Raw genomic sequence first — 142824 nt, 5'->3', positions numbered from 1 at the left:
CATGCATCCTCCGAATTCCCGTGAAAGAAGGCTGCATTTGAAGTGTCCTACTCTCTTTTCTGAAACGAGACAGCCTCGACGACGTATCCGGCCGACAAATGCGATCTCCGGAGGATGCATCCTTCCAAACGAGAGATAGCCACTGTGGAACCAATGAGAATATTGTGTATAGCGTCATCTAGTGCTCTGTGCATGCATCAAGCACTATGAATAATGATGTTCGATTCTGACTTTTTTTTTGTCAAATCTGATTCCTGACTCTAGATGTAAGAGTTGATGGAATCGACTCCTGCACTACATTTATTTTTAGTAAGGACAGGGTCGAGATTCAAGACCATCGCCAACGGTGGCCATTAGGGGACAGTGCTTTCCAAAGTGACACAAGGTGGCCCTAAAAAATTGCTTATCAGATATGAGGGGGAAATTAATTGAACGATAAAAATCCCCAGGAGTTTTAACTCGTATTAGTTTGTTTATTCCAATTATTTAATAATGCTGCTCTGTAATAATTCAGCATTTTTGTATGTAACTGCTTGTCTAGGATCACTTTCTCTATTAATGAGGTAGGAAAAGCTGACTCTAAATCTTCACTTGCGGCCAACTGAAACCACATCGCTTGTTGTGTATCTGCCGAGAAAATGTCATCTTATATATATATATTAGGGCTGTCAATCGTTTAATATTTTTAATCAAATTAATTACATGGTGTCCCGATTAATTAATCGCGATTAAACGCATATACAAATATTTGCTGAGAAAGCCCCTCATATAACAATAATTCAATATATAATGATGAAACAATTATACATATTTATCATTAAAACATTTATATATATAAAATAACAAAATATTCAGAAAATTAAAATGCATTACATTCTTGTGGCAGAAGAGTTAATAATTGATAAGACGATACAAAAAGCAGCTTTAGAATACAATGTATTGTTTATTACCATATTATTGATCATAACTCAATCATTGGCATACAGTTCACAGCAATCCATTTCACAAGTGAATTTGTCAATCAGTTGGAGATTTATTATGAGGGCTTGTTTACACCTGCATCAGACATTTTTTTATTCTTTAGAAACAAGCCAGGGGTATACATAGACCACAATACTACAGATATATTTTACAATAATGCCAAGACATTATATTCATTACATAGTGCAACTGGCTTTACAAAAAAAGTGCAAATAGGGGCTTTATAGACAAATTTACACTTATGTATAAAAAAACTTGGCAAGCAAAATAAACAGATTAATCAGAAAATATTAACTTAAGTTATCAAAACTGTGAAAATCAAGTAAAACGTCTTAATCAAACAAAGAAAAACTAGTTAAAATAGAGGTACGTTCAAACAAAAAAATTTTCTCCAAAATACTACAGCGTGGACACATTCCCAAAAAAGGTGAGGGGCAGATTCATCTACAGCATTACAGAAGGAGCAAAGTGGCTCTATTTCAGGGAGCATGTTTCTTAAATAAAGATTGACTGGGTAAAAACGGTGTAAAGGACACCTCCTTAACCTTGTTGGTAATTAAATATTTGTGAGGTATATATATATATATATATATATATATATATATATATACATACATATATATATATACACACACACACACACACACACACACACACGTTTAACACATTTTAAATAAAAGTGAAATCGAGTAAAACATATATATTAAATTATGGTATAGCATTAAATATGCTTGAATCAGTTCATCCCTAATTACACAACAACCATTATAATCAACTCAAGCTTACCTACATGAGATGACTCTAGAAAAAAAAAAGCAAATTCACACGATATATCCCTTGAACATGTGAAGCATTGCCTACTGAATTTTATTCCAACTCACTAAACTCTTCAAGTTGATGCTGATATTGTTGGCAAGACATGACAGGTACAAGTGTAATTTCACTGAATTCAGTGCTTTACATTTACATTTACATTTATGCATTTGGCAGACGCTTTTATCCAAAGCAACTTACAGAGCCCTTATTACAGGGACAATCCCCCTGGAGCAACCTGGAGTTAAGTGCCTTGCTCAAGGTTTGGCCTATATATTTTTCAATCACTATTTTTCGAATCACTTCAGTAGACATTGATTAAACCACTTGAGTCTTTTGGATTACCTCTATGCTGCCTTTATGTATTTTTTGGATCTTGAAAGTTTGGTCCCCATTCACTTGTGTCAAATCTCCATTAAAATATCTTTGAATGTGTTCCGCAGAGGAAAGAAAGTCATATGAGTTTGAGATGAGATAAGGGTGAGTACTTTAAATTAAGAGAAAATATGGGTTAACTATTCCTTTAAAACTGCCCTCCTGTTACATTTAAAATTTGTTCTTAAATCTGTAAGGAATACTTTTTTGTAGAAAGTATATTGGCTGTAAAAATAGACCCACTCCCAAGGCCTTCACAAAAGCACTATTAAATTCTGTGTGTAGTCTTATGCTGCATTTAAAGCAAGATTTAAGGTTTCATTGGGACAATGAAGTTCTTGTGTGCAAAGTCTTCTCAGGACATGCAAAACAGGTGTCAAGGAATCGGTACCATCAGTTGCATGGGCTGCTTTGAAAAGGGCAGGCAGGTAAAATAAAAGTCAGCATAACAGAATGAGTTCATTTTTCAGACCACAAACATTTCCAGATACATTTTGTTTCTATTTCCATTTTTTTTCTTCATAAAGGGATAGACATTCAGTCATCATTTACTCACCCTCATGTTGACCGAAATCCATTTGACTTTTTCTCTTCTGTGAAACAGAAAAGGAGATGTTACGCAGAAAGACTCACCGTTCACTTTCATTGAATGGAAAAAAGATGCAATGAAAGTTAATGGTGAATGAGACTAAAATACTGCCTTCTCATTATGTGTTCAGTGGAGAAAAGAAAATCATAAGGGTTTAGAACAACACGATGGAGTGTATATGATTAAATGAGAAATGCTTTTCACTGGATGAACTATTTTATACATTTGTTGTATGTGTAAAATTATAATTATGCAAACAACTTGTGCATTCAATAGAGAAATGTAGATTTATTGTAGATTTAAATCTTCTAATTGATCTACAGTTGCACAACAGTAATGATTCAACATTAGTAAGTCACAATGTAGAATATGGAGCTCTGTGCACTGGCAAAGCATCTTAGACTCTCCTCTCTAAACAGAGTGCATGCTGGGACACAGAGATAGCATTGTCACCCCGACAACAGGTTACTGCCTTAATTTCCACAAGTCTGTGTGGATTGCTAATGAGATCCCCGAGGTCTGATATGTGAGGGGAGAGAATGGAGGTGCACAGGGATCAGCTGGCTGTCAGGGAGGTCTCCAGAGAAGTACAAACCTGAGAGAAGCATAAAAAAAGAACCAAGTTTTTCCACTAAACAAACTGTGCACAAGGGGAAATTACATAAATCCATATGAGACTGATCTAAACTGACATGGCTGGATTGAGGATTCTATGAAGAATAAGCTAAAAAAAAGTGTATGTGAAGAGAGAGTGAGAGAGAAAGAGAGAGAGAGAAAGAGAGAGATGGTAGATGGAGGAGGCAGGGGTATGGACAATGACCTGAGGGATTACTGGCCCAAGGGAATGAGTTGCCAGGATTCTCTAGCACACAAACACTCTGTTGTGCTTCATGTAGTTGCATCACTGTCTCCTCGTAGACAAGAATATTGAAAAGGGATAATGATCAACACATTTTTATCATGTCTGTTTTTTTTCCCTTCAAAATAGGGCCCAGGCCCAATATGATCTGTACATCCCTTCTTCTGCTGCATCTATATATTTGTGTGGTGTATGATAGGGGTTGTGACAGAATAGGCCTTTATTGTTTAGTTTTCCAACAAATCAAGTCTCTGAATTATTTTTTTTATATTATCCAGATAAGTCATGGCAAATCATATCTGAAAACTTGGTATATAAACAGCTTAAATGGACAGTTCACCCAAAAATGTAATCATTTACTCACCCCCATGCCATCCCAGATGTGTATGACTTTCTTTCTTCTGCTGAACACAAACAAAGATTTTTAGAAAAATATCTCAGCTCTGTAGGTTCTTACAATGCACAAAAGCAAATAAAAGTTATCCACAAGACTCCAGTGGTAAATCCTATATGTTTAGAAGTGATATGATAGGTGTGGGTGAGAAACATCAATATTTAAGTCCTTTTTTAATTGCATTGGATCTATAGAGCTGAAATATTCTTCTAAAACCTTTTGTTTGTGCTCAACAGAAGAAAGTCATACAATCTGGGATGGCATGATGGTGAGTAAATTATGAGATAATTGGGGGAGGGGACTTTCCGCTTATGTAGATTGCAATGTGTAATCATGTACTGTAAACACTGTAAATTATAGTGCACAGTTTAAGAAGAGACAACAACTTCATCCATCATGACCTTCTAAAAGGTATAACCTACAAGGTTAGCAACTAGCAACACAATGCATAAAGTGGCGGTCACATTGACATGCTATGGGCGGCACAATGGCAAGCAGACCAGGTGACGTTTTATTGAATGGATGTCGAGGAGGAGATGCTTTGTTGTAAAAGTGTAGAAGATCTCTAATAACATCTCCCCCTTTGGAGGGCAAATCTTGAGACAAATGTGTCTCCTCTAGATAGCGCGTGGCGGCCCAGGCAGCCGAATCCGTTATTCATCTCCATTCAAAACCCTGCAGGATTTGTTTTTGTCTTATTGAAGCCATTTCTACACTAAATCATATCATCATATAAATATGTTATTTACTATGATTGCTACCTGTCATATAAATGTAAACCCGTCCCAGCAATCTATACAAATTTGTATTAAAATGCTTTATCCAGTAATCACAAACGACTGTTGATCATGACCAGCGCTGAAAAAACTTAACAGGTAGCATGTGATATAACCGTCCGGTTCAGCAGCTGTCTAGACAATAATTTACACCTGAATATTGATACTGATAAACTTTGATAGCTATTCAATTGAAAATACCCGGTGAAGAGTTCATATGGGATAATTATTAATTTGTTTAATTGTACATGACCAAATAGAGACAACATCCGGGCTACAAGCCCCGCCCACTATGAGATGCCCGTTTCAGTCTAGCATTACCCGCGATTATTCGATTCTATTATCTCATACTCCCCGGTGAGCACATCATCCACGCAGGGCATCAGGCTGTGAATGAGAACTTGAGACAAGCAGTTGCCTAATTTACCTTCATCTTGTCATTTAGTTACGGTTTCGCTGTGGTAAGACATTGCGTTAAGATCATTTTTCGTTTTGTGACCTATTTTGTAGCTAGTGTTTTGTGTGTGTGTGTGTGTGTGTGTTTGTGTGATATATATATATATATATATATATATATATCGTACTATGCCTAATGTCTACATTTTGTAAAGTTAATTTGTTTCGAGCATGAGTCAAATGAAGGAACGTGTGATAATGAATCGTGCTTGCATCAGGTCTACTCTCGTCATGCATTCATACACGCTGAAATTATATTAAATATTTGTAGAACAAACTACACGAGAAAGCCGTATGTCTGATTCCTGGAAGAAATGCCATAGGAAATGACCGAGCGTTAGACTTGACTATAAACATTGACGGTTGCATAAGTAATATTGTTGATTATCTTGTCTTTTTATGTCAAAAACCTTCAGACCAAATCGAGTTCAGTAAGATTTTATTCTCTGTTGATAGCATAATGACCAGAGAATGAAAGCTGCTAATCCAATTAGACCCAAGCTGTTTATGCAACAAAGTGGAAGATTATTTAAAACACATTGTGCATGTGTAAAAGCTTCTGTTGATATATTTGGTTGAAAGAAATGTGGATTTTTTGTTTTGTCATGATGTGGATTTACGAATGCAGATGTTCAATTTAATATAAGTTCATAGTAATCAGCCATCATCCAGATACCTAAGGTCAGAGGATTTGACAAAGCCGATGATAGTGAATGCCAACCCGCTCAATGTTTGCCTGTAGTATTACTGTTACACAAGTGGTGACGAGTTCTTTTTCAGGTTTCCTTAAAATCACCCTTTATATATAGGGACTGATTTCAGCAGAATCCTAAAAAAATGTAGGCCTAAATTATAAGACTGTACAAAAGATTAAGATACTTTCTTTCAAATTTAGAAACATGTCTATCCTGAAGATACATGCCCGTGAGATCTTTGATTCAAGGGGCAACCCCACTGTTGAGGTGGACCTCTACACAGAGAAAGGTGATTTTTTTCCCCTTGACTTATCTTCAGTGGGAACACGAAATGATTGATTACTCATAAATGAAAATGGTTTAGCGTGCTTGCATTTCAAGCAAAATTAAAACTCATCTAGTTTCTAATGTGTAATTTTAATTCTGGGCATATCCATTCACCTCTTCATCTTCTGATTTAATAACAGGCCTGTTTCGAGCTGCTGTCCCTAGTGGAGCATCTACTGGAATATATGAGGCTTTGGAGCTAAGAGACAATGATAAGTCACGTTACCTGGGCAAAGGTGAAACACTTTACTTTTAGTCGTATTTCATCTGGTCTGACAGGATTGACTGGTACAGGGTTAATTGTTTTGGTAAAAAATAGACTGTGGTCGGACTGTGCTACATTTTATTAAAGGTATAGTCCACCCAAAAATGAGAATTCTCTCATTATTTACTCACCCTCACACCATCCTAGATGTGTATGACTTTCTTTCTTCTACTAAACGCAAACAAGAAATTTTAGAAGAATTATATACATTACAATTATTCATTTATCCAAAGCGACTTAGAAAAGAGGAAAATGTAAGCGAATCATCTTAAGGAGACAGTGGTATGAAAAGTGTAATCCGTAAGATTCCAGTGGATAAATCCATATCTTCAGAAGCTAGCAGATAGGTGTGGGTGAGAAACAGATAAATATTTAAGTCCTTTTTTAACATCAGTCTTCACTTTCACATTCTTTTGTTTTTGACCATTCACATTCTTCGTGCATATCGCCACCTACTGGTGAGGGAGGAGAATTTATAGTAAAAAAAGATCAAGGGTTGTTCACCCAAAAATGTAAATTCTTTAATCATTTACTCACCCACATGCCATCCCAGATGTGTAATATTTTTAGAAGAATATCGCAGCTTTGTAGGTTCATACAATGCAAGTTAATGTTGATTAGGCCTTTTGAAGCTCCAAAAAGAAGTCAGCATAAACACAATCTATCAGACTCTAGTTGTTTAATCAATGTATTCTGAAGCGATCAAGTTGTTTTTGAGTGAAAATAGACTAAAAATAAAACTCATTTTTCACTGTATATCTTGACTACAGTCTCCTTTGCGATCATTATTTCAAGCTCTGTGGGGAATTGTCCCTTCAAATATTGATATGTTTCTCACCAACACCTATCATATTGCTGCCTTAATATGCTTTTTGGAGCTTAGAAATCTTGGTCACCTTTCACTTGCATGTTAAAAAATGAATTTGTTTTCAGCAGCAGAAATTAAGTCATACACATCTGGGATAGCATGAGGGTGAGTAAATGATGAGAGAATTAAAATTTTTGGGTGAATCATACCTTTAATTTGCAGATTAATGGACCGTTTCTCTTCTCACCTCTATCTTTCTCTATTAGATTGTAAAAGATGACTTATTAAATATACTGGTTAAATACTGGGTTCCGCCTTGTGTTAACAGGTGAAAAAGATGCATTGCTCTGACAGATGCATTGAATTGTTTTTTTTTTATTTGGATTTTCATGACATGCTCAAGCCAGTGCTTAGTTCTGTGAACAAATAGTTAAAATTAAGAAATGCTTTTTGAGCATGCTATTCACAACAATTCATATAATGCAAATAATGTAATCTTTGGTGTGGTATGGCAATATTTTTTAATGCACAGTGTTTGCATGGTAAGTCTTTTTATTATCCGAATGTTTCTGACTAATGTTTTAAATTCTGACAAATATTGATCAATAGCTTTGTGGTTCAGCTTAACCAGGATGGAAAATGTAGAGATGTGCACGCCTCTGATTGCAGCACCATTCAATCCCAAAGTGACACCACAGTTTTGTTTGAAGAGAAATAACAGTTATGTGGTGTTTTCTCTTGTGTTGTTCAAATCTGTCTTTATGTGTTATCAAGGTGTGTCAAAGGCAGTTGAGCATGTGAACCAAACTATTGCACCTGCACTGATCAGCCAGGTGAGAGTATTTTAAAACTACAGTAAACAAATGGAAGAATTGGAGTATGTAAGTTTGGAAGGTGATCTTTCCCTTTCTTTTGCTTTGCCATATAGGGAATTCCTGTAGTTGAGCAAGAGAAGATTGACCAGTTCATGCTGGAATTGGATGGAACTGACAACAAGTGTAATTCATAATATTTGCATGTTTACACTTTTGACAATAGGAAAGGGCTTGGTCTTATCATTTGAATGGTTTTCTCTATACGGTTGATCTCCGTTCTTCAATTCTCCATTCAAAGTTTTTTACACTCCTGAAATCAGTTTATTTTCTCAGTTAAGCTACATTTGATTAAGATGTATGTAATAATGTGCGCAAGCTGTAAAACCTGATTTTAGGATCTCAGTGTATGTGCCACTGCTAACATTAGTAGTGCATCTAGAATTAGTCAATAAAGGCTTTTGTTTGTTTTATTCATTAGCTAAATTTGGTGCCAATGCCATCCTGGGTGTATCCCTGGCTGTGTGCAAGGCAGGAGCTGCAGAGAAAGGTGTTCCTTTGTATCGTCACATTGCTGACCTTGCTGGAAACCCAGAGGTCATCCTTCCTGTACCAGTGAGTAACAGAGCACTCCTGTATTTAGAAATGTACAAAAAGAAAAAGTGTGACAAAGGTCAGGCACTTACTTTGTCATTCAGTTTTTCCCATAGGATTTTGTGAGACTGTAGTGGGTGGACCTCGGACCCTCTAGGGTGTTCCTGGGACATGCTCCCCCGTAAGAAAATAGTTTACATTTTAAAGTTAAATGCATCTATCTGGTGCACTTTGAGAGCAAAATTAAGATGCTAGATCTATGAAGAACTTGTGCTTTTGTAAACAATTTTGTGCTATAGTAATAATTTAATCATAAACACTCGTTGTATAGGTATGAATGGTGATGACACGTTAAAAAAAAGTCTAACAAAGCATAAACAAGAGTTTAACGCATTTCACAAATGGTCAAAACACAAAACTAGTGTAATTAATGGGAAACACTGGTCATTTTATTGTGTGTTTTAAATTTTATTTGGTATTTAATTTGACTAGCTTTATCGTCATGAAAAATGTAATATGTCTTCAAAGTGACACTCTTTGCTCTTTCGCCATTTATTTATTACCAATAAACATGTTGTGCACACACATTATTGGACAAAATATTGTTAAATTACCAATTTTCTTTTTTTCTTTAAAGGCCTTTAATGTGATCAATGGTGGCTCACATGCAGGCAATAAGTTGGCCATGCAAGAATTTATGATCCTACCTGTTGGGGCCAATAGTTTTAAGGAGGCCATGCGCATTGGTGCAGAGGTGTACCACAATCTGAAGAATGTTATTAAGGAAAAGTATGGCAAGGATGCTACCAATGTCGGGGATGAGGGAGGATTTGCACCCAACATCTTGGAGAATAAAGAAGGTATTAAACATCTGAAACCTATTGGTTGAGACTTAAACTGAGATAACTTAAAATCAACTACTATTTATTTTTATTTTTTTCATGTATGTTTATGACAAAAGCCCTAGAGCTGCTTAAGAGTGCTATCTGTAAAGCTGGTTACACAGATGAGATTGTGATTGGCATGGATGTGGCCGCGTCTGAGTTCTACCGTGATGGAAAGTATGACTTGGACTTCAAGTCTCCTGATGACCCCAATCGGTATATCAGCCCTGATGAACTTGCTGACCTCTACAAGAGTTTTGTTCAAGACTACCCAGGTATCCATATGTTAGTTGCTCTCTTCATTAAATATGTCACTGATTTTTTTTCTTTCTGATATTATAATAACATGCTGTGAGCTCAAATGTTTGAGTATTTTATGAACATGCGCCCCTTTTTTTTTTTTTTTGGTCCTCTGACACTACTTCAGTGGTGTCTATCGAGGACCCCTTTGATCAGGATGACTGGGAGGCCTGGACCAATTTCACCAACAGCACAGACATCCAGGTGGTGGGAGATGATCTCACAGTCACCAACCCTAAACGTATTGCTAATGCAGTGGAGAACAAGGCTTGCAACTGCTTGTTGCTCAAAGTCAACCAGATTGGTAGTGTTACAGAATCTCTGCAGGCGTGAGTTCAAAATCCTGTTCACACATTTAGATATTTACTGAGCCAAGGGTGCATAATAAGTTCAAGGTAGTCCAAATAAACTAAAGATAAATATATATAGGGAACGCTCTTAAGTAGTTTTAACTGTCAACTATTTATTGCATGCCATCCCATAGATGTAAGTTGGCACAATCCAGTGGCTGGGGTGTGATGGTGAGTCATCGCTCAGGGGAAACAGAAGACACGTTCATTGCTGACCTGGTTGTGGGACTTTGCACTGGACAGGTACAATGCTGCAATCTTCATTAAGATTTTTCATAAATGTATTTAGTTTATATTAAGGTTGTTCACTCTAGATGAATGTTATCTACTCATGTTAAATATTTTGACTTTTACTTACCTGTTCTTATTCAGATTAAAACAGGAGCACCATGCCGCTCTGAGCGCTTAGCCAAATACAACCAGATCCTCAGGTATGTTTCTATGAGAATTCACATATTTTGACCAGATATAAATAAGCATATTGTATCTTCATTCTTCTGCACACCTCTTTATAAACATGTATTAAAAAAATCTGAATTGTTAATGGCTTGCTTTCTCGATGCACAGAATTGAAGAGGAACTGGGGGATAAAGCTCGCTTTGCTGGGAAGAACTTCAGAAATCCACTGAAGTGAAATTACAATATACGTACAGTCCTATACACCGTTAGAACCAAATCACTTAACCGCCTAAGTACAGTAACTATACTTGTATTTCAGTTCAAGATGTGGCAATGGCACAAAGCAGTATGTGACAAAAGATACATTTTAAGTCAATGTCAGAAACGATGAAGAACAAGTTTACAGAAACAAAAATTACTGTATAATCTTATTTATACAAATATTTATTTGGAACATTGTTACATGTACTTATCTATTAAAAAAAAATCTTTACCATGACAAGTGAGTAGCATTATTATTCAAATCATCTCTTGTTTGACCGTTTCAGGGATTCAGGTAAATACCCCACATATCTTGTGGTCAAATGTCTAAAATATGTCAAAATTTGAAATAAGCATTCATTTTGTTTTGCTTTCATCAAGAAGCACTTAGGTGGAAATTTCCATCTCTCATAGTGAATAAAACCTGATGAACTGTTTTATTAGGGGCCAAGCACAGAAGGTGCATAGGCACCCATTGTACCCATTCCATTCTTATTGCTTTTAATTCTTCCTCTGGCTGGCAGTCCCACAAACCGTTTGGAGGACAGTTATGAAATTTGGCACAGTGATAAGGGTGGGTATGACTAGCCCACACACAAAATTTGGGGTCTTTAGGACAAATTCTATAGCACCAGCACCAGTTAAAAATTCACTTTTTGTTTGTGCATAACTTTTGACCCATTTGGTCTTGAAACAAAATTCTATTTGCTTTTGGTTACTCTCATGGATTATGGTGTAAATCGTGTGGATTCCTAAGGCCATGAGGATTTTAACGTTGCTTTTATGATATCGGCTGAATCAGATTTGGCATCATGTCCTGAGGGTACCTAAGCAGTTTGGGGATAACACCACATAGTGGTCAAGATGCTTAGTCAATTTAAGCATTTAAATTGAGAGACATTTGAACATTTAAAAGAAAAAAGGAAAAAAAAGTGCTTTTGAAGGAATGTGCTCTTTTAATTTAAGTTTTAGTTGCAGTTTGCATTCCAGGGCACTAATCTTCCCTATCTCCTGCTTACCTTAAAAAAGTTGGGCCAAAGAAATCAGTTGAAACATCCTTCAGCCATGCCAACTGAGCGGCATAGTGTGTAAATCAATGGCCCTCTACACCAAGGGATCTTTATTATTGGGTGATGTCAGCTAAAGTGGCAACTTTATGGTAAATCATCTAGAAAAGCATTAATGTCAATGCAGATTTTCCAGACTGCTCTTTGTTATTTCATTTAGGTCTCTTATATAATTTTATGTTGGCAACAAGTAACAAAAAGCAACTTTCTAAACCCAAGAGCTGTTTAAATGACAAATGCCCCCCTCTTTGTTATCATGGCTGTGTTCAGGAAAAATGTTCCAGTGAATCAGAAAGTGGAAGACATAGATGGAGTCTGGATAACTTTTATGTTGCCATTGTGGTTTTTGGAGCTTCAGAGTTTTGGTCACCATTCAATCACATTGTATGGACCTACAGAGCTGAAATATGCTTATAAAAATATTTTTGTTCTGCAGAAGAAATCATACACATCTAGGATGGCATTGGGTAAATGATGAGGGATCCTTTTAAAGGTGCAGTTTGCATGCCAGGGGCACCAATTTTAAGTTTTTTTTCCCCCATCCAGCCTCTTAAATGATTTGCCCTTCCTCACAAATAGCACCACCATCAGCAATTTTTTTTTTTTTTACAATATAGCTCGAGGTCATGGCATAATGTTCTGAAATGCTTAAATAGTGCTTGACCTCTTAATTGCTGCTTTCAGCTATATTTACTCTATTACCTTAGAATTGTATTATTAATTATATCAATCAGAATCAACTGTTCTCCTGGGGAGGCTGTAGAGAGACATGTAGACGTTCAAGCAGACAAGGCTGCGTTTAAAACGTCTAGCCTAATTCCACTGAGCCGAAATAAATCCACCGTGTCAACATCAGTGCAGTCCCATTAAATCTACACGCGCTATATTTACATACCTCTACCCACTTCGGGGATCATTTTTTATTATTCACTCTTGTGTGGTGTCTACTATCAATTATGCAAATGTATGCCGTTAAGACTGGGATAGTTCGATTTATGAGGCTGTCCAATCTTGTGTGTGAACACTGATACGGGAGGATGGCCAAAGACATTTCCCTGAGGCTGATCTCCATAGGCAGCGTACACGGAGATGATCCCATTAGCGCTGGCTGCATCGGCACATGCTCAGTTATGCTTGTTGAAGCGGATCTCAGTAGGCTGCGCGTGAACACTGAGGTCATCGCCTGCACTAAGGAAAAAATACTCAACGCAGCCTCCATTTTGGGTAGTATGAAATAGACGAAAGCGTAGTTTTGAGCCGCCGCAGCAAACAAACTCTAAACACTAGTGAAACGGTCTCTCCCATGGACGACTTGTTCAGTCCGCGAAGGTTTGTTGTTTCTTTCTGTTATGGATCACTCGATTTGCGCGCGCCAGCGTTTTGCAGACACCATGGATACTTTTGCATTCTAGTACAAACAGATGATTTTGAACTTGACAGCTCGTCTCGCTCGGCCACACACACGCAAAGGCCAGCTAGGAGCCTGACGAGATAAAATGGGGGCAGATGTGTAGATACTATTGTTGACTGTTATGTTGTGCATGTTGAATGCGGTGATGTACTAAAAAAAATGTTTTGTTCGTCTGTTATGTAAATATTTGTTAAGGGAATTCGTTTTCTGTTTTAGCGTAATATATTCTTTTGCGAAAAATGGCAAGACAACCAACGGAATTTGTGCATATCGAGACAGTAAGTTCGTTATCCTGGTTTTGATTTGCACTGTAATTGATTCTGTACACAGCAAAGAAATGATTTATGTGTATATACATAAACTGGAAGAGCAAGCCTCCGTTTATATAACCTCTGGAGGGAATGGAGCAGTCGGACGTTGATTGGCTTGTTCCGCTATGTGGGCGGGATTTGGATCGATCATCGCGTCTGCTGATAGGCAAATCACCTTTGATGATGAACACTGAAAGGAGGCGATTTAAATGGGTGGAAAACAGTGACATGAAACTGTTCGGATGACAGGGCGTGAAGTTTTCAAACTAAGTATGTTTCTATTAAAACATTGTGTATGTGTACAAGAGGGTGTATTTTCTAAATGCCCCTTTTTTCAGCCTTGGAATTTTAAACTTTGCATTTACATAGTAAGGATGTTTATAATTAATACATTATATTTTTGTCTTCAGGCAGCTGAACAGCACACAAGGAGAGATTCGGGTAGGACCAAGTCACCAGGTGAGTCTCCAAAAAGTCAGTGTGTGCAGATATATAGCATGCATTTTACTAATAAATGTCCTAAAAGTCAACTGACCTTTGCTGTTATATAATTATCATGCTGAAATGTGTGCAGGCGAAGCTACCTGAATTACTACCCCCAACTGCCCTGGTAACTGACTCACAGATCACAGATAATGAGGAGCTGGTGTGGGCGCCTGGGGTCAATGACTGTGACCTTCTCATGTACTTGCGGGCTGCCAGGTATTGGCTGTAGGGCTGGATATCAGTTCATATTCATGTATTAAATTTATTTTCATAATCACTTCAGGTTATGTCTAAAAAGGGAAATGTTTGATGAAACATAAACTTGTTTACGTATTTGCTGAATAACAGGAGCATGGCAGCTTTTGCAGGGATGTGTGATGGAGGTTCAACAGAGGATGGTTGCCTTGCAGCTTCACGGGATGATACCACTTTGAATGCTTTAAATACGGTCAGTGAATGTGGCTATTAGTGTTGTGAGATTCTAACCAATCTGTCAACTCATTAAATTGGTTATGACACAACTTTTTTAATTACAAATTTTCCTTGAGGTTCACTTCTAATATTAGTAAAGATTTTGCACAAAAAAAAAAAAAGTCCTATATTTGTAAAACATGGTAACAGAAACACTTTGTCTGTTTCTTCTTTAAGACTTGTCAGTAAATGCCCACTGTTATGATTGGCTCTCTGCTCTTGACTGACCTGAGCTGCCTTTCCCAAAAGCATCGTAAATCTAAGTAGATTGTAGAAACCATTGGCACCAAATGGTGCCAATGGTCTTTACGATCAACTAAAGCTTGCAATGGTTTTGGGAAATGCAGCCCTGCCCTCTACTTGCCATCTCACTGCTTACTGCTACTGGGTGCGCTAAGGAAGTGATAAAGTAAAGTAGGAATTTATATTTTGTTGTGGAGGCAGTCAGATGCAAATGTCTACCACAGTGTGGAGGGAGTAGAGAACAAGTTGTTTTAGCTGCTTTGTTTCAACAACAAATCTTTTTGCAGTGAAGATGAAGTTTTGAGTTCTGAAACTTGCAGTAAGTTTTTATAGTGCAATGACCTCTTATGTCAAAATATCAAGGAAAAAGTAATCCATGTCATGAACCCTTTAATGAATTCAGTTGATTTGAGCTGATGAATATAAGCAAGATATCATTGTAGTATTTTCCAACTTTTAAGATTTTTTTTTAAAGTTTTTAATTTATGACCTTCAAACATTTTAATTTTATTGATTACAGTGTCAAAAGTTTTGTTTCATATAAACTTGTTGCTGTATAAATACAATATTTTACATGAATTTTTTTTATATACCATGTAATTTTACTTTCTGTAAACAGCTTCATGAAAGTCAGTATGATGCAGCGAAAGCCCTGCAGTGTCTGGTGAAGAAACCAGTTCCAAAACTCATCGAGAAATGCTGGTCAGAAGATGAAGTGGTGAGTCTTTGTTTTGTTTGTTGTTTTTTGGATGGCCATAAGGAAATTGTGCTTTTCTTATTGTGAATGACATTTCTTGCTTGTGATAATTTTTGCAGCTGTGTGGAAAACACTTAGTAGGTTAAAGGGATAGTTCATGCAAAAATGAACATTTTCTCATCAGTTAGTCACCCTCATGCCATCCCAGATGTATATGAATTCTGTCTTCTGCTGAACGTAAACAAAGATTTTTAGAAGAACGTCTCAGCTCTGTAGGTCCTTACAATGCAAGTGAATGGTGACCAGAACTTTGAAGCACTAGAAATCACCTAAAGGCTACATAAAAGTAAATCAATAAGACTCCAGTGGTTTAATCCATGTCTTCAGAAGTGACATGATGGGTGTGGTTGAGAAACAGATCAATATTTAAGTCTTTTTTACTTTTATGTGGACGTCATGTAATTTTTGGCCTTTTTAAGTAATGGTCACCATTCACCTACAGAGCTGAGATATTTTTCTATAAATCATTTGTTCTGCAGAAGAAAGTCGTATACATCTGGTATGGAAGGAGGGTGAGTAAATGATGAGATCATTAAAATTTTTGAGTGAACCATCTCTTTAACGTAGATCACACACATCTAAGACATTTCTAAAAGTTTCAGGTTAAGCACAACATAATGTGAGTGCATATTTAATGTTAAAAATACTAATTCTGTTCATTTACAGAAACGGTTTATCAAAGGCCTCAGACAGTATGGCAAAAACTTCTTTAAGATCCACAAGGAGCTTCTACCTAGTAAGAAGACGGTAAGGACACCTGACATTTAGAATCAAATGATAAGTGTGTGTTTGTTTCTGTCAAATTTAAGTCTTTGTTTTTCATAATGCATTTGTGTTCTCAGGGTGAGCTGATCACATTCTACTATTACTGGAAGAAAACTCCTGAGGCTGTGGGTTCACGACCTCATCGCCAGCAGCGAAGGCAGCCGGTGTCCCGCAAAGTCAAAACTCACAACACAACCGCTGCGGTCAATGCAGCATCACGTACTTCCTCAGGTAAGTCCAGCGCATTGCAACAAATGTCTGGTAATTAATTCCAGCCTGTTTTCCCAAGCATGATATTAAATGTAATACAATTAGTAACAGTATAATAAAAGAAGTACTTCCTATTAGGGCTGGTATAGAAAACTACCTCACGATGTGATTTCAATGCACTGAATCTTGACTGTGTGTCTCATGATGCATCACAATTTAACAAATGCGGCAAACATTACTTGACCTTATTAATGATGTTAAATTGACTGTATTCCTTTCATGTCTATCTGTAGTGGAGCTGAGTTCAGCCAGTGAAGATGATCTGGACAGTGAAGATAGTGAGCTGGGAGGCAAAGGTCAAGCCTGCAGTCACTGTCTAACCACTAGTAAGTTCACTTCAACCTTCATCAGTGGTGAATATTAGGCTGTGTATACTCTGTGTGTGGTTCCATTCATGTTGTAGTTCATAGACAATATGCATGTGTGTAATAATTACACTATTCTATACAGGAAGGGGCTTTATTAGGCATGAACTGAAAACTCTGTGAAAGTCATTGTAAATTACCTGAATAAAAAAAATCAACAATCACAAATTTTTTTTGTTATTAGAAGTTTTCACACAAATGTTTTTCTTAGACTCCAAGGACTGGTATCATGGAGGGCGAGACAATGTCTTGCTATGCTCTAGTTGCCATTCTCACTTCAATAAGCACAGACGTCTGCCGCCTGTTCCCAAACCAGCTGATCCGCCCTACCTCTTCAAACCTGTCAAAGATGAGGAAGAGGGGCTTGGAGTCAGACATGGGATGAAGACCCGTCGAAGCCTTGTGCCGCCACATGTAGGTCTTTCTTCTGTATAATTGGTTCTGCTCAGGGCTCTGTGTGAAGGGTACTAGCTAATAGAGCTGTTCAGTCATGACATCAATTTGTAGGCCAACCCTGGAGGATAATTTGCCATGGGTTCCCACAGGAATTTCTAATAGGTTTTTAGAATGGCAATATTTGATTTATGAGGGAAATAAGATCTGTGGTTAACATTACTTGAAGAGACTCACGTTTTGTTCTACAATATAAATTACACACAGTCATACCTCAAAAATGAATTTTGAAATCGTGGTGTGCTTTAAAAACTAAAGTTACTACATAAGGACTACCATGGTTGTCCCATTAATTACACATTATTAGTTAAGCACCTATGTGAGTTCATGTGCTTATTAAATTGAATGTTAATTCATCATACAACCTTTGTACAGACCATATTTAACCATATAAATTGTAAACCACTATTTTGAAAACCAATTAGAATATAATTGGGTTATGTCTGGCTCAAATATTCACTTTTTCCCCTGGTTTTAGGAATAAAAGAACAGCACTAATTTAGGTGCCTTTAGATTGGGTCTGCTACCACTCTGCAGTCTTTTTATATATATATATATATATATATATATATATATATATATAAAAAAGACTTTGTTTGGTCTTCTGTTTCTCCATGTAGATGTCATCTCTTCGAAGTGGGCGCAACAGGCCAACAGGAAGCCCGGACACGGGCATATCTCCCACCCCGGAAGATGTGCGATCTAATGGACAGTCCCCCAGAGCCAGTTCTAGTGCTATGGCAACCAGGGCTTCCAGCTCTGATAACAAGAACGGAGTGGCTGGGAAGACCAACAAGGTACTGATAAAAAGGGACCTACTTAGTTCAGAGTTTGTAAAAAGTGCCCATACTTTTGTAGTGCACCGCTGTAATCCTTTTTTACATTTGCAATTTAAAATTTCTTCAAAAGCTTCAGAAGATGAAAGTCGAGGTGTCTGTAGTAAAGGTTGTGAAGAGACAGAGAGAGGCTGCTGCCCCAGATGCCGATGAGCCAGAAAGAAAAAACATTAAGCAAACCAAGAATCAGGTAAGGGGATCTTACTTTACAGAACTGCTTTTCAGTTTTATCTAACTAGTGGTGCTTGCTAAGCCAACACATCTCCACAACTGTAGGACTCTTTGACTAAAAACCAATGTGCCATATTTCGATCAATACACTACTGCTAATGTCAATGTTATCTTTTATAACAAATTTTCCCTCTCAAACCCAGGAGGGTCCCGACTCCCCATCAGAAGGTGAGGGTGAAGGTGAGAGCTCAGATAGCCGCAGTGCCAATGATGACGGCAGCAGTGACTCTAAAGACATCGATCAGGACAACCGCAGCTCTTCCCCAAGCCTGGCCAGTCCCCTGCAGGCCAACGAGAGTGATTCAGACTCTCCAGCACTGCCCCCTATATCTGGTCCAGCCCCCCAAACCCAGCCCCAGCAGTCTATTTCTACCCCAACAACAGATGCCCCCATTCAAACACCACCACCTCAGCCCTCTGTGCCTGCATCCTTATCTGCACCTTCTCCTGGAGCTTCTACCACGCCCTCAAAGGCAGCATCTTCTGTGGATCTTTCTCAGGAAGTTCCATCTCTAAGCACTATCAGAAGTGGTCCCAGAGGCCCTGAAGCTCCCTCCTCTTATTCAAGTTCTTCGACTTGGCATGTTCAGGGTCCAGGTCAGGGGCAGTTTTTCCCTGCGCCATCTCATCATCAGCACCATCCAGGCCAAATGCAGAATCCTTCAACTGGGGCTAGTCAGCCACCATGCTTTGCTTCCAGGCCACCACATATTAAAAGAGAGAATCCACTCCCTCCTGTTCCCCCTACAGCAGCATCCCAAATCAAACCACCTCCAACCACACCAATTCCATCTTCTCACATGCAGCCACCTCACCTTCCTGCTCCACCACCCCATTTTCTCCAGATCCACCCCAATCTGCCTCCACCTCCTGCTCTGAAACCTCTCACCTCTTTGCCCTCACAACATTTGCCTTGCTCCCAGCCTCCTCCACTGCACATGATTCCACAAAACCACTCCTCTCAGCCAACCCCTCGGACTCAGCCTCAGAGCCAGCAGGTTAAAGGTCATCCAAATGGTGCCCCTCCTGCTGCAGCTAGTTCTCACCCACCTCTACCCCAAAATCGGCCTGCCCCCGAGTCCACTGCTCCATTCTCTCTTTACTCCTCTCCAGTTCCTGTCCCTACTCATCAGCCCTCCATGTCCTCCTTAGCAAGCGCTCCTGTTGGACAGGCTCAAATCAAAGAAGAGCCAATTGATGAAGAGGAGGAGTGTGAAAGCCCGCCACCTCCTCGCAGATGTCCCTCTCCAGAATCAACAGTCGTTGACATACCCAGCCATGCAAGCCAGTCAGCAAGGTATTTGAGAATGGAGATCACGTTTTTCAAAAAACATTTCAGATATCTACAAGTATAGTAGCATCTACATTTATGGGTAGTTGAACATGTCCATGGACTTTTTGTCTTTAATCAACAAAGATTTTAGGTTAAAAGGTTTATGATTGTAAAAGAGAAAATGTATAACTGGTCAGCATTTCTTTAAAAAAAAATGTTTTTAACAATTTTTAATCACAATGTCCTGCAGTGTGACGAATTAATTTTTAAAAGTAACATGTAGTCTGTCAGTTAATATGAGGCCATAGAAACTGTATGCATAATACTCGTAAAATAGCAAAATGCTGTTAAAAAGGTTTTGGATTAGAAAAACCTTTAACTCTTTCCCCGCCAGCGTTTTTAAAAAAAAGTTGCCAGCCACCGCCAGGGTTTTTGACGATTTTCGCTAAACTTTAATGGCCCGCAGAATATTTTCTTCCATGAATATATGAAGATGCTATATAACAAAATAAAGATCTGGGCCTTTGCTTTTAGGCAAAAAAAACGATTTTATTTTATCTTCATTTGTTCTTTTTTTATTGCGACTTGAACAGAGGTAGGTTTTGTCAAAAAACAACATTTCAGACAAAAAGCTGAGAAAAAGGCATGTTTATGTCTGATATTTTGAGCTTCTCATACTCCACTTCTTCATGTTTGAGACGATCGCAGTCTGTTTCTTTGATCAAAGAGTTGCGTACTCTTTCAAAACATGCGCAGGGGTATTCCTTACCGTATAACACCTAAAACACGGAAACCCGGAAAATTCCGTGTTTGGCGGGGAAGCGTTTTTTCATAAAACACGGAAAATTCTGTGTTTGGCGGGGAAAGGGTTAACAGATAATTTAGCTCACAGTGGTTATTGTTTTTCACTTACAGATTCATTAAACGCCTCAACCGAGGCTACAACTCCTGCTCTCGCACAGATCTATGCTTCACTCCTTTGGCCTCCTCGAAACTGGCCAAAAAACGAGAGGAAACTGCCGAAAGATCCAGGAGAGAGGCAGAACTGAGCGCTCGACAGGGACGGGAAAGAAAAAGAGAGTGTGAAAGGGAGAGAGAAAGGGAACGAGAGAGGGAGAGGGACTCTGATAAAAATTCAGTAAGTATACATAGGTTACTTTGAATTATACATACTGTATTTCACCTGTATTTCAAGTCAAAAGAAAAAAATAAGAAATTATAATTTGCTTCGAGTTCTCAGTTCTGCAATGCAAAAATATTGTATTGCAGTAATGTGGTTTTATATATACAGTACTGTGCAAAAGTCTTGGGCACATACAATGTTTCACAAAAACATTTGTCTTAAGATGGTTATTTAGTGCGTCAATAGCAAACAGCTTTAGTGCGTCAATAGCAAATATGAATTTAGACTCCCAAACATTCCATTTGCAAATAAAAATAATCAGAAGAACAAATAAAAATAATAGAGGAACAGGGAGCCCTGCAACAGATGCCAAAGCCCCCACTGAACAACGAGTCAGTCTGTGATTACATGAGACAAGAGACAGATGCAATTGAGACAGTGTAAAGAGATGGAAGAACTGTGGTGAGTTCTCTAAGAAGCTTGGAACATCCTATCTGCCAACAACCAAGACGTTTCCAGGTATACATAGAATTGGTACTGTTTTGAAGGCAAAGGTGGTCAAAACAAATATTGATTTAGCTTTTTTGTTTACTGGACTTTGTATGATGTTAATTGATAAATGAAAACTATTTATGGCATTATTTTGAAGACATCCTCACTATGCAAAATTTGTTCCACACATGCCTAAAACTTTTGCACAGGTGTGTGTGTGTGTGTGTGTGTGTGTGTGTGTGTGTGTGTATAACACACAAACTCATCATCCTTGGTGACTTCATTGCAAGAGTTGGCACTGACTGCAAAACCTTGGAAGGAATCATCAGACAACACTGGGTTGGCACATGCAACAGCAATGGTCTTCTCCTGCGCGGAGCACGGACTTCTGATCACCAACACAACCTTTTGCCTCCCAGCTCTCAACAGGACATTGTGGATGCACCCTCGCTGGCATCTCATTGGCATCTCATTGACTATGTCATCTTCAGGAAGAAGGACAGGCAGGATATATGGTGACAAAGTCTTTGTGCCGCGCCAAATGTTGGACAGATCACATCCTCATTGACCCAAAGATTAATATCCGAATCCAACTCAAGCGTCACCCACAGAAAACAATTGAATATCAGCAAACTAAAGATCGCTACCATTAGCAAGTCCTTGGCTAACACTCTGGGAGAGCGCCTGAAAACCACCTCCCTGGACAGTGACGATGTGGAGGCTAGTTGGGCAGCCCTACGTGATGTTGTCTACAGTACGGTTACAGAGATCCTGAGGCACTACACCAGATGCAACAAGGTCTGGTTTGATGAAAACTGCACCGAGATCAAACAGCTGCTGGAGGAAAAACATCATGTCTACAGAGCCTCATTGATCTCATTGACTCAACGTTCACCTCCAAGAAGGATGCCTTGAGCAACACATGAAGATCAGTCCAGAAGATGCTACGACAGATGTAGGGCTGTGTGCAAAGGCAGATGAGATTCAAGGATACGCACATGAAGAACATCTTTGCCTGACTGAAAGAGGTCTATGGACCCACCTCCTTGGGATCATCCCCTCTCTTCAGTTTAGATGGAACAACTCTGATCAATGAGGAGGAGAAAATACTGGAGAGATGGGTAGAACATTTTAACAGCATTCTAAATCATCCATCAGCAATCAACATTGAGGCAATAGGTCGGCTGCTGCAGGTACCAGTCAACACAGCCCTTAATGACCCTCCTACCTTTTGAAGAATTGCAAAGGGTGAACCATCTTCTGTCCAGTGGCAAAGCACCTGGTTTGTACACCATTCCAGCTGAGGTCTACAAGGAAAGTGGCACTGACCTGACTTAGAAACTTAATCGGCTCTTCTAGGTCATGTGGCAGCAAATGAAGATCCCCCAGGATTTAAAGGACCCTTCCATCATCCACCTGTACTAGCACAAAGGCAACCAAAATGTCTGTGATGACTATCAGGGCATCTCCCTACTATCCAATGCAGGCAAGATCCTCGTGAGACTGCTTCTCAACCGCCTAGCAAAACACTTGGACCAAGGACTGCTCACAGAGAGTCAGTGCGGATTCTGCAAAGAGCGAGGTACTATTGATATGGTGTTTGCTGCCAGACAGCTGCAGGGAAAATCCCAAGGACAGAACACCGACCTGTTCCCATCTATGTGGACCTAACCAAGGCCTTTAAACCGTCAGTAGAGATGGCCTTTGGAAGATCATGGTGTGAAAATTCCACAATGGTGTGCAAGCCTGAGTTCAGGACAATAGTGAGACTTCTGAGCCATTCCCTGGCACAAACGGCATCAAGCATGGATGTGTCCTTGCACTGGCACTTTTTAGCCTCCTGTTTTCCGCCATGCTGACTGATGCCTTCAGGGATGGTGACATAGGAATCTGCTTCAAGTACCGCACAGACAGGAAAGTATTCAACTTAAGGAGGCTGCAAGCAAAAACCAAGAATATGACAGACATCATCAGAGACTTCTTCTTTGCCCTCAACGCTGACTCCGAAGCTGACATTCAACATAGCATTAGACAAATTCACTGAAGCCTGCACTAACTTCGGTCTTACCATCAATACAACAAAGACAGAAGTTATGCACCAGCCAGACCCTGGAAAGCAGTACGTGGAACCCAGCATCGCCAAAAAGCTCAACCACTTCCTCAGCATCTGCCTTAGAAGACTCTGACATCAGGTGGCAAAGCAAGATCCCTGACACAGTTATTCTTGCACCTGCAGGCCTGCTTAGCATTCACATCATCTTGATGCAGACACAGTTGATGGGCAGGCCATGTCATTCGCATGCCAGACCTCAGGAAGCCAAAGCATGTCTTCTGACCATTCTGTGTTGACCTCTCTTATCAACAAGGCATTTCCGTCTGCAGAACTGCTGCTCACTTAATGTTTTTTTGTTTTTGGCACCATTCTGTGTAAATTCTAAAGACTGTTGTGTGTGAAAATCCCAGGAGATCAGCAGTTACAGAAATACTCAAACCAGCCTGTCTGGCACCAACAATAATCCAGATGGGCTAGTTTGAGTATTTCTGTAACTGCTGATATCCTGGGATTTTCACGCACAACTGTCTCAAGAACTTACTTTGAATGGTGCCAAAAATAAAAAGATCCAGTGTGCAGCAGTTCTGCAGACAGAAATAAATTTTGGTGAGAAAGGTCAACAGAATGGTCAGACTGGTTCGAATTGACAAAGTCTATATAACTCAGATTATCGCTCTGTACAATTGTGGTGAGAGAAAAACAGCATATCAGAATGCTATTCTGAGATGCGAGTTGGCGTTGTTTTGGTGGCACAAGGTGGACCTACACAATATCAGGCAGGTGATTTTAATGTTGTGGCTGATCAGTGTGTGTGTGTGTGTGTGTGTGTGTGTGTGTGTGTGTGTGTGAGAGATTGTTGAAGCACCTTTGGCAGCAATTACAGCCTCATGTCTTTTTGTGTATGATGCTACAAGCTTGGCACACTTATTTTTGGGCAGTTCCTCCCCATTCTTCTTTGCAGGACCTCTCAATCAGGTTGTATGGGGAGCATCCATTTTCAGATCTCTCCTGAGATGTTCAATCGGGTTCAAGTCTGGGCTCTGGCTGGGCCACTCAAGGACATTCACAGAGTTGTCCCGTAGCCACTCCTTTGTTATCTTGGCTGTGTGCTTGGGGTCGTTGTCCTGTTGGAAGATGGACCTTCACCCCAGTCTGAGGTCCAGAGTGCTCTAGAGCCGGTTTTCATCAAGGATGTCTCTGTACATTGCTGCATTCATCTTTCCCTAGATCCTGACTAGTCTCCCAGTTCCTGACGCTGAAAAACATCCCCACAGCATGATGCTGCCACCAACATGCTTCACTGTAGGGTTGGTATTGGCCAGGTGATGAGCGGTGCCTGGTTTCCTCCAGACATGACTCTTTCAGGCCAAAGAGTTCAATATTTGTGTCCTCAGACCAGAGAATTTTGTTTCTCATGTCCTTCAGGTGCCTTTTGGCAAACTCCAGGTGGGCTGTCATGTGCCTTTTACTGAGGAGTGTCTTCCGTCTGGCCACTGTACCATACAGGCCTGATTGGTGGAGTGCTGCAGAGATGGTTGTTGTTCTGGAAGGTTCTCCTCTCTCCACAGAGAAACGCTGGAGCTCTGTCAGAGTGACCATCGAGTTCTTGGTCACCTCCCTGACTAAGGCCCTTCTCCCCGATCACTCAGTTTGGCCGAGCGGCCAGCTCTAGGAAGAGTCCTGGTGGTTCCAAACTTCCATTTACAGATGATGGAGGCCATGTGCTAATTGGGACCTTCAGTGCTGCAGAAATGTTTCTGTACCCTTCCCCAGATCTGTGCCTCGATACAATCCTGTCTCGGAGGTCTACAGACAATTCCTTGGACTTCATGCCTTGGTTTGTGCTCTGACATGCACTGTTAACTGTGGGACCTTATATAGATTGGTGTGTGTGTGCCTTTCCAAATCATGTTCAATCAACTGAATTTACCACAGGTGGACTCCAATCAAGTTGTAGAAACATCTCAAGGATGATCCGTGGAAAGAGGATGCACCTGAGCTCAATTTTGAGTGTCATGGCAAAGGCTGTGAATACTTACGTACATGTGATTTAAAAAAAAAAAAAAAAAAATGTTTTAATAAATTTGCAAAGATTTCAAACAAACTTCTTTCACATTGTTGTTATGGGGGTATTAGAATTTTGAGGAAAATAATGAATTTATTCCATTTTGGAATAAGGCTGTAACATAACAAAATGTGGAAAAAGTGAAGCGCTGTGAATACTTTCCAGAAGCTGTGTGTGTGTGTGTGTGTGTGTGTGTGTGTGTGTGTGTGTGTACACACACACACACATTTGAAGTCAGGAGTTTACATATACCTTAGCCAAATATGTTTAAACTCAGTTTTTCACAATTCCTGTAATGTAATCATTCTATGTCTTGGTCAGTTAGGATCACTACTTTATTCTAAGAGTGTGAAATGTCAGAATAATAGTAGAAAGAATTATTTATTTCAGCTTTTATTTCTTTCATCACATTCCCAGTGAGTTGGAAGTTTACATACACTTTGTTAGTATTTGGTAGCATTGCCTTTATTAAGGGGCCTTCCACAAGCTTCTCACAATAAATTGCTGACATTTTGGCCCATTCTTCCAGACAGAACTGGTGTAACTGTGTCAGGTAGGCCACCTTGCTTGCACGCACTTTTTCATTTCTGCTTTTCTATCAGATTGAGGTCAGGGCTTTGTTATGGCCACTCCAATACCTTGACTTTGTTGTCCTTAAGCCATTTTGCTGCCATTTTGCCACCATTTTGGAGGTATGCTTAGGGTCATTGTCCATTTGGAAGACCCATTTGTGACCGAGCTTTAACTTCCTGGCTGATGTCTGGAGATGTTGCTTCAATATATCCACATAATTTTCCTTCCTCATGATGCCATCTATTTTGTGAAGTGCACAAGTACCTCCTACAGCAAAGCACCCCTACAGCATGATGCTGCCACCCCCATGCTTCACGGTTGGGATGTTGTTCTTCGGCTTGCAACCCTCACCCTTTTTCCTCCAAACATAATGATGGTCATTATGTTCAAACAGTTACATTTTGTTTCATTAGACCAGAGGACATTTCTCTAAAAGATCTGTCTTTTATGTGTGTCTTTAATGTGCACTTGCAAACTGTTGTCTGACTTTTTTATGGTGGTTTTAGAGCAGTGGCTTCTTCCTTGCTGAGCAGCCTTTCAGGTTATGTCGATATAGGACACGTTTTTCTGTGGATATAGATACTTGTCTACCTGTTTCCTCCATCTTCACAAGGTCCATTGTGGTGTTCTGGGATTGATCTGCACTTTTTGCACCAAACTACAGACATCTCTAGGAAACAGAATGTGTCTCCTTCCTGAGTGGTATGATGGCTGCATGGTCCCATAGTGTTTATACTTGTGTACTATTGTTTGTACAGATAAACGTGGTACCTTCAGGCATTTGGAAATTGCTCCCAAGGATTAACTAGACTTGTAGAGATCCACAATTCTTTTCTGAGGTCTTTGCTGATTTCTTTTTATTTTCCCATGTTGTCAAGCAAAGTGGCACTGAGTTTGAAGGTAGGCCTTAAAATGCATCAACAGGTACACCTCCAATTCAGTGCACCACCTATCAGAAGCTAATTGGCAAATTGTCAAAAGGCTTGACGTCATTGTCTGGAATTTTCCAAGCTGCTTACAGGCACAGTTAACTTACTGTATGTAAACTTCTGACCTACTAGAATTGTGATATAGAAGTTAAACAATCTGTCTGTAAAAATGACTTGTCATGCACAAGGTAGATGTCCTAAACAACTTGACAAAACTATAGTTTGCTTTTATAAAATCTGTGGGGTGGTTACAAAATGTGTATTAATGACTTCAACCTTAAGTGTATGTAAAAAGTGTTTATTGTACACCTTTAATAAATGTAAAATAATTGTATTAATTTAATTACTAACTGTCTTACATTAATCAGAATCATTACAAAATCCAGAAAACATGCGGATACATTACCATAATAAGACTATAGGGTGGAAATGTATTTAACTGTTCATGTTTATTTGACTACACCGTTTCGAAGTTATTTTCTCCTGTTTGATAACAACAGAATTGTGTAGTTAGCCTGTTCCAAACCTTTAAAATCTTTATAATTTACTAATTGTTTAAATTTAGCATTTTGATATCTTTTGAAGAAAAAACAACACTTAAAAAAGATTGTAATAAACAACTTTCATTGTTGTCATTTCTTTATTCACAGCATGCTTCAAGCTTATCCCACGATGGTCGCATGAGCAATCACCTGCTTGCTGCCCATGTGCAACCATCATTTGAAGCCCCTCCCCCCACAACCATGGCCGCTGTTCCACCATATCTTGGACCTGACACCCCAGCCCTCCGTACACTCAGCGAGTATGCCCGCCCCCATGTCATGTCACCCTCCAATCGCAACCATCCTTTCTTCATGCCTCTTGGGCCAGGTGAGCACCTGCTAGCCTATCACATGCCGGGTCTCTATGCAGCAGACCCTGCCCTCCGGGAGCGAGAGCTTCGTGATTTGAGAGAGAGAGAGATCCGAGAAAGAATGAAGCCCGGATTTGAGGTCAAGCCACCAGAGCTGGAGAACCCTCTCCATACATCAGCTAATCCTATGGAGCATTTTGCCCGCCACGGTGCACTGCCTTTGCCTCATGTGGCTGGGCCACACCCCTTCGCCCAGTTCCACCCAGCTATGGAGCGCAATGTGGCAGCACCTCCCCGGCCGGAGATAACCTATGCTGAGCGACTGACGGCTGAGCGACTCCATGCTGAAAGAATGGCATCTGTTGCCACCGGTGACCCTGTTGCACGTCTACAGATGCTCAATGTTACACCACACCACCACCAGCACTCACACATACACTCCCACCTTCATCTGCACCAACAGGATCCACTCAACCAAGGTGAGAACTCTGAATATTCTTTAGAGATAGGTGACTACAATTATCACTTGCCTTTTTAAAATATTACAAGTATGTTGTTTGGCTGTGTTGGGCTGGTCGGTATATTCAAACAAACTGAGAAATGTTTTGTAGTGAAATCAACCTATAAATGGCTTGCTAATAGTTTACTATTAAGCTGGGATATGCGAAAGAATTTTAAAACGCATCACCTTTATTGAAAGTAAAGAGATTCTCTATTCTCTAAAATCTTTATTTTTCAGGCTCAGGGCCTCATCCTCTGGACCAACTGGCTGCTGGCCCCCCTCTGGCTCGATTCCCTTACTCTCCTGGTGCCATTCCTAACCCCCTACTGAGTGAGTTACCCCATGAGCACGATATGCTTCGCCACCCTCTGTTTGGTGAGTCACCAAATAGACTCCGCAGTTTCACACTCTGTTCTAAAAGAGAACTAGAGCTAATCCTAAATTACCTTTTAACATTTCTAACTTGAATAGCTGATGATGATAACTTATAATCAGTCTACAAATGTAAAGTTAACAGGTTTGGTGTATTGTTATATTATTGGATTACAGCACGCAAGCGTTGCAATACGACAAAGCTAGCACTCCCATTAATAACAATAAAGCTGTCTTAAGCTAAAGCATAGTGATTTTATGTGTGTAGACAATTCCATTGATTTTTGTGGTAGTATTCTAGTTTTGTCATAACGCATGGCTTGCTTGTTATGAAGACACAGTGTATCAGTTTCTAATGACTTTATTTAGGTAGTCATTAACAAATATTATGCAATGCTTAACAGAAGAGTTGTTCATGTAGGACATTTCATAACATTTGTAACTATTTCATTTACATGAACTAATTACTTGTTAAGCATTTAATAAGGGGATGGGATTGTGGACTCTGAATTGACTGAAATGTTGTGACGACACGATGCATGTTTGACTGTTTTTGTTTATTAAAAACATTGAACATTACTGTCATATGGCAGGAAGTAGTTATCAGGTATTTGAGGGAATAGTTACTAAAGTGAGGTGTTTTTGTCTTTTGTTCACAGGGGTACCCTTCGCCAGGGACTTACCAGGACCTCTAGCTCCCATGTCAGCTGCACATCAGTTACAGGCGATGCAGGCGCAGTCAGCAGAGCTGCAGAGGCTTGCACTGGAACAGCAGTGGCTACATGGACATGCACACTTGCATAGTGCTCCTCTTCCAAGCCAAGAAGACTACTACAGGTAAACCAAAGGGGCCTAAGTGCATGTGTAAATAAGTTATTTCTTTGTCGTGGAAAACATGTATAATATTAAAGTTAAACATAAAAGGCGTTCGCAACCCTTTTCACTTCTGTGATGTGACATATTGTGAGAAGAAAGGGGCTTGTTTTTATTCATTAGGAATTGATTGGATTGTGAAAAGGGTTTTCTATATGACAGGTGGTTGGAGGGGAAGGGTTGAAAAATAAGGGGGCTTGGTGAAATCATTCATAAGGGAATTAATTTCAAAGGCAGAGCAAGTTATTAAATTTTGATGAATGATTACAAAGACAAAAAATGATTTCCTTTTAGAATTACATGCACTGATTAATTGTTTACAATAAGAACAAGTTTGTGTATTAAAGTAAATTGGTCGATTGTATTTCCATGTTGATGTTAAGACTCTGCTTTAAATTAAGTCTGTGGAGCATATAAATATGTAAAATAGTTTTTCAGCTAAATTTATTGTTTCAGGCAGTTTATAAATGATTTTAACAACATTCTAGTGTATAAATTACTCCTTGTCGACTCTTTTGATCAAATGGAAATCAGACGTATAGTGTATTGTGTTTATAGTGCACAGTAAAATTTTGCATTGGCTTTTTTTGACCTGCTTGCTTTGATACTCCGGGCTTTACCTAGATGTTGTTCTGTTGTCTCTTCAACAGTCGTCTGAAGAAAGAGGGAGACAAGCAGTCCTGAAATGAATGACACCTACACTGTGGACTACAGAGTAAATTCTGTTTTCAAGTTTTCTGCACTTATTGACTCCTTTGTGCTATGTGAAATAACTAGTCTTTTCAAGCACATTGAATTTGCTTTCCTTGCATGAACACTACTTCGAAATGGTTTTTGTCAGAAAGGAAAATCCCATGTAATGTTGTTACTGCGCAAAAAGCACAGTACTGTAGATTTTTAGTATTTGATAAGTACTGTCCAACATCCAGAGTTTATCACAATTTAGTTTCAAAGTTTATTGACATATTCGTTCAAAGATTGTAAATATTATATGTTTAAAATAATATATTAGCTGTTAACATTAAAAGTTGATATGATAGATTTGGATACAAAAACTTCAAATGACCTGTGTGCAAAAATGCATGCTTTACATACCCAAACAGCCTCTTTTCATCTATACCTCAGAGCACTTATCAATATATAACAGCTGTAAACTCCACCTTATCACCTACCTAATAGTGTTGATCTTTTTCTCTACAACACCTGTAGACTTATAAGGGTATTGTTTATAAAATACCTAATGGCATATATATTGATATCCTCACTTTCATCTAAATTTGAAATGTTAACTCCCCTACAAGCATGTGCACGTGGTAGCCAATTTAACAACCTGGCTACTGTATATGTAAGTGGTGACAAGGTAACATTTTCATAATCAGGCTGGTTAGGAAAGAGCACAGCATAACCACAGTAAACTGAAATTAACTTAAACAAAACACAGAGCAATTTTGTGACAGTTTAATGATTTACAAGTGGTATTTTTGGGCACTACTCCTAATTGTTAAAATATCAATATTAAACATGAAATGTTGTGCCATTGTTTTGTTTAAGGGACGTGAGTGTTCAACAGTTTTTCTGGGACTGAATATGTTAAACTTTGATGGTTACTTTTTTCAAAACTGCCAAAATGTCATTATTGCTTCAAATAAACACTAAACATTTATACTTGCATTTTATGAGCTATATGGATATTTTAATGGGAAAAGTATTCTCATTTTTAATATCCATGTTTATGTGTATACATGTCTTTATATGCATAGTGTTGTTTTGTTGCAAGTAGGTGAGATTTTTCAGAACTAAATCGTCATTTTGATAGATTATTATTATAAATAGCTTGCACCATAATTATTTTTCATACACCTCAGTACATTAATGAACTCGTCATACCAACAGCAGCAGTCATTAACTGTGAGATCATTTCATTTTCTGGCTGTTTCATAAATACTTGCTCTTATTACACTGATGTTTGTCTCTCCTTTACAACTTGTGTGTAATAGAAATCATTTACAATTCAGCAGTCATACTTATGTCACTTTCTGATACCTCCTTCACTTCCAAGTATATTTTATGTGCAAACTATATTCTTTATGAAATGTGCTAAAATCTGTTCCTTCTCTGAACTTTTTTTTAAGCTTTGGTAGCGAGATGTTTTTGCATTTAATTAGTATATCCAGAGTGATTTTCATTGAAAAGCTTATTTTATATGTACACCAAAAATGTATTTCTATGTGAATTACATAAATATGTATAGCGATGGACGATGGAACGTCCGATGGAACGTAGCGATGGAAATATTGCGATGGACTGGCGACCTGTCCAGGGTGTCCCCCGCCTTTCGCCCAATGTTAGCTGGGATAGGCTCCAGCTCCCCGCGACCCTGTACACAGGATAAGCGGTTGACGATGGATGGATGGATGGATGGATGTATAGCACAGCTTTGGTCCTAAAAAAAAAAACAATAAGCATAACCTACCAGTTGTCTTTTCTGGTCCATATCAACCTAATATCTAAAGCAATATATGTCTTCTAACTGAACAACATTTGTATGGGGAAAAATAGTATTGTTACATTCTATGCTTTTCTTTAACAAAATTGTCCTTTTGATAAGTTATTTATTGATTGAACACCTATTTTGTAACATGAATATGTTAAACTTGAAAATATTAGACTGTTTGGAAATATGAAGTACGACCTAATGTGTATTTACTAAAGAGTGGTGTGAATTTGTGCAAAATGTATCCTTTCCTGTACACTGGCCCATTTGTGAGAAATCCTCCGAAATAATACAAGATTTTTATGGTTCATCCTCAGTTACTCCTTTTATGTATCGCCGCAAGTACTGGGTAGCTGATATTGTGTTCACATTTGCCAGAAGAGCTGAGAATTAATAGAGGGAAAAAGGATGTTAATTCTGTGTGCTCATATTATCTGAATAAATTGTCTAATTTAATATGCAGAAGACTGATCATTGTGTCTCATTAGAGAAATCTAAAATTTTCAGGTTGGTCTTACCTGCTTTCCACATGTATGTAGATTGTGGGTTGGTTGACTTTAGTACCCATGTTGCAATAGCAATGCAAACAAGGCACATGGCTGCTTGCTTTAAGGAAAAAAAGAAGTGATGTCTGTCTGCAAGAAAATAATTCAGTGTTAATTTTGAAATGTTCAGTCTTATCCATTTCCTCAATTTTTTTTACCGCTGACAAGGGAAAAAGGGTGCACGTCACTAAGAAAGTTTCAGGTAATATTTCACCCGCAAAATAAAATCTATACTGCACTGCAAAAGTCTGAGGCAATTTAGATGTTTCATGAAAAACATTTGATGGGGTTTTTATACCTTCTGCTTTAGTTTGTCAATTGGAAATATCAGATTTTCAAATTTCTTTGGAAAATATAATAGAATTGAAGTAGAACAAGGCATTTGTAATGTAATTATTGTATTTTTATTTCTGCATTACAGTAGGTTTCTGTCATTAACTCCTGAAAATAATGTCATAATGGAAAAACATCTTCAACAGATTCCAACTAATTCGGTGTTCTATTAAGTATTTAGACCAAAAAGTAGTGTAATGCATTACATTTTAAATTCTTGGAATCAGATTAAAGTTACTGACATTCAATTAGGTTAATTACTTACAAGTGCATTTCCAGGGTTGTTTATATTTCTAAAATAACAATAATTCCCAGCTTGATCGGTCTGGTCCAAGGACTGATTACCGACTGGGCTGCTTGGGGGTGACTGCCTGGGGGTGCCCTGGGCTTTAAAACTGTAGGTTTTGGGCATGAACGATGAACCCCCCAACTATTGGGTGGAGGGGGGGCCCTTGGAAATAATTGGCCCCCAGGGCCTCTGCAAGTCATAATCTGTCCTTGGTCTGGTCATCCACATGTGTGAAATAGTCAGAATCTGCACCGTCATCTACCATGCCACTATCTTCTATACTCTCTCATCTTTATAATCCACAGTTTCCACAAGGCTGCATTCCTCTGAGATTATGCTTTCTCTCAATCGAGATCTGTTATTTGCTATTCTAAGATGCAAAATGTTATTTAATGTAATTTTTCTGTTGCTAGAGCCTTTACACTGTTACTGGAGGATTCAAGACATTGTATCTTTTGGGGAGTTGAGGATTCTTTCCATTATCTAAAGACTGTCCAAAAAGTTCTTGCTTTTTATTTCTTTCTTCTTCCATATCTGAAGGAGCAGTGGAAGTGGAGGCACCCAGAATAAATCTGTGACTTCACTCCCCTGCTTCTTTATTAAATTTGCTTAAATTATTAATTGTAGGTTGACATTCACAGATGAAAGCTGTGCGTTTATGATTCCAATTTTGTGGCAAAGGGCCATCGCCATTCTAAAATATTGATAGTGGTATCGTTTTAGGAGTTAAAAGTGAAGGGGAATTGATAGAGTCAGGATTACTTTTGCTTCTGGAATTTCTGTTTTGCTTTCCATTTTTAATGTATAGCATAGCTAATATTTTCCCCTTCATTCTTAGATGATCCATCAGGTGAATCAAATTTTACATCTTGATTATGAAGATTGTCTTGAATATTGGGAAAGGGAGAGGAAGAGGAAGAATTTTCTTTAGACGCACATTTGGGAGGTTGTTCAAATTCATCTCTCAATTATTTTGTTGTCTGCCTCTGTATTGTTATTTAAGGAAGCATGCTTCTTTGTTATAACACCTTTATGCTCACTTACATTTTTAGAAGGTTTTTTTCTTCTTTTTTTTTTTTTTTGCCTAGATGTGCTGGCCTTCTCTCTGGTGACCTGGGCTGTCATTCACAGTAAAAACCAACGCTCCTTCTCTTTGTTTGGCATTGGTAAACTGTCGGTCACTTCAGTTTCATCCATTGCAGCCTGGCTCACATGCATTTTACTAACAAATCAAATCTATATAATTTAGAATTATCAATGACTTTGGAATACTTACTGAAGGTTGAGAGTAAATATGGGGCGCATAATCACTTTTGCAAGTCACAAAGGTTTTATAAGTAAAAAAAACTAAACATAGAAACCACACAGAAACACCTTAGCAACTGACCAGAACACATTAGCAACACTCTTGAAACCATCCACAACATCTTTGTATATATTGAGAAAGCTGCTAGGCCAACTATTACATCATGATGGCGAGTTTTGCACACATAATCAAGCATGACACATTTTCTTCAGAAAATTTACAAATCTAGTTTGTTATTTAATGGTTGAATGAAACTCAAGTGAAATGGCAATATCTTAGCAACAATACAATTTTGAGTCAAAAGATCAGTTTGTACAAATGTGTGTTCTCTCTATCAAGGCTTTGTAGACTTACTGAGAACTTTATTAAGAACACCTGAACACCTACTTATTCATGTGATTTTCTAATCAGCCAACCTTTGGTAGCAGTGCAATGCATACAATCATGCAAATACAGGTCAGGAGCTTCAGTTGATGTTCACATCAACCATCAGAATGGGGAAAAAATGTGATATCAGTGAATGTGATTTCGACCGTGGCATGATTGTTGTTGCCAGATGGGCTGGTTTGAGTATTTCTGTAACTGCTAGTCTTCTGAGATTTTCATGCACAACAGCCTCTAGAGTTTACTCAGAATGGTGCCAAAAACAAAAAACATCCAGTGAGCGGCAGTTCTGTGGATGGAAATACCTTGTTGATGAGAGAGGTCAACGGAAAATGGCCAGATGGGTTTGTGCTGACTGAAGGACTACAGTAACACAGATAACCACTTCGTCTAATTGTAGTGAACAGAATAGCATCTCAGAATGCACAACATGTCAAACATTAAGGCTGATGGGTTACAACAGCAAAAGACCACGTCAGGCACTTTATTAGGACCGTAGTGTTCCTAATAAAGGTCTCTGTGAATGTATGTTGGGGTCAATAGCTTTTTTTTTTTTTTTTGCCTAGGTTTGTGGTTAAGAAATTAACTTTCAAAAATAAGCCAACCCTGAGAAATATTCACTGGAGTAAAAATTCTCTGTCTACTGTTTAAAAAATACTAAAAACAAGATCTCTGTAGATATTTGCAACAACCAAACAAAAAGATAACCATCCTTCTGTCTCTTAAGTAATGCAAATAAAAACTCATACAACAATACTCTGTTATCTACTTATAACTTTGAAAGCACCCAAACTGTCTCCAATACCCCTTTGGGAATCATCTTATAAACCGAGTCCAGAGCAGACTCTACCCAGAGTACATACTTTGTTTCACAACAACTCTCTAGAGAGTGATCTGTGGATTAAAACATGTCAGTTAGTAGCAACAGTCAGACCCACAAAAGTCCCACAAAGCATACCAGCTGACCTTGAGTGTTGCTTTGCCTTTTGCAAATATTTAGCATGGTCCTTCTTTTCATGACTTTGTTTTTTCACTTAAGGCCTAGAATTAAGATTATGATTTACAACCATTAATAAGAAATACATTTATCGTATCTAGCTTGTGGGATGTACAAACATTCCAGGAGCTGCATTAACTGCACTAAGCTATGCTCTCTTTTGTTATTTTTTCCATTCATTACACTTTAAAGGAAGGCACTGTAACATCATTTTCAGGGAACATCATGCCAACAAGGAATCTTTACGATGTTGATTTCAATGTCCTTGTTGATTTGAGGTTTTAAATATGGGTTTGTATAAAAGGATGTTTGAGGTGTATATATATATTTAGATATAGATATAGAATCCTTTTAATACATAGTACAAAGTCGGAGTTTTTATTACTCTTTTAGTGTATGTAGTGAGGAATAATTGTATGATGCCAGTACAGTGCCAGTGAATGTTCAAATACAGGAAATACCATATCTGTGAGTTTTTCTTCACAATCCTAAAAGCCCATTTGTGCTAGATGGTATGCAACATGTTAGACCGGGCCACAAATTTAGATCAAGAGTACATGCTTAAAATATTGTCTTATTTGACCTATGTCTAGTGTAGATGTTTAACAGTTCAATTGTCCACAGAAGAGACTCTGGCATTTAGGCCAATTAGTTTAATTAGGCATGCATTTTCATGGTGTGCTGTTTTCTGTCACAGTTGTATTTTGTCCATTTCAGACCATTAGTAGTTAAACTCTTGTGTATAAGGTATTTTTTTTTCCTTTTTGCTCATGTTTAAGGATGTTTTGGTACTGCTTCACAAATCCACACACCATAGTTGAATAGAAAATATCTCCTATACAAAAAACAAAAACCCTGAAAACTTTTCACAAAGTTATAGCTCTGCAGACTATTTATAGTCGAAACTCCTTAGTGTTGATCCAGACTGGTATTGCACACCTTACAAAATCCCATTGCCCCATATCCAGGTCTGTTATAAAAAGAGCTATGTGTTGTGTGTACTGCGTGTGTACTGGCATTCTCAGAAGAGCATTCTGATTCACATTTATAAATAGTTTCTTTAGGGATATGATATGAATCTGTCACTGATCAGCTATTATTTGACACCAATCAATAAAGAGTGTGCTTGGGTGAAGGGGCTTGGCTTTTTCTAGCTTTAAGAAAGAAACACTGAACATAAGTCTCTAGGATCAATCTTCACTTATCTACAGTAATAAAAGTCTGACACAGTGGCAGGGAAGTGTGTCATAAAGTATTACTGTAAACGTAATAGAACAATCTATAAAAAAAACATTACAAATAAAAGCAAAAACAGACAACAAGGACCATTGGCAAAGAATCTTTGTTCATTTAGTTGTGAAAATTTTTATAACAAATAGATAAGATACACAATATAAACAAGATAAATTGCATCAGTTAGATACAAATAAATCTATTTCATGTTACAAAATATATGAAAAATTCTTGATAAAACCAAAATTAAAAAAATGCCATTTGATAATGTAAAAGCTTAAATACAATAAGTGCTTAATACAATCAAAATATACAACAATAATTTAGCAAATAAGAGAGCATAGAAACATTAAAAGAAATGGTATGCTTTTTGTATTTTACAGAATGTGCAAATAACTATTAAGGAGTTTTAGTCTAGACAATCTCTAAGTAGGAAGTTGAATTAATATTGTAAATGTATAGTCAATTATTAAAACTGTTTAACCTTAGTGTTAGTTTGGTTAATCGGTTTTAAACACAGAAATACATTTGAAATATATACAGTGTAATATGGGAAGTATGATACATCAATGAAATGGCAAACAAACAGTTTTTCCTTTAACTTAGGTGAAGTTAGAAATTTAAGGTCAGAGTAAACACTGGCTCTGTGGTGCTTTCAAACCATTGCTCTGTTTATTTGACCATCTTGATGAGCCCGGCCTGGCAACATGGACTCAACCAATGAGTGAGTTTGGGGTGGGACTGTCTCTTTGTCCGACCAATGACAGACGTGGGTGGGGCTGTAGCAAATTATTCTGGGCCCCCTGACTGTATATTGCTCTGGGCCCTTTTCCTATTAAAAAATACAGTTTAGAATTTGTTGTGGGGCCCTTCTGGACCTGCGGGCCCCTAGAATCATTTCCACCTTTCGCCCCACTAGCTACAGCCCTGGACGAGTGGGAGTGTTGAGAAACCCTAAACCATTCCCTGCTTTTCAAAAGGGATAAATAAGCATCCTAAGGGCATTTTGGAGGGAGAACAATCATGATAGCCATGCTGTAAGATCGTTTCAACTGAATTTCCATTAAAAATGACTTGAAATGTGAATTTCGAATAACGTTATGCTTTTCTGTCCTCCAAAGATTTCAAAGTGGATGGTAAAGTCTTTCAAAGGAATGGGGCATAGGGATGATCACTTCTAAATAGAACGCACCCTTCACTTTTGCAATTACACTAGGTGCTACTAGTTGTGCTAAACAAAACCTCAGCTTTAACTTAAAGGGTTTTAACTGACATATCAAGCTGTAAATGTTGTGGGCATGTTATTGAATCTAGTACCTTCTTTTTACAACTGTCCAACAAAGTATTTTGCCTAGGCTAAAAACTGATTGCTATTCACAATTTGTGATATTCAAACTGTATCTAAGTTTGCATAAAAGATAAAACCTTCTTTATTTCACAACCGTCCTGCGTGAACGTGCATGAACATGCCTTATTAACCCATCATAGGTCTGGAAGGTCTAATAATCTGTGATGAGTTCCTGAAACATACTGTCAGGGAGCCATTGTCGAAGAAGCACTGGAGAGGCCATATTATCACGATGAACAGCACGAAAAGTATGACAGTGAAAACCACTAGCCTCTTCCAGTTACCATGCAATCCCAAGAATCGCAGCATCCTGCTCCCACAACCCTCTCTTCTCTCCTCTCTTCTCTCGTTCTCCTCTGGTTTATTCCCACCGATGTCAATACAGATACAGTTAGGTATCATTGGATTCGAGTAGCACAGCCTCTTTCCATCTAGGAAAACTTTCTCGACATGTTGCTGGTCACTTGGGAGTTGACCCAAAACCTCTTGGCTTGTGACCAGATCTGGAGGACCATGTGTAGGCACAGACGTTGGCTGGCGACAAAGGGGGCAGGTGATCTGGGTGCCCGCCTGTTCTGGTGAAATAGCCACAAAACGTGCCAGACATTCCAGACAGAAGGTATGGGTACAGTCAAGAAGCTTTGGTGTCTTAAAGGTGTTGTCGTATGCACTAAAGCAGATTGAACATTCCGGACCAGCATCCCAAACACTGTCCATCTCGTGTTTGTGCTTTATTTTTCCGGAAAGTGTTACTGTTGACACTTGTGGTTCCTGCATCCTACTGTGTTCTCAGCAGAAAACCTGAAATGCATAATTTAACCCTCAGTTATTTAATGGCACAACCCAAGCTTAAAGAATACAAGATCAACTACTTAAGTAATGAGGCTTCCCACTACAATTTTTATTGCAAGCAATCCAATATTTCTTTAGTATTACATGCTCTCAAAATCTCATGGTTTGAGTCATGAAACTAAACCCATGAAATAAATTTTCAGCCATGCATTGCTTGTCATTACATTCATCACCAGAGCACACTGCTTTTACTTGGAGTTATTAATAATCATTTATTCCAAATAGATAATCTGCTGAGGAAAAGTTTGGAATTAGATCACTTCTTAGATGATTTAACACAAAAGTGTTAATTGCTGATGCATGTTAACACAGTTAACTATTATTCAGAAGGGGAAAAAAACTTTTTATATACAATTATTAATGTATTTGTATAATTCCATATGGTTAAATGAAAAGATCACAGTATCTAACATATCAAATACAAGAGTATTAATTTTGTTGTTTTGGGCGATGGGTTACTGTGTACATCCATTCACCTAATGTTCACCTAAAAGAAGTTGCAGAGCAATATTACCTCAGAAGTGGAAGAGAATATCTTTCTTCTTATAAAACTTGTTGATGCTTTGAGATCTTCTTGTAGCTAGATCCAAATCTGGCTGAACACAAAGTTTTCCAAGCAAGTACGTCACTGCCGTAGACCTGTCTCAGTCTTCCAGTAAAATCCAACTGGCCTCACCTGCTCTTCAAAACTTAAATATAAACGTATAGTATGAGCTCTGACTCAAGTCAGTTAAACTATAAATCATTACCTTGTTCTTAGCATCTCCTTTTATAATCCTGAACACCCCACCCCCTTGCACATGCACAAACTGACACTTACAAGTGCAATTTATGGATCAGCAGGTAGGACAAATTAAGGGAAGTAGGAAGATGTTTACTGATAGGGTAAGGTTACAATGCGCAGTCATTGTAGACATTTGGTATCGTAAGAATGACGAAGCATTGTAAGTTACTAAGGTTTGCCAGGACTTGTAACAGATCTGTAAAGATAAACTTAGTTTAATTTGAATTATTACAATTCTAAATGTGTGCCACTGAATTTGGATTGACAAACTTTTGGTAGATTATGTTAGATTATTACTGCATATTATTTACCACTTACTAAACTTTTTTTTTAATATCATTTTCAAAATGAATTTTGTTCACAAAATACAACATTGTTTACAACATTTACAAGTTTAAGGTCATCATTCTTCCAATTCCTCAGAAACAACACGTTATTTTGATGTTGTCACTCATAAGACACCACATGTGTATAATAAAAACATACTAATTAAGGAAATGGTCATAAATTCAAAACATTTTCAAATTCACAATGTAATAATGATTGTTGTATTACTGTTCTCCCCCCTCTCTTGGAGATAAGCAGCCAGGTATGATAAAATAACACTTGGGATATTTGGACTTTCACATGTACAATGCTGTTGATGTGTCATCACAATTCTCACAGAAGGTGTGTTTAATTACCTGTTGTTTTAAAGTGCTTTTTGCAGTGTAGTGTGAAAACTAGGGCCGATAGCATGGCTTCCCTTGGGCTGAATGCTTCAAATAGCTCCTTGAAAATTTGTATATTTGCAATTGTATCAAATATCGAGAATGCAATATTTGCAATAAACAGCCCATAATGGATTGAGCTAATTGAACAGCCATGTTTTTGTGGTACTTTATTTTGGTCCAGTATTCTGTCTTATGAGGAAGTGGTTATATTTTGAGACGTACAGTAAATGGGATCAAAGTCCCCCAATTTATTTACTAAAGGCAGACGATTGTCACTGGGTTGTGGTTTCCTGATCACAATAGTTGTAAAGTTTGATCATGTGGAATTGCTTTTTGTGCAATTTGAATAACAATTCTTCAGAATACAACAATGGTAGTTAACAACCACACCCAACCTTGTCAACACTTTGATGACCAAAACCGGTTACCACCTGTATTGTTCATTTCTCACTCTTTGAATCACTTGATTCAAATGTCCATGCTATATACATGAGAGGCCTTTGTTTTTTGTGATATGATGCAATATGATGCTAGACCCATTAAAAATAATAAATAAATGAAAATGAATTGTGTCTTGTGAATCAAAATGTCTTTTATTTCTGTAAACAGTGACATCATCATCAAAAATGATTCCATATGGGTGATCAATACTCACTCTCAAAGGATTTCAACATACAAAAAAGGTCCAGCATCCAATATGTAAACATAATTACGATTGGCACAGGAAATAAGTTACATTTATGTGGTTATATTCTGAAATCAGTACCATTGCTGTATTCCCACACACAAACCACCTAATTTACCTTTACCTTAAATAAACAAACATTCCTTGCTTTTCGCTTAAACCAGCATATTGAAGATTTTTAGTTCTACAAAATAAAACGTGTTCTAATACCCCTTAGTAAAATAAAGTAGATTTTTTTTTTCAAATGACAATACTTCAATTAAACAGAAAAATACAAGGAATAGATATGAGAAACTAAAATCATGAATATACAATCTTATGGGATAATATGAAATTACAAATGCCACTATTTACAAATATCCACAAAAACAAAAGAAAAATCCAGCCATTTCATAGAAATACTAGTGAATCATTCTCTTTATGATACTTCAACGATATCAAACATTTTAATAATAATAATAATAATAATAATTAAAAAAAGATACATTTAGATGTCAAGAAAGTTTTTTTACTTCTTCAAAATATTACATTCTAGTTTAGCAACCAGGTCTTCATCAATTAGCACATTCGGTTAATGGAATTTTGTCTTGTTTTGGATCCTATGTTCAGAATTCACAAGATTCAAAAGTACAATATCACATAAAAATACTTATAATAGACATAAACATTATAAAATCCATTGAGAAAACAAGTTCCTCAATTGAAATTTAGATTTACACAAAATAAATACTCTAGTAGTGCAACACCTGGTTGAGACATGAGAGGAAAAATATATTAATATAAATAAATAAATGGCTTTTTATAAGCATGTGAAAAGAATATAATAATTTTTTTAAAAAGACATCGGTTTCTTTTTTAGAAAACAGTGCTGGCAGACAGACCTTACCATGTTTTGATAAGGGGCTCCTTTATAACTGGCCCTTTGAGGCTGGTCAGACATTGTATACCTTTGTTACTGCACCAGCTGCCACAGTAGCACTTTTGGACGCTGATGTTGATAAAGGCCTCTCCCTCTTGACATATCTTGGTTTACGAACTGCAAACAATGAACAAAATTATTAAGAACAAACAATGGCTAGCTTTAAATGCACTTTCAAACTCTCAAAATATTCGGCCACCTGAAAAGACATTTAAGTGGTATTATTCATCATATTAATTAATCAGAGCACAGTGCTTTTACTAGGAGTTAATAATAATCAGATATTCCCAACAGATGATCAGTCAATTAAAATATATTGTGCAGTTGGAAATAGAATGCACCGCATTTGACTATGATCTTAATAAAAATGTTCCACAAAACTTCAGATAATAATAACAGATTAAGAACTAAGGGAGTTTCACTTGCTTGCTGGAAACTGTGAGTCACTATACTTTGTGATGCTAATCTTTATTGTGAAAAGCACTGTGCCAATATTTGAGCATTTGAGATTACCTATAGTAGTAGTTGTAATTCCTCATACCTGAAGATATGGCTTCAGGAATCATGAGAGCCTTAGAAGAGAAATATTGCCACATTAGTATTTTTGGTATCCATTGATTACATAATATTTTAAAGCTATGCTGCAATTATTTATATAACATCCTGAGAACATTTATTGATTATAGAGATTTTACCATCTCACTTGGCTGAAATATAAAAGCTGACAAATATTTTTTTTTATTAAAATATAAAACACAATTGGGTAAAGAAGCTTTCAGTAACAAAACTGTACCTGAAATAATTATATTAAAACTTACTGGAAAAAAGCAAACAGGAAACTTTAATAGGTGCATTTATGAAGCATATCACAGCTGTACATTTTTACCCTTGTTGCGCCTGTAGAATAAACCAGGGAGGCGGTTGAAATGCCATTTCACCCTATGGAAGTGAGTTTCATTATAGATATGTCTTCTCTCACTCTTTCTGGTACATTTCAGTTAAATTACACATCATTGTTAACTTACCAATTGATGTGATTGCAGGTACTGGAGTGTGACTGGTCCTAGCTAGACGGTGAGTAGAAAATAATAAATTAAACAATGAAAAGCAAAGTCTAAAAAAAAAGTTTTCCTAGATTATAGCTTAATACATTTAATGAAGGATGATCAAAGAGGAACAGGGGAATACAAAAAATTTAAAAGCACGATGCAAGTTCACATGGTTCATTTATTAATTTTTCAAACAATCTTACTATACGTTAATGTCTATGGTTCAACACTTACTGTTGTTAAGTGTTGAATTCCCCTGCTCTGGTCAGTCACAGGACACACAAAAATTAGTACTGTTCTCATGATGAGTCCCTGGTGATGGATTCAGAATTACAAAATATTTAATGCACAAAGCATTTTGTTTCTCTATATATTACACCTGAATGTTACAGCTTCACACCAAATAAGCATAGAAAATGGACAATCAGTTTACTCATGTTGTATATTAAAAACACAAAACGTTAATTATTCAACTTATTCAATTATGTTTTGAAGGTGCTGTATTTACCTTAATTCACAGGTTTTTCTGTTAGATGAGAAACTTACCAGTATCACAGAGTGTGATGTTTGCACAGGTTTCACTCATTCTCTTTATTCTTTCACAACAGTCATTAGAGTTTTCTAGCAGAGCCTGAAACACATACAAATCCAAAATACATGGTCTTAATAAAATTCAACCAAACAAGTCGTTTTGTTAAGACTCAGACCGGAAGAGAAAATAAATACCTTGGTTTCTGGCATTTCTAACACAAAAAGAGCAGCACGGATGATGTAGTAGGCTCCACTCATGATGAGAGAACTCCTGTGGGTTGGATTAAGGCAATATGGATCTGAAACCCATTGTGTTTACGTTCTAAAATGCCACGTTCTAAGCAATGTTCGGTTTACTATAACGTTTCACTTAAAAAGAAAGCCTCTTTCCCTGTCTGGACTAGGGATTCAAATGCATTATGGTGGGTAGGTAGGTGGGTGGGTGTGTGTGTTAGTAAATATGAAGAATGACATTTAACCACCATGTACAGTGGCATTTGGCAAATAAGTTAACCCACCGAACAGGTTCTTTACAAGTAGCCTATATTCAATGGCAACCTGAGCAGCTGGCTAATTAGTATGCAGTCTATGCATACTATTATTAGACACGTTATAAACAAGGGGAGCTGTCCCTTTTTTTGTTTAGCGACAATATAATTCTGATATGATATAATATATAGATAATATATAGCCTACGCGAACTTACCAGTGAGAAGTTAATGTGTCAGAAATCGGTTGACAACAGTTTACTTCCTGATTAACAAACGTTCATTGCCAAAATGCAGGTCTTTGAGTTGACTGTTATAGCATGGCAATGAGTACAATATCTTTGCCATTACTAGAAGTTTGTGTTGTCAAATTCATACTGTCATACGAGTACAATTTAGTTACAAAAATATACATATATGAAACACACCAGAACGTAGGCTACTTTGTTTCGTTGCCAGCCAATGTAAGATTACATTTTTACTTTATCAGACAGTTTTCTGTTCAAATACATATTTTTTTATATACATTAAATACTGTATGTGAGATGTTGAAGAGATGAGTCACAATATGAGAAACGACTCGGTTACTAACGTAACCTCGGTTCCCTGAGAGGAGGGAGCGAGTATTGCGTAAGTAGCTTACGCTATGGGAAAACCCCGTTTCTCGAGAACTATTGAAGTCTTTATGTAAAACGCACAGTGTTGCCAACTATTTTCAATGGAAAGTAGCTAAATGTCGCCAGATGACGTCATACGTCATTAGCATATTAATGACGTCATCGCGTCGTATTTGCATTCTGCCTAATTTGTCGGTACTGTAGCCTACTTCAGTTTATAATAACGGTTATCTCCCCTAAACCGTGCTCATACTGTTTTTATATAAGTATATAGCCGAAAAACGGTCAAATTAAATGTTTTGAATTAAAACAAAAGAGAAGGCAGCTGATATGTGATCACTGATTGGTTCCTGCTAACACAGCGTGCACATGCGCAGCTCATTCATGTCTATGTCCGCTGGCGTGCAGTCAACGGAATGTGTTGCTCCTCTCAGCCGCTCACTGAACAGAGCAGACGCAGTGGGGAAGTAAGACCGCACGCTTGCAGTACTGGCGAAATTTGGAATTTGGAAAGTTGCTAAGGTTTGTCCAAAAAGTCGCTAGATTTGTCGCTAGTCGCTTTTTTTAAAAAATGTCGCTAAAGGGGTCTGAAAAGTCGCAAAAAATAGCGACAAAGTCGCTAAGTTGGCAACAATGAAAATGCATTGCAGCTGCACAGCATACAGCAATGAGCGAGGCAGCTCGGTCATTGGCTGTGCTGCGGCAACTTGCTCGAACCAATGACGGGGCGACTCTGAACGCGCGACTAATGGGCGCGCGCTTCGCGCTCGCGCGCTCAGAGCCCGCCAAGATGGGCGTGGCTAGGGCTATATATTAGGCGCCCCGTCATGAGAGTTCTTTAGGTTCAATCGACTGAAGCGAACTGACCAAGCACAAGCACGGCAGCTTACGCAATACTCGTTCCCTCCTCTCAGGGAACCGAGGTTACGTTAGTAACCGAGTTGTTCCCTCTCGAGAGGTCTCTCCTATTGCATAAGTAGCTTACGCTATGGGAACACCATGCAAAACACCGTGCGTGCTGACTTCACTCTATAAAGCCAGAGGCGGATGCCTGAGCCTTAAAGCAAAGTGATTTTCCAACAAGCCGGCCAACGGCGAGCTATATAATGGGAAAATACAGAGCGCCTTTGCCCCAAGGGGGTCCATGGTGGGGCGCTCATTGTAAAAACACAAGCACATAACTTATGTACTGATTTTTCTATGTTTGATATGCATAAAAAATCCTCTATGTCAGTCAGAGACGGACCTATAAGGGAGGAGATAATGCTCAGCATATACATACTCCAGTCCATTCTACAGTCAGGCTGATAGAATGTTGGAATGCAATGAGGGGACCTGTAGGTTATAAAACCTGATAAATGTCGAAGGCGAGGCCCAGCCTGCCGCCGCACAAATATCTTCAATGGGTATCCCACTCGACCACGCCCACGAGGAGGCCATGCTCCTCCTAGAGTGAGCTCTGATGCCTAAGGGGCATTGAAGGCCCTTGGCTTCATAAGCCAGCGCTATAGCATCCACTATCCAGCGCGATATTCTTTGCTTTGAAACTGCGAGACCTTTAGTGCGGCCGCCAAAGCATACGAATAATTGTTCCATCTGTCTGAACAGGGCAGAACGTTCCAAATATACTCTGAGCGCCCTGACCGGGCAGAGTAAATTAGCGTAGCTTTCGTCCGCTGGGGACGATAGCGCTGCCAGAGATATCACCTGTACTCTGAAGGGTGTGGAGAGCACTTTAGGAATATACCCGTGCTTTGGCCTAAGGACAACTCTGCAGTCGTTAGGTCCAAATTCCAGGCAAGCAGCTTGATGACAGCGCTGCAGGTCGCCCACTCTCTTGATTGAGGCGAGCGCCAGCAAGAGCGCAGTTTTGAGCGAGAGCTGTTTAAGGTGCACGGTTCGGAGATGTTCGAACGGGCACTCTTGAGTGCGCCCAGGACCGTGGCCAGGTCCCAGATTGGCACCGAGGGGGGCGAGGGGTTCATCCTCCTAGCCTCTTAGGAAACGAATGATTAGGTAGTTTTTCCCTAATGAACGCCCTTTATCAGGATTGTGTGACGCCGCTATGGCAGCCACATAGACTTTGAGCGTGGAGGGTGTGCGGCCCGCCTCCAGCAGCTCTTGCAAAAAGGCGAGTACACTTGGTATCTCGCATGATTTGGGGTTCAAGCTCTTGGTATCACACCAGTCACTGAACACTTTCCACTTTTGGGCATATAAGCTGCTCGAGAGGGCGCCAGGCCTCGTGATGGTTCTCAAAACTCCACTGGGGAGGTTCTCGGAACCCGCTGAGGGGCCATGCATGGAGGGCCCACTGATCGGGCGGGATGAAGAATCATCCCGCTGGCCTGCCTGAGGAGGTCTAGCCTCAGCGGAATCGGCCATGGGGCAGATTGCATCATCTGCATCAGTTCTGGAAACCACGTCTGGTTTTTCCAGAGAGGGGCTACCAGGAGCACTGCACATTTCACTTCCCTGATCCGACTGATGACCTGAGGTAGCATCGCGATCGGGGGAAAAGCATACAAGGGGCGGCTCGGCCAGACTTGGGCGAGCGCGTCCGTGCTCTTTGAGAAGAAAATGGGGCAGTGCGCATTTTCCCTGGAGGCGAAGAGGTCGACCTCCACTTTGCCAAAGGTTTGCCATAACCACTGAACCATCAGGGGGTGGAGAGAACATTCTCCTGGGAGAACCTTGTCTCTGGACAGCATGTCCGCTCCCTGGTTCAGGACGCCTGGCACATGCCCTACTCTCAGCGAGCGCAAGTGGTGCTGTGACCATGAGATGAGCTCCCTGGCCATAGAGTGCAGGGAGCTCGACCTGAGTCCACCCTGGCGATTTATATACGATACTACCGTCATGTTGTCCGTTCAGACCAGGTACGGAAGCAGGGCTCTGAGAGCCAAGGCGACCGCTTTCATTTCCAGACAGTTTACAGGTGAAACTCGAAAAATTAGAATATCGTGCAAAAGTTCATTAATTTCAGTAATTCAACTTAAAAGGTGAAACTAATACATTATATAGACTCATTACAAGCAAAGTAAGATATTTCAAGCCTTTATTTGATATAATTTTGATGATTATGGCTTACAGCTTATGAAAACCCCAAATTCAGAATCTCAGAAAATTAGAATATTACATGAAATCAATAAAAAAAAAGGATTTTAAATACAGAAATGTCGGCCCTCTGAAAAGTATAATCATGCATATGTACTCAGTACTTGGTTTGGGCCCCTTTTGCATTAATTACTGCCTCAATGCGGCGTGGCATGGATGCTATCAGCCTGTGGCACTGCTGAGGTGTTATGGAGGACCAAGATGCTTCAATAGCGGCCTTTAGCTCTTCTGCATTGTTTGGTCTCATGTCTCTCATCTTTCTTCTTGGCAATGTCCCATAGATTCTCTATGGGGTTCAGGTCAGGCGAGTTTGCTGGCCAATCAAGCACAGTAATACCATGGTCATTGAACCAGGTTTTGGTACTTTTGGCAGTGTGGGCAGGTGCCAAGTCCTGCTGGAAAATGAAGTCAGCATCTCCATAAAGCTTGTCTGCTGAAGGAAGCATGAAGTGCTCTAAAATGTCCCGGTAGACGGCTGCGTTGACTCTGGACTTAATAAAGCACAGTGGACCAACACCAGCCGATGACATGGCTCCCCAAACCAACACAGACTGTGGAAACTTCACACTGGACTTCAAGCATCTTGGATTGTGTGCCTCTCCATTCTTCCTCCAGACTCTGGGACCTTGGTTTCCAAATGAGATGCAAAATTTGCTCTCATCAGAAAAGAGGACTTTGGACCACTGAGCAACAGACCAGTTCTTCTTTTCTTTAGCCCAGGTAAGACATTTGACATTTGAAGCCCATGTCCAGGACCCGTCTGTGTGTGGTGGCTCTTGATGCAGTAACTCCAGCCTCAGTCCACTCCTTGTGAAGCTCCCCCACACATTTGAATGGCCTTTTCCTGACAATCCTCTCCAGGCTACGGTCATCCCTGCTGCTTGTGCACCTTTTTCTTCCACACTTTTCCCTTCCACTTAACTTTCTATTAATGTGCTTTGATACAGCACTTTGAGAACATCCAACTTCTTTTGCAATTACCTTTTGAGGCTTTCCCTCCTTGTGGAGGGTGTCAATGATGGTTTTCTGCACAACTGTCAGGTCAGCAGTCTTCCCCATGATTGTGAATTCAACTGAACCAGACTGAGAGACCATTTAAAGGCTCAGGAACCCTTTGCAGGTGTTTAGCTGATTAGAGTGTGACACTTTGAGCCTACAATACTGAACCTTTTCACAATATTCTAATTTTCTGAGATTCTGAATTTGGGGTTTTCATAAGCTGTAAGCCATAATCATCAAAATTATATCAAATAAAGGCTTGAAATATCTTACTTTGCTTGTAATGAATCTATATAATATATTAGTTTCACCTTTTAAGTTGAATTACTGAAATTAATGAACTTTTGCACAATATTCTAATTTTTCGAGTTTCACCTGTATATGTAGGCGCTTTTCCGGGTTTGACCAAAAGCCGGAGACAGGCCTGCCCTCGTAAAGGGCCCCCCATCCTATTTTGGAGGCATCTGTTGTGATCATTTTTCTCCGTGTGTTCACGCCCAGACTCACGCCGGTTCGATACCAGTCGACGGCTTTCCAGGGCGTCAGGGCTTTTATACAGCCGTGATTTGCTCTGATTAAAAAGTGGCCCGAGCGCCACGCGTGAGTGGGGACACGGCTCTTGAGCCAGCGTTGGCCTAAAGTGTGCCAAGAAAACATCCCCCACACCATTACACCACCACCACCAGCCTGCACAGTGGTAACAAGGCATGATGGATCCATGTTCTCATTCTGTTTACGCCAAATTCTGACTCTACCATCTGAATGTCTCAACAGAAATTGAGACTCATCAGACCAGGCAACATTTTTCCAGTCTTCAACTGTCCAATTTTGGTGAGCTCTTGCAAATTGTAGCCTCTTTTTCCTATTTGTAGTGGAGAGGAGTGGTACCCGGTGTGGTCTTCTGCTGTTGTAGCCCATCCGCCTCAAGGTTGTGCGTGTTGTGGCTTCACAAATGCTTTGCTGCATATCTCGGTTGTAACGAGTGGTTATTTCAGGCAAAGTTGCTCTTCTATCAGCTTGAATCAGTCGGCCCATTCTCCTCTGACCTCTAGCATCAACAAGGCATTTTCGCCCACAGGACTGCCACATACTGGATGTTTTTCCCTTTTCACACCATTCTTTGTAAACCCTAGAAATGGTTGTGTGTGAAAATCCCAGTAACTGAGCAGATTGTGAAATACTCAGACCGGCCCGTCTGGCACCAACAACCATGCCAAGCTCAAAATTGCTTAAATCACCTTTCTTTCCCATTCTGACATTCAGTTTGGAGTTCAGGAGATTGTCTTGACCAGGACCACACCCCAAAATGCATTGAAGCAACTGCCATGTGATTGGTTGATTAGATAATTGCATTAATGAAAAATTGAACAGGTGTTCCTAATAATCCTTTAGGTGAGTGTATATATCGTTTCTCATTTAACACCACGACAACTGAACTCTTTTCGTGTTTATTGAACACTTCAAAAATATAGGGCTACTGTTATGGCCGTAACCCACGCCTTTACACTCAATATCACAGTCGTCTAGCACTTGTCTCACGCTGCCCCCAGAGGAGTCATGACAAAAAGAAGAAACTCCCTTCCTCCCACATAACACCAACCCCTCCCATAATGAGGTATAAACACAACATTATTAATAACTAACGTAACACTGAACATTGTGAACCTAGTAATGTAACTGTAACAACATTACACTACCCCCCCCTTCAAAAAGAAAGACCCACGTCTCTGAGGGGCAAATAAAGTGTTTCAGGTATGCCGGTTGTCGCCTCTGCCTCTTTGGCCTTGCAGGGCTACCACGGCCCTGAAAGTCAGAGTTTTAATGGAAGTGAAAACCTGGGGCCAGGGGCGGGGTATGGGTCAGGCCATGTGAGGTGGCTGCATGTGGAATGTTTTTTTTGGAAAGGACATTTTGGGCCACTGAAATCTCTGATGTGGATAGGGGGTCACTTCCTATATTGTTCTGTATGTCACAGGGTTTGGACAGTTTTTTTTGGAAAAGAGGGGGTGGAGTTACCTCTGTACGGGGCTAGTCTGTCTCTATGTAGGTCTACCTTTTTCCCTTTAGTCGGCATTTGTACCCTGTATACCACCTCTCCTATTCTTTCCAGAACCAGACATGGGTCCACCCAATGACAGTCTAGCTTAGGGCAACATCCTTTTTTCCTTCTTGGGCTGTATACCCAAACTGACTCGCCAACATGGAAGTGTCTTCCTCTACTTTTGACATCATAGTTCCTCTTTTGCCTCATGCCGGCCTTTCCCAGTTGATCCCTAGCAAAAGTATGAGCTGTTTCCATTCGATCTTGCAGCTTTTTTGCATACTCTGGTCCAGCAGGCACAGTTGGTGTGTCAGAGGGTTTCCCAAACGACATTTCAGGAGGTGTCCGAAGCTCACGTCCCAGCATAAGCAAAGCAGGAGTGCACAATGTGGAGTCCTGTACCGCCGACCTATAAGACATGAGGATAAAAGGAAGGTGAGTGTCCCAGTCTCTTTGGTGATCAGCTGTAAGGATGGCTAGCTGTTGGGCCAATGTCCTGTTAAATCTTTCAACTAGCCCGTCACTTTGAGGATGTAATGGAGGTGTGCGTGTTTTTTGCATGTCAAGCCGTTCACACAGGGCATTAAACAATCTTGATTCAAAATTCCTTCCTTGGTCACTGTGAATGGTCTCTGCAGTACCGAACCTGCTAAACATCTCCTCTATTAATGCATCTGCCACAGTCTCTGCCTGCTGATCTGCAGCATGGTCTGTTCTTATTGTGAACGTTGCCCCACATAGGTAGTATTTAATGTGTCTCACGGCCATGACCACGGCAAGGAGCTCCCGTCTAGTGACACAGTTGCTAGCATCCGTGTCTAGGACAAAAGGCAGAGCAGTGTTAGGGGGAACAAGGACAGGGCTCTCCATCAATGCCCGTTTGAGTGTGTTACTGCTTCCTGGCAGTCTTCAGACCAATCGAAGTTACAGTCTTTATGTAGGAGGCAGAAGAGTGGCGCTCCTACGCAAGAGAACCCCTTCACAAATTTCCTATAATAGGAGGCTAGCCCCAGAAAACTTTTCAGTTGCCTCTGATCAGTGGGTGTCGGCCAGTCTCTGATGGCACAAATCTTCTCCTCCAAAGTGCCAATGCCTTCACTCCCTAATTTGTGGCCCAGAAATTCCACCTCACGTCTCATAAAGTGGCATTTATCAGGGTGCAACTTCAGGCCGGCTGTCGCCACCCTCTCCAGTACTCGCCGCAGGGCTTCGAGGGCTGCCTCGAACGAACCACCATGGATCAAAAGGTCGTCTAAGTACACAAGGCACTCCTGACGGGGAACTCCACTCAATACCTTATCCATGAGCCTCTCAAATGTTGCGGGGGCATTGCAAAGGCCAAAAGGGAGAACTTTAAACTGCCAGAGACCCTAATTTGTGCAGAATTTTGCAGCAGACTCTGCTAACAGTGGCACTTGCCAATAGCCACTTCAAAGGTCAAGGGTGGAAAACCAGGATGAGCTGGCCACTAAGTCGAGCGACTTATCTATTCTAGGTAAGGGATATGAGTCTTTTTTTGTTACTTTATTTAGCGGCCTGTAATCTATATAGAACCGCCATCTGGAACTTTTCTTCCGGGGAACCATGACAACTGCCGAGGCCCAAGGGCTTTCAGATGGCTCAACTATACCTGCCTTCAACATTAACTCTAGCTCTTTGTCTGCTGCCTCTTGTCGTGTAAGGGGAAGATGCCGTGGTCGTACTCTTATGGGTTGGGCATCTCCGGTATCAATAACATGCTCCACAAGATGTGTGAGGCCTACTTCATCATCATTAAGAGCAAAAATGTCTTTGAAATCTGACATAACCTGCCATAAGTCATCCTGCTGCTGTTGGTTCAGCCCATCACTGTTTTTGGTCCAGATGTCTCTTACTGCCGAAACCCGCTCCAAATTCTGCTCACTGAGATGTATGGGTCTTTGGGCTGAGCCAACCTGGGGTAGCACGTGTTTTGTATCTTAATAGCAATTTGGGTTGAGCTGCTGATGGAGGGTTGTTGGATGGGTCATGATGTGCAGCGGAAGACTATGGTCTGAGGACATGATTTGAGGTCTCCATAGCATACACAGATATGGGCGAGGGACCCGGGCATGGGGAGGGTGGGGTCATTTGCACAGAGCGTCCATCAGGAAGAGCAAGTAAGTCTCTGCTTAAGTCTACTACACAACCTATAGTCTAAGCCAAGAATACAGGAGTCTTGCACTTCAGCGTCCATCTATGCGTCCATTGTGGTCCAGCTTGAATTTGCGCTAAGTTCGTCACTTCTGACACCAAATGTAGCGTTTCTCATTTAACACCACGACAACTGAACTCTTTTTGTGTTTATCGAACACTTCACAAATATAGGGCTACTGTTATGGCCGTAACCCACGCCTTTACACTCAATATCACAGCCATCTAGCACTTGTCTCACGGCAGGGTGAGTGGGGTCCAGAGTGATTTTTCCAGCCTTTTTCCTCACTCTGGAAGTATATAGTTCTTGAAGGGAGGGCAGGGGGCAACTAATAATCCTCTCAGCAGTACAAACTGTCCTTTGTAGTCTTCTAATATCCGATTTTGTAGCTGAACCAAACCATGCATTGAAGTGCAGAGGACGTTTTATTTTTTGGTTTGTTTGTTAGTCTATACCTTCCCAGCCTCCATAACTCTCGATGCTTCGAAACACTTTAACTTTTTATTTGTATGGGGTTTATGTTTGCTGTGGAATTAATTTGGTTTGGAGTTGGTTTTCTGGTAAACCTGTGTTATATATTTGATGTGATTTGATTTTGTTTCTTTAATTTGCATGATTCTGCATGAAGAAGCTGGGGTTTTGTTGGGGTTTGGTTAGCTATTAATATTTGAATGGGAATGAATGTTTGTTCATTACATTTGTTTATTGGTATCTTAGGTTTATTTATTTTTATTAGTACATTACTATTTTTGTGATAAACCTGAGTGTCAAGTAAGATATTTTAGTTTTTTTGGGGTCACCTTGGCTTAAGAAAAAATACTTAAGTTACAGTTGGAAAAAGTGCATCATCCTGGTGCTCGTAGTAAGCTTTTTTTTGTATGCATTTTCAGTGTAAACATACCACTCACACTAATTATGGTGCGCTCACATACAACGTGAAGCGAGCGTTTCTCGCAGCTCAATTGGTTAAGTGTCACATTGGTAGAAATGGTCAAAAAACATTTGACTGTTGCGCCAAGATGACCTTTTTTTTTTTACAGTTAGCTGAGTAGATAACATGAGGCAATGGTCGGAAGTTAGATAGGTTGATATCATCAACTAATTTGAGTTGTTATAACAGCCAATAAATGCACAAGTTGTGTGAAATTCATTTTTACGCCAAATAACATTTAAATGGATGTTGTTCTCCATCTGGAGCGCTCATTTCAGTTAGTTTTACATTATGTCTCGAGAGCAGAAACCGAAAACAGGCAATTAGAATCATCATGGTGCTGCCCAGTGGTTGCTCAGGAAAACTGTGGATAGTAAAAAGGACCTAATATTGTTTCTCACGCACACCTATCATATCAGAAAATATGTATTTAACCACTGGAGTCTGATGGATTACTTTTATGCTGCCTTTATGTGCTTTTTTGACCTTCAAATTTCTGTTCACCATTCCACTTGCATTGTATTTACAGTTGAAGACAAACTTATTAGCCCCCTATGAAATATTTAGTTATTTTTCAAATAAATCCCAAGTGCTGTTTAATGGAGCAAAGATTTTTTTCAACATCGCATTTCTAAACATAATAGTTTTAGGCAACTTAGAGTGTTTATAATACAAATATAATCTAAATTATAACAAAGAATAAACAAAAAATCTACAGGTCAAAATTATTAGCCCTCTTATGTTATTAGTCAATAGTGTATCCCTTTTGCTTGATAACAGCCTTTAGTCGTTTGTTGTAGTTCTCAACAAGTTTTAGGCTTCTCGTAGTCTTCCTTTTTCATGATTCCTTCGACCCTGATGAGATTCCCAGTTCCAGATGCACTGAAACATCCCCACAGCATTATACTCCCACCGCCATGTTTCACTGTGGGAATGGTGTTCTTTGAGTTGAGTGCCTCTCCCTTCTTTCTCCAAACATAGGCAACATCTCTACGGTCAAAGAGCTCTAGTTTTGGCTCATCTTGGTCTGCAACCTTGCAGTCCATTCCTGTGCAGGGCTCTAGTGACTGTCTTCGCTGAGACATCAATCCCAGCCTTAATCATTCACTATAGTGTCTTGGCAGTTGTTCTTGGGTCTTTAGAAACCTCTCTCGTTTTCTTTCCATGGTTTTTGAAATCTTTCGATTCCTGCCTCTGTCAGTCTTGTTCTCCACTGAGTGGGTTTCTTCAAACTTCTTGATAATATATCTCACAGCAGTTCTTGACACCTGAAAATGCTTTGATAAACACGTATATCCTTCTCCTGCTTTTGGAGCATTAATAATTATTTTTCTCAAGTCTAAAAAAAATTATTTTGTCTTTGCCATGATGACAGTTTTATATTACTTCACTAGTTGTTTTGCAAGATATACTAATCCTCAGTTTGAAGTTCAATTTTAAGGCTTGAGGGATTAATTAGGTGAGTTAGGTTAATTAGGCAAGTCATTGGATAACAGTGGTTGGTTCCGTAGCCAATCAAAAAAAGAATTCTTAAGGAGGCTAATTTTTATTTTTATTAAATTGTTTTTTTAGATAATTATTTTATTCCAGGTAAATTGAAATAAATAAGGCTTTCTCCAGAGGAAAAATATAATAAGAAATACTGTGTTAAAATCCCCTTGCTTTGTTATCATCATTTGGGAAATATTTGAAAAATAATTAAAATTTCTTAGGGGGGCTAATAATTTTGTCTTCCACTGTATCCCTACAGAACTGAGATATTCTTAAAAATATTCGTTTGTGTTCAGCAGAAGAAAAAAGTAATACACATCTGGGATGACATGAGGTTGCGTAAATAAGAGAATTTTCTTTTTTGGGTGGACTATCCCTTTAATATATCACTGGAAAAAAAATTGAAATTTGTAGCCCGGGAAAACTGCCGCAGTCCGTTAAAAAATGTCACGCGCGCATTTACACAGCTTTATTTAACCGTAACGGTCAGCGTCGACGGCGGCTAAGCAAACCACAACAAAGTGTTTTTTGTTTTTTTATGTGATTCGACATTATAGAATACAAACGTAATTTTCAGGTAAGCCCCAGTACTTTGAAACGTACACAATAAGTGTAGCCCTGTAAAACAACGAGTCAAATTTTGTAGTTGCATTAGAAATGGTTATAACTGTGACGACAACGTCTGGTCCAGTGATAAACACTTGACGTTCGGTCAGATAAAATAAAATCTACAATAAGCATGATTAAACAACTTTCTAGGTTAAATTAATGGTCTGACATTGTAAAGTTAATGAACGTTTTACCATAGTTTTGTTTTCTTGTGTGTTCATATGTATCAAAATTATTGTATGTGTCATTTGAACTTGAAAGCCTGGAAAATGAAGCCCAATGTCTGGAATATAAAGGAGATTTTGAATGTCCCTGCCTCTACTGGGTATGTCCCATGCCTGAATTGTTTATTTGACATTTGTAAACTAACTTTTTAATTATCATCAGCATTCACCCTTAAAGCTAACATAATAATTTAGTGTTTATTGATACGTATTGTGCCTATGCCATGACACTAAGCAGCAGTTTCTCTATAATAGAGGGATTAAAGCAAGCAAGGGTTCCGGAAACAGTGACTATTCCAGTCTGACTGACTCCCAGTTTCTGTTGAGCTCTCAATTCTGGCCTGACAATTCTCAAAGTCTTTCTCAGGATATGAGTGGTCAGAGCAGAGGCTCTCAGCAAACCTCACAGGAGGTAAATCATTTTCACAGACCTAAACGTTTCATGATATGTGTGGCTGTGGCGCCACATTTTCTGAACTTTGCTTGATCTTATCAGATGTTTTTTTGGTCTACAGCTGAAAGTCTATCAATTATGTATCTATTATCAGTGGAACTAATATTTTAACTTTCATATACATTTTCTAAATCTTTTCTACAGATGAAGGATATGATGGTGTCTAGCAAATATAGTTCTAAGCCATTTTTGTTTGGTGCTGATGGCAAAATTCCAAACTTCAATAGTTGCAAAGCTGAAGGCATGTTGGACAGATTTGAAGAGGAAAAGAGGAAAGCCAAAGAAAAATATGAAAGGTAATCAGTCCATCCAGCCTGATATCTTGCTGAATGAAAACTGTTTTAACATTGTAAAAAAAAATCCTGTTGCCTGAATAATTATGTAGAAAATACAGTTAAATGTAAACCACTTTACAGAACAACCTGTACATTTTACAGTTTAATATGGTTGTAATTTACATGCTGGCACTGTAAAAAAAAAAAAACCATTCTGTTAAATTTACAGTAAAAGAAATTCATGAACATGCCTTCTGAAACTGTATAAATTTTTTGTTTACTTTATAAGGTATTTGTTAATTCCCGTAGTAACTATAGAAGGGCACATGATGACATGAAGTTCATCAGTAGTGGCTCTTCCAGGAGCAATGATTAATAAGTGTATGGGGACATTGCTCAGTGTCACTCACACAAACACTAAACACCATCAGGGTAACACATGTGAGATTTAAATAATGCAGTAAACATTAACTAAATTACATAAAATATAACACAGATCACCCCAGTGTACGTAACTGATATTTAAAATATGATGAAACATAAATATTCCCATAAAATATAATGAAATGTAATGGGTCACGCAGGGAATTGTGGGAATGCCCGATTACTGTTTTGTACTGTTATTTTAACAATAATTTACTGTAAAAAAGTACATATACTCTCTTGTTCTTTTTACCATAAATTTTACAGGAAAATCTTACTTTTTACATTTAAATAATGTAATTGTTTACATCATTTTATTGTAAAAACTACTGTATTGTCTTTTAAAATATATATATAAAAAATTGTACTGTATATTTTACAGTTAATATTTGTTAATCAATTAACATTTTATTTCTGTAGAATTTTTACAGTATTTTACTGTTAAAATTACTGACATTTTTACAGTGATTTTATTACAGTTTTCTGCTGAAATGTTTGACATAGACTTGGTTCTTTTCTGATATATTGCCATGTAATTGTCCTCTTTCAGGGAAATTCTCACTCATGGAATTCTACAATTGCAGGAATCTCTGGAAAATGTAAGGACTGTACTAAAGGTGCAGATGCATAGTTAACACTGTTGAATGCTTACATTGCACAGTAATAGTTTTATGGGTACTACTTGACAGAAACTCTGTCTCCATCTTTTAGATCAGAGAGAATTTGTTAAATCGCATTGATGGAAGTAATGACATGACCAGAAAAGTTTTAGAGGAGAGAATGGATATTTTTTCAAAAACAAGTATGTTTTTGTTTGTCTGTTTCTTTCTTTAACTGTATGCGGTATTTCACAAGTCCCAAAAATGACACTGTCATTAAATGAAACTTTATCATAAAACAAGTTAAAATAGCATATTTTCACAATATTTTAAATATAGTAGTTATAAGTTTTTATACCTTTTATAAGTCATTTGTATTTTAAAATTAACTGTTATCCTCACTGCAGTTGACGGCTATTTAAACAAAGTGAGAGAGGGTATAACATGCCAGTTTGAGACTCTGCAGAGCCAAACACAAATAGGGATGGATGACAGGGAAGGAAAGGTAAGGGCATCTGCATGTATTGACTAGACAATTGATGTAAAACTATTACATATAAAACTACTATATACTTTATATTGGCATTAGTTTGACAAACCAAAGAAATATCAAGATCTATGGAAGCATTAAACTGAAAAAGAAGTAAACATGACCTGGTTTAAAGAAAATATTTCTGCTTCAATAAAAGTTAAGCTCAATTGACAGCATTTGTGGCATAATGTTAATTACCACAAAAAATAATTAAGACTTGTCCCTCCTTTTCTACTTTTTTACTTACATAGATTTTCTGTTTGAACTTGTGTATTATCTGAGCTGAAAAGGTCTTTAGATCATCATTTGTACGGTTGTTTTTGGGTTTCAGGGTTACATCATCATGGCAGCAAAGTTGTAAAACGTTTGTGAAAATGCTATTAAGTGATTGTATCACACTAAAAACATTTTAACACATATATTGTTTGTCTTGTAGCTATACTTTTGAAACACTGAATATTTTAATGTTTACAGATTGGCCCCATTCACTTCCAGTGTAATGGCCTCACTGCACAGAGTTTTGCTTTGTCTTTTAAAGAAACAGTGGGACAAGTCGAGATACATTTTTGTGGTAATCAACATTATGCCAAAAATGCTGTCGATTGATCTTAACTTGTTTTGTTCCTGGAATATTTCTTTAAGTGTTTATCAGTTAGATAATTTTTATTTTTTTTATCAAATTAGATCAGTATGGCTGCAAAAGATTTGGGCTCGAACATGCTTAATCTCAAGCAGTCTCTGGAGCAACTGAAAGCAGAGCAGAGCAAAGAACAGGGCATGCTGGGAGAGATTCTGTCCCAGCTTGGCACATTGATTGCCTTTCAAAATCCGATAGCAGGACCTAGTTCTGCCAGAATGATAGACAGTGAAGTCCAGACATCCCCTGGACTATTAGAGAGGTTCTGTGTCATGTCAGCTAAAAAGCATTATCAGAGCATAATGCTATGCAACAGGCCTGTCATTTATTCAAGGAAAGCAGCTGAACAGAACCTGTGTCCTCTTAAAACATCAAAGACACAAATCAGAAATGCACACATCCTGCCAGCACAAATACAGCAGCAGCTCAAGCAAACAGAGGTCACAGAGGAGTTTTCACCTGGTCCCTCGCAGAGATTATGGTGCACACAGTTGGTTGCGACCAGACCTTCAAGCCCACTTGTTGATGCTACATCCAATGCATCCATAGAGGAAAATGGAAGGGAGTATGTAGATAGACTGTTTGTGCATATGGAACCAGAAAAACCATTGTACGTGAGAGAGAACAGATTGGGCACATACACTGAGACGTTGTCACCACCGAAAGTCCTCAGGAGATGCCAAAATACCCCGAATTTCAGGGGGAAAAAGAGACCTTTGGTTCTCCCTCAAAGACAAGCAGTGAGAAAGAAAGGGACTGTAAAGATCTCCAAGGACAGCCAGGAGGAAGACATTCAAAGTGAACAAAAAGACAGAGTGCCTCTTTCTTCTCTTTGTGAACACTGGAAAATGAACAGCAAATCTGTTGAAGATGATCACTTAAGATCTCAGCAGCAAGCCAGTGTTGCACCAGTTAGCAGGTGTGTAGCTGAAGAACCTCTAAACCCCTTCAGTATGTGGTCCCAGGACACAAACAGCTCCCAAATGGTTGTGGAATACAAGACGAGTGAGTGGGAAGAAGTGGTGCCTAAACCCAAAGGCAATGTCATAGAAGAAGGTGGCCTCTGGCAGCTGTTTGACTTTAATAATGATTCAGAATAAGATGCAATATACTTCTATGTATGTTGAGTATACAGAAATTTGAGAAATTGTATAAAGTATGTTTTATGTTTAGTTTCCTTAAGCATCACAGTGGATTAAGCTTTGTAAGTGAAACCTAGAATTTGCATGTGAACAGGTGAACTTTGTTCTGTATTTACTTTGCCTGCTGTAGACATTGTCTGTTCTTCTCCTGTTACTGTGCACTGTGAATTATTTTATAAAGACATTAATTGACACTTTAGGTTATTATGAAAATATGTTATAGCAACTAAAAGTATTCTTTTCTACCTTAGTTGGACCATATGGCACATCCAAGAACATTCTGTTACTCAGTAATGCCCTATAAGTTTTCATAAATGAAATTCAAATGTTGATGTGATTGAACAAATTAAAGAACTATTGTTTGTAAAGTTTGTATGTAAAGTTCTTCAAATATTTTAGACAACCTCAATATTACATCAAGAGGTAAAATACATATATTTTGAAAGTTTGTTTACAGTTGAAACATTAAACAAATGTAGCAATTGTTAAATTGAACAGATTAACATCTGTGTTTCATAAATTGTATAGACTGCTTAAAGGTGCATATATTGTGCACCTTCATGCAATACATTTTTACTATGGTTTTCACATCTGTTCATCCGTGATCGGTAAATTATGTGAGATATTCTCACATCCTTTGACACACACTGTACCTTTGACACATTTTATCCTTCAACTAGTAGTAAAATTAATTAATAAAATCAAGAAATTTAAAACATCACTTTAAAATCATGTTAACTTTAAAGTTAAACTTGCAGCATTATAATTCAAAATAGTTGGAGCTATCTGAAAGCCGTACTGTCCCTATATCTACAGTTTCCTTGCAATCCTTCTTCTGTACCACCTTGCAGATGACATATAAATGCCTAAATCCAGCTTTTATGAGAAATCTCCATCAGAGAGATGTTGTATTTGTCATTCATCTACTAAATCAGCAGGAGGTGGCAAGAGTCCACGAGGGTTCAGATTTGCCACCAAGCACACATCATAACAGTCGTGCATCAGAGCCTGCTTTGCAATCACACTCCATATATTTTCCCAGGGGTCCAACTGCAGGATTTCTTTTGTGATGATATCATGACGATCTTGGGAGAAAGTGAAGTATTTACTGTATGTTTACTTGTTAAGTTGTCATTTACGAGCTAAGCATTCATTTGTAAAAATAAATTTTATGAGGCAAGAGATGTCAAGGGTTAAATGGATGGACTTAAATGACAATATTCAAATATTTACCTGCTCCTTTGTAGTATCCACAGACATAAAGTTTTCCATCAACCACACCAGCATTTGATGCATTGCTGCGAAGTGATAGGAGTGGCCATGGTAAAGAAGGGCCATCTCTCCAGAAATCCCCATCAGGGTTGTAGATCTCCACAACATTAAGACAGTGACGTGATTGGCCACGATCCACACCTTCACACCCAATTCCACCTGAGAAGACATTGGAACTCATTAAAAAAAAAAACCCCTACTGTATTAAGATTTTATATAATTACATGTGCTATGCCTAGGTTTTTAGATTCCTTTTGTTTCTTTAGGGCAAACCATTTACTGGAAAGCGCATACAAAATTTAAACAAGTAGAGATTTTCATTATTTTAGAGAATAACAAAAGTAACACATTGGTTGCCTTGTGTTTTGGTGATGGTGAGAATATAATTGTTTTCATGGTTACTGTTATAAGCTTCTTACAGCATTATGCCAAGCTGTATTAAGTTCATCCACTGTATAATCCTATTCTTTTGATACATTAGCCAACAAATCATAAAAAACATTTGGGGTCAAACATATTAGCATATTATATTCATTCTGTAGACATTCTCACCCAGTACATAGATTTCTCCATTGAGTGCTACTGCACTGCAGCGGTATTTAGAATATTTCATAGGACCAAGTTCACTCCATTTGTTGGTTTCAGGGTCATACTCAAGCAGGCGATTACTCATACGGTCAGGCTCGTCATCTGTGCGGTATGACTGTCGTCCATGTGACATGACAAGACAAGTGCAGTTTAGGGAAAGAGAAGGGAGAAGGCAATAAACTAACATTTACAGTGGTCCTCACTTGAATTTATTTCCATATATTTGAAGAACTAGAATATGTGATGACAGTATAGCACAGTTATAGTTTACTTTAATACCCATGCAAGATTTCTTCCAAATTATAACGATTTATTTTGCTCCATTTTAGTGGAATGCTTTTTTGATGACTTTATTTTTACCTGAGGTGTCCGTCCACCGAGCACATATAGGCAGCCTTTCATCCTAATGACACTATGATAGGCAAGAGGCATGGGCAAAGGGGCAGCACTTCGCCAAGGTCCACCCTGTAGAGACCACCGCTCAACACTGTTGGTGATGAGGAACTGGTTCTTCAGCTTCATCTGACCCCCAATCAGATACAGATTTTCTCCCAAAGAGCCCAGTGCATAAGAATCACGATACTCTGCTGAAGTCAGGTGTTTCCAGCTACCCTGGGCTTCCTTGTTGTACCTGAAAGGGACAGAACAAATTAAGTGAAAAAACAAAGCAATAATAGAGTAAGACATTAAATAAATAGGTCAATTTATTATAATTTTTTCTTTTTGGAACTATAAATTTTTTTTTAAATGTGTGAAATGATGTGTGTGAAAACATCTCACATAATGACAAACATTGTCAAAGCAATGTCCTTTATATGCCCTGTATACATATAGCCTGTATCAATATATTTATATTAACATCAAGGTTACATTTCGTAATAAAACCTATAATGTCACTATGACTACATTTAAAAACAGGCTTTTAATTATTTGGGACGTTATGTTAAATGAACTAATGCACAGGTTAAGTTGTAGAAAGAACTTTAAAAGTTGTAGTTTAAAGTTTGAATTCATATGTTTGCTGTATTCAGAGTATTACTGTAATTTTCTCCTGCAGAAGCCTCACATGAAAATCTCGACGTATCTCTCTTTCTGTCTTGCCTTCCTTCGAGCTCCTAGCTCTCCTGACACAATTATTGCATTCCTCTCAGTCACCACCCCAGCACAGACATATCCAAGAGCATCACCGTATCGTGGGGAGGTGATGAAAAATGTTCGACCAGTGTTGGGAGCATAACAGAAGCTGCGTTCAGAGTAGCTTCCATAACGTGAACGTATCCCTCCGCCATCATTACCAATGCAGAGTAGGAGATCTGTGGTCTCCATTCCATAGCGAAGCTTCAGTCTGCGGGGTGGAGCATCTGAATCCATGCTTGCTGCTTCAACTGCTTCTTCCATCATCTCTAGACATTCAGCATCAGCTAGCATCACTGTGTTCCGTTTCAGTGTCCCCTTCAAATAATCCACACCGACCAATGGAAGGCGTACCTTCTTTAAGAGCTCTGGAAGGTGTCTTGCACGGTTCTCTTCCTCTGACCCTATACCACCTGGGCAGTACTTCACCCAACGCATCACCACATCCAGAATGCTTTCTTCCCGTGAAATATTGAGATCATCTGAGCTCAGCAGCGCTCCTAGCTGGTGTGCCTCCAACTCAAGCACTTCCTCACCGAGGCACACTTCTGTAAAGTGCTGCCGCAGATAGAGCTGAGCCTGGTCGGCTAAATCCTCTGCCCCCAGGTACCGGGCGTAGTAATAGATGCCCAGGCAGTTGGAGGTATCCATGTTGTCAATCATGTAAATCTGACAACGGCTGAATACATCATCCATCTGTAGCAAAAAAGCAGCAACAGAGATCCCCTGCACATTGGCTGCATTGAGAGGAAGTTTGGAGCTGTACATGTATTCCAGAAGAAGTGCCAGGCTTTGGGCCGGCATGTCTCTTAAAACCACCTGACGGTTGGTGCACTCACGAAGGCCACAGGTGAACATTACGCGGAAGTAGGGGCTGAATGCAGAAAGCACTGCACGATGACATGGGAAGCTGACCCCTTCAGCTACTAGAACCACATCTGTTAACTGCTCAGTGTCCCGCATTCGATTTAGCTGCTCCAACAGCATCAAACCATGCTTGGCTCTGAGATCCATTAATTTACTTATTTATTTTTGGCTCTTGATATCTTAAAACTTGTGGAAGTTTTCTCTTATCTTAAACACATCTTGGAGGCCTTTAAAAAGTGTAGAGGAACATTCATCTAAAGAGATAAAAGATAGTTTGTCAGCTAATGCAGTGAAGTGAGATGGCACAGAAACTTGCAGCAACGTGATAGCCTATGCTGTTGTCTTCGTAGTGTAGAGTCTGACCTATTTAATAAAAATCCACAGCAGCTCTTATTCAGAGTTCTATTATTGAATTTCGCCATTTTGATGCACTCATCAAAAATGTTCCCTCTTAAATTAATGAATGCTTTGACATTTAAATAAAATGACAACTGTCATATTAGTCAACTGTCACAGCATTGGCAACAGTGCGAGAAAAATGCAAAGTCTAGTGCATTACATTAGCACATGCATCAATGAATCCTACCAGATCTCCTATTTCCTGTGGTTTCTGCCTTCAGGTAACAATATGTCCATTACCCACATTCGACACATACAGACTGGCTGTCTTTCTTCTGGCAGTAAACACTGGGAGAGTGAGAGAGAGCTCTATGTACTCAACCTTCCATGACCATCCGAGCTAAGCAACAGAGCTAATTATAGACCATGATTTGTCAAACAGCCGAAGGGGGGGAGACAAAAAAATATTAAACAAATATTCTTGTACCTTGAAAAAGGCACATTACTTGGTATTACAGGCAGTGCAGAAGGTCATCATGGCCTTTTTTTGCCCAGTTACTTTACTACACTGTTTATGCTTTGGTATTTCTGTCACAGATTCTGGGGAAATTTCCTTTAGTACTTTGGAATGCTGAGGTCAGATTTCACACTATCATGCTCTTGAAGTGACTGCACAATCTATGTGTAAGCATTTGTTCCATAATGCAGCTTTTGACTTAAACTTAACAGTAACTTTGGGTGCAATTACACCAATTGCTGAATATATAGCTGAACAGTTGATACTACATTCAGGAATAAATATTATTATTATACTATATTATTGCTGAAGCTAGTCAAAAAGTCAGCTAGTCTATAGGTTTTGACTAAATATTTTAATCAAAAGTAATAAATACATTTTAAGTTATGTTTATTTTAGAGGTTGGCATTAGGCTTGCTCTCTAAAATTCTTAAAATGTTCAGTTTAATTCAGCTAATTTGTTTGCATTGTAATTGTGCAACAAAAATTTGCCTAGTGGTGCATTCACGTCATGTCGGAATAAGTCGTAACCTGGAATTCTATGAAAGCTCTGACTTGTCATGTAAAAAGAACCAAAATAGCAGTGGCCTCTGCAGCTAAAGGTGGTTACATTTACTGTACACTTACTGAGCACTTTATTAAAAAACACCTGTACACCTACTTATTCATGCGATTATCTAATAAACCAATCGTGTGGCTGCTGTCATATTTCCTGTTGTCTTTTGTTTTTGTATTTTAATGTTGAAATTCTTGTTTAGTTCCTGTTAGTTTTGTAGTCCTTTGTAGTTCTATTCCTTGATTGGTTCTCCCTGATTATTTCTCATTCCCTGATAGTTTCCCCAGGTGTTCCTCGTTCCCTTGTTTGGTCCCTTGTATATTTAAGCCCTTGTTTCCCCCAGATAGTTTGTCAGTTCTTTCATGTTTTGTTATGCTCAGTTCCCTTTGTTTTTCTTTACTCTGAGTTTTCTTGTTTATTTTAATAAAGCTATATATTAAAATATATAGCTTTATTAAAATAATGTTTATTTTAATAAAGCTGCAATTAGATCCTCATTCTTTGCCTGTCCCAGAGCCAGCGTTGCCAGCCTCGTCCGTCCCAGAGCCTGCGTTGCCAGCCTCATCCTTCCCAGAGCCTGCGTTGCCAGCCTCGTCCGTCCCAGAGCCTGCGTTGCCAACTTTGATCATCCGGAGGAGGATAAGAAGAAAGTCTTCCACGGCTCCGCCCCCCCGAGCCTTCCACGGCTCCGCCCCTGGATCCCTCCTCGGCTCCACCCCCGGAGCCTTCCATGGCTCCGCCCCCGGAGTCCTCCATGGCCTCCTGACCCAGTCTCTGTCCTGTGGCCTCCTCCCAGGCCTCCTGACTCGGACCCTGTCCTGAGGCCTCCTCCCAAGCCTCCTGACCCGGACCCTGTCCTGTGGCCTCCTCCCAGGCCTCCTGACCTGGACCCTGTCCTGTGGCCTCCTCCCAGGCCTCCTGACCCGGTCCCTGTGCTGTGGCCTCCTCCCAGGCCTCCTGACCCGGTCCCTGTGCTGTGGCCTCCTCCCAGGCCTCCTGACCCGGTCCCTGTGCTGTGGCCGCCTCCCAGGCCTCCTGACCCTGTCCCTGTCCTGTGGCCGCCTCCCAGGCCTCCTGACCCAATCCCTGTCCTGTGGCTGCCTCCCAGGCCTCCTGACCCTGTCCTGTGGCCGTCTCACAGGTCCCCTGACCCAGACCCTGTCCTGCGGCCGTCTCCCAGGCCCCCTGACCCAGTTCCTGTCCTACGGCCGCCTCCCAGGCCTTCTGACCCTGACAATGTTCTACAGCCACCTCCCAGGCCTCCCGACCCGGTCCCCACCTTGGTCCCCTTGGTCTCCTGGCCATCCGCCTGATCCCCTTGGTCTCCTGGCTGCCCGTCTGGTCTGCTCTGGTTCCCTTGGCCTCTTGGCTGCCCATCTGGTCTGCTCTGGTTCCCTTGGTCTCCTGGCTTTTTGCCTGATCTGTTTTGGTGCCCTTGGTCTCCTGGCTGCCCGTCTATTCTGCTCTGGTCCCCTTGGTCTCCTGGCTTCCCGCCAGATCTGTTCTGGTCCCCTTGGTCTCCTGGCCGTCCGCCTGATCTCCTTGGTCTCCTGGCCGTCCCCCGAATCTGCTCTGGTCTCCTTGGTCTCCTAGCCACCTGTCTGATCTGCTCTGGTCTCCTGGCCACCCGCCTGATCTGCTATGGTCTCCCTGGCCTTGCCTTGTTCCTCTGCTCCCCTTGTGCCCCCCTTGGACTGCCTGTTTGCCCCTTGAGCCTCATGTTTTCCCCTTCACTCCATGGACGATTTGTTTTTTGTTTTTGTGCTTTTTGGAGCGTCTGGAATCCGCTCCTTAAAGCGGGAGCTCTGTCATATTCCCTGTTGTCTTTTGTTTTTGTATTTTAATGTTGAAATTCTTGTTTAATTCCTGTTAGTTTTGTAGTCCTTTGTAGTTCTATTCCTTGATTGTTTCTCCCTGATTATTTCTCATTCCCTGATTTTTTCCCCATGTGTTCCTCGTTCCCTTTGTCCCCTATATTTAAGCCCTTGTTTCCCCCAGATAGTTTGTCAGTTTTTGCATGTTTTGTTATGCTCTGTGCTAGGTTCCCTGTGTTTTTATTTACTCTGAGTTTTCTTGTTTGTTTTACAGTAATAAAGCTGCACTTATATCCTCATTCTTTGCCTGCCTCGTCACAGCTGCAGTGCAATGCATAAAATCATGCAGATATGTGTCCGGAGCTTCAGTTAATTTTCAAACAGAACATCAGAATTATAGCTATTAGGATTGCTTTTTTTACTCTTAAACATTTAGCAAGAATATTATGGAGGTGGGGGTGTGGTCAAGTGCTGATCTGTGTAGAGTGAGGTCTGGGAAAGCTGAGTGGTTAATGATTTACACCAGCGCTAACACCTGTTTATATTTCCAGTGAGTGAGCTGTGGTGGAGATAAAAGGCGAGGAGATGGTGGCAGAAGAGAGAAAGAGAGAATTTGTGTGTGTGTGTGTGTGTGTGTGTGTGTGTGTGTGTGTGTGTGTGTGTGTGTGTGTGTGTGTGTGTGTGTGTGTGTGTGTGTGTGAGTGAGTGAGTGAGCGTGAGCGTGTATTTATCAATTTGTGGGGACCAAATGTCCCCATAAGGATAGTAAAACCCGAAATTTTTGACCTTGTGGGGACATTTTGTCAGTCCCCATGAGGAAAACAGCTTATAAATCATACTAAATTATGTTTTTTGAAAATGTAAAAATGCAGAAAGTTTTCTGTGAGGGTTAGGTTTAGGGGTTGGGTTAGGTTTAGGGGATAGAATATAAAGTTTGTACAGTATAAAAACCATTATGTCTATGGAAAGTCCCCATAAAACATGGAAACACTACGTGTGTGTGTGTGTGTGTGTGTGTGTGTGTGTGTGTGTGTGTGTGTGTAAGACTCTTACAAAACATGGTTCGGAAGATTGAACACGAAGACATGCAAAATTGGGATAAGTTGCTAGAACTGCTGTTATTTGCAGTACGGGAGGTCCCGCAAGCCTCTACAGAGTTTTTCCCCCTTTAATTACTTTATGGGCATAAGCCTCAGGGCATTTTAGATGTTCTGAGGGAAAGTTGGAAGGAGGGACCTTCAGAGAGTAAGAATTAAATTCAATAAGTTATGGACCGCGGAGCAAAACTCTTATCTCCCTATCAGAATTCTCATAGGGAGATAAGGTCCTTGTGTTATTACCCACACTGAGTTCTAAATTGTTTGCCAAGTGGCAAGAGCCCTTTGAGGTTACATGGCAAGTTGGGGAATTCGGCTATGAGGTAAAACGGACAGATAGAGGCAGGGCTCGGCAAATCTGCCATCTGAATCTATTAAAACGGTGGAGAGAGGTGTTACCTGTGGCTATTTAATCAAATAATGTGAGGTTTATTGAAGGTTGTAGGATGGTTTGTACATGTCATTAGACACGTAGAAAAATGTGCTTAGAAAACACATGCATATTTATGTTTATTTATATATGTGAATGGGTAAAAAACGGATCATAAGTATAATCAGCAGATATCAGAGGCCTAAACATTACTAGACTCCTGCACCTCCTCTTTTAAACATCCCAAAGGGTTAGATTGAAGATATCACAGAGAACTCTGACATGCAGAAGGCCTTTTTATATATTTCTCATCATCACAGCCTGAACAGTAAAATTTAGTAATTTTAAGTCACCACTTGAGACAGACTATAGCCACTATAGCATACATACACATACAAAATAGAACAACGGCTAAAAGAGCTGTCTAAGAGAATGGATTTCTCAGAGACCAACATTCCCATCTTCCATAGACTGAAAATGTTACTCAGGTAAGATGCAGTCATACAGTGTGTTTGTTGGAATTAAATTAGGCAGCATAGCTTATAGATTTAATTCCAGATGCTTTTAATTGACACTGAAGTACAATTTCGGCTTCTTTTATGTCTCTATGTCAGCTTTTCTCTACCTAGACTGAAGCATAGCATAGTTGTTTTTTTTACCTATACTATCCTGGGTACCTCGTTATTCCATCTGGGATTATGGCATGGCAGATCTCATCTCTGGCATCAGTGTGGGCATCATGCATCTTCCACAAGGTAAGAGGACATGTCTGGGCTACTGTTCGTCAAGGACCTTTATTTAGGGGTCTGTAAGGGTTGTGCCTATGCATTGCTAGCCTCTTTGCCTCCAGTGTTTGGACTTTACACATCCCTCTATCCTCCATTAATTTACTTTATTTTTGGAACCTCCAGACACATCTCTGTAGGTGAGAGCAAAATGTGTCTTCTTTACACAGGAACAAGAGAAAATCTCAGCAAATTTGTATTAGTCTGAATGGATTAATTCCTTATCAGTTCTACTTGCTAACTTTTATCTTTTATTATTTAAATTTAACCTGATAATGCTCTTGACCTGACAATGGCACTAATGTGACTAAGGAGGTGGATATCATAACTAGAGACTTCTACAAGGTACAGGTTGCTGGTGCTGCCACTGTACTGGGAGGTCTTATACAGGTTCTTAAATATGAACACAAGACTAAGCATATACACAATAAGTATGCACTCACTGAGCACTTTATTAGAAACACCTGTACACCTACTTAATCATGCCATTATCTAATACAGCAGTGCAATGCATATACAGGTCAGGAGCTTAAGATAATGTTTACATCAACCATTAGAATGGGGAAAGATTTTGATCTCAGTGATTTCGACCATGGCATGATAGTTGGAGCCAGACAGTTGATTATTTCTGTAACTGCTGATCTCCTAGGATTTTTATGAGCAACAGTCTCTAGAGTTTACTCAGAATGGTGCCAAATACAAAAAACATCCAGTGAGTGGCAGTTCTGCGGCTGGAAAATTGCGTGTTGATGAGAGAGGTCAACGGAGAATGGCCAGAATAATTCAAACTGACAGAAAGGCTACGGTAACTCAATTACCACTCTGTACAATTGTAGTGAGCAGATTAGCTTCTCAGAATGCACAACACTTTGAGGCGAATAGGCTACAGCAGCTGAAGACCATGTCAGGCATTTTATTAAGACCATAGTGTTCCTAGTAAAGTTCTCAGTGAGTGTACATCTAAACTCTTAGTGTAAAAAAAATTGTACATCATGTAACACTCACACAAACAAATACAAATTACTAGACTTATATAAATACAAATTATACAGATTAATTTATTTATAGTCTGATCATTTGAAATTTTCCTAATACAGGTTGTATTAGGCTTGGTGCAGTTTGGGTTTGTCGGAACATATCTTTCGGAGCCGTTGGTCAGAAGTTATACCACAGCAGCGTCTGCTCATGCTGTAGTAGCACAGTTAAAGTACATCTTTGGAGTCTCACCCAAACGATTAATTGGACCTCATATTGTCTATGTGAGTACTTTTAAACCAGCATTGGATGTGCATGCCTCAGTGCATGCATGCTCTAGCATTAATAAGCACTACTCTGTGATTTCTCTGTACAGACTCTGGCAGACTTGTTTAGGTTGTTGCCCGAGACTCATTTCCCAACTGTGCTGGTCAGTGTTGTGTCCATTGTGGTTCTCATCACAGCCAAAGGGCTTAACAACGCACTTAGACAAAAACTCCTTGTGCCCATTCCAGTAGAACTTTGTACTGTACGTAATGTCTCATCTCATTCTTTGTTCATTCACTCATGTTTGTTCACTCTTCCCTCTGTTCTTTCTATTTTTGTGTAAACTTAATTACTTTCTCTCTTTGAAATAGTTTGATTCCATCCCATAGTATATACTTTGTAGCATTTTTATTTTACAGGTTTTGTTAAGTGTCTCTGTCGAATCTCTTAATAGTGGCTGTCCTTGATGCATTCTCTGTGTTATTAACTTGATTGTCATTTCTTTTTTCTGCATCATCCCATTTGCATCAAATCTCTTAGCAATTACTAATTACTACCTAGTCTGGCTTATTTTTTACTACACATAATTTTACGCTTAGCTCATGAAATGTAAAGTTTGTGTGTGTTTATGCTAGATTGTAGTGGCGACTGTTATATCATTCTACACTCGGTTATACTCCTGAGGAGTTTACCCCATGTGAATCTACCCTCCCTAGCAACCAGGCCAATTTGGTTGCTTAGGAGACCTGGCTGGAGTCACTCGGCACACCCTGGATACGAACACGCGACTCCAGGGGTGGTAGTCAGTGTCTTTACTCTCTGAGCTACCCAGGCCCCAATAAAAGTGTTTATTTAGATTTTTTATAAAATTAAATACATTATATGCCGATTAATTAATTGAATTATACACATATATCAATAATTGCCTGGAAAGTCCTCCAAATAAAAAGAATCCAATATACAGTATAATGATTAAAGAATTATAATACATATATATATATATATATATATATATATATATATAATAATTCAGATAATTCAAATACATTACATTAATGTGGCAGATCAGTACAGCATTGATTTGGCAATGCAAAACGTGGCTTTAGAAGGCAGTATGTTATTTATTTTCAAATCATTAAACATAAGCCTATCATTGTCCGAAAGTCCACAGCAATCCATTTCTGTCCGAGGTAGACTTATTATAAGGGTTTTTCTAAGGATGGTCTATACACATGCATCAGACGGATGCTTTTGGAGCATCTCAATTTGGTTGTCGCGTCATAAACACACCATTTTTAGTACGCTGTGTCAAGTTAAATGTAGTTTGAAACTTAGAAAAAAAACCTTGCATTCGGAGTTGCGCTCCGTCCAGCTATGTTTAAAATACAAGAATGCGTCCTCATCTTGTGCGGTCTGCTATAGTGTGGTTTGGTGTCTGTACAGGCATTGCCTGTTCAGCTGGAGTTGCGCTTACTGCCCTCTGCTGACTGAGATTCATGATGGTGCACTGCAAGCTTAAAGTTAATTATTAAAGCTTAAAAATTAAAATTGTCCCATAATTTACTAACCCTCAAGCCATCCTAGGTGTATATAACTTTCTTCTTTCAGCCAAACACAATCAGTTATATTAAAAAAAATACTCTTTCAAGCTTTATAATGGGAGTGCATGCTACCTTTGATTTTGAAGCCCAAAAAAGCACATCATCCATCAAAAACATATGGCTCCAGCGGGTTAATTAAGGCCTTCTGAAGCAAAGTGGTGCATTTTTGTAAGAAAAATATCCATATTAATAACTTTATAAACAATATTCACTGGTTTCCGGTAAAGGCCCTCCGTGCGTTCACAAGAGAGTTGTGTTTCGGCGTATTTGTTTGAACTGGAGTACACCAACCAGGAACTCCGGGAGATGGAGGAGGCTGCAGCAGCAGCATAAACAAAATAATTTGGTAGACAGAGCATACGGGAGTAGTGGTGATGCTCATGCAGTTAAAAGGTAATTGGTACATGGTAATGCCAACAGAGCCTGATAGTGTTTGGTGCTATGAATGGATTATTGGAATGACTGGATAGATGCACAAACACACCATTTTAAGACTTATACAAATCTACAGTATAGCTAAAACAACTCAATTCTTTTCGCCGTTTTCCTTTGCTATAAACAACGCGCGCTTCCGCGTTTGTCACTTCTCACCGGTAGTGATGGGTCATTCGCGCAGGTGAGAAGAGCCGGCTCTTGTACTTCAACGTTGGGAGCTAGCTCACATATCAGAAGAGCCGAATCTATTTAGAAATAAAAAAAATTAAGATATGAATAATCAAAAGCTTTAAATGAATAGAATTAACTCTTTCAAAGAATGAAAAAAGAAATAAAATAATATAGGCCTTAATGCTCAAGCACACATTCATTCTGACTAACAGCCTCACCTGTTGTTCAGATACACAGTGTCAACCAATGAACCAAAGATGCGTGAGGACACAGTCACAGACACACACTTAGCAGCCGAGGAGAGAGAGGACGGACAGCTGTGAAAACAACAGCTGGAAAATGAGTCAGAACCACAGTAGCATTTGGATGCATTTTAATAATGTAGACAATGTTAGAGCACAGTGTAGAATTTGCCTACACCGGCATGTGCGAACTGTGCACCCTAATATTTTGATTAGAATTGTTTTAACACCAATCATAGTCAAACATTCGCAAACTGTTTGACTTGAAACAATACAAAATATTTTTTTTTAGAAAGCCGTTTCAAAGCCAAATGAAAGCTCTTTAGCAAAAGCTCTTTTTGGTGAGCTGAGCTGAATGAACCGGCTCACTGAAAAGATCTGGAATGCCCATCACTTCTCACCGGAGCTTACGCTATGCCTACATCATAAGCCGGAACTCGACTCTCTTGTTAATGCATGGATGGCCATTACCGGAAGCAAGTGAACATAGTTTATAAAGTTATAAATATGGATATTTTTACAAAAACGCATCACTTCACTTCAGAAGAAATTCATTAGACCCCTGGAGCTCTATGGATTACTTTTTTGATGGATGGATGTGCTTTTTTGGGCTTCAAAATCTAAGGTACCATTCGCTCCCATTATAAAGCTTGGAAGAGCCAGGATATTTTATATAACTCCGATTGTGTTTGGCTGAAAGAAGAAAGTCATATACACCTAGGATGACTTAAGGGTGAGTAAATTATGGAATAATTTAAATTTTTGGATGAAATAACCCTTTAAAGTGCACCAATGGTTGTTAAATAAACAACCCTAAAATAAAATATATTGCAGAAATAAGTCCATGCCTATTAAATTTACTCTAAAATATCACTCATTGCATTACTGTATTAGTTTTTTTTGGCCATTTGGCCTTTAATTTGCCCAAGTGGTGGTTTTGATGTGCTTGCTTAGATTTCAGCCTCCAAGAATTCCAAATGCCAGTGCCTTTTGTGATGTGGTGGTGGATGCCTTTGCTATGGCCATTGTTGGCTATCTCTTTGGGCAAAACCTTTGGTCTCAAACATGGTTACAAAGCAGAGAGCAACCAGATGAGTAAATACCCAAGGCACATAGTGATGATAGACAATCAAATAACTACTCTGTATAACTGGAGTTTTTCTCACTGTGTTGTAGGAGCTTGTGGCTTTGGGTCTCAGTAATACAGTCAGAGGATTTTTTACAATGTTTTTCAGTTTGTTCCTCTATGTCTCGCAGTCTCATACAGGAGAGCACAGGAGGCAAGACAAACTCAGCTATGTGGCTGACCCATGCATACACTTAAGCATTTACTCAGGGTAATATTGTTTTATTGCATTGTGTTTGTTTAGATTGCAGGAGTGGTATCTGGTGTGATAGTACTGGTGACTGTGCTGAAATTAGGTTAACTTTCTCAAGAGTTGCCAAAGGTATGTGTAAACAGTTCTCTATGTAAGTCAGGGCCCATTTATTTGTGTTATATCTGGATACATTATTTTAGTATGAGCTTTGAATTAATTCTAAACTAGATTCTATTCTTTTACATGTCTAGGCAGTTCTTTCTACCATAGTCTTTGTGAATCTGAAGGGAATGTTCAAGCAGTATTATGACATAGTTACACTGTGGCGTAGTAGCAAGATTGATCTGTCACGCATCTGGTAAGTTATGCTTAAGTCTCTCACAAAAATACTGTATTTTTCATCAAAATATATTTTACATTTAAAATGTAATCCTGCAGATTATTTTCATTAATTTGTTAAAGGAATAGATCACCCAAATATTAAATGCTTCTCATCATTTACTCACTCAGATGTGTGACTTTCTTTCTTCTGAACACAAACAAAGATTTTTAGAAGAATATTTCAGCTCTGTATGTCTTCACAATGCAAGTGAATTGGTACCACAATTTGGAAGCTCCAAAACGTCTCCCTCATAAAAACACTCCAGTGGTTAAATCTACATCTTCAGAAGTGATATGATGGGTGTGGGTGAGAAACAGATTAATATTTAAGTCTTTTGTTTACTATCCATCTCCACTTTCACTTTCTTATTTTTGTTTTTGGCGATTCACATTCTTCGTGCATATCGCCACCTACTGGGCAGGGAGGAGAACTTTCAGTGAAAAAGGACTTAAATATTGATCTGTTTCTCACCCACACCTATCATATTGCTTCTGAAGATGTAGATTTAACCACTGGAGTTGTATGGATTACTTTTATGCTGCCTTTTTATGATTTTTGGAGAAATTTTGATACCCATTCACTTGCATTGTGAGGACCTACATAGCTGAAATATTCTTCTAAAAATCTTTGTTTGTGTTCATCAGAAGAAAGAAATTCATTCACATCAGTGAATGATTAATGAATTTTCATTTTTGGGTGAACTATAGCACATAGTACTTAATCAAAGTCCTCTATTCTTGTGGTGTGTAGTTGATATGGTTGGTGACCCATGTGTCTACCATGCTCTTTAATTTGGATATGGGTCTTGGTGCCTCCATGTGTTTCGCTTTACTGACTGTTATCTTCAGAACTCAATGGTTAGAATCCTTCCATTTGCTTCTAATCTTGCAGGCATATTTCTTTGGCAGCACAATTTGTAAGGTTTCTCCAATCTCCAGGTTGTTTCATTTCTTTACTGTTTCATGTTTGACCTTGATGCATCTGCTTTGTGTCTCTCAGGCCCAGTTACTCACTACAGGGACACCTCCCTGGTACTGAGCTTTATCTAGACATGGCGACAAACAAGGAGGTGAAGTACATGTGTGGGATCTATTATCACATTATCTTTACAAATACATAATTGAACTGTATTGTTAAACTGTGGGCCATTTTATTGCAGCTAAAAACTATTAATCTATTTAATCGTAATCTCCTGTCCAGAAATATCAAGGAAAATTAATTCCATATTGACCTCCATAACACTTATGTGAACTTTTTTATTTCCAATGTACAGTATTTGTCCAAGCAGACACACCAAGTACCAAGTAACATTTTTGGTCTATGTGTTTTTCAGGTGAGGGAGGTACCAGGCATCACCATATTTCACTCCTCTGCCACCATATAGTTTACTAATTCTGAACTTTATCTTGAGGCACTTAAGAAAAAGGTAAACTATTTACTGACATACTTAAATACTTTTCAGTACTTTAGAATATCTATGAAGAAAAAGCACACCGAGCAGCCTCTCAGCGATCCAAAAACGCAGTATTTTCAATGGAAGAAGAGGCAGAACAGTTGAGGCAAAGAGATAAAGAGACACAAAGAGAGGAAGATCCTGGCTGGACAGAGCGAGAAAATAGTACAATGTTTGTAATGCCATCTAATGGCTATCATACCTGGGTGTACCTTAAGGGCACTGACCCCGAAATCAGCACTCTGGGATCAATATCAGATCTACACGATGGTGACACCACCACAATGGACTCCAGCATTGAGGACACTTTAAGTAGGGACCTGGAGAGGGTTTCTCTGGGATCCTTGGGGAAGTGGACCTGGGACATCCACTTTATCATCTTAGACTTTTCCACTGCAAACTTTATTGATATCGTGGCCATCAAGACATTACAGAATGTGAGTGATCTAAAAGTCTGTAAGAAAATATAATATATGCAAATAGTGATTTTGCATTGCAAGATGTACAGCTCTCATCTTCATTCTTTATTCTAGATATTCCATGATTTTGGAGAGATTGATGTGGATATCTACTTAGCAGGCTGTCAAGGTAGGTGCATCTCCCACTTTCAGAGTTTCTACCAAGTCTATCAGTGAGTTTAGTTGTATTATGGTTAATCAGTTTAATTACTTTTACAGTGTACATTCAATCCAAAACAAAGCTGTTATTGTTAATATATAGGCTACTGAATGATTTGTTTTCAAGCACTGGTGGTGGAACAGCTTGAGCGTGGCGGGTTCTTCTCTGACGACATCACCGAGGGCCGTGTCTTTCCCACTGTGCATGATGCAGTTTTGTACTCTCTCAAGTATCAGGGAGTTGGGACTGTACACTGCTATGAAAATGCTCTGGTAGGTTCACCATTTACCCATGCACACAAATGTGAACACACACTGGTTTACAAATATTTATATTAAACTAGCAAGCATACCTGTTAACACAATGTACAGACAATTTGGTAAATTCATTATGGAATATGATTGCTATCATATATAGCATTATGTTTTTATAGCATGTTTTACTCTTCTCATTTCAGGAAATAAGTGGTACCCGATTATAAGAAGGACTTTATGATTTGTTCTGCATGCTCATTATCCTATTCATGCTGTATACACTAAAAGTTAACCTCAGAATTAAGTTTTAATAGCATTTTGGTCAAGAGTTAGGACTAATATGGTATGACGGTTACTTCAATGTTCTGATTTGAGATATGTTTATGAAATAAGGTTTTTAAATGTTTTATGCATGTTTGTGTTTCAATTTTTGGTATTAAATGTATTATGCAAGTTTGTATTTAAATGTTCTGTTTATGACAGTTTTGTGATTACAAATGATCAAATTGTATGCAAAATAGTTATTCGAGAGTAGACATTTTATGTGTGTCTCATGAAAATGAAAGATGACTTGTCTTTATAATAGTTTATTGAAGAAAGTGATTTTGGGATAGTTCACCCAAAAATGAAAATTCGGTCATCATTTACTCACCCTTATGCCATCCCAGATGTGTATGACTTTCTTTCTTCAGCAGAACACAAATGAAGGTTTTCAGAAGAATATCTAAGCTCTGTAGTCCATACAATGCAAGTGAACGGGTTCCAAAATTTTGAAGCTCCAAAAATCACAAAAGTCTGTATAAAAGTAATCACTATGACTACAGTGGTTAAATCCATATCTTCTGAAGCAAAATAATAGGTGTGGGTAAGAAACAGATAAATATTTAAGTCAATTGTAACAATAAATTCTCCTCCCTGCTCAGTCAATCTCCACTTTGATGTTCACTTTCATATTTTTCTTCTTGTGTTTTTGGTGATTCATATCATATCAGGAAGAAGAATTTATACCAAAAATGTACTTAAATATTGCTCTCTTTCTCACCCACACCTATCATATCGCTTCTGAAGATATAGATTTAACCACCGGAGTCATTTGGATTACTTTTATACTGCTTTTATGTGCTTACTGGAGCATCACAATTTTGCCACACATTCACTTGCATTGTGAGGACTTAAAGAGCTGAAATATTCTTATAAAATCTTAATGTGTGTTCTGCAGAAGAAAGTCAGTCATACACATCTGGGATGGCATGAGGGTTAGTAAATTATGAAAGTATCTAAAAGTAGGAATAATTGCGAGAAACATCTGGTAGAGATGGTGGCCGATTAAATGTTACATACGTTGGAACTCTCGGTATTGTTATTTACTAACAAAGCTAATAAACAAACCAATTGTTAATTGAAACGACTACAACTATCTAATACTTAACTGCCTCTGCAGGTCTTTTCTTAAAACGTGTGTGGTGATTTTAAATCATTCTTTGGCCACATACTCTCTACAAATCTTGGGGAGTGACATAACTGGTAGAAACCACATTTATTTGTCTTTTTCATGTGTGTACCAAATAAAGTCACTCCTGCTACCTCAAATGGTTGCTCTTGCAACAGTTGAGAGTGATGATAACCAATTAAAAACAAGAAATATAGGTGTTGAAAGTTTAGTCTGTTTGGTGTTAGCTATTTTTGACCATACTAATGTTAGTGAGTAGAGATGCATTATTGTCCAGCAATTGGGTGTTCACACTGACAGCAAGTAATAGATTGCTGAAGGTCACCAAGTTGCTGTACTGTGGTTGTTAGTACTTGTTCCTACTCACCTGCCCAATCCAACCATATCAGTAGTCGGATCACGTGAAGTCAACTGTTAGCTCTGTTGTTTTGGCAACGGACAACGTAAATGAATGGCTTCCAGTTCCTTTGTAGATGCAAATCAAACTCAGTGTGAATACATGCTTTTATTATGTCACTGCATTAACAACTAGTTGTTCGTTTCGGTTCTGTACATACTACAATGATCCAGGTAGTAAAATCCAGGACAATGTGGTTGTCACTACCCTAAAACTGTATTTAGCTGCAGTGTGCATGTGGCCTTTAGAAGGTACAGTAGATTTATCAAATATGGCTGCATTCCTATCAAAAAATAATAATGCATCAGATATCTACAATAGGAACCGTAGCATTGCCTTTGACAACTGCATAAAATTCCTGCTTATCCCTGAATCCAACCTAGCAGAATTTCCAGCTTATTTACTGGAACTTCTACTCTGAATATCAAAAGATGTGATTTTATAATGTGTGTTTTTGTGTAAATGACACACAGACAAAGGATAAGTATATTTTGTGTATGTATTGGTATGTGTCTGTGAATGAGGACAGTGTGTGTGTGCATGTGATTTTCTGCTGGTAATGGACTGTGTTTTTATTAATTGTAATCAAGGTCTTGGCATGCATGTGTGTGTGGATGTTTATGTGTAATAGATAGTGAGTAAATATCTATAGATCATAAAACACAAGTGAGTATTTGTGCGTATTGTGGATTGCTCCAAGTAGAAGTGTGTGTGCTACAGAACTTGGCATGTGTGTTTGTGTGTGTGCCAGTATTTACAGGTCTTGGTGTGTTACTGTGTGCTGATATGAGTTCAGTACTGAAATCAGTTCTTCTTGCTCCTGTGTGTCTTGTTGTGAAACAAACTGTTGGTAGCATGCCTGTCGCTGGTAGTCTGGGTCTACATTGATTCAATAATTAGCGACCAACTTGGCACCTCCTGTGGCCAAACAGCCTCCATGAAGAGAGTATTCATCCTGTTCACCCACCCAAACCTACAGAGGGCAGCACATCAAGTTTTTATTGTTTAAAAAAGGATCATTATAAAACAGGACATATACACTCAGTTAACACTTTATTAAGAACACCTGTACTCACTACTTATGCATGCGATTATCTAACCGGCCAACTGTGTGGCAGCAGTGCAAAGCATAAAATCATGCAGATACGAGTGAGGAGCTTCAGTTAATGTTCACATCAACCATCAGAATGGGAAAAATTAGTTATCTCAGTAACTTCGACCGTGGCATGATTGTTGTTGCAACACGGGCTGGTTTGAGTGTTTCTGTAACTGCCGATCTCCTGGGATTCAATGAAAAACACACATACATTTGCATTTAATTCTTGGCTGTCAGTGCTAAAATAGCACAAAACTGAAAAGAGGAGAGAGAGAGACACATGGGGAAAGAGAAGCTTGTGAAATGCTGTATGAAGACCATGATGAGAGAGCAGATAAAGATAGGGTTAAAGAATGAGGTGTGGACACCTTTTGCGGAGATCATGTAAAACCTGATGTGTTCCCTGGCCTTGGTACAGCCAGGTATGTTTGCTGTTCCTCACCAACCGGCTTCTCTCCACTCTAGGCTGTAGCAGAAAGATAACTTCTCAGATGCCCAAACTCCTCTAAACTCAAGAGGCCTACGTCAAAAGATAAATACAGACACGTATTAAAAACATTAATACATAATCTCAAATTTAACAAGTATTTCTCAGGCCATGATCTATGTATGTTAATGGAATAGTTTATACAAAAATGATAATTCTCTCATCATTTACTCACTGTTATGCCATCTCAAACTCGTATGACTTACTTTCTTCTGTGGAACACAAACAAAGATTTTTTTGAAGGATGTATGATGTTTTTTTCATAAAATTGACAATGCAAGTCAATGGGGTCCAAAATGCTCAAGCTTTGAAAAGTACATAAATGCAGCATAAAAGTAATCCACAAACTCAAGTGGTTTAATCCATGTCTTCTGAAGCAATATAAGAATCAATACTTTGGGTGAGAAACAGAGCAAAAATTCAGTCCTTATTCACCAAAAAGCTATGCAGTTTCATGAGATTGCTTGTTAATAAATCCTTGCGCGTTTGCATGTTCATGTGAAAACTGATGGGGGCGTGATACAACCGGAAGTCCTCGCATGAATGTACAAGCGTGTATGCGTAAAAAACGAGGACTATCATGAACATGCATAGGAGAGCTGGGCAGTAAGTAAATAAGGACTGAATTTTTGCTTCTTTCTCACCCAAAATTATCATCCCGCCTTCAGAAGACCACTCAAATCATATAGATTAATTGTATGCTGCTTTTGTGCCCTTTTTGGAGGTTAAAACTTTTGAACCCATTCACTTACATCGTATGGAAAACACACCTCATACATCCCTCAAAAGAAATCTTTGTTTGCAGTAGAAAGTAAGTCAAACGAGTTTGAGATGGCATGAAGGTAATGATGAGAGAATGATCCTTTTTGGGTGAAATATACCTTTAAGTTTTGTTGGTCCATTTATAGTAGATCTGCAGTAGTGCTGTAATCTTTGTGGAATCTCCAACTAGGGTCTTTACTATTTCCATCTTGATCAACTTTAGGCCACCATAGATTTCTTTAAGGTTCTCGGAAGTTAACCAGATTCCATCTCTTACTCGAGAGTGTGTCAATATCTACAACAGAAAATATGGCAACCAAGTTACAGATTGTAAATGGAAAAAAAAAAAAAAAACATATTAACACTGGCACCTGTATATTCACAAAAACACAAGTTTTCACAGAATATCCATGTGGTACATACGGTTTTTATGCAAAACCAAGGCTAACAGATAATTGTTGACAAATACATCATGAGGTTGCAGTTGGCCATCCTGGTTGAGGTCAAGGAAATTGGAGATTTCTTCTGGACTGAGCTGCTGACAGGGTTGGACTGGGAAGAGAAAGCTGCCTGGGATTTTACATGGCAACTGGCCCAAAAATTCACAATTGTGTTTTACATATAAACTATTTGATAGCAAAATAAAAGAGGGGATTGATCATTTAATCTAACTTAATGGAAAATTTCACCCAAAAATGAAAATTCTGGTCTGGTGTGACACAAGGCTCCATGTTTGAACATTCACAAGCTTTGAGAGCTAAGGTAGACAGAAAGATTTTCAGTGAATAGCAACTTAAAGGTGAAGTATGTAACTTTTTATATGTCTAAATATGTTCTTCTATTCCCGTTTTTTTCAGTTGACAGCTATACAGCAAGCTATTCGTGGGTTAACCTTACCCAAAAGTATTAACACGGAGCCTCCCAGGCACTATCAAAACATTGATGTCTAAATTTTGAACAGCCCACTCAGCTCCACCCATCCCTTCCTAGCTAAACCTACAGCAAGAGTTTGGGCTGTGGCAACTTGTAGTAAGCTGTTCAGCAGGGAGAATATGAACATCCATGGCTGACATGTACAGAGTAAAAGAAATTTAGCTTCGCCAAAATTTGACGACTTGCTTAAAAACACAGACACAGTGAACATTGGCGTCGCATTTACCATGTGGAGAATTTTGAGGGAATTTTTTTGATGGAGATGCCAAACTTGCTGAGTTTCTTCTCGACAGGCAAGCTACACTCAAGGTATTGCCACACAAGTTAGCTCATTACTGTCAATCTTCAGATAAACTCATAAGATACTCAGAATATGTATTGTTAAGCTTACTAGTTACAGTACCAGAAGAATCATCCTACGGCAACGGTTGTTTGAAAACATACTTTATTTTTGTAATTCGTTTGGTGCCACTAGTAACGCAGACATGACATACTTCACCTTTAAATTTGAATCTTTTGCATTGAAAGCTATTGCATGGCTTCAGAAAGCTTGAACTAATTTTGTGGTGCTTTTTTGGAGGTTGACAGCCCCAAGTCAGTGTCTACCATCACTGTATGGTAAACAAGTCTTGGGACATTCTGCTAAAATGCTTTCGTGTTCGATAAAAGAAAGAAAACCATATTGGTTATGAACAACACAAAGGTTTGTAAATAAAAATAGTAGATTCATTTTCATTTTTGGTTGAACTATACATTAAAGCAACTTGTCTTTACCAAACAGCAGGAGCTTAAGACTGAGTGTCTTCATCTCAAGTACTTTGCCTGGCACCAGTGACATATTCTGAACATGACGCACCTAAAAATAAAAAAAGACCTTATTATCCTACAGACGTTTTGAAAACAGAAGAATATAACAACACTTACTGAGCCTGAAAATCATATGCATTTCTCTTCACGAGTATTCCTTCAATGCGTGGAAGATGTATATTTCGAGGAAATCCAGAGCCTGTATTCGAATTCGGTGATCCAGTAACTTTATGACTGCCATCTCGACTCGTGAAATCCCGGTTTACTGTGCTCGTGTTAGAGCAGTTATTAAAATGAACATACAGCAAAATGCGATAACATTGAGGATGTAAACGTGGAAGAAATCGACTCGGTTACTTATGGGATCAATTCCATGCCACATATATTTGCAAAAATATAAAGTATTGCAAAATAAAATAAAGTTTTGCAAAACAAAAAAAGCATTGAGCAAACAAAAAAAACCTAAAAAATTTAAAACAAAAATTAAGTATCACAAACGTAAAATAAAGTATCGAGAGAAAAAAAGAAAGTTTTGCAAACAAAAATAAAGAATTGCAAAATATAAATAAAATATAGCAAAAACCAAGATGTAATTAATTGCAAAAATCAATGACTGTTGTAAAATAATCTAAAGATCTTTTTTCCTTTTTTATCTCTGCAACAGATTTTTAGGCAGCAATGATTTTGCCACACATCTTTTTCTTTGCAATGCCTACTAATTATTTTGCAATGCTCCTTTTAATCTGCATTTCCATCACGTGTGAGCTCGTGATACCGTTTTGCCTTTGCGCTTCACTTTTCTCTGCGTTTCACTTTATGGCACTGTTTTGACGTGGGGGTGGAGTCAGGGGATTGGGGCGTGTACAACGGGCTCAGTGATGCCTCTCTGGAAGTTACGTCATTAGCTTGAGACGCAGATCAAACATCATGGCTGTGCAAACGCATGCAGGTGGATCTCAGGTATATAAAGTTGATTGTTTCCTTTTATTTAATTAGCATTAAATGTGTTTTAACAGCGTTTGCTTCAGATAAAGAAGTTAGAGATCAGTTAAAGCGGTGGATTTATTAGCCATACTCGCTAACATAGCCAGCATCTGCAGTTTATTCTCTCTCAATTGATTGGACTATTGATTGATTCTTATGTTTATTTTATAGATTATAATTGTCTATACCATAGTATGTTGTCTTCTAAAAAATGTAAACTCCATATTTAGATGTAACATTATCACTGTTAAAGGAGACAATAAATAGATTACAAATAAAAAGTTAAACGATCGTAACAAACGTGCATGTGTTCTGTCTTTAAAAATAAAGTTTTGAAATATAAAATGTTCACATCCCCTATATTCTTAACCCTGCGTTATACAGCTATGTGGCATGGGGGGCGTGGTCGTGTGTCAGTCTGCGGGAGAGAGAGAGCGGTAAGGCTTGTCACCTGGTTTGTAATTATCTCTAACACCTGTGTCTTGTTGTAGTGATACGGAGAGAGACATTTAAAGGGACGCCAAGTGTCTAGAGGGAGAGATTGGATCCAGAAAGCTCCACAGACTGAGTGTGATATTGTTTATGTTTACATTTCTACGGCGGTGACCGTCGTATGTTCGTGAAAGAAATTAAAGTGCTGATTTCAAACCTGCTTCGCTGTCTCCTGACTCCTCCATTGCTCAACGATCCTGTTCACAAGCTACTTAAGTTCTTACAATGCTCACAGTAAATGTACGTGTATCTAGGTCATCTCATGTAATGATTTGCCATGTCACATTTAGCAGAGAGAATATCCAGATGTCGTGACGAATCTTATTAGTGTTCTGACTCAAAGCTTCGGTCATATTCAGGCAGCTCAGGGTCAGCAGCAGCAACAACAACAACAACAGCTTTCTCCTGCTGTTTCTCTGCCTTGAGTAGAGCAGGATATAACCAGGTTATCAGCACCTACTCTTAAGAATCAATCTGTTAAATTTGTTTTGCTTTTGCACAATTAACATTAGAAGTGTTCTTTTATTGTTTGTAGATCGTCTCCTGGGATGCTTATTTGTTACGATCGTTTAACTTTTTATTTGTAATCTATTTATTGTCTCCTTTAACAGTGATAATGTAACATCTATTTATATATTTTTAAATATGGAGTTTACATTTTTTTTAGAAGACAACATACTATGGTATAGACAATTATAATCTATAAAGTAAACATAAGAATCAATCAATAGTCCAATCAATTGAGAGAGAATAAACTGCAGATGCTGGCTATGTTAGCGAGTATGGCTAATAAATCCACCGCTTTAACTGATCTCTAACTTCTTTATCTGAAGCAAACGCTGTTAAAGCACATTTAATGCTAATTGAATAAAAGGAAACAATTTTTTTTTTTTTTTATTGAACACCAAGAACAGAACAAAAAACAGAATGTACATCTACAATGGCATTGGTAAGTACAGGTAAATGAGTATTAAGCAAGGCACATATCAGTTAAAATAAAATAAATAAATTAAATGTATAAAATACAAATACAGAGGGGTCTCTTTATTCCTCTTTTAAGAGCTCAAGGTCTCTTATTATTCCAGCCAATTTCTGGGCCTTTTTACTTTTCATACATTCCAACGCTGGAAAGAAATTACAAATCAATTCTCTTTTAAATACAGAAAAATAAGGTTTCGTCTTCATACATTTGGACTTATGAATGAAAAATGTGCCCAGTATCAACATTACATTAATAAGAAATTCATTTCTTTTCTCGTCCAACAGCACTCCAAACATAACATGTTTCCTAGCAAAAGTGGGCAGTGAGTGAATCTTTGATTCAACCAATGAGACATATTTTCCCAAAAAGTATTTGAAGAAAAACGAGGAAAAAAAGATGATCAGAACGTCTCTGTCAATTTGACAAAAAGTACAGGCATTTTCTTCAAAATTCACTTGACGGGTATACCCCATTGAATATTTTAAAATGAGTTTCCTTAAACAATCAACTTTATATACCTGAGATCCACCTGCATGCGTTTGCTCAGCCATGATGTTTGATCTGTGTCTCAAGCTAATGACGTAACTTCCAGAGAGGCATCACTGAGCCCGTTGTACACGCCCCAATCCCCTGACTCCACCCCCACGTCAAAACAGTGCCATAAAGTGAAACGCAGACAAAAGTGAAGCGCAAAGGCAAAACGGTATCACGAGCTCACACGTGATGGAAATGCAGATTAAAAGGAGCATTGCAAAATAATTAGTAGGCATTGCAAAGAAAAAGATGTGTGGCAAAATCATTGCTGCCTAAAAATCTGTTGCAGAAATAAAAAAGGATAAAAGATCTTTAGATTATTTTACAACAGTCATTGATTTTTGCAATTAATTACATCTTGGTTTTTGCTATATTTTATTTATATTTTGCAATTCTTTATTTTTGTTTGCAAAACTTTCTTTTTTTCTCTTGATACTTTATTTTACGTTTGTAATACTTAATTATTTTTTTAAATTTTTTTTTTTGTTTGCTCAATACTTTTTTTGTTTTGCAAAACTTTATTTTATTTTGCAATACTTTATATTTTTGCAAATATATGTGGCATGGAATTGATTCTATAGGTTACTAACGTAACCTCGGTTCCCTGAGAGAAGGGAACGAGTATTGCGTAAGTAGCTTACGCTATGGGAAAACTCCGTTTCTCGAGAAATATTGAAGTTTTTATGTAAAACGCATTGCAGCTGCACAGCAGACAGCAATGAGCGAGACAGCTCGGTCATTGGCTGTGCTGCGGCAACTTGCTCGAACCAATGGCGGGGCGACTCTGCTTCGCGTTCGCGCGCTCAGAGCCCGCCAAGATGGGCGTGGCTAGGGCTATATATTAGGCGCCCCGTCATGAGAGTTCTTTAGGTTCAATAGACTGAAGCGAACTGACCAAGCACAAGCACGGCAGCTTACGCAATACTCGTTCCCTTCTCTCAGGGAACCAAGGTTATGTTAGTAACCGAGTCCTTCCCTCTCGAGAGGTCTCTCCTATTGCGTAAGTAGCTTACGCTATGGGAACACCATGCAAAACGCCGTGCCTGCTGACTTCGCTCTATAAAGCCAGAGGCAGATGCCTGAGCCTTAAGCAAAGTAATTTTTGAATGAGCCGGCCAGCGGCGAGCTATATAATGGGATAATACAGAGCGCCTTTGCCCCAAGGTGGCCCATGGTGGGGCGCTCATTGTAAAAACACAAGCACATATCTTATGTACTGATTTTTTTCTACTTACTGATATGCATAAAAAAACCCTCTAAGTCAGTCAGAGACGGACCTTGTAAGGGAGGAGATAACGCTCAGCAAATACATACTCCAGTTCATACTACAGTCAGGCTGATAGAATGTTGGAATGCAATGAGGGGACCTGTAGGTTATAAAACCTGATAAATGTCGAAGGCGAGGCCCAGCCTGCCGCCGCACAAATATCTTCAATGGGTATCCCACTCGACCACGCCCACGAGGAGGCCATGCTCCTCGTAGAGTGAGCTCTGACGCCTAAGGGGCATTGAAGGCCCTTGGCTTCATAAGCCAGCGCTATAGCATCCACTAGACTGGACTGAGGCGAGCGCCAGCAAGAGCGCAGTTTTGAGCGAGAGCTGTTTAAGGTGCACGGTTCGGAGAGGTTTGAACGGGGTAATCTTGAGTGCGTCCAGGACCGTGGCCAGGTCCCAGATCGGCACCGAGGGGGGGCGAGGAGGGTTCATCCTCCTAGCGCCTCTTAGGAAACAAATGATTAGGTCGTTTTTCCCTAATGAATGTCCCTTGTCAGGATTGTGTGACGCCGCTATGGCAGCCACATAGACTTTGAGCGTGGAGGGTGTGCGGCCAGCCTCCAGCAGCTCTTGCAAGAAGGCGAGTACACTTGGTATCTCGCACGATTTAGGGTTCAAGCTCTTGGTATCACACCAGTCACTGAACACTTTCCACTTTTGGGCATATAAGCGCCTGTAGAGGCGCCACGCCTCAGTGATGGTTCTCAACACTCCACTGGGGAGGTTCTCGGGAACCCGTTGAGGGGCCATGCATGAAGGGCCCACAGATCAGGGCGGGGATGAAGAATCATCCCGTTGGCCTGCCTGAGGAGGTCCAGCCTCAACGGAATCGGCCATAGGGCAGATTGCATCATCTGCATCAGTTCTGGAAACCACATCTGGTTCTTCCAGAGTGGGGCTACCAGGAGCACTGCACATTTCACTTCCCTGATCCGAGTGATGATCTGAGGTAGCATCGCGATCGGGGGAAAAGCATACAAGGGGCGGTTCGGCCAGACTTGGGCGAGCGCGTCCGTGCTTTTTGAGAAGAAAATAGGGCAGTTGGAGGCGAAGAGGTCGACCTCTGCCTCGCCAAATGTTTGCCATAACCACTGAACCGTCAGGGGGTGGAGAGACTATTCCCCTGGGAGAACTTTGTCTCTGGACAGCATGTCCGCTTCTTGGTTCAGGACGCCTGGCACATGCGCTGCTCTCAGCGAGCGCAGGTTGTGCTGTGACCATAAGATGAGCTCCCTGGCCATAGAGTGCAGGGAGCTCGACCTGAGTCCACCCTGGCGATTTATATACGATACTACCGTCATGTTGTCCGTTCGGACCAGGACGTGTTCGTTTTTCAGGTACGGAAGCAGGGCTCTGAGAGCCAAGGCGACCGCTTTCATTTCCAGACAGTTTATATGTAGGCACTTTTCCGGGTTTGACCAAAAGCCGGAGACAGGCCTGCCCTCATAAAGGGCCCCCCATCCTATTTTGGAGGCATCTGTCGTGATCATTTTTCTCCATGTGTTCACGCCCAGACTCACGCGGTTTGATACCAGTCGACGGCTTTCCAGGGCATCAGGGCTTTTATACAGCCGTGATTCGCTCTGATTAAAAAGTGGCCCGAGCGCCAAGCGTGAGTGGGGACACGGCTCTTGAGCCAGCGTTGGAGAGGACGCATGTGCAACAATCCTAGCTGGAGTACAGCTGATGCCGAGGCCATGAGACCGAGCATCCTTTGAAATCGTTTGACGGGGGCGTGCGCGCCCGCTCTGAATGATGTTTCAAGGCGCCGAATAGCGAGCGCGCGCTCTGATGCGCTAGACCTGAGTCTATAGACTCATGCGCTAGACCTGAGGCTGGGGGCGTGTCGCAGTGACGTATGGGCCCCACCGGCGAATCGCCTTGTGCTAACACTGAGCTTACAGCTCTCAGAAGCGCGGGCGCGCGCTGAGCAACTTTGTTGAGTGCCGAGTGCAGTGGTGCCTGTGAGATTAGAGGCACGCGTGCTATCTCCGTAATGCTCGCAGCATGAGCTGGAGAAATGTTTGAAACTGTATCGATAGTGTTTACGGGTGGGGGTGCATACATTGTAATAGGCATGCGCGCCATTTTCATAAAGCTTCCCGCTCTTAGCGGGGAGTTTCTTGGCTCGCGGGTCGCATCTGTGATGCTCGCGGCATGAGCCAGAGAACTGTTTGAAACTGTATGGGCAGTGCTTATGGGTGGGTTTACTGAACTTACAGCTCTCAGAGGCGCGGGCGCGCGCTGAGCAGCTTTGTTGAGTGCCGAGTGCAGGGGTGCGTGTGAGATTACAGGCACACGCGCTATCTCCGTAATGCTCGCAGCATGAGCTGGAGAAATGTTTGAAACTGTATAGACAGTGTTTACGGGTGGGGGTGCATACATTGTAATAGGCACGCGCGCCACTTTCATAAAGCTTCCCGCTCTTAGCGGGGAGTTTCTTGGCTCGCGCGTCGCATCTGTGATGCTCGCGGCATGAGCCAGAGAACTGTTTGAAACTGCATGGGCAGCGCTTATGGGTGGGTTTACTGAGCTTACAGCTCTCAGAGGCGCGGGCGCGCGCTGAGCAACTTTGTTGAGTGCCGAGTGCAGGGGTGCGTGTGAGATTACAGGCACGCGCGCTATCTCCGTAATGCTCGCAGCCACTGACATGCGTTGGATGCAGCGTCAATGGAAAAGCTGTCATCCTTTTCACCGTCGTCCCCTGACGCGCCGAACGAGACGAGACCCACCGCTCTGTTGGAGGGGTGCTGGTCCGCCTGCGTGAAATGGACTGGCGGCAGAGAGTTCTCGGGTAGTGGTGAAGCATGCGGGGACTGGCCCGGCGTGACGTCACTGAAGTCCGCGTGCTCTGGCGGCCTCTGTGAGCGGCGCTTTTTCTTGCGTGGCTCGAACAGAGGGGACAGCAGCACGGTGGTAGCAGGCTCGTTCGCGGCGAAGGCGGTGAAGCGAGCGCGCAGCTCGGTGAGGCCCAGGGAGTCACATTTGGGGCATCCGCCTCGAGTGAGAGTAGCTTCTGCGTGGTCGGGTCCCAGGCAGCGAGTGCAGATAACGTGACGGTCCCCGTCAGGAAGAAGGCCTCTGCACGAGGCGCAGGTGGAAGGCATTTGGAACAACGCCTCGAAAATTGCTCTTTTACTAAATACAAAAAGCGTTGCAGAGGCGAACACTTGCAAAGTAGCTTAGCAAAAGGATATCAGGGTGATGCGCGCCGGATGGCGTAGCAGAAGGCTTTGAAGGCGGCTGAAGGCGCCGGCGTCCTCGTAGCAGTCCTGCTGTAGGCTTGTCGACGGCGGGCGAAAAGACTCCAATAATCCGGAGGATCAGCGAAGAGAAGGTCTTTGCTGAAGGAGATTAAATCTAAAGAACTCTCATGACGGGGCGCCTAATATATAGCCCTAGCCACGCCCATCTTGGCGGGCTCTGAGCACGCGAGCGCGAAGCGCGCGCCCATTGGTCGCGCGTTCAGAGTCGCCCCGCCATTGGTTCGAGCAAGTTGCCGCAGCACAGCCAATGACCGAGCTGTCTCGCTCATTGCTGTCTGCAGCATAGGTCTCAGATCAATTTGTATATAAAAATTGTAAATAATTTGTCACTCTAGGCCTTTGTATGAAACGCATAAGGATTGCATGATGTGATTGTTTTTCAGTTGCCATCATCTCACAATTTAAATGTTTAGATTTTCAAACCATTTTCAGTCCCCATTGCTTATTGATTCTTTAAATATATATCTAAAAAATAAATAAGCTAATTTTATTGGAATTTTGTGAAACCAATAACTTTAATGTTAGTTGGCTCAATGCTAGTTGCCACTTCCATAATAAACAGGGTTTAAAACCCTGGCCAATAGGCTGAAGAAAACCCAAAAACATTTTATGTGGGTGTTTGTTGGCACCGTGTGAACTAGCCTGGATCCAATATAGTTTGTTTAAAGTTTGGTTTTTGACTTTGTGGTGTGACAAAAACCCTATTTTGGGGGAATATCAAGAAATATTTACATTTTAATGAACATGTTAGCAAAATAACTTTGGATGTTGTGTGCAATTTCTTCCAAAATCAAAATGCATGAAATTTTGCATGAACTTGTATTTTATGTATTTCGTGTACACACATTGCAGCACATTTTAATATAACAAATTCACAAAACACACAGACATATCAGATCATATGCATTTTTTATTAGTTACTAGACAAATCTAGTGGACATTTTTATAAGAATATCATTTCCTTATAAAATGTTTCAGTTCTTGTTTCTGTCCACTGTCTTTCCCATTGTTCATTCTTCAGCCTCTTTTCCCTGTAAACAAATACAATTAAAAATCAAGCACATAGGCTAAATGTAATGAAATAAGTATTAGGCCATTTCATATTGTGGAGTTGATGTACAATACTTATGTACAACTAATGTAGCTTTGTACATGTGACTTTATTTACTAGCTGTAATTACCTTTCCAAATTCACGGCTTTTAACTCTCAGCTTGTTGACCTGGGATTCAGCAATATCAGCTCTCTCCTGAGCCTCGTCTAGCTCATGCTGCACCTTCCTGTACCTGGACATGTGAGTGTTGGCCATTTCCTCCTGTGAATGGAATAACACCTGGTAAAGCCTCATAATATCTTAATATTAAAACTAATTTACTATAACCAATTTAGACTAATATTTTGAAGCATTTCTAATGTAATGTATAATGTATGTGTAGTGGATATATTTGTCTATATAGTAAGCAAGTCTCTGTAGTCAACAGGCTAACACTCAGATCACTCACAGACTCTTCACTCTGTCTCTTGTAGGACTTGACTTTCAGTTGAAGTTTGTCCACAAGGTCTTGCAGTCTGAAAATATTCTTCTTATCTTCTTCAGCCTGTGTCAGAAAAAATATTAAAAGGAATCTCGATTTAACTGTTTTCTAACCATATGTGAATTTGTTGGACAAATTACCTGATAAGCGAGTTCCTTCACTCTTCTTTCATATTTGCGAACACCTTTCACGGCATCAGCACCACGTCTCTGTTCTGCTTCAACTTCGCTTTCCAGCTCACGAACCTGAAACACAGGAAACAATAATAGGCATTATGCCTGACCTTATTCTAGAGTTAAAATACATGTATTTAGACTCATGAATGTGGATTAGGCATAGCACACATCTATAGAAACATACCCTGGCCTCCAGTTTCTGGAGCTGCTTCTTTCCCCCCTTCATGGCCAGATTTTCAGCCTCGTCCAGACGGTGCTGCAGGTCTTTAACTGTAATCTCCAGGTTCTTCTTCATCCTCTCAAGATGAGCACTTGTGTCCTGTTCTTTCTTGAGCTCCTCTGCCATCATGGCAGCCTGGAATCATTTTTATTCATTTTTATTTTTTATTGATCAAGAAGGAGAACATTAAGACTGCAGCTTCAACAATATCAAGGTATGTTCAGCTTATCCTTAGACTTATCCTTCAAATAATGTTGCAATTAGAACTCAATCGATGAACATGTATTCAGTTAGTGTAAATTTTAACTTACATCAGTAATTGCTTTCTTGGCCTTCTCCTCAGCATTCCGTGCTTCCTGGACTAAATCGTCCATCTCACCTTGAATCTGAATAAGATCTGCTTCAAGCTTCTTCTTGGTGTTGATAAGACTAGTATTCTGAAGAAATGTTAAAATAATTTTATGGATGGATAATTTATTTTAAGTTATGTCCATATGTTGTTTAATAAATAGAGTTGATGCTTTATAACAAATCATTCCTCTTACTTGAGAGTGCAAGAGCGTCACTCGTTCACTGGCATCTACCAGTTCCTGCTCGGCCACTTTGCGGCCTCTCTCTGTTTGCTCCAAAGCAACTCTCAGCTCTTCAATTTCTGCCAGCATCAGGTTGTTCCTGCGTTCCACCATGGCGACCTGTTCTTTCATGTCTTCCAGACTTCGTAAAGCCTCATCAAGATGTAGTTGAGCATCCTGAAGCAATTAAGAGGCAATTAGATCTTTCAGTTAGTCAGACGAAGATACAGCCTCTATAATATAACAAACCTTAAACTGTCCCTGGACGTTCCTGAGCTGTTTCTGAGCTTCAGCAGCCTGGCGATTTGCATGGCTCAACTGAACTTCCATCTCATTGAGGTCTCCTTCCATCTTCTTCTTGATTCTCAGAGCATCATTTCTGCTTCTGATTTCAGCATCCAGAGTGGTCTGCATGGATTCAATCACTCTCTGGCTGTTTCGCTTGATCTGTTCAATCTCCTCATCCTTCTCAGCCAATCTCCGATCTATCTCTCCCTTCACTTGGGTCAGCTCCAGCTGTATACGAAGAATCTTGGATTCTTCATGCTCCAGGGTCGCCTAAAAATAAGGATGGTTTCAAAGTTTGTGTTAGCTTGAACTTTGAATATAATGGGCATTTTAAAAAGTTAGCATACCTCAGCTTCTTCAAGAGCTGTTTGGATTTCAGATTTTTCAGACTCAGCTGTTTTCTTCCCTTTTTCCAGCTCATGAATAGTCTTTCCAGTCTCACCAAGCTGCTCAGTTAAATCTGAGATCTCCTCTGTAGATATGAAAGTACACAACAGATTTAACATATTCATCATCAAATAATTTTATAGAGAAAGTCTAACAAGGAAAAGAACCGGTAACTGACAATTCTGCAGTAAACTACTTTACATACGCTGAAGGTTTTTGTTTTCCCTCTTTAGAGTCTCCAGATGGTCCAAAGTCTCCTCATAAGAATTTTTCATTTTGAAAATTTCTGTGCTAAGAGAGCGAGCCTCTTTTTGGGCTCCTTCCAATTCTGCCTGGCTTTCTTCATACTTCTGCTTCCATTCTGCCAAGACCTTTACAATAAAAATCAAAGATTAAACTGGAGTAACTAATTCCATCAAATTGTATAGCAAGTCTCCTGTGGTGAGGTGCATCAAAACAAAGGTTTTTGAAATATTTTGCACAAAATTAGTTGCTTTACCTTATCAAAGTTCCTTTGCTTCTTGTCAAGGTTGGCAGCCAGTGCATTAGCTCTCTCCACATCAATCATAAGATCCTCAACCTCACCTTGCAGTCTGTGCTTGGTCTTTTCCAAGGAGCCACATTTAGCATTCACAGCCTCAATGCACTCCTCTGCTTCCTGCAGACGCTGGGCAAGCTTTTTCCTGAGATCAACAACAAAATGTACGTCACTAATACCACTTAATTTCTTGTTGCTAGAACATTAAATAGGTGATTTAATTTACTTTGCTTCCTCAAGTTCTTCAGTACGCTGAATGGCATCAGTCTCATATTTGGTTCTCCACTGAGCTACTTCACTGTTGGCCTTAGACATGCCACGCTGGAGCTCAGTTTTGGCCTCCTGTTCCTCCTCGAACTGCTCTCTGAGCAGGTCACAGTCATGGCGGGAAGATTGAACAGCATGGGCCAGGGCATTTTTGGCCTTTTAAACAATAAATGTTCTAGAGTTATTAAATTAAACTTCATTAGGTTAATTTCCTAAGATAATTCAGACAGACTCATCACCTTGACTTCCTCCTCAAGCTGCCTCTTCATCTCTTCAATTTGCTGCGTGTAAGCCTGTTTGCTTCGAGTAAGTTGAGAAACTAAAGCTTCTTTTTCTTCTAGTTGACGTCCCATTTCACCTAAAATGGATGATAGTCAATAACTGCAGGCTTTGCAGCTGTGCTATATTTTGTTTTAACCATTGTCACTCCCATTGCACATGGTTATCTCTTGCTACCAAACTATTTACCATTTTCTGTCTGGAGTCTTGCTTTTTGGGCACCAAAGTCATTCACCTGGCGTAGATGTTCGTCATTCTTTGTCTTTAATTCGTTCACCTGATCCTCCAGTGTACGACACATCTTTTCAAGGTTTGCCTGCCACACAAGAATATAATTTTTTTTAATGGAGTAGGGTTTACAACAATACACTATTGTATAATGTTTCATAAATGATAAGGTAATCAATAACTTGCCTTTGATTTGGCAACATGCTCCATACTGCTCGACAGGTCATCAGTTTCCATTTTAAGCTCACTCTTCTCTTTTTCCAGCTTCTGTTTTACACGCTGGAGGTTATCAATCTGTTCTCCCAGCTCTGCCACACTGTCGGCCTGCTTCTTGCGAAGACTTGCAGCTGTGGCTTCATGCTGCAAGGTGGACTCCTCTAGATCACGTCGCAGTTTATGTAACTCTGCCTCACGTTTCTTGTTCATCTCAATCTGGGTAGTGGTGGCACCACCTGCTTCTTCAAGCCTCTCACTGATCTCCTCAAGTTCCCTAGAGAGATCAGTCCTCTGCTTTTCAACCTTAGCACGGGCAGCACGTTCTGCCTCTATTTCCTCCTCCAGCTCTTCAATACGAGCCTGTGGTAGCATAAGAACTATGATAAGTTACATTTATTTACAAGGGGCAACAACAAAATCACAACAGCACTTTGAGCGACCTGAAGTTCTTTTATCTTCTTTTGAAGCTGAATACCAAGAGATTGCTCATCCTCGATCTTGCTCAGAAGTTGACTTGTCTCAAAGTCTTTCCTGTTTGAAAATACAAAGGTTTTATTAAGATTGTTTCTAATTATTTTGAAAGATAATTTTTATCATAATGTTATGTATTGGTCCCTCACTTCTTTAGCCTTTCTTCTATTTGTTGCTTGTCATTCTCCAGGTCCATTATGGATTCCTGAGCTAGTTTGAGGTCACCCTCAAGCTTTCTCTTGGCTCTCTCCAGGTCCATGCGAAGTTTCTTCTCAAGCTCCAAAGATCCCTCTAGCTGTTTTTGAGGAATGTAAAGAATATAAGTGAGCATTATTTGTTCTAAATACTACTTTCATGGTTGACCTTCTGCGAGAAATTTGCTAGTAACTACTAGATAGACTATTACTAATTTGTTGGTGTTCAAACTCACATCATCCACTTGCTGCTCAAGCTTTGCTTTGGCTTTAGTTAGAGTATTGACTTTGTCTTCCTCTGCTTGGAGATCATCAAGAGTCTGTTGATGTGCCTCTTGGAGGGCTTTCTTCTCCTTAGTCAGCTTGATAATAACTTCATCTTGAGATGCCATTTCCTCAGTAAGATTTTTAACCTAGGAGTCAGGCATGTTAGAATGACTGCAACCCTTGCTAAAATATCAAGATAACCAGTGCCTTATTCTCAAGATATTAACCTTGTTCTCAGTGGCATGTTTCTCCTTCTCTACTTTGGCCAAAGTGAGCTCTAAATCATCAATGTCTTTCTTCAGCTCAGAGCACTCATCCTCAAGTTTTCTCTTCTTTGCTGTCAGTTCTGCATTGATTTCCTCTTCATCCTCCAGTCTCTCACTTGTTTCTTTAAGTTTTGCCTCGAGCTGAATCTTGCTTTTGATAAGACCCTCACATCTTTCCTCAGCATCAGATAGATTCTCACATTCCTACAATGAAATCATATATATGATAAGGTCTAGTTACCACAGTAATAATAATGGGAAGAAGTAGAAAAAACTCACAGATGCCACTTGTAACTGCAGGTCATTTTTCTCCTGTAGCAGAGAAACCATTTTCTCTTCCAGCTCCTTCTTCTTGGCAAGTGCCTTTGCCAAATCCCCCTTCATTTTTTCAAAGTTCTCTTTCATGGCTGCCATTTCCTTCTCAGTCTCTGCACTCTTCAACAGAGGCTTGATCTTAAAATACAGCTTCATCCATGGCCAGTGTTTTACATTCATGAATGAGCGGATGTTGTACTGGATGGAATAGATGGACTCTCTGTTTTTAAAACAAATAGAAAAGGTCTGAACCAGTGTATGAATAAGATGAGCAAAGGAATCTACTGAATAATTCCAGCAGTGCTGGATGATGACACTAGCTTTAAACACAATACCTTCTCTCCATCATTTTGATAAACTCTCTCCTCATAAGGAAGCCCTTGCACAAGGCCTGAGTCATGGTCACAAGAATTGCAAGTTTTTCATCTCGCATCTCCTCAAGTAAACCCAAAAGGCCAGATTTGAAAAACACCTGAAATTTGGTTTTGACATTGTTAATGGCAGTGATATTCATCAAAAGTCATTTGTTTGGTCTCGTGTCCTTCCTAACCTTGGTGTGTCCAAACTTGTACTGGGTGTGATCCACATCAATGGAGGTAAGAAGTTTCTCTGAAGCCTTCTTGTTGTCAATGAACTGACCCTCAGGGATGACACTAGCATTTAGTACCTTGTATCTGAAAGAGAAGACATTTTAGCGATAAGTCAAAGCAAATGTGATAATTTTAGCCTGTTTCCGACCCATATTGGGTACATACAGTGAGTTTAAATTCTTCTGTGAGAAAATAATATTTGAAAATGAAGGTACTAAGAGATAAGAAGCCTAATGGGGTATATATTTTAGTTTGCTAAAGACTATATTGAAATATTCTTTAACACACACCGAAATTATGCATAATGTACATAATTACCTCTGCTTAAAGTCACCATAGAGGATTCTGCTTGGGAAACCCTTTCTGCAGATTCTGATTCCCTCCAGCACACCATTACACCTCAACTGGTGGATGACCAGAAAGTTCTCCATAAGACCTAAAAACAAACAGTTTCAAATAGTCAATGAAATTAGTCTTGTACAGTATTTAGACAAGCTTCTCATGTCGTTTTAACATTGGATCTCCCCTCTAAAATATCTTATAGTTGTTCAGAGGAAGGAGCTTTGCATAAAAATAATTCACCTGGAGTCTTTGACTCATTTGGAATCAAGCAACGCACAAAATGTGGATGAGTACTTCTCAGATTAGTCATCAGCTTGCCCAAGTTCTCCTGTTGGTTAAAGAATAAATAAAGAAGTCATCAGCTAGTATGCTCTTGTTTTGTATAAAATATTATAGAGCAAAATGGGATCATAGTGTTACCCGGAACATAGCAGACACAGTCTGGAAGGAGCCACCCTTCTTTTTCCCACCTTTTTTGCCAGCACCTCCACCATCGGCTGTTGGTAAATCATAGTAATAAGGGAACCTCTAGTAAACAATATATTCTACAGAAAACTAAAAGAAATGTAACCTAAGATTTCAATCAGAAATATGTGTATTTGTTTTGCAGACCTTCAGTGGACGCATGAGAAACATATAGGTGAGCCAAGAGTTTAACTGAAGACTTTTGGTACAACTGAACCACAGAGTCATTTAGAGGGTCCTTGTTCTTATCCAGCCATCCTGAAATATTGTAATCCACAGTCCCAGCATAGTGCACCAAAGAGAAGTGGGCCTCAGGCTTGCCTTTGACAGGTTTGGGTTTCTGGAAAGATGCAGTTTTGCCAAGATGCTGATCATAAAGTTTGTTCTTGAAGGTAGCGTCTGTTGCCTTGGGGAACATACACTCTTCCTCAAGGATGGAGAAAATGCCCATTGGCTACAAGAAAGAAAACAGTTTTGAGAGATTGTAAGACAAGGAATTTAAATGGAGCAGGCATGTTAAAATGAAAAACTCAGAGACTGAGATTCGTTACCTTCTCAATAAGCTCAATGCAGGCAGCCAAGTCCATACCAAAGTCAATGAACTCCCACTGAATGCCCTCTTTCTTGTATTCCTCTTGTTCCAGCACAAACATGTGGTGGTTGAAAAACTGTTGCAGTTTCTCATTTGTGAAATTAATGCACAGCTGCTCCAGGCTGTTGTACTACAGTGAACATGAAGACATTCAGTCCATAAAGTTTAATATACTGTGCTCAAATGCATACTCTCATCTCCTATACTTACATCAAAGATTTCAAACCCAGCAATGTCAAGCACTCCAATGAAGAACTGTCTTGGCTGTTTGGTGTCCAACATCTCATTGATTCGAACAACCATCCACAAAAACATCTTCTCATAGATTGACTTGCACAGAGCCATGGCTGAATTATACACCTAGTTTATTCAAATAAATAAATCATTACATGTCATTAACATCAGTCTGCCAAAGCAACTGAAAATGGAGTACCATTTTACCAAAAAAAGCATTTTCACAAACAAGTTCTAATATTTAATGATTCAGTTTATATAAAGGTTAGCATACCTGAGGAACAGTTTGTCCCTTGGTCACATATTCATTCCCGACCTTCACTCTTGGGAAACACAAAGCTTTCAGCATGTCAGCAGAGTTTATTCCGATGAGGTATGCAATTTTATCAGCCACTGGAAAATAAATAAATAATACAAAAAGACTCTATGTATCTATATTGTAACCATGTATCCATGTTACTCTCTGAACCACTGCACTATATTAGCTGAGCTTGAATGGAAGTTACACAAACCCTCATTGCCATCAGGCTCAGCCTGCTCCTCCCTCTGCTTCTGTTTAAACTTCATATTTCCATGATGCATCACAGCTCCTGTCAGCTTGTAGATGCCTATTTTTTCCTCAGCACTGAAGCCCAAGATGTCAATGGCTGTCTTTAAGTCAAAAACAATCAAATGTCTCTTGTCATAGACATTATAATTTAATTTGTTAATTTAATAGACACAATTATACATTTATAAGTTGGGCATAAAATACTACATGTCAGATATATTCATGATATATGGGACATAACAACATAAAAGTCTTTTTGACAATTTTTGTAAATTAAAAGGCAAAAGGGCAATACTTAAACATTTGATTGTCGCTTACATCAGTTGCAATGAACTCTTCCACATCATTGATGCTCTTGACTGTAATCTCACCATGACTGATCATGGGATAATCGTATGGGTTGGTGGTGATCAAAAGAGCCTCTGTAGGAAGATGGAATGGAAACTAATGCAATATGCAATGTATTTTAACTAACTACATTAAAAACAAATGTAAGGGACAAATGATTATATAATATACACTCACTGCGCACTTCATTAGGAACACCTGTACACCTACATATTCATGCGATTATCTAATCAGACAATTGTGTGGCAACAGTGCAATGCATAAAATCATCCAGATACAGGTCAGGAGCTTCAATTAATGTTCAAATCAACCATCAGAATGGGGATTTTTTTTATCTCGTTAATATCGACCGTGGCATGATTGTTGGTGTCCAGACGGGCTGGTTTGAGAATTTTTGTAACAGCTGATCTCCTGGGATATCAGTCTGCTCAACAGTCTCTAGAGTTTACTCAAAATTGTGCCACAAATAAAAAGACACCCTGTGAGTGGCAGTTCTGAGGAAAACAAATGCCTTGTTGATGAGAGAGGTCAACAGAGCATGGCCAGACTGGTTCGAGCTGACAGAAAGGCTACGGTAACTCTGATAACTACTCCGTACAATTGTAGTGAGCAGAATAGCATCTCAGAGTGCACAACACGTCGAACATTAAGGTGGATAGGCTACAGCAGCAGAAGACCATGTCGGGCAATTTATTAGGACCATAGTGTTCCTAATAAAGTGTTCAGTGAGTGTAGTTTACCAGAATGTCAGATAATAAATAATCTATAATACTAAAATACAGGTGAAACTCGAAAAATTAGAATATCGTGCAAAAGTTCATTAATTTCAGTAATTCAACTTAAAATGTGAAACTAATATATTATATAGACTCATTACAAGCAAAGTAAGATATTTCAAGCCTTTATTTGAAATAATTTTGATGATTATGGCTTAACTGGCGACCTGTCCAGGGTGTCCCCCGCCTTTCGCCCAATGTTAGCTGGGATAGGCTCCAGCCCCACGCGACCCTGTACACAGGATAAGCGGTTGACGATGGATGGATGGATGGATGGATGGATTATGGCTTACAGCTTATGAAAACCCCAAATTCAGAATCACAGAAAATTAGAATATTGTGAAAAGGTTCAGTATTGTAGGCTCAAAGTGTCACACTCTAATCAGCTAAACACCTGCAAAGGGTTCCTGAGCCTTTAAATGGTCTCTCAGTCTGGTTCAGTTGAATTCACAATCATGGGGAAGACTGCTGACCTGACAGTTGTGCAGAAAACCATCATTGACACCCTCCACAAGGAGGGAAAGCCTCAAAAGGTAATTGCAAAAGAAGTTGGATGTTCTCAAAGTGCTGTATCAAAGCACATTAATAGAAAGTTAAGTGGAAGGGAAAAGTGTGGAAGAAAAAGGTGCACAAGCAGCAGGGATGACCGTAGCCTGGAGAGGATTGTCAGGAAAAGGCCATTCAAATGTGTGGGGAGCTTCACAAGGAGTGGACTGAGGCTGGAGTTACTGCATCAAGAGCCACCACACACAGACGGGTCCTGGACATGGGCTTCAAATGTCAAACGTCTTACCCGGGCTAAAGAAAAAAAGAACTGGTCTGTTGCTCAGTGGTCCAAAGTCCTCTTTTCTGATGAGAGCAAATTTTGCATCTCATTTGGAAACCAAGGTCCCAGAGTCTGGAGGAAGAATGGAGAGGCACACAATCCAAGATGCTTGAAGTCCAGTGTGAAGTTTCCTCAGTCGGTGTTGGTTTGGGGAGCCATGTCATCGGCTGGTGTTAGTCCACTGTGCTTTATTAAGTCCAGAGTCAACGCAGCTGTCTACCGGGACATTTTAGAGCACTTCATGCTTCCTTCAGCAGACAAGCTTTATGGAGATGCTGACTTCATTTTCCAGCAGGACTTGGCACCTGCCCACACTGCCAAAAGTACCAAAACCTGGTTCAATGACCATTACTGTGCTTGATTGGCCAGCAAACTCGCCTGACCTGAACCCCATAGAGAATCTATGGGACATTGCCAAGAGAAAGATGAGAGACATGAGACCAAACAATGCAGAAGAGCTGAAGGCCGCTATTGAAGCATCTTGGTCCTCCATAACACCTCAGCAGTGCCACAGGCTGATAGCATCCATGCCACGCCGCATTGAGGCAGTAATTAATGCAAAAGGGGCCCAAACCAAGTTCTGACTACATATGCATGATTATACTTTTCAGAGGGCTGACATTTCTGTATTTAAAATCCTTTTTTTATATATATATATAGATTTCATGTAATATTCTAATTTTCTGAGATTCTGAATTTGGGGTTTTCATAAGCTGTAAGCCATAATCATCAAACTTATATAAAATAAAGGCTTGAAATATCTTACTTTGCTTGTAATGAGTCTATATAATATATTAGTTTCACCTTTTAAGTTGAATTACTTAAATTAATGAACTTTTGCACGATATTCTAATTTTTCGAGTTTCACCTGTATAATGCTGATAAATTTTATACCCAGCAGTTCTGGCTTATGGCCAGTGCAGAGCTGGTAGAAGATGTGGTAGCTCCTCTCAGCAGACAGCTGGTAAGTTACCCTGGATTTTTCCAGGAGATCTATTGAACAATCACATGGTTATCATAAGGATCAAATAAGTGTCTGTATCAATCAGTTGACATCTGAAAGAAAGAAGGACTCACAAGTTTCAATATCAGCTGAGGCCAACTTTCCAGTGGATGCAAAATGGATTCGGATGAATTTACCCTATAGGGTTTGACCACAGATTTATTAGATCATTATTTGACATTGCAGAATCAGCTAACAAAGTATAACATGGCATTTGGCTTAGTACTTACAAAACGAGAGGAGTTATCATTCCTCACAGTCTTGGCATTTCCATAGGCTTCCAGCAAGGGGTTGGCTGCAATGATTTGATCCTCCAGCGAACCCTAATGTGTAGAGAATATGTTTTAATGTAACAGTCAAGTAAGATCTCTACTTCCCTCATGACAAGAAAAACTTGCTTATGTCTATACCTTGCAAAATACACCCACTGAGCACTTTATTATGAACACCTGTATGCCTAGTTATTCATGTGAATATCTAATCAGCCAATCATGTGGCAGCAGTGCAATGAATACAATCATGCAGAATGGTCAGAAGCTTCAGTTATTGTTCACATCAACTGACTTAATGGGGAAAAATGGTGATCTCAGTGATTTCAAACATGGCATGATTGTTGGTGCCAGACAGGCTGGTTTGAATATTTCTGTAACTGCTCATCTCTTGGGATTTTCATGCACAACAGTCTCTGGTTTACTCAGAATGGTGCCAAAAAAAAAAAAAAAAACATCCAGTGAGCTGCAGTTTTGCAGACAAAAACGATTTGTTGATGAAAGAAGTCAATGGAGAATGGCCAGACGGATTCAAGCCGACAGAAAGGCTACAGTATCTCAGATAACCACTGTAGTGAGCAGAATAGCTTCTCACAATGCACAACACATCGAACCTTGAGGTGAATGGGCTACAATAGCAGAAGACCACATCGAGCACTTTATTAGGACCATATTGTTCCTAATAAAGTGCTCAGTGAGTGTATAAATTTGATTGTTACCCTGACAATATCAAGTAATCAATCAATGCATCAATTTCATTAAGCACATATTTATTACATTTGCCTTTACCTAAATATCTAAATTTCATATATTATACAATTGTTATTGCAAATACCTTCATTTTTCCAGGAACATGCTCTGGCTTCTTCTGTCCAGATACAGCGATTGTCGCAAAGTACTGGATGACACGTTTGGTGTTTACAGTCTTTCCTGCACCAGATTCTCCACTGAAAACATAATATAATATAATATAATATGCATCAGACTTTCATTGTTTTGTCAAGCAATAATGTAATTGTGTGAGCGAGAGATACATACGTAATCAGGATAGACTGATTCTCACGATCTACAAGAGAGTAGAAAGACATTTATTATTTTTACAATCTTTCAAAATCTTTTCAAAAGTTTTTTTCATACCAGTGAGCATGAACTGATAGGCGTTGTCAGAGATGGAGAAGATGTGAGGTGGGGCTTCAATCCTTTTTTTGCCCCTGTAGGCTGACACAACTGCAGCATCGTACACCGGGAGCCACTTATATGGATTCACAGTGACACAGAAGAGCCCAGAGTAGGTCTGAAAGAGAGCATTATTTTTTACATTACTCTTATATAGACAGTTCATTACTGTTTAGTTAAAATAAAATCAGTATAATGTGTTTGACACAGGTTAATATTTTTCACTTACGTATATCATCCATGCTGCATAACGCTCTTTGAGGTTGTACAGCACAGCAGGTTCATTGAGGTGGGTCATCATGGCCATGTCCTCAATCTTATCAAACTTAGGGGGGTTCATTGGGTGAATATCATCTTCATTCACTGTGATGGTCTGGAGGGAAAGTCATTTAAAAGTTTTAAATGAAGCAATTCTGATCTCAAACTTACTTGGCAAATTTTATCTGATTATTTTGTACCCACTTTGCCACACAGAGTTTGCACGGTGGCTTTGCCACCTTCCCGACTCTTGAGAACGCTTTTGAGGTACATTTCCTTGGGTTCGGTAACAAAGTATGCAGTTTTAGCATCAAAAGGCATATTTTGTGCCTCCAGCCTCTCCTTCTCTGGCTTGCGAAGGTAAATGGCAGCTGGGCCAAAACACTCCATCGCTGGGTCCGTGCTCATGGTGGCACTCTTCCAGAAAAACACCCAATACTCTTTGTAACTATTTGTAGACAGCTCATCAACAGACATTGTTAATGTGTGACACTGACCTCTCATAATGTGCTAGAATAAAGTGTAAGATAGCCATGTACTTACTCTACTTGTTTGAAAAACGTACCCAATGTCAAACTTTCTAAATTTTGGAGTAACTTTATTCAATGTTGTATTACTCGAGACCGGGCTCGGTCCAAGACCATATTTTCATGGTCTTGGTTATGCCATGGACTCATGAGCATTTAGATTCAGTTTTGACTCGGATTTGAACAAGTGTGGACTCGGACTTAACCCCGAGACCAGACGAGTCCCTTTACAAAAAAATATACAGTGGAAGCTTTGACTTATCTGACAAACATTTTTTGACTGACAATATCAGCGATTATGACGTGTCATGTAATGAGTACTTTTCAAGTTTTAATAAAATTGTAAGGAGTAAAAAGATTTATTTGAAAATGTAATTGAGTAAAAGTACAAGTATTCCCTTTAAATTGCACTTGAGTAAAGGACAAATCCCTCAAAATAATTCTTAAGTGCTTACTTGACTTATAATGGAATATAGTAGTGCAATTGAGAAATTTGTTAACAAATTGAATGTAAAGGTTTATATTAAATTTCTGCAAGAACATTGTCATATTAAATACAAAATGGTCAGGTTTTTATGCCATTTTAGTTACGGTACAGTAATACTATATTTTGTAAAACAGAAATATTTAATTGTCTTGAATGGAATATAATAGTATGCAGAAGCTGGTTGTTTGTATTGCCATGATTGGCCATTTTGAACCTTTAATTTGAGTTTTTCACTGACATATTGTTAACACTGACATATCTTAATTGGAATACAACTGTGTTTACTTAACCTTGGATGTGGCATTCATTTCATTTTCATTCCTGACTGGTGATAGTTTCAACAACATAAGCTTAAGAAAATAATATATGAGGTATATTTGAGCCTATATGAGTCAATAGTCGTTTAAACTTTAACTATACATTTAACAAATGTATTAAGAGTCTTGTACTCAACCCTCTTCTGCTCTCGGTCTTGACTCAAACTAGACCTCCTCTGGTCTTGGACTGGACTTGGACTCAGATGAGCTGGTCTCGACTACAACACTGACTTTATTGACTAATAACTTGGTGGTTGAGAATGTATTTATTTATTTGTTACGAAACAGAATGTGATAAAAAAAAAATATATAATTTTTTACAAGCTATATGAGGAATGTCAGTTCTTAAAATTGTTTAGTAACTACATTTTTTTGTTAAAGATGCACCCATGCTTACCTTTGTCTTACACCGACTCTAGGGAACTGGTCTTGATGTTCTAATTCGCCACCTCTGTATATTCTTTACAAAAACAATGCATTATATTTCAACTGAAACTAACCCCAAAAATAAAATTATGTACATCAAGTTAAAGTAATATCTTAAAGTTCAAGCATAGTTTTCTCTGAGAAGCACAACATTATAATAAGTAACCAAAAAGTCTAAAGAGATTTGAACAGAAAGAGGGAAAATAGAAACGTGCATAGAACAAGTCTGCTTTTTGGGTTGAAGTTAAGACACTCACCTTATCTGGTAGTTGTGAGCCTTGTGAGAGTCTAAGCCAGTTTCTTATATAGGGGTGGACGCGCCCTGTCAGCATCTCATTTTGGGGCTTCAAAAAATGTTTGTCCACTGACATCTGTCCTTTTAAGTATCATCACTGTATTATTTTTATCTCTTGATATATTGAAGACACTTCCAAAGGAGTCTCAATACAGAATAGATAAGAGCTTTTCTGGCTCATTTTCACCATTTAAATGTATTTTGTGACTAAATAAAATACATTTGTTAACATATATATATATATATATATATATATATATATATATATATATATATATATATATAATGAAATGATTATTAACTGTTATAAATTACTTGTCCTTGTTTACTAGAGTTTTGGGTTGGCATACAAATTATATCGGCAATTTCATTGTTATGGGTAAAAATTAATCCAGGTACAGAAATTAATTCTAATAATACTGCCCAATGATCCCACAATGGTTATAAACAGTTTATTACAAACTCAGTAGAAATGGAAAAAGTGGAGCAAATTAGTAACCCCAATGTTAAGATCAGTACCCTAATTAGTTGTAAACCCATGTTTTGAATGTCTTCCGGCAATTTAAGGCTTGGTTGTGGAGAGGAAAGCAAATGTCACTGGTATAAAGTTGCAGGAGCCCTACAAGTTTGTCATGTTATTAAGAAATTAGATATACCTTTTATAAATTGGTATACCTTTATCCTTCCAGCTTCAAGAAACAAGGGGGGATGCCAAAAGATCATGCATTTCCTAAGAACAGCTGAGGCTCACCAAATTCTCCAAGGGATGCAACAAAGTCCAAGGTGGTGACAAAGTCCTTGATGTCAACAGTCCAACTTGAGTCATTGTGTGCTTTTAGCCAAGTCTTGTCACACCACGAGTGCTAAGAAAATGTGTAAATGGGAACCTTAATTTACTTTTAAAATTGTTGTACAAATCATTGTTCATTTATTTATGTACTTTATAAAAGTGTTTGGAATTTTAACAGAAAAAGAGAGTGTAAATGCTGAAGTAAAAAAGGCCGTTACCTGGTAGTAACCATATCATACACAGTGAAAAATTATAGTCCAATATATTTAATAAGACCATACATGTCATTTTACTGTAAAATACATTACAATTCGTTTTTAGATGTAAAAAATACGAATTATCAGTATTATAATTCAACAAGTCAAAACATCTACAATCGGGGCATTCCTAAAAGAACCTGTATGACCCATCACATTTGATTATATTTCAATGCAATATTGATTTCTATTTTTTTTTTTTATGTAAGTTATGGACAAGTTAGGGTGTTTTATGTTAAATTTTGTTTTATTTAGTTTATGTGTATAGCATTAGTTAAGCGACATGTGCATTACGCTGATGATGTTTTGTGTTTGTGACATTGTGCAGTGTGTATTTATGTTAACTGGCCATTGATCCGGAAGTCACGTGTTGTGGTAGTTAACAATACATTTAAAAGTGCAAAGCAGATTTTACTCAGTTCCTGTAAAATATATAGGTGCCAAATTGAATGCCTGTAATGCATGAAATGCCTGGGGGGAAAAATAGGGGAAAAAATCTAATAAAAAGTTATGAACAAACACATGAACAAACACTCAGTAGAGATGCTTCCAGATCAGAAGATAAATAGTTATTTAATGACCTGTTTGCTGTGATACTCCTTCCTCTGTTTGGCAGTAACGTGAGATTTGATTTAAAGTAGACTTTGTAAGCCACAGGGTCAGCCTTTCCACTGGAAAGGCGATCCCAGACTGGCAAAGAGCAGAAAGCTTTAAAAATTGTTGAGGGAGTTACGGTTGAGATATAATGGGCTCCAAGGAATAAAAATGTGAAACTTGATAACCAACCCATAACAGTACATTCTTATTTGGACAAAATACAAATATAGCCACCAGTGAGTCTTAGCCTTCTAAATGGCAGCATACTCAGGGGGTTTATTGTATCTTGATGTTCCTGCATTACATTACAAAATAAAACCTAAGTGTTTCGGTGTCTGTCAAGACCCTGCAAATGTGGAGTGTTGAAGATTATTGGATGTAAGTATCACTGTTTACTTGGATGAGAGTCATATTATAGTTTCAAAAGGTTGATATGATGTGATTTCTTATTTTAGCCATTTGAGTAATCAGTCTGGTGCTACTTCACCTACAGACATGGTGCATGAAGAAGACAAAGTAAAATTGAAGAGGATAAAGCAACATGTGTAGGGGGGAGAAATTTATTAGACAAAAAAAAAAAACAACACTTTGTAATCCCTGATGAAGGCTTGTGTGCCGAAACGTGTTGTTTTTTGTTTAATAAATCTATCCCTTCTACAAGTGTTCCTGGATTTATACTCTTTTATTTTAGCCATTTGAAATATTATAAAATAGCTTTTCGTGGTAAAAGACGATGATTATTTGCTGTATTTTGGGTATTCAATATGTGAGAATGATGACGTGTTCTTTTACAGAGCATAGACATAAAGCATCTCTAACTCTAAGTGGATGCAGCTGTGTTCCTTTAACAACCACAACAGATGGGTGAGAACCTTTATTATTGTTAACATGACTATATGTTATGTAAACATTAGAGTGTTTGTGTGTGTGGTTTAAGCTAAATTTAACTTTTAAAGCTAATTAGCCCAATATAAATTGATGGGAGTCAATGGAAACAAATATGGAAAATTGGAACAAATGTGTCTGTGTATGTGCGGTTCAAGCAAGACCTGATCAACCCACCCATCCACAAACACACACTGTTAAAAACAAATCTGTTATTTAATGGTAAAAGACTGAAAGAATGCTACAGTTAAAAATTGAAAAGGATAACAGAAAGTTACCTTAAAAAATACTGTAAAAAATTATACCACATTTAAGAAGACAATAAATTTAATTTTGCAGAAAGATTTTGTAAAAATATATTTTAAGTTTAATAAGAGTACATTTATGCTGTAAATTATTATTAAAATGAAAGTTAAAAAAAAAAAAGCAAATATCGGGGATTCCCAGAACTCCCTGTGTGACCCATCACATTTAATTATATTTTATGGGATAAGGTTGTTTTTTCTTATTTTTAATATCAGTAATGTACTTTGAGGTGTTCTGTGTTATCCATCCATCCATCCATCCATCGTCAACCGCTTATCCTGTGTACAGGGTCGCGGGGGGCTGGAGCTTATCCCAGCTAACATTGGGCGAAAGGCGGGGGACACCCTGGACAGGTCGCCTGTGTGTTCTGTGTTATATTTAATGTAATTTAGTTCATGTTTACTGCATTATATATTTCACACGTGTTACCCTGATGGTGTTTTGTGTTTGTGAGTGAAACTGTACACACTCTACATGTTTATTGGTCATTAATCCTGGAAGGGCCTCTGTTGTTGATCTTTGTTATCATGTGCTTTTTGGGAATTACTACAGTATAATAATAACAACAATTCATTATAAAATGAAAAGCAGATTTTTTGTTCCAGAATGTATCAAGTTAATATCATTTAATGATATAAATGGTAATGAACTGTAAAATATACAGGCATCAAAATTATATCCCTTAAAGCCTTAAATATGATCACTGCATTTTGTACAGTAAACGTTTGGCAACCACAGCTGCCGGTAATTTACTGTAAACTTTACAGATTAATTTTTTTTACAGTGACACTGTACATAAACATATTTAAAGGACCAATTGATCAATGTAAATTTGGAACATTTACTGTATATAATTAGTAAATTCTACATTTGTAAATTAGCGAAAGGGTTTCAAAAAATTATAACCATGTGGAAGGCTTCAAATAACCAACTCTGCTCTTTACCTCTGCATCTAATGATATAATATATATTATAGATATCCCATTGCTTATTTTCCTATCCCATGGTATGTGATGCTATTACTTTTCTCTTTTGCCTTTATTTATTAGTCACTTTTCCATGTAATTTTTCTTTTATCTATTTCTTACATCTTGAAATATGACATTAACACATATGATGGGACACATTTTCTTTGTTGCTGTAATCACAATAAAAGGCTTTTCTCCTAAACTAATGAAGGATGGAAAAAATAAAACCTTTATATATTTCCTTACATCAGTTAACCTCGCTGACATGTAGAACAACACTATTTGCATCACTTGAATTAGAGGCCAAACATATGAATTAGAACATAGTCTCACCTCTGAACTTTCAAAAAAGCAATACAATGGTAAATATGGAAAATTGCCTTACCTTATAAACTAAACATTGGTCTTCTCAGGCTGTACAAATATGTGCCAGCAACTGAATTTACTACAAATTCTATTTTTTTGAATTTTCCAATAATGTTTGCACCAGGGTGAGCAATGCCCCAGGCCATGATTCGAACCAAGAGCTGTCATTTCCACAGTACACAACAAATTACAAGCAATAAAGGGATTCATTTAGCATCGCTATTGTCATTTTCATCATTATTTTGCAATCGCTGATATGGTTTGTAAGATATGTGTGCACCAGCATGAGGGTTTATTTATATCAAATCTCAACATGAAAATGGTCATTTGAATACAGTATACATATTTATAAAAAAAAAAAAAAACACTGACAAAACAAACTGTTTAAATTATTGGTTCAACATTTTTCCTTTGTGCTCATGACCACTGACTGACCCACCATGATTTTAAGAATTGTTAGAAAGGCAGAGGTAAAATGAGTCCAAGTATTTTTAATATTTACATATTTATCAATATCCATGAGCACAAGGGAAAGCTGAGGCCTATTCAGAATATTGCAACGTTGTGAGCACTTTACTATCACTAAATAATAATGAGGGATATAAGATAACAAGAGGGACAGAATTTTAGAGTGCAGTGGAACAAAATACTTTAAAAAGAAAATTAGGTCATTAGCAAAAGGGCATTAACAATTGTTTAAAAAAAGCAGAGAGACAGGGGAAAAAAAACAAAATCAAAACAAAAAAGTAATACAGTTTAGAGCAGAACATCAAAAGGAGTACCATGCCTGTCTTTGAAACCCATAACTCTGCTCTTGAGTTACAATACTGCAATACTCAGAATTCATTCCTGTGACAGAGGGCACATCCTCTGGATCCAATTGTTGCCCCTTTTAGTGGTGCTCCAGGTTCATCGTCAATTACACTTTAACTCATTACTGAACCCAAAACTCCATCCACTTTTCTGATGACCAAAGTAACAGGGGTATTGCATCCAGCAGAGGGTGTGCTGTTCATTTCCTAAAACTTTTGAGCACCAAAAGAATATAGCATAAGATGATGTTGGTGAGATAGCAATATTTTCATTCCATAAAATCTAGTATATTTTTATAAAATCAAAAGAGACTCACATTTTTGAGGAACTCCTCTGCAACTATGCGGGCTCTTGCATTGACTGACAGCTTCATTTCACTGATTTCCTTATCAATCTCCTCCATAAAATGGATGACAAAATCCACTAACTTATGCTTGTACATCTGTTCTGTGTGGAAGTTAGTAATGAGGAAACTTATGTCATATCCCTGAGGAAAAAAATAAAAGAGGACAGAGAAAAGGGATATTCACTGCTAAAATATAATATTATCTTAATGTGGTCATTTCACATCATAATTATTTAGATATTTTTTAGGACCTATTTTTAAAAAAACGTTTTTTGGCAAAAGAGCAAAATTGCACAGCCAGCGAAAAGCTTTACATCACAGAAATATTTGTTTTGCTCTACCTTACCTCCACAGCTTTTCGCCGCAGAATAAAGAAGTTCTCAGCTCTCATCATCATAAAGCGCATGAACTTATGGCACAGGATCTTTTCAATCTCATCAGCCTTTAAAGGACCAATTGACCAATTAAAGCAGGTGAATCATCCAATCACAAAACAGTTTAAAAACAAACACTACAAATTAATTCTGGATTTGATTCATAGGTTGTTCTATTAGAACAAGTGCACATCTCACATACTTTTTATTCATGTATTGTTTTATTGTATTACTAATCACCATTACAACCCTTCAATTTTATTATTAGTAGTATTGAAATATTTTCAATATGAAATATTAAAGACCCATAACATCTCAGGAAGGTTAACAAGAGTGAGTTTGGGATACAATAGCCTGTTCAATTGTGTTTACCTGTTTCACAGCAATGCTGACTCGCACAGAGTTGATGGAACCTTCTATTAGAACCTTCTCTTTATCGTTCCTACTGATCACAACAGGCTGAAGTAACAACTCCTTACTGCTCCTGGAGAGAAAAACACATATACTTGTGTAAGTAAAAGACAGAAAGGAGACACACTGTGTTCAAAACAACAGACTATCATACTGCCTGCAATGCTGAGTAATTGGTGAACTAGATACTATTTGTTATATAGGGAGGCCAAGTATACAATACAGTATCCTACAATAAAGGTTTCAAACTGTGGCATGCTGAATCACTGTCACATGAGATACAGTCTACCTCATTCCCATATACATAAGGTTTTAGTCCACTGCAAATTCCGATTTTAAGTAACTGACCCACCATTTGTCTTTGACACTCAAACTTATTTAGTCTGACAATGTTCCAAATCGCACATACAGCAAGACAACTCCCATAGCAACTATGATGTGCCATTTTAAACACCTTGAAATAATCACCATCAGACAACCAATGATGGTCCATCGGATGAGTGACAAAACTTAAAGGTATAGTTCTTCCAAAAATGCAAATTCTCTCATTATTTACTCACTCTTATTGTACCCAAGATGTGTATGACTTTCTTTCTTCTGCTGAACACTAAGATTTCAAAAATAATATCTCAGCCCTGTAGGTCCATACAATGCAAGTCAACGGGGTCTAAAACATTTAAAATCAAAATGCACATAAAGGCAGCATACAATTAATTAATACAACTACAGTGTTTAAATCAATATCTTCACAAGCTATATGATAGGTGTGGATGACAAACAGATCCATATTTAAGTCTTAACCTATCATATCACTTCTGAAGACATGGATTTAACCACTGGAGTCATACAGATTACTTTTATGCTGCCTTTATATGCTTTTGAGCTTCACGTGTTGGACATTGTTGACTTGCATCATATGGATCTACTGCTGAGCTGAGATATTCTTTTAAAAACCTTTGTTTGTGTTCAGCAGAAGAAATAAGCCATACACATCTGGGATGGCATGAGATTAAGTAAACGATGAGAGAATTTTCTTTCTTGGGTGAACTATTTCCTTTAATATAAAATAAAGCCCAGATGCTCAAGACAGGCTTATGGACAACATTGTACTGTGGGCCAAGAAAGTGAAAGGACAGAGTCAAGGCAGACAACATATTTACTTGGACACATAACAAAAAAAAAAAACACAGTGAAAAATGGAAGAGTGATCTGTTCACTGTTTGACTAGGTCACATCTAATTTTTGTCTCCTGGTTTATTGGTTTATTTATAATTAATTAGTAGCACACGTAAAAACTCCCGAATTCAAATTCACAATCCAGAAATAATAATAGCCACAATATGTAGAAGACTTTGACTTTTTGAGACATGGGTATGATACCCATTAACAGATTGATTGAAATCGCCATATGGCCTTGCGCGAATACTTAAAGGAATGTTCCGGGTTCAGTACAAGTTAAGCTAAATCGACAGCATTTGTGGCATAATGTTGATTACCACAAAAATTAATTAATTTTCTTAAAAAAAAAAAAAAGCAAAAATCGAGGTTACAGTGAGGTCCTTACAATGGAAGTGAACATGGCCAATTTTTAGAGGGTTTAAACACAGAAATGTGAAGCTTATAATTTTATAAAAGCACTTTCAATAATTATTCTGTTAAAACTTGTTTATTATTTGAGATGTTAAGTTGTTTAAATTGTAATTTTTACAGTCATTTTAGGGTTTGTTAACATTATATCGTCATGGTAACGAAGTTGTAAAATTGGCTATATCTTTACACAGAAAAGGTTTGCAAGTGATTTTATCACCCTAAAATCATGTTTATACACATATCCTTTATGTATTGTGGTTATACTTTTGAAAAAGTGAGTATTTTAATGTTAAAAAATTGCCTCCCATTCACTTCCATTGTAAATGCCTCACTGTAACCTCGATTTTTGCTTTTATATAAAGACAAAAAGGAATGAGTCAATTAATTTTAGTGGTAATCAATATTATGCCACAAATGCTTTAAATTGAGCTTAACTTGCATTGAGTTTTAAAATGATAGTCTGGATTCAATGCTTCAGTCTGCACTGTATGAGCAAGCAGCACTCTCTAGCAGTCTGGACGTCATTATATGTGATCTATTATACTACTATAATACAGAAATTCAAAGGGGTTTTCTTCTTCCACGTGGTTGACATTTCCGTTTAATTGCCCAACCCAAGCATAGTATGAATTTGTAATGTTTTATTAAACTGTAAAAAAAAAAACTGACCAAAAATGTTACCAGATTTTTGGAAGTACAAAGTAACCTTTTTTTTTTCATGTCAATCATCGTGTTATCATATTTAGGTATTTTTCTAATGTTTATCTTTCATTGTGTCTCTCTTTAAAACATTTGACTGTCATGTGTTTAACAGATCCAATCTTATAATTTTTAAAGCACAATTCCAAAGAACAATTTTATGACAAAATAAGGGAAGTGGCAAAAAATGGGTATTGGCCTAGTTTTATTGTTAAAATCTATATCAATTATTTATCATTTAGGTAGCATGCACATACCAAAAATATTCATTTTGACTGCTCGCCATCGCACAGTATGTACATACATGCCATAGTACATAGTAAATCCTTGTCAAATGTACAGTAGTATATGGTTTATGTAAGTTTGCTATTTCAAACACAGCTATTGCCAAAGAGCTCATATTGCAAACATACAACTGCCATATGGCAAGACACATTTCACATGCACTTACCGGACTTCTACCTCAGGTTTGTTGTGTCGTTCGACCACCTGTGAGGAGAAGTTCTCCAGACAGAGAGCTGCCTGCAGTGTAGCACGCACTGCACTCAGGTACGGACGCAGAGTCGCCGTCTGCCGAAACAAATAAACAATCTAAATCAGTACTCGGTATAATAAACCACTTCTGGTTGTACCCTCTATGTACCCTCACAGCCAGCATGCAGTAGGCAAATGTTTCACAACTTCCATCCATTTTTCCCCTTATACACGTCTGAACCTGCAGGGGGAATTCTTAAGATCCTCCACAAACACTCCAAAGAAAATATATGCTGTGCACACTATTAAGTTGTTCAGTAAACCTGCAAACACCATAAATGTCTTTGTAGAAAACAGAATTATAGTGGAATTTGTGCAGTTTGAAGTTTGTCACTTTCACTTCCTGAATTTAAGTGCAGGAAATAGAGAACATGCAACCCCTTGAAAACCTCATATATAACATGTACTAATAAAACACTTTAACTTATTTAAGGTATCGTTATGATGACTTTCTCCAATTCACAAATAACTACATAAAATACAAAACTATAACAAAACAGACAATGTTCTCATTTTTTATATTTCTAAGAAAAGTTAATAGTGCTACACAGTAAATGTTGCCACTAGGATGAGCACCTATCTGTACAGTTAGTACAAAATAAGTAAAAAGCACAGGAACCAGAATGGCCCAAAGAACTAACAGGATACCACACTGCTGTTTCACCGAAGAGAGAAATGTAGGCTAAAGCATTAACAGAGTCCATCGTTATCCTTGACAAGAAAGGGCTGCCTATCAAAAAAAAGAATTGGCTTGCACACAAATCTCATATAAAAATCCCAGGCCGTGTCACTAAACACCAAAAGCTAACGCGAAAAGGAAATATGGGTGGAGATGTTAGCTAGTGGTTTAGCACTATGCACCGATTTAACAACTTCATATAAGTGCAGAAACACACATTCGGGACTCAGACAATTGTATGACAACGGCCACTTCATTCACTTAACAAAAATTATGCAAATTATCTTAATATGTCTGTTATGATGTGTTGAAATACAGTCCTACCATTTCTGTGTACCCTTCGAAGCAGAAGGCGGAAATGCTACAAACACCGGGCGACTTCCGCGTGCAGTCATCGGGAGGTACCACTTGTTACAATGGGGGTGAAGACTAGCTACGTACACACTGCCAGCGACTTTATCGCTGCAGGTCGCCAGTGGCTGGCGGTGAAGTCGCTAGTGGGCGTTCCCACTACTGGTTGCCTAGTAACGTTTATAAATGACATTCACGGATGTCATTCCATTGCTGTTGACAGCGAATCTCTTTTCTTGCCACTAAAAACAAACATTTTGTAGGGAAAAGACTAAATATAAATGGAATCAGTACATAAAATGCTTTATATCAAAGATGAATGAGAAACAAGGCGTGCTGTTTGCCAGAGCGGCTGTTTATCTGCGGCGAAAATGCAAATGTCGGTCTGTATGGGTCCATAAAATCCCCGCGATCTCAGATACACATTTCCACGCAGTATTTTTCTTTAAAATGTCCTTGTACGTGGGAAGAGACATATCATAGAGCACTGGAACATTTCTAACAGCAAGAATTAGCCTTTCATCCATCTATCCGTTACTGCAGGAGCTGAGAGAAGGATCACGTGAGCTCTCCCGTCGTCTCTCCTATTGGCTGTCGCTTCCGTTAGTCGCTCCAAAGTTGAACTTTTCTCAACTTTGTCGCGTCGCTGGACACGCCCACATCTAGCGCCAACGGTCGCGACAGCTCGTATCGCCGGAAGTCGCTGTGCTCGCATTGAAAATGAATGGTATTGAGTCGCTGTCGCGCGCGATGTCGCTGGCAGTGTGTACGTACCTTAAGGGATGCCGACGGTTTTAATGCAACATTTTTGTTCGTTTTGTTTTTGTTGCTCCTTTTAGTGGGAAAAATCTGTGATATTGAAAAAGAGCTCGTTTGACATTTAGTGGGTGAATGATGCTCCATTGATTGAGATAAAGGCCTTAAAGAAATATTTCGTGTTCAACACAAGTTAAAAGTGCACTAAGTAAATTGTTCCTCATTAAAAGGTAACTAAACCCTAAACCAACTTTTTTTAGTTAATGATCTGTAAGCATGGGGCTTTATTAGTACTGGTCATTGATTCAAGTAATTTTTTTGACATTTGTGTATAAAGTGTTTTAATTCTACAATATATGGTGTAAAAACGTCTGAGTGCTGCCCTCTTCAGGTTGAACGGTGGCTACTGCAGTTGAATTTTCCTATTGGCTGTTGCGGTACTTCGTGACGTAAGCGGTGACAGCTGACGTAAGCAGGTTCCAGCTCACCACGCCAGATTCATGTACATGTCGTCTTGCGACCGTGTGAGGAATAATAGTAACATAGAGTCTGACAGCAGCTGTCAATTAATCCGTCACTACGAGTCTCAGGTGCCCCCCGTTCAGCCCCGCACTCGGTTCGTTCCCTCTATCCCTGCCGGGGTCTGCCCACTTTTCCTGCATTTTCAAATATTTCTAGTGGGTGGAGTCAGACTCTGAGCAGGTGTTTACTTACCCTTTAAAGAAGTTGAACTCCTAAAGACATGAATTGTAATTTCGCAATATATATATAGGAAATACATATATGTGACCACTCACATTAAAATGAAGACTCCAGTCATATCAGTAACCTTATAAAAGCTGTTTTATTCTACATGGAGAGGGTCCACACATGGGGGCTGCCAGTGGTGTAGTAGTGTCTGAAGAGATGGACATGTTGTGAAATTATGAAGGACACTGTGTACTATAATGTGCTTTTCTGTGTATGAAATTGTTTTCCTTCTTTGAAATATAAAATGTAATTATTTGATATCGCATGGAAACAGCACCACCCTCAGCATTAAAAGGCACACACAAAATGATATCCAGAACAAAGAGCATCAAAAACTAGCATGGGTGCAATAACATGCTATATTTTCACAGAGTTTAATTGCATATGTTAAATTTAAATACATTGGTGGCCAAATGTTTCGAATAATGTACAGATTTGTTGTTTTAGAAGGAAATTGATTAATTCACCAAAGTGGCAGTCAACAGTCAGGACATTACTCATGTAAAAAACAGCACTAATTGAAAAAAAGTCAATTTTGATCAAATCTAGACAGGCCCCATTTCCAGCAGCCATCACTTCAACACATTATCCTTGAGTAATCATGCTAAAATTGCTAATTTGGTACTAGAAAATCACTTGCCGTTATATCAAACACAGTTGAAAGCTATTTGATTAGTTTTGAGTTGCCACAGAATGCAACAGACTGGCATGTCTTAAGGTCAATATTAGGTATAAATTGTTTTTTAAAAATTGCCAAAAAAAGAAACAGCATTCTCTAGAAACGTTTGTGTGAAGATTTCATACAAACTACAGTCTTCAAATGACAACTGTCTCTAACAAGGACAGAAAGAGATGTGGAAGGCAAGATGTACAACTAAAGAGGATAAGTACATCAGAGTGTCTATAGGTGCCTCACATGTCCTCAGCTGACTGCCTCATTGAATTCTACATGCTCAACAACAGTTTCATGTACAACAGTAAAGAGAAGACTCAGGGATACAGGCCTTATGAGAAGAATTGCATAGAAAAAGACACTTTTGAAACAGAAAATCAAAAAGAAAAGCGTGGCCAAAGACACACAGGCATTGGACAACAGATAATTGGAAAAGAGTGTAAATTATCTTAACCCTATTGACCAAGTGTTGCAGGGAACATGGGGGTGAAATGTCAACAAAGGCATTTGAAACTGAAAACTATTGATTTTAATGCTGCATCCAAGCCTCTTTGTGTCAGTGTAAGTCCACAAAGAAAAAGTTACTGAGTGCATCTTCAAGCTCATTCAGCAGCATTGTTGCACATTGTGAATAACCACTCAAATTAATTTCAACTTGTCCCTCCTTTTCTTAAATACATAAACAAAAAGCAAAAATCTAAGTTACAGCGAGGACCTTACTGTGGAAGTGAATGGGGCCAACAATCTGTAAACCGATTAACAGGGTTTATAATATGCTTGTTACATGATTTTAGTGTGATAAAATCGCTTACTAACCTTTTCTGTGTAAAGTTAAACTTCAGCGATTTAAACAGCTTTACACCTCAAATAATAGGCTACAGTTTTAAAAGCTGAATTCATGTAACTGCTTATGATAAAAATATAAACTTCACATTTATGCCTTTATCCCCTAAAGAAAACTGCTTAATTACCAAAAGTATATTGGTCATTAAAGACCCAACATATTTTATAGTGTATTTATTTATTTTTGTGCGTCCATAAGTCATATTTTTATGATTATATTATATCTATATAAGTTTAATATCACAGGATATCATTTTTTTGTTTATTACAAAACAAATGAGTACTATATTCATACAAATGACAACTATATCACGTTGATTTTCTGTGTGACAATTATCAGTATTTCATATGCGTATACAAAAACATATTAAACATGCTATTTCTTACTCAAGGTAGGGCTGTGTCAGTGATTGAATTGATTTACATTTGATGAAGAACATAAACATCTATTGTTCTATAGATCTCTTCAAAATGTGCCTTAGAAAATACATATGTGTACCTAAATGTATTGTGTTGCCAATATGCATTTGACAGCCAATTGTCTCATGAAATATATGAAAGTAAAACTGTCAGATGATTCTATTCTAATCTAATTATTGAAAATGTAACACTATCTGGACATTCTGTAGATTTATTTGTGATAGATATCCGTGCCGGGTCTCTAAAGGCCCGAATATGTAAGAATGTTTGGTGAAACACCCATGCATTTAAGGATTAACAGAGTACATGAGCAGGGATTGAGATTTGACAAAACATCACTAAGGGAAGAGGGATCTAATGATACAACTAATCTTTACATTTAGTATTCTATATTTAAAGGTATCTGTTGTCAAAAATCATATATTGCCTAAATCAACAGTTTAAAAGATATCTCCTTTTAACACACCAGAGTCGTACGTCGTTTATATATAAAAAGAGAGTTTTTATTTTACATACAGATTGCTTTTGCAGACAAGTTCAGGGATACAGTGCATATGAAACAGTATAACAGACGTATAAAACATTCTAATACATTACATTTACAAAGTGTCCCCACCTTTTTCTTCTAACAGACAAATTCAAAGCCAGTAGAAATGATTCAAAATCAAAACAGCAGTGTCGCTGCCATTCCGAAAAGCGTGACGTTTGCAGAGCAGAAACTGAAGTGGGCGTGTCACTGCGAAGCTGTTTCTTTAGAGCTAGAAGAACTTTAAAAAACAAATGGAAATAGTCCCAAGTCAACATACAGCAAGCTATTTTAAGGAATAAAGTCCGAATTCATCATCATCATCACACAAAAACAAAACGAAGCTTCCCCATACGTCTCAGTACTATTGTCGAAAACATCATAATATTCAGAACAATTCAGTTGTCGTTTCAACCAGAAAGTCTATTTTGATTTCTTTGCCTTGGACGCTTTCTTTGCCGTGATTTTTGGCTTTTTGGGAGCGGTTTTCTTCTGTTTGATTGTCGTCTTCTTAACACTCGGTTTCTTCGTGGTCGTGGAAGTCTTTTTAACCGGGCTTTTTTTGGCGCCCTTCTTTGCACTCACTTTCTTTGCCACAGCTTTTTTGGACGCCGGTTTGGTAGACTTAACTGTTTTGGTCGACTTGGTGGTATTTTTCTTTGCCTTTTTCTCAAATTTCTTTTTATTGAGCTTGAATGAGCCGTTGGCTCCAAGTCCTTTCACCTGCACGAGCGTGTCGTTCAGCAGGAGCGCGCGGATAGAATAGCGCAGATACATGCGACCATTCTGCTGATCAAACCAGCTCACTTTCTTCGCTTCATTGTATATCTTGAAAAGCGACGAGCCGTTTTTCTCACCCAAGGTTCGGATCGCATCAGTGACAAGCTGGCTGTACTTGCCGGGCCCCTTGCTCTTCTTTTTCTTCTTTTTAGCTGGAGAGGCAGTTACGACAGGTTTGCCCTCATTCGCCGGTGCCTTCTTGGTTTTGGTTGTTTTTGGAGCAGGAGCTTTGTCAGGCGCTATCTCTTCGATTTGTTCAGACATGATCAAACTTGATGCGTATATGTGTGTCTCTACGAATGTGAGAATGTCAGGTCAGAGATGCGCAATCATCCCCGAGGTTCATGATTCACATTTGAAGGCGACAAGCGGACGTGATTGAGAACAACAACATAGTCGGCAGAGGAGCTTGTGGAGTTGTGTTTTCTCCCACGACTTTAAGAGCTTTTATCTTGTCGGTTTAACACATATGACTAATTCGGATTATTTATATGGGAACTGCAGACGATTCTCTTTCTAGCAGTGTGCGATAGACGTTAAATAAACGCGATATTATGTCGAGAGCCAGCAAAGAAAAGATCTCGCCAACAGAATACCTTACGATTGTGGGTAGGGGCACCAACTTTGGGGGCAAACAACTTTTTATGGATGTACAGACAGTTTGTGCACTGGACATAAAAAAATAATTAGGAAACTAAAGAAGCTAGAATTATATAACGTATATCGAGTTAACCAAATGTCCTCGAGATACAACAAGTTTAAATTCAATCAACTAACACAGTAAACGCCCTCGCGTGGCTGTGCATTGGCAAACTTCTCATTTGTCTTCCTGGCTTGAACGGTACAGTAGTGTGTGACTTGTGAAACATTGTTTCTGCATTTCACGGGGTAAATCAAGACATACTCTTTGGGGTGTTTTTTGATTTGTGCTACACTGAAGTCACCACACTTTAAAGGTTTATATTGCCCAAGTTCATGCATATGATATTATGCAGAATTCTTTTTTACATTGGTGTCTGAAAACTATCTGGGGTTTGAGAGTTGTAATTTCAACTACTTATGAATATGATGATATTTTACATATAATAATTTTACATTATTTAACAATCTTAAAGGGATAGTTTGCCCAAAAAATGAAAATGATCTAATCATTTACTCACCCTCATGCCATCCCAGATATGTATGACTTTCTATCTTCTGCTTTACATTCACTTCCATATTCTTTTGTATTTTTTTGCGAATCACATTCACCATCACCACACACTGGGCAGGGAGGAGAATTTATAGTAAAAAAAAAAAAAGGACTTAAATATTAATCTGTTTTTCACACACACACACCTATCTTATCGCATTTGAAGACATGGATTAAACCACTGAAATCATATGGATTTATTTTATGCCTTAATAGGCTTTTTGGACCTTCAAAGTACTGGCCACCACTTGCATTGTATGGACCCACAGAGCTGAGATATTTTTATAAAAACCTTTGGTTGTAGTCATCAGAAGAAAGAAAGTCATACACATCTGGAATGGCATGCGGGTGAGTAAATAATGAGAACATTTTCATTTTTGGGTGAACTATCACTTTAAGCTATGTTTAAACTTCAAAGTTAATAAGCTGCATCTAAAGTGGCATTAAATAATGCATACATACATTTATACAGCCATTTCAATGACATAAATAAAGATAATGTTTTAAAATTATAAATTTAGAAATATGTACTCTTTAGAAATGATACTTCTAAATATTAAACTAAATTATGAAATATATGCACTATCATGACAACAACAGTTTAAGGCTGCTCTAATGCTGCTTTTCATTTACACAGAACCAAAGCAGCATCCTTCTTTTGATACTAGGGTCTGAGGTGGGTCAGAGCAGGCATAATTTAGTCTGGCTTTTATGCTGTATTGCATCTTTATACAGAATTTTGAGCATGCATGGAGCAGCCTTAGCTAGGCTGTGTAAAGACGCATTAAGACTCTTGAGTATTTCAGGTGCATTTTTCAATTATGTTGGGGTGAGAACTCCACCCTTAGAGTTGCATGATTGAATATTATAGGATATTCCCTGGAAGCTTTGAAACACAATCATGAACAGTCACTTCCTTTGTTTTTACAGTGTACATTGTGAAAGTTATTATGTAGTTATCATGAGAAATCATCGTTCTCTCATTTCTGCAGGGCTCTGCATAAGGATGGCTTAGTTGACTTAACTCTCACTTGCCCCATCGTGCCAGTTCTGTGTTTCTTGTAAATGTTTTTTTATACCTTGCAACTTATACATGGATTTCAGTTGCAAATTCTGCTCATCATACCCCCAGATTCATCAGTAAGAAAAGTACAAATCAATGATGTTTGCATTGTGTCATCGTTAAGAAAACTTAATTAAATGGAAAATGTAAATATTATCCCTTGTATATGTATTTTCAGCAGTGAGACCTTATATAGACTGTGGGTACCTTTCCAAATCATGTCCAATGAATAGAATTTGACACAGGTGGACTCCAATCAAAGTGTGGAAACATCTCAAAGATGATCCAGAGAAATGGGATACACCTGAGCTAAAAGTGTCATAGCAAAGGCTCTGAATACTTATTTAAATGTGATATTTTTATTTTTAATAAATTTGCAAAATTATCCAAATCTGTTTTTTAGGGCGGCACAGTGGCTCAGTGGTTAGCACTGTCACCTCACAGTCCTGGCTCAACTGGGCCTTTCTGTGTGGAATGTTTCTGTGTTCTCCCCCGTATTCACGTGGGTTTCCTCAGAGTGCTCTGGTTTCCCCCACAAGTCCAAAAAAATGCAGGTTAATTGAATTGGAGACTCTAAAAAAAACTGCCCCGTAGGTGTGAGTGAGAGTCCCCCTGCCACTGGGAGTTGCGTCATGAAGGGCATCTAAAACTTGTGCCAAGTCAAATATGTGGATCACGGATGGTCTGCTGTGGCGACCCCTAACGGGAGCATCTGAAAGAAGAAGATGATCAAAATCTGTTTTTTGATTTGTCATTATGGGTGTAAATTGATGTGAAAAAAATCCTAATTTAAAGCATTTTTTGATAAGGCAGCAACATAACAAAATGTGAAAGGGGGGTCTAAATATTTTCGGCACTGTATACATAGAATTTATTGCTAAAAATACAATTTATAATTTTTTTGGGTGGTGCAGCTGTTGAAATGTTGGCAGGGCTAGAAATAGAAAATCTGTAATATCAGTTGTTTGATTGCTCAATAAATATCAAAGACTTTGTAAGATCACACAGTTAAACAGCAGATCCAAGCAGGTTCTGTTGTATTGGAGACCAGATAAAGAGAAACTATCTCTTTTATAACACTTCTATATACGTGAATTAACATGTGTCATTTCTGCCAAGTTTATTGGGTTCTGGAAGTTTATTATACATTACATCTCTATTTTTTGATGAGACATAACAGAAGCAAAGGCTTTTGAAGATTTTAAAGCACTCACATGATCCTCTAAATATGTTAAATTTAAACTCAAAGTAGCAGGAATGCACTATAACAAAAAGGCAGAATAAAACAAAATGAAGTTCAATATGTGCCTAGATATTCCATTTGTTTTCCGCTCCTCTTCACATTTCATTCAAATCAAGTGATAGCTGCTGATGGTGCCATTCCACACATTCAGCACTTGATGGCAGCTCAAGCCTATTTACTGATGATAATTTGTGTGTGTTTGAGGATATACACATACTGTATTTATCTTTTCAGAACCTTTGGATGTGTAGTAGCCAGGGTTGGGCAGTAACGAAATACATGTAACAGGATTACATTTTTAAAATACAAAATATAAGTAGCTGCACTCAGTATTTTGATTACTGAAGAGATTACTTTGCATTTTCTTGTCATTTGTTTAATCTAATATTTAATCCTTTAAGATGGAAAAATGTATGATAAAAATGATGCGATCCAAAGTGCATTTGAACAGTGGTGAAACACTTTCTTTATGAAGTGTAACATTCACACAAGCAGACAGAAAAGTTCATTTGTATTAAGTTTGGAGCAGAAGAACCTTGTGTAAATTGTGAGCTTTATAATAAGATAAAATACTATTTCTAGCCATTTTACATGCCCGTTACTAGGCACGATCATATTCTTTATCATGAAAATACATGTTGGATCATAATTAAATTGTTCTTGTAAGACCTTTGATAAAAGGGCAAAAATCTTATTCTTGATAATAATTTTTGTATTGTTTTCCAGTAAAAATATATGAATACATGGACTACATTTCAAAAGTAACCCTCCCAACCCTGGTAGTAGCACAGTTCACAACAATCCATGGACTTCTGAACGTCATTGCAAATTGAAACGTTGGTATTTATCTTGCTACAACCCATTATCTTCTGATGAGAAATACTGTTGTGTGGTCCCCTAATAGAAAAAAACTGGTGAATCATGCATCGAATGTAATATGCATGTTAGCTCATATACAATTTCACTTGTTTTTATAGCCATTCTTACCACTTTCTATTAGATGCACACATGCACACAAAGAGCAAACACCCCTCAATAAAACAGGTCTTACACCTTCCTCTTGTAGACAGAGAAAGGTTAAAGGTCAAAGTGTACCAGAGGTCACCCTATTCAAAATAGTTTTATCCTTCTCTGCCTGTGTGTGTATATGAATTAGTTTGTGTGTGTCTGTCTATCTTTTAATATGAGTGTTAAAAGAGAAATTCCTCTCAGTTTTTATGATCCTTAACAAACTCTTCAAACACAATCCACAATGAGACACTAACATTGTTCATCAGGTTTTTACATCTTCAAAGCATTACTTTTTTCTTGTATTTGTATGTGATTGAGCATGTGGGATTATTTATTTGTAAATTCTAGAAAGTGTAACCTCAGAAAGGATTTCAGGTGGTGAGTGTTTGCATGTGTGTGTATGTACATAATGTGTTAGGGGGCGGGTGTACCAATGCATGTCAGACAGCAAAGAGCCACAGTTATCTAGGAATCTGTGCCAAAAGAGCCTCACAAAAAAGAAAGGGAGCACACAGGAGAGCAAGAGGGAGGGATAGAGGAGAGAAGATCAAATAAAAGAGGAAAAACAGGAGAGGAAAATCTGAGGAGCACCTAGAGAAACAGAAATACAATGTGAAGGAGTGAGAACTTGATTGAGCGATAGACAGCAGAACATACAGCACAATTGTCTTAAAGATAGATAAAATACCATTAAAGTTAAGTTGCAGAGACCAGTGGACTAAAGAGAAAAATTAAGGGAGCAGGTACATACTATTTTTCTGGACGCCTCTCTGAATTCCCATCGCGGCCTGAGCAGCATGCATGTCTGTGTGCATGTTGTGCCCTTGCTTTTGCTGGGTGTTTACATGATGTGCATCTGTGTACTGTGTCAGAAGGACATCTTGGTGGCCAGTCCCCCAAACAAGAGATGTGAGGGTAGCTGCAGTGCAACAGCGATGCCCCTCAAAATACATCACCCACACTCTCAGGACACACGGCTCAAAAAGACTCCAGGAAAACGCAGAAATACACAGGTAAGCATATGTGAGTGGGTGTATGTGTGCAAGACAATAATGTGCATGTGTTGTATAGACTAAATAAATGTACAGTACTGTGCAAAAGTTTTAGGCAGTTGTGAAACATTTTGCATAGTGAGGATTTCTTCAAAAATAATGCAATAAATAGTTTTCATTTATCAGTTAACATCTGGTAAACATAAAATAAGCTAAATCAATATTTGGTGTGACACCGTTTGCCTTCAAAACAGCACCAAATCTCCTAGGTAAACCTGGACACAGTTTTTCTTGGTTGTTGGCAGATAGGATTTTCCAAGCTTCTTGGAGAATTCACCACAGTTCTATCAATTTAGGATGTATTAATTTGCTTCTGTCTATTCATGTAATACCAGATCGACTCAATGTTCAGTGGGGGACATGTGATGGGACCATGCTATTTATTGCAGGGCTCCCAGTTATTCTATTATATTTGCAAAAGGAATGTTTGAGAGTCTAAAATGTATATTTAATATTGACACACTAAAGCTAAAGATATAAATAACCATCTTAAGACATGTTTTTGTGAAAAATCTTATGTGCCTAAGACTTTTGCTCATGATTATATGTTGTCACATCAATGGGCATTACGTGTAAACTAATTAGTGAATATGTCACTAAGTGACTTTCACAGCACAATTATTTAATATTTGTAATATAAAGCTGACATTAAGCCCCAGACATCTTGGTAATATAGTGCTCAATAAAAAATATGGGTTCTGTGTTTTGGTGTAATGCATTAGAATGTGTATCCATTCCGGTATTTAGTAATTTACTGGGGGGTACAAATTATAATACAGTTATTACCTGTTACATTTAAATGTATACATACCTAGATACTTTGTATTTAAGACAGGTATGTGTATGTATGTAAGGAGTTTGTTTGATATAGCAAATACAAGACATTAGCTATCTTAAATCATGATATAAAGTAATTTTGAATGTGGAAGTGTTAACACCGTATCCCGGTGCCAGACTATCTAGTGGTTCGATGTTTATGCCATCTTGTTAATTTACAGAATTAAAATAATATATGCATCAGTGTCATTTCCAACAATTTGCTTGTTGAAGTCAGGAAATACTGGATGAATGGATAGAAAACACAGTATGAGATATAGAAAATGCTCCTGACCATGTGTCAAAAAGTGAAAGTGTTAACATATGGGCAATTTGTTTACAGTGGCTTGTAAAAAAGCTGAAAAAAGTTTTCTGTTACATGATAAGTTGCCTCCAATGATGATTTAGAGATTCAATTTAAAAGTGTTCTCTTAGATACATATGATGACTGAGATTGAAGATACACCTAATTTGTGTATGACTGTGTGTTTTTATATATATGTCCTGTACTAGATGTCTGACACATCTGAACGTCTCATCCAGCTGCAGCGCTGTATGCTGCAGCATGAATCAGTGGTTGTGAATCAGGGTGATGGGTCTAACTCACTGGTAGCCTTTTTGGCTCTTATGGCAGCAGTGCTGACAGAATGTGACCTCCACTGCCATAGTCAGAGACTCAGAGAGATGGCCACCAGACTAGGTTGTTATATTAAACAGCATTCTATTGCATGAAAATTCTAGCATTATTTACTCACCCTACTGATGTTCCAAACCCATATGACTTTTTCTCTTCTGCGGAACAAAAAGGTACATTTTTGAAGAATATCCTAGCCAGTCTTTTCCATTTAATGAGAATGAACGAGGACTGGGGTTGTCAAATTTGAAAATAAAAAAAGCATCATAAAAGTATAATTCAAAAATAATATTGATAATAAAAAATTACATGTGCTCCATTCCTAGTCTTCTAAAGCCAATAGATTGTGTGAGATTCACTGACAAGATCCAGTTTATTACAGCAAATTGTTCAGTAATCAGAAGTGAGAATCACTAATGGCTTTAGAAGACTTAAAATATAGCTCATGAGTTGAATGGACCACTTTTATAGTGCTTTCGTGTAATTTTATGTATTCTTTTATGTAATTTTCCTGTAAAGTTTGATAGCCTGAGTCCTCATTCACTTTCGTTATAAGGAAAAGGTTATTCTTCCAACTCACCTTTTGTGTTCCATGGAAGAATGAAAGTCATACATATTTAAAATGTTATGAGGTCAGTAAATTAATAATTTTTGTTTAAACGTTTCCTTAAAATCTTACTGTGTGTTAGGTCAATATTTTATTTCACAATTTTTTTCTCTTCATATCCTTGTCTTTGGATTCTCTCATTCCTGTTGTTCCCTCAATTAAATTAACGGCAGATTTACACTAAGCAAACAGAGGTGTTCTTTGGAATGCAAGATCCTTGTAGACCCTTGAATGCCTTCATTTGACCCTCTCATAACCTTTCTCTAACCGTTGTATAACCTCACAACAAACTATAACCATCCTGGAATACTTAAGAAGCAAATATACCAGTTTAAAAATGTGATCTTTTTGATCACATCCTTCTAACATTTAACAACCTTTATTGTTAGATACATTCTTTTCTTTCTTCTATTTTGACTCACTTCCCCTGTCTGTCTCACCTTTACTGTCTTAGAAAGAGCGGTGGGCAAAAATGGGGAGAAAGACTTGCTGCTGTTGCTGAAGATTATCACACATTCTAAACCTACTGGCTCCAAACCAAGGACTCCTACAGGTGAGAAACAAACAGATAGATACACACAGAACAAACAGTCCCATGCAGCCTGGGAGAGTACTAGGTCATTTAATGGACAAATGTTCACAGACGTTTTGTTTATGTGTATATGGCAGTGCCTCCAACTACAGGACTTTACCCTCAAGACTGTCATGAGATCTACCAATTAGGAATTAAAGAGAATGGAATATACACCATACAACCAGATCCAAAGCGGCCAGCACTAGAGGTACAACGATAACATAAAGGCTTAGACACACCAGTTAATAATTGGTCCTGTAAAATTCCAGAATAAACCCCCTTTAATCTTGCATAAAATAAAAGAGGAGTTGTATTGATGTCATGTGAAAGATCCAATCACCAGAATGTCTGTTGAGCAAAGTTACAAACGTAAAACCATTGACTTTCCAATTGTTAACAATATGTGTGATTCCTTTGTGACTTGATTTAGAGTCTGTGTCCAACTAATGCTCCTCTCTCACTACAGGCTGTGTGTGACATGGTTTCGGCTGGTGGGGGATGGACAGTGTTTCAGCGCAGGTTTGATGGACAGACTGATTTTAACCGAACCTGGCAAGAGTACTGTGATGGATTTGGATCCCCACAGACAGAGCACTGGTTAGGGAATTCAGTTCTGTATGCTCTGACTGCAAGCGGGCATCATACGTTGCGCATTACTCTCCAAGACTGGCACGAACAGACACGTCATGCTAATTATAACACCTTTAAAGTTGCAGGAGAAAACTATCGGTACGTATATGCACAAACAGACATAGGCCATGCGCAAATACTATAGTGATCACCTCTGATTTAAGAAACTTTCTCTCAGTTTCTTTCTAAAAGCCAGTGCCAAGGCAGAATTTCAACCAAACTGTAGGAAATGGATCCAACTATAAAAAATATTTTTTTCATAATTACCTGTAAATTGTACAGAGCCCATAAACTGCTCAAAACAAACATGAAGATTTATACAAACTCTCTCCTATGGGAACCTTTCAGATCAATATATCAGCCAGGCTGATTTTGAGATTAACTGATATCTGTGTCCACATAGGCGTTTAACAAAAGTGTAAATTTGCAACATTCCTGTCAATAGATATTAAACAGTTTCTGTTTTTAAAATACACTCACTGAGCACTTTATTTAAAAATCAAAATTTTTCCCATTCTGATGGTTGAAGTGAACATTAACTGAAGCTCCTGAACTGTATCTGAATGATTTTATGCATAGCACTGCTGTCACATGATTGGCCGATGTAAGTACTGTAGGTGTACAGGTGTTCCTAATAAAGTGCTCATTGAATGAACGTTGTGAATTTTGAGTGAATATTTTATATTATCACATGGCTTGCTGTGGATGACACAGCGGAGACTCACAACATGGGAGGCTTATATTACTCTCTGCGATCTATGCACAAATTACCATGCACCCCATTGAGAGCAAGAACCCCTAATCGTGACCACAAGGAGGTTACCCCATGTGACTCTACCCTCCCTAGCAACCAGGCCAATTTGGTTGCTTAGGTGACCTGGTTGGAGTCACTCAGCACGCCCTGGATTTGAACTCATGGCTCCAGGTGTGGTAGTCAGCGTTAATACTCACTGAGCAACCCAGGCCCCCTCATTTGCTGTCATTTTGTATTGTATATATTGGCATTATATCGGTAATCATGTTATCACTGTTCTTAAGATATCTGTATTGACATCGGACATCAAAAAATCCATATTGATCAACCACCACTTCAAATATTGGTTCCCAACCCTGTTCCTGGAGGCCCCCCAGCACAGCACATTTTGTATATGTCCCTTATCTGACACACCCAATTCAGGTCTTGGAGTCCCATTAACGAGCTGATGAGTTGAATCAGGTGTGTTTGATTAGGGAGATATCCAAAATGTGCAGTGATGGGGGGCCTCCAGGACCAGGGTTGGGAAACACATATAAGAGATGCAAATACAAATGGGTTGAATGACAAGCTCTTATTGAATAAAACTTAAAATAATGCATTTATACATAAGCACAAAATTAAATATTCTTTGCACAGGACACATACTGTGGCTAAAACTCAGGTCCTTATTATATAAGAACACCTATTTTCAAACACATACAGTAACAATTTCTTATGATGTGTGTTTTCTCTCTGTAAGGTTTCGCCTAACTGCTCAGGATTACCATGGTGATGCTGGCAATGCACTCAGCTATAGCAAACAGTATAACCATGACGGCAGAGCTTTCAGTACATTCGACCGAGACCATGATCGCTACGCTGCTGGCAACTGTGCCTGTTATTATGGGGCAGGCTGGTGGTTTGACTCTTGTTTGGCTGCTAACCTCAATGGCCGCTATTACCATGGCCGTTACAGTGGCATCACAGATGGCATCTACTGGGGCACCTGGTATATCCTGACTGACAATCGCACAGGGGAAAGATACTCATTCAAAAGTGTTGAAATGAAAACAAGACCAAAAAGGAGCTAAGATTTTAATATTTGAGATCTTAACATGTAATCCTTGAACTATATATTTCATTTGCAATGTTTTATGAAATGATATTATAATCTGGACCTTGAATTATATTGAACGAAAGATAACAATCTCTTTCAAAATAAATGTAAAATGCCACAGTTTATTCAGTGTGAATGCTTTGCTACTCTCACAGTGAAAATGTGGAATATTAATATCTCCATAACAGTTGGTCAAGTTTACAATCAAAGAACATATTTCTAATCAGCAGTAAAATATGCCAACAATGCTATCATAAATTGTGCTTTCTTACCTGAGATTACACTGAAAAACAAAATGTCCCTGGGTTGAATAGCTAATGCGCATGCTCATTCTCAATTTGATTGACAGGCAGCAGAGATTCTATTAGTTACTGAGATAACAACCTCCCTGCTTTTACCATTGTAGAGAGCATAAATGTCAACTAGTGTGTTACTACAGTAAGTCACAATTTGTGGATACCGTACAAATGAATGGGGAGAGTTGTAAACTGAAACCTACCTGTTGCAAAACTGTCCATGTCTTCTCTTATAAAAAAGCAGTTATATCATAGTAAACTCCACATACAGTTCATTCCAAAAGGATTGTTTAGTGTAAAACATGCTGAAGATTAGCAGACAGGCAGTCAGTTTATTAAGTGATGAGCAGATTCCTCACAAAAGCAGTTTATCCAACACACTGAAGCATCTCCTCAAAAGACATCTGTTAAAAAAAGTTTTTTTTATCTTGTCTCCTCGCAAGTGTACCACCCATAATATGTCCATGGGACCACTGAAGTATGCTATTTTATGCTAAGCTTGTAGGCTCTACTTAGTAGAACTGTTCCGATGTCTGTATCTAAAAGGTGACTGGCTCTTTTACCTGTAAGGCCAGTGTGTGGGAATTCCTTTCTACATCCATTGACTGTAGGCCATTCCAATTTCTCCAATTTATTTTAATAGAAGTGGGCCATCTCAAATAGTCTCTGATTATATTTGCTCTGTGAGATGCAAGCAAACTACCACACGCTATGTGTATTGCATGAATTGATTTGAATTCTAAATAAAATATGATCTTTAAGTTTATTGCACAGCTGTCTGGAATACTTAATTCTGATTGGTAAATCACAGCATTCTGCAGTCAAATATTTTTGGATAAGGACTGCTAAGCTTTATAATTGACCATTGTCGCAGGCAACCAATTTCCTCCATAGCTATGCGAGTATTGTATTGTGTTTTATATTTGCATGTCACATCAGAGTCCTGATCACCCTTTCTGGGTTTATTTTGCAATAATAACTGGCTAACTAGACATTTTCCCAACAAGCAACAAAAAAACAAAACTGGCTAACTAGACATTTTCCCAACAAGCAGAGAGGTCAACTTGGGGTGACCCTTGTCAACAATGTTCTTATTTACTTACAGGGCATTAATAAAGTATTCACACCTCTAAATTATTTTCACATTTTGTTGTTGCAGCCTTATCCTAAAATGCTTTAAAAAAAAAATCACATCAATCTATACTGCCTACCCCATAATGATAAAGCAAAAAAAAAAAAAAAAAAAAAAAACTTTACAAATGTATTAAAAATAAAATACTGAAATATCATATTGACATAAGACCCTTAACTCTGTACTTAGTTGAAGCACCTTTGGCAGCGATTACAGTCTTTTTGGGTATGATGCAACAAGCTTTGCAGACCTGGATTTGGGGATTTTCTGCCATTCTTCTCTTTAGATCCTCTAAAGCTCTGTCAGGTTGGATGGGGACCATCGGTGGACAGCAATTTTCAGGGGTCTCCAGTTATGTTCAATTGGGTTCAAGTCCGGGCTCTAGCTGGGCCACTCAAGGACATTCACAGAGTTGTCCCTCAGCCAATCTTGTGTTGTCTTGGCTGTGTGCTTAGGGTCATTGTCCTATTGGAAGGTGAACCTTCAGCGCAGTCTGAGGTCCTGAGCGCTATGGACCAGGTTTTCGTTAAGAATATCTCTGTATTTTGCTGCATTCAGCTTTCCTTCAACTCTGACCATCATGCTGTGGGGGTGTTTTTCAACACCCCCACAGCATGATGCTACCACCACCATGCTTCACTGTTGGGATGGTATTGCGCAGGTGATGAGCAGTGCCTGTTTTCCTCCAGGCATGACGCTTGGAATTAAGGCCAAACAGTTCAGTCATCATTTCATCAGAACAGAGATTCTTGTTTCTCACAGTCTGAGAGTCCTTTAGGTACTTTTTATGTGTCTTGCACTGAGGAGAGGCTTCCATCTGGCCACTCTACCATAAACCCCAGATCGGTGGAGTATTGCAGTGATGGTTGTCCTTCTGCAAGTTTCTCCCATCTCCACACATGATCTCTGGAACTCAACCAGAGTGACCATCAGATTTTTGGTCAACACTCTTACAAAGGCCCTTCTCCCCCGATTGCTCAGTTTGGCTGGGTGGCCAGCTCTAGGAAGAGTCCTGTTTGTTCCAATCTTCTTCCATTTTAGAATTATGGAGGCCACTGTGCTCTTGGGAACTTTCAATGTAACTGAAATTGTTTTGTTGCCTTCCCCAGATCTCTTAGCTCTACAGGCAGTTCCTTTGTCCTCATGGCTTGGTTTTTGCTCTGATATGCATTTTTAGGTGTGTGCCTTTCCAAATCATGTCCAGTCAATTGAATTTGCCATAAGTGGCTCCAATAAAAGTGTAGAAATATTTCAAAGGTGATCCAGAGAAATGGGAGGCACCTTGAGCTAAATTTCAAGTGTCATAGCAAATAGTCTGAAAAATTATATCAATGTGATATCTCCGTTTTTTTTTCTTTTTAATAAATGTTGTGCATTGGGGTTGCGGGCAAAAAAAGCAATGGATTTGTTGAAGTATGTTTGAGTATTAGGATTTCAGTGTGATGGCATCATAGGTTAAATTTGAAATGCACACAAACAAACTTGCATGCACATGGCTAAGATGGACCTCTGATCTTGAAGCTTGAAAGATGTAAGTGTGTGACAGAGGGAGAACAGGGAGAGTGTGTACACAGTTGAATAAGCCCCTTTTAACTGTCTTCACAAAGAGATGTCAGTCCCTTCAACATACTCCTAGTACCTATTAATAACATTTGCCTATGATCCTCTGACTTCCAACCAGATGTGATATTTCACATACATTCACATACACTCACTAACATACACATGCACACACATTAGCAGTGCAATGCATAAAATCATGCAGATACGGGTCAGAAGTTTCAGTTAATGTTCACATCAATCATCAGAATGGGGAAAAATGTGATCTCTATGATTTTGAACATGGCATGATTGTTGGTGCCAGAAGGATGGTTTGAGTATTTCTGCAACTGCTGATCTCCTGGGATTTTCACGCACAACAGTCTCTTGAGTTTACTCAGAATGGTGCCAAAAAACATCCAGTGAGCGGAAGTTCTTTGGACAGAAATGCATTGTTGATGAGAGAGGTCAACGGAGCATGGCCAGACAGGTTCGAGGTGACAGAAAGGCTTCTGTAACTCAGTAACCACTCAGTACAATTGTATATTCAGAATAGCATCTCAGAATTACAACACGTCAAAACTTGAGGCGGATGGGCTACATCAGCAGAAGACCACTTTATTAGGACCATAGAGTTCCTAATACAAATAATACATGTAAGTGATCAGTGAGTGTACATTTGAAATGCAATGCACACAAAACCATTACTTGTTACTCTTCTATAACTAACAAGTTTTCAATACTGAGTTCAAAGTCACTTTGATATTTTTATGAAGCTTAAAGTTAAAAAATCTCATGTGGTGTAACCGTAGTAAAAGAGAGAGAGAGAGAGAGAGTAACAAAAATTTATCAAAGTTGCAAAAAAGGCTGTATCGTAAATAAATAATAATAAAAAAACAATGTTATCATGAGTAGTGCAGAAAAATCATTTATTATTATTTCTGTAAAAAATTAGTAGTGAAACTAATTAATATTTGTAAAAATGTTGTCCACCAAATTAAAGTCATGCAAATGTAACCTACATGTAGGTAGCTATAAAACAGAAAACAGACCTTTAGACCCTCAAGACTTAAATCAAAATAAAATCATATCATTAAATATCAACATTTTGACATTTAAATTAAACCCTAACCCTAACCCATATTTGTGAATAAATATTTCATATCAATTTGAAAAATATTTTTGAAAACTGTATTGAAATAATTAATTAAGTTGCATGCACTCTTGTGTGTTCCAAGTGCAAGGAATTCTTGATAGTGAAAGTTATAATATTTTTGGACTCAGAGATTACATTTCTATGAAGTTGACAGATTTTTTTTAATATTTCAAATTTTTAGACAACCTTTTTGTCAATGACCCTTATAATGACCATTTTAAAGAGGGTCTATGACTGCGAGTTCACCCACAAATGCAGACAAAATTGCATGCACATGGCAGTGGTAAAATGGGCCTCTAATTCAATGAGATTTGGTCTTTGAGAGTCCATAATTTGTCATCTAATTTGTTTAGCTGGTGAATAAACCGAGTGGATCAAAAACAGCAAATAAACTGAAGGTTTCTTTTCTCTTCACCATCAAGATCACTATGGTGAAGCAGAAGCCAGCTCAGCTGTTACCACAGTATCCTGGCTGAGTGCCTGGCTGGTGTGATACAGAGATAGGAGTGATGGGGAGAGAGATAGAGGGAGAGGGGGAGCTGGATGTCTGCAGGCGCCCAGTCCGGAAACCCAAAGCGGGCAACGGTTACCCTTCACATCCCCTTAAAGCTGAAAATGTCATACATGCCTACACTAACTCTATTACCACACATTTTACACACTGCACATAGTAGAGAAATGCTCATGTGCATTTGTCCCCGAGGAAACTTTCAACATCTAGATATACGTTCCAGAAGCAGACCTTGCTAACATTTTAAAGCTACTTAATGCAACAAAATTAACACTTTATTGTATTTTTGTATCCTAAAAAAAATTTTATTCATCCAAATTCTACCATTATTTAAGTTCCAGAGTCAGGTCAATAAGAAAACAGGGCCTTAAGTAGTTGGCTTGTGTGGTGAACATGAACTTGGTTCAAGTGGAGCGCCATAATTCCAAACCCTAAGAATGGCCAGGAGATGGCAGTTTTGGGTTAAAAATGGCAGAAAAACTTAATCTCCAGAGCCTCAACTTCATTGCATGGTGCACAAGCTGCTTTCCTCAAGAGATTCAAATTCCATCATTTTTTATCATAATGCAAAATGGTGAACCTTTGATTGTCAGCACTCGCATAAGAACAATCAAATTCCCACATTTGCTCTCATACTAATATCACTGTAGCAGAAGTGCCAAAATGTACATTCCAGCAACCACTTGATATATAGCATGCCCCATTGTTGTAAAAACCCATCACAGTCTGTCATCATTGTAAAATAATTAAAATAAATCAAAATTGTATTCATAAATGGTTAATTTACTTTGAGACACACAATGAAATGTAATAACTGACATTTAATTCTCTGTTTAGCTTTATATCTAGGACCAAAAATAAAACTCTTAGCAGAAAATTCTTCCCCAAACAAACAAACAAAAAAAAACTTCAAATAAATTAAACAAAACATATAACCTTGCACACTCCAAATAACAATGAAAAACTGTTTCTCTTATTTTACAAAAAGGACATGCATTTGAAACCACTGGATTAATCAGAAATAAAAGTATTTACTGCTACAGCACCTGGTAGAATCCTCCACTGCAAATCTCCCAATCTTTTCAAAACAGGTGGTTTGAATTATATCCTCCAAACTTGTTTAACATAATTTTCAACCCCTAGTTTTTCCTTCCATACAGTATCAATCCTGTCCTTCACAAAACACTTCTATAAAAAATATAATAATTCTACTATATTAATAATTAATTTTCAGAGGTAATTCTCTGGCAAAGAAAGCACACTCTGAGGGACCTAATGTAGTTTGTCCCAAAAAATATATTTATTAAATTATGATAGCTTGTGTCTTCTCAAAAGAACATTTGGAGGGTCTACACAAGGAAGCTTATGCCAGAGGAGTGAAGCTATCAGATTGCTGTCTATTAGAGTTCTTCCCTTTATTATAACTGTGGAGTAATCCACTTCCACTTTTCTGTTTTGTGTTCCTCCTTTTTTTCCCCCAATTTGGAATGCCCAATTCCCAATGTGCTTGTCCTCGTATTTTGGAGACTCAAATTAAATAAATATTGTCTAGAATTGATCTGTTTGGCACACAGTAAGTCTGGTCCATATGAATAACCTCCCATATTACCTTGTTCAGCCTGTGGCCAACGCCTTAGATATGAGTTTGAAATCAGTTCAAAGAAGAGAAACAGTACGCCAGTTTCTAATGTCTTTTAAATTACCTTTCTTTGGCAACTAGCTTATTACTGCCCTCTACAACTCAAAGGCAGAACATTTGGTTAAAATTCTTATCTTGAAGTAACGAGCTATTAAAATGTCAATATGCACTTTTGTCTTTAAAATCTGCAATAAATGCAGAATTAAAAAATTATCTGAGAAACTTACAGGTCTTATGAAACAGGCTTTTACAATATTACCATGATATCTGAAACAATACAATCTGTCTAATCTAGCCACTGAGATAAAAGCATCTCTATTCTGTGCCCAAGTATATTGTCTTTGACTTTTATGAAGATTCCTCCAAATGTCACATAAATCATATGTAACAATGAGCTGAGTCATAGCTCGCTTAGATGCAACGTGATGTTCTCGATGGTTTCTATCAATTTTTTAATTTGTCGTCCAGTTAAAATCACTTCCCAGAAAAACATATTCATCAGATTTGCAAAACTAATGCTATTTTGTTTATTAACTGCACCATCTCTGACCCAAGATTAGGTGCATATTAATAATTACTAAAACAGAGGCCTGGGTAGCTCAGCGAATAAAGATGCTGACTACCACCTCTGGAGCAGCGAGTTTGAATCCAGGGCATGCTGAGTGACTCCAGCCAAATTGTCCCGGTTGCTAAGGAGGGTAGAGTCACATGGGGTAACCTCCTAGTGGTCCCATTGTGGTTACTCTTGGTGGGGCATGTCAGTGGTAAGTTATGTGTGGGTGCTGCAGAGAATAGCATGAGCCTCCACATGTGCTACATCTCAGTGGTAACTGCTCAAGGAGACACGTGATAAAAAGCGCAGATTGATGGTCTCAGAGGCTGAGGCAAATGATAGTCCAAATCAAACCGTTTCAAAATCATTATTTAGTATGTTCATTTTGAGTTTCTGCACTATTTTCTTAAGCCTATAGTCATCTTGTTCTGTAAAGCTTCTTTCTCTTGTTTCTTTTATCATCATTTTCACAGACTATGAACAATTAAAAAAAATAAAAAATCAACGTTCACTACTTCGTAGTCATTTCTCTCTCTATATATGACTTTCCTTTTCTATATCAGTGTTCACTACACCTTGCAAATGCCCCATGCCCAAATTTTCATTCTATGAAGCTACCGTATTTTTACTATTCATATCCTGCTCCCTCCTTCCAGGACATGACCAACTTAAATGGCCTTATTTTACACAACCTTTCTTTATTTGAAAAATTGGTGTAAACGATTCTTGAATCAGAACACCATTCGCAACCACTGTTTTGACTTTTTCAGTGCTGTCCAGAAAGATCACAACAGCACTGTTCATTCATACCACATTAGCCACAGCAAGACTGCATTCTTCCACCAAACATTTACTAATGGGAATTCTCTTAATTCCATGCAGCCTTGTTAAATTGTCTAACACTGTTGCTGCATGTCCTGCCATGTCGCCCAGCACACGCTGATATCACTGCATCCTAAACTATTTCTGAAATATTAAGATTCTCTACTCTCAGGGCAGGAATGGTAATCTGGCATACTGGGCATTTTCCCGGTGGGTCGATGCACTTTGGGGCCGATCAGGCGTGGGCTGGCCATCGGTAGAGCCGTGACTTAAATGAGCCGCCGTGTTATGAAGAGCTGGCCACAAAACGGCACAAAACCCCTGTTTTAGCCTATCACCTTTAAACTAATGTCCTAAAAATGCCCATCCAGTGGGGACAAATACAGTGAATTCTCTAATCATGCTCGTTCAAAGGTGCACTCTTTTAGTCATCCTGCTGAATTGACAATCTACACGATTGAAATCACAAACTAATTTTTTAGATAAGAACAGCATTCTTTAGTCCTACTTATTTCTTATTTAATTTAGTTGGAAAGAGTTGCTGTATTTTACAAAGAGTTGTTAATTATACATGAAAGTGCAGACTTTCTTGATTTCATATGAATATTTTTTACATGGGTGGTGCATTTAGGCACATGACCACAGCCATACTGTGTCCCTCTAAAAGATAATGTTTGTTGAAGCTGCATGAGAGGAAGTAAAACTTCATGACACAACTACTATATTTTGTACATATAATGCTTAAAGGGTAAATTATTGATTTGTTATTCATTTTGCTCTGGCTCATATAAATCATGATCACAGAACAAGTAAACATGTAAACGGTCACAAAGAGACCAGTGGGAAAACACTATTTTTGAAAAGGTAACTCTTGAGTGCCACTATAAATTGCCGATTTTTAAGTATTGTTACGATGAATATGGGCGATTTCTAGCTATCAACTGTATAATCAGTCGCTTAAGGCTGAACTACCAGGGGCCCTGAAAAAATACATAAATAAATAATAATAAAAAAAAATATAAAAAAAATATATATATATATAATATATATATTTATATATTTATATATATATATATATATATATATATATATATATATATATATATATATATATATATATATATAGTATAATTATAATAATTTAATAAATAAATAATTTATATAGTTATTTATAGTCATTGACATTCATTGTTAATTTGTGTAGTTATGTATTGTAATTTGTTTGTTAATTTATGTTTTTTGTGTAACTAATATATTTTAATTTTATATTCGAATTAGTTGAAGACTGTATTGTTGTTTCGTTCTTGGGTGGGACCTCCAAATAGGATTTTGCTTAGGGCCCCTATATGCTCAGAAACGGCCCTGTGATGAATGTAAAGTAAAATGTAAAATGTTAATTAAAGTTATTATTATTATTATTATAACTTATTAAGTTATTTTCTTGTCCCCACAATTACCTGGTAGTAAAAAAATTATAAATAAATACAAATATGTTACTTTATTGTTTGCTGTTTTCTATTGGGCCATAATGAGCAACTGTGCAAAATGTAACTCTGTATAGTTTCCCACCGGTTACAACTGTGACCGAAGAATAAATCTCTTACTTTCACTCATTTAAAAGAAAAAAAAAAAAGAAAGAAAATGCATACAGTTCATTACATTGGGCAATCCAATAATTAAAATACAGTTGGGAATTTCTTTTTAAGAAATCTGCAAATACTATCTTGATTTCACAAGGGAAAAAAAAAGCCTCTTTTTGTATATTTGTATATAGACTAGGATTTACATTATAAACTGTTAAAAATAAATGTTTTGTTGTTTTGGAGATTGTGGTTCTCATGGCTTGAAAATATATTATCTATTATATAATCTATTATAATCTATATAGTAATATAGAGTTTTATTATATGGAGCAGGTTAACGCTCCTAAAATCTATATTTATGAGTTTCAAAGAAAAAGACAATCAATGAAATTCACATTTTATTAAATAAATAGCCTATACCACCTTCAAAATAACTCATTTACAATAGCAAACACCGTTCTTCGAAACTTGTGGAAACTAAAGATGTAGATGTCATCTCTCTCTCTCTCTCTCTCTCTCTCTCTCTCTCTCTCACACACACACACACACACACACACACACACACACACACACACACACACACACACACACACACACACACACACACACACTCTATCTCTCTCTCGCTCGCTCTCTCTCTCGCTCTCCATCTCATTCACTCTACCTATCTCCTTTACACATCTCATCAAAGTGATGGAAAGATCTATGATTGAGGGTCGGCGGTTAGCGGTTTCGTGTTGTCACTGACCGCGCACGAGACGTGTCTGCCGAGACAGACAATACGCGCGAGCTGGCCAGAAACTTTTTATTCCCTAAATAATTTAAACAGGGAGAAGACGATGGAGGGCGTTGCATTGGTTCGTGATTAAATAATCACCTGTAGGATACCAAGGAATTGAGCGCGCTGTTTTCCTTCACAGTCAAGTACATTTAACATTTAGTTGGGCTACTTTTATACCCATTTAATTAATGCAGATTTCTTATCTATGTGATGCAATTAATTTGTACTCTGTATTACATGTTGATTTGAATATAGCCCACAAACGGTATATGCTCTTG

At 38.6% G+C, this 142824-nt stretch overlaps 9 protein-coding genes, 2 long non-coding RNA genes and 1 pseudogene across 14 annotated transcripts; 6 read left to right on the top strand and 6 right to left on the bottom strand.

Annotated features, from left to right (window-relative positions):
• The first annotated feature begins 5109 nt into the window (after positions 1-5109).
• LOC127646197 (alpha-enolase-like) lies at positions 5110-11170 on the top strand. Of its 2 annotated transcripts, none has more exons than XR_007970896.1 (12): positions 5110-5248; positions 6139-6227; positions 6406-6501; positions 8113-8171; positions 8267-8336; positions 8632-8765; positions 9382-9604; positions 9706-9903; positions 10056-10232; positions 10413-10521; positions 10651-10709; positions 10846-10917. XR_007970896.1 is itself a non-coding variant. In XM_052129693.1 (12 exons), exons 2-12 carry the CDS (start codon positions 6143-6145, stop codon positions 10910-10912), a joined length of 1302 nt encoding a protein of 433 aa, XP_051985653.1. In that variant the 5' UTR covers positions 5110-5248; positions 6139-6142; the 3' UTR covers positions 10913-11170. The 2 variants fall into 2 exon arrangements, 1 of the variants encoding a protein (XP_051985653.1); XM_052129693.1 differs by having other exon boundaries at positions 10056-10257; positions 10846-11170.
• A 1926-nt stretch (positions 11171-13096) lies between these two features.
• Positions 13097-32656, top strand: LOC127646170 (arginine-glutamic acid dipeptide repeats protein-like). 3 transcript variants are annotated; one of them, XM_052129653.1, is made up of 18 exons: positions 13099-13334; positions 13747-13997; positions 14138-14186; positions 14302-14429; positions 14562-14661; positions 15547-15645; positions 16351-16431; positions 16527-16680; positions 16953-17045; positions 17296-17498; positions 18158-18334; positions 18447-18563; positions 18748-19901; positions 20793-21015; positions 27763-28444; positions 28705-28842; positions 29499-29676; positions 30363-32656. In XM_052129653.1, the coding sequence occupies exons 4-18, from the start codon at positions 14410-14412 to the stop codon at positions 30394-30396; spliced, it is 3453 nt and encodes a 1150-aa protein (XP_051985613.1). In that variant the 5' UTR covers positions 13099-13334; positions 13747-13997; positions 14138-14186; positions 14302-14409; the 3' UTR covers positions 30397-32656. The 3 variants fall into 3 exon arrangements, with proteins under 3 accessions (XP_051985612.1, XP_051985613.1, XP_051985611.1); XM_052129652.1 differs by lacking the exon at positions 13747-13997 and having other exon boundaries at positions 13097-13334; positions 28705-28797; XM_052129651.1 differs by lacking the exon at positions 13747-13997.
• A 5975-nt stretch (positions 32657-38631) lies between these two features.
• Positions 38632-40133, bottom strand: LOC127646209 (RING finger protein 223-like). The gene is made up of 2 exons (XM_052129708.1): positions 40008-40133; positions 38632-39442 (listed from the first exon to the last, which is right to left on the bottom strand). Exon 2 carries the CDS (start codon positions 39416-39418, stop codon positions 38768-38770), a length of 651 nt encoding a protein of 216 aa, XP_051985668.1. The 5' UTR covers positions 39419-39442; positions 40008-40133; the 3' UTR covers positions 38632-38767.
• Positions 40134-43633: 3500 nt separating this feature from the next.
• LOC127646227 (uncharacterized) lies at positions 43634-44561 on the bottom strand. The gene is made up of 4 exons (XR_007970898.1): positions 44370-44561; positions 44190-44274; positions 43878-43955; positions 43634-43661 (listed from the first exon to the last, which is right to left on the bottom strand). It is a non-coding gene; the product is annotated as an uncharacterized LOC127646227 (long non-coding RNA).
• Positions 44562-53020: 8459 nt separating this feature from the next.
• On the top strand, positions 53021-61168 carry LOC127646594 (uncharacterized). Its single transcript, XM_052130349.1, has 6 exons — positions 53021-53113; positions 57463-57614; positions 58567-58615; positions 58728-58818; positions 59023-59120; positions 59832-61168. The coding sequence occupies exons 1-6, from the start codon at positions 53021-53023 to the stop codon at positions 60882-60884; spliced, it is 1536 nt and encodes a 511-aa protein (XP_051986309.1). The 3' UTR covers positions 60885-61168.
• Positions 61169-61356: 188 nt separating this feature from the next.
• On the bottom strand, positions 61357-65515 carry LOC127646181 (kelch repeat and BTB domain-containing protein 12). The gene is made up of 6 exons (XM_052129669.1): positions 65374-65515; positions 63853-65041; positions 63147-63417; positions 62751-62901; positions 62160-62357; positions 61357-62011 (listed from the first exon to the last, which is right to left on the bottom strand). Exons 2-6 carry the CDS (start codon positions 64932-64934, stop codon positions 61842-61844), a joined length of 1872 nt encoding a protein of 623 aa, XP_051985629.1. The 5' UTR covers positions 64935-65041; positions 65374-65515; the 3' UTR covers positions 61357-61841.
• On the top strand, positions 65326-78209 carry LOC127646593 (solute carrier family 26 member 6-like; annotated as a pseudogene).
• A 14130-nt stretch (positions 78210-92339) lies between these two features.
• On the bottom strand, positions 92340-107127 carry myhb (myosin, heavy chain b). Its single transcript, XM_052129642.1, has 41 exons — positions 107108-107127; positions 106822-106884; positions 105298-105510; positions 105065-105208; positions 104797-104953; positions 104698-104725; positions 104495-104606; positions 103621-103713; positions 103465-103528; positions 103282-103380; positions 100756-100859; positions 100400-100538; positions 100162-100280; positions 99864-100013; positions 99613-99783; positions 99209-99515; positions 99017-99093; positions 98837-98924; positions 98573-98690; positions 98215-98338; positions 98000-98136; positions 97629-97884; positions 97311-97553; positions 97053-97229; positions 96772-96917; positions 96592-96682; positions 96122-96511; positions 95897-96023; positions 95668-95786; positions 95388-95584; positions 95123-95306; positions 94829-94994; positions 94584-94708; positions 94198-94506; positions 93922-94125; positions 93688-93813; positions 93341-93511; positions 93121-93225; positions 92948-93043; positions 92629-92760; positions 92340-92478 (listed from the first exon to the last, which is right to left on the bottom strand). The coding sequence occupies exons 3-41, from the start codon at positions 105499-105501 to the stop codon at positions 92458-92460; spliced, it is 5820 nt and encodes a 1939-aa protein (XP_051985602.1). The 5' UTR covers positions 105502-105510; positions 106822-106884; positions 107108-107127; the 3' UTR covers positions 92340-92457.
• Positions 107128-109069: 1942 nt separating this feature from the next.
• LOC127646229 (uncharacterized) lies at positions 109070-110461 on the top strand. The gene is made up of 3 exons (XR_007970900.1): positions 109070-109167; positions 109584-109653; positions 110269-110461. It is a non-coding gene; the product is annotated as an uncharacterized LOC127646229 (long non-coding RNA).
• A 203-nt stretch (positions 110462-110664) lies between these two features.
• LOC127646217 (actin-related protein 2/3 complex subunit 4-like) lies at positions 110665-117196 on the bottom strand. Its single transcript, XM_052129719.1, has 6 exons — positions 117085-117196; positions 115999-116117; positions 113220-113331; positions 112820-112915; positions 112444-112614; positions 110665-112339 (listed from the first exon to the last, which is right to left on the bottom strand). The coding sequence occupies exons 1-6, from the start codon at positions 117085-117087 to the stop codon at positions 112334-112336; spliced, it is 507 nt and encodes a 168-aa protein (XP_051985679.1). The 5' UTR covers positions 117088-117196; the 3' UTR covers positions 110665-112333.
• Positions 117197-121031: 3835 nt separating this feature from the next.
• LOC127646212 (histone H1.10) lies at positions 121032-122193 on the bottom strand. Its single transcript, XM_052129710.1, has one exon. It carries the CDS (start codon positions 122121-122123, stop codon positions 121503-121505), a length of 621 nt encoding a protein of 206 aa, XP_051985670.1. The 5' UTR covers positions 122124-122193; the 3' UTR covers positions 121032-121502.
• A 220-nt stretch (positions 122194-122413) lies between these two features.
• On the top strand, positions 122414-132508 carry si:ch211-157b11.8 (fibroleukin). Its single transcript, XM_052130347.1, has 7 exons — positions 122414-122509; positions 127241-127381; positions 128750-128936; positions 129932-130030; positions 130147-130259; positions 130518-130780; positions 132178-132508. The coding sequence occupies exons 1-7, from the start codon at positions 122414-122416 to the stop codon at positions 132506-132508; spliced, it is 1230 nt and encodes a 409-aa protein (XP_051986307.1).
• The last annotated feature ends 10316 nt before the right edge of the window (positions 132509-142824 follow it).

This window comes from Xyrauchen texanus, chromosome 7, assembly GCF_025860055.1.
Source record: "Xyrauchen texanus isolate HMW12.3.18 chromosome 7, RBS_HiC_50CHRs, whole genome shotgun sequence".
Lineage (NCBI taxonomy): Eukaryota > Metazoa > Chordata > Actinopteri > Cypriniformes > Catostomidae > Xyrauchen > Xyrauchen texanus.
The sequence above is the reverse complement of the archived record's forward strand: the minus strand, read 5'-3'. Positions and strand labels throughout refer to the sequence as shown.

What these genes read in the sequence shown, in the direction of transcription:
- LOC127646197 (XM_052129693.1), top strand. Translation starts at nt 6,143, where the DNA reads ATGTCTATCCTGAAGATACATGCCCGTGAGATCTTTGATTCAAGGGGC. An exon ending in AGGTCATCCTTCCTGTACCA is followed by an intron (nt 8,766 to 9,381) that starts GTGAGTAACAGA and finishes TTTTCTTTAAAG; the next exon opens with GCCTTTAATGTGATCAATGG. An exon ending in TTTTGTTCAAGACTACCCAG is followed by an intron (nt 9,904 to 10,055) that starts GTATCCATATGT and finishes ACACTACTTCAG; the next exon opens with TGGTGTCTATCGAGGACCCC.
- LOC127646170 (XM_052129651.1), top strand. Translation starts at nt 13,309, where the DNA reads ATGGACGACTTGTTCAGTCCGCGAAG. An exon ending in AGCATCACGTACTTCCTCAG is followed by an intron (nt 16,681 to 16,952) that starts GTAAGTCCAGCG and finishes GTCTATCTGTAG; the next exon opens with TGGAGCTGAGTTCAGCCAGT. An exon ending in AGCCAAGAAGACTACTACAG is followed by an intron (nt 29,677 to 30,362) that starts GTAAACCAAAGG and finishes TCTCTTCAACAG; the next exon opens with TCGTCTGAAGAAAGAGGGAG.
- LOC127646209 (XM_052129708.1), bottom strand. Translation starts at nt 39,418, where the DNA reads ATGCAGGAACCACAAGTGTCAACAGTAACACTTTCCGGAAAAATAAAG.
- LOC127646594 (XM_052130349.1), top strand. Translation starts at nt 53,021, where the DNA reads ATGACAACTGCCGAGGCCCAAGGGCTTTCAGATGGCTCAACTATACCT. An exon ending in TGTCTGCTGCCTCTTGTCGT is followed by an intron (nt 53,114 to 57,462) that starts GTAAGGGGAAGA and finishes TCTTTTCTACAG; the next exon opens with ATGAAGGATATGATGGTGTC. An exon ending in TGCAGGAATCTCTGGAAAAT is followed by an intron (nt 58,616 to 58,727) that starts GTAAGGACTGTA and finishes TCCATCTTTTAG; the next exon opens with ATCAGAGAGAATTTGTTAAA.
- LOC127646181 (XM_052129669.1), bottom strand. Translation starts at nt 64,934, where the DNA reads ATGGATCTCAGAGCCAAGCATGGTTTGATGCTGTTGGAGCAGCTAAAT. An exon ending in TCGGTGGACGGACACCTCAG is followed by an intron (nt 62,902 to 63,146) that starts GTAAAAATAAAG and finishes CATGGACGACAG; the next exon opens with TCATACCGCACAGATGACGA. An exon ending in TGGAGAAATCTATGTACTGG is followed by an intron (nt 62,358 to 62,750) that starts GTGAGAATGTCT and finishes ATGTCTTCTCAG; the next exon opens with GTGGAATTGGGTGTGAAGGT.
- myhb (XM_052129642.1), bottom strand. Translation starts at nt 105,501, where the DNA reads ATGAGCACGGACCCAGCGATGGAGTGTTTTGGCCCAGCTGCCATTTAC. An exon ending in CTGTGTCTGCTATGTTCCGG is followed by an intron (nt 98,925 to 99,016) that starts GTAACACTATGA and finishes TTTAACCAACAG; the next exon opens with GAGAACTTGGGCAAGCTGAT. An exon ending in AGAAGATAAAAGAACTTCAG is followed by an intron (nt 96,512 to 96,591) that starts GTCGCTCAAAGT and finishes ATGCTACCACAG; the next exon opens with GCTCGTATTGAAGAGCTGGA.
- LOC127646217 (XM_052129719.1), bottom strand. An exon ending in TCAGCATTGCTGTGAAACAG is followed by an intron (nt 112,916 to 113,219) that starts GTAAACACAATT and finishes GGTCCTTTAAAG; the next exon opens with GCTGATGAGATTGAAAAGAT. An exon ending in TGCGGCGAAAAGCTGTGGAG is followed by an intron (nt 112,615 to 112,819) that starts GTAAGGTAGAGC and finishes TTTTTTCCTCAG; the next exon opens with GGATATGACATAAGTTTCCT.
- LOC127646212 (XM_052129710.1), bottom strand. Translation starts at nt 122,123, where the DNA reads ATGTCTGAACAAATCGAAGAGATAGCGCCTGACAAAGCTCCTGCTCCA.
- si:ch211-157b11.8 (XM_052130347.1), top strand. Translation starts at nt 122,414, where the DNA reads ATGTCGAGAGCCAGCAAAGAAAAGATCTCGCCAACAGAATACCTTACG. An exon ending in GAAAACGCAGAAATACACAG is followed by an intron (nt 127,382 to 128,749) that starts GTAAGCATATGT and finishes GTCCTGTACTAG; the next exon opens with ATGTCTGACACATCTGAACG. An exon ending in GTTGCAGGAGAAAACTATCG is followed by an intron (nt 130,781 to 132,177) that starts GTACGTATATGC and finishes TCTCTCTGTAAG; the next exon opens with GTTTCGCCTAACTGCTCAGG.